General features: G+C 42.5%; 3 protein-coding genes, 1 long non-coding RNA gene and 1 other non-coding gene across 6 annotated transcripts in view; 3 read left to right on the top strand and 2 right to left on the bottom strand.

The window, feature by feature from the left end:
* The window catches only part of nek3 (NIMA related kinase 3), a 5,057-nt gene extending 314 nt beyond the window's left edge, over positions 1-4,743 (bottom strand). Inside the window, exons 1-11 of one of the 2 annotated variants that reach the window (XM_061827162.1) lie at positions 4,490-4,743; positions 4,288-4,381; positions 3,790-3,887; positions 3,604-3,687; positions 2,839-2,906; positions 2,639-2,725; positions 2,041-2,095; positions 997-1,197; positions 809-914; positions 410-643; positions 1-85 (exon numbers count right to left, since the gene is read on the bottom strand). The exon at positions 1-85 is cut by the window's left edge and continues 33 nt beyond it. In XM_061827162.1, the coding sequence (XP_061683146.1) occupies positions 1-85; positions 410-643; positions 809-914; positions 997-1,197; positions 2,041-2,095; positions 2,639-2,725; positions 2,839-2,906; positions 3,604-3,687; positions 3,790-3,887; positions 4,288-4,381; positions 4,490-4,606 (1,229 nt within the window). In that variant the 5' untranslated portion in view covers positions 4,607-4,743. Of the gene's footprint in view, positions 86-409; positions 644-808; positions 915-996; positions 1,198-2,040; positions 2,096-2,638; positions 2,726-2,838; positions 2,907-3,603; positions 3,688-3,789; positions 3,918-4,287; positions 4,382-4,489 lie in introns of both variants that reach the window. The other variant, XM_061827163.1, reaches the window with a different exon arrangement.
* A 559-nt stretch (positions 4,744-5,302) lies between these two features.
* On the top strand, positions 5,303-5,375 carry trnak-uuu (transfer RNA lysine (anticodon UUU)). The gene has a single exon. It is a non-coding gene; the product is annotated as a tRNA-Lys (tRNA).
* Positions 5,376-8,255: 2,880 nt separating this feature from the next.
* LOC133505241 (uncharacterized) lies at positions 8,256-75,690 on the top strand. The gene is made up of 4 exons (XR_009796182.1): positions 8,256-8,512; positions 19,164-19,293; positions 75,196-75,415; positions 75,497-75,690. It is a non-coding gene; the product is annotated as an uncharacterized LOC133505241 (long non-coding RNA).
* Positions 14,882-77,684, bottom strand: LOC133505240 (LHFPL tetraspan subfamily member 6 protein). The gene is made up of 4 exons (XM_061828303.1): positions 77,378-77,684; positions 75,697-76,185; positions 19,172-19,270; positions 14,882-17,072 (listed from the first exon to the last, which is right to left on the bottom strand). The coding sequence occupies exons 2-4, from the start codon at positions 76,079-76,081 to the stop codon at positions 16,954-16,956; spliced, it is 603 nt and encodes a 200-aa protein (XP_061684287.1). The 5' UTR covers positions 76,082-76,185; positions 77,378-77,684; the 3' UTR covers positions 14,882-16,953.
* Positions 77,685-79,339: 1,655 nt separating this feature from the next.
* On the top strand, positions 79,340-112,591 carry cog6 (component of oligomeric golgi complex 6). The gene is made up of 19 exons (XM_061828320.1): positions 79,340-79,585; positions 81,015-81,158; positions 81,551-81,622; positions 81,712-81,770; positions 92,019-92,130; positions 93,278-93,360; positions 93,439-93,509; positions 94,788-94,881; positions 97,635-97,763; positions 99,526-99,617; positions 100,388-100,452; positions 100,539-100,630; positions 100,708-100,825; positions 103,398-103,529; positions 103,611-103,778; positions 104,492-104,599; positions 107,534-107,587; positions 109,719-109,798; positions 111,963-112,591. Exons 1-19 carry the CDS (start codon positions 79,448-79,450, stop codon positions 112,108-112,110), a joined length of 1,959 nt encoding a protein of 652 aa, XP_061684304.1. The 5' UTR covers positions 79,340-79,447; the 3' UTR covers positions 112,111-112,591.
* The last annotated feature ends 17,104 nt before the right edge of the window (positions 112,592-129,695 follow it).

The raw sequence follows: 129,695 nt of genomic DNA, 5'->3' as shown, positions 1-129,695 counted from the left end.
TCGTCGTCTACGGCAACTTCCTGTTCGGGGCCGTCTGTGTTGTCGCCTCGAGTCTGGGAAAGCGGACCAACTAGGGGACTTTCGCCTAAAAAAATAAAATAAAAATAATAATGAAAAATGATGAGGGTTCTTGTTGAAGTTACATCTGAAATCATATTTTGGAACCATAATCCATGCTTAAGACTTTATTTTTAATCCAAACCTAATCTTGAAACGCTAATTTCGATTTTAGAACCCTAATCCGGAACCCTAACGCCCGAGTTTGAAACTCTTCTTTGAAAGCCTAAACCCTGTCCTGATCCAGATCAGATCTGTAGAGAGAAAAATAAAAGTGCAATCCTGCCACCTACAGGTCTGGAGTGGCACATCACGAACTGCATTTGAGTGACCCCCAGGCACCACCCCTCACCGTCTCTGCGGATGATGAAGGTGCCGAAGGTTGGACTGAGCTCGGCTTTCCCTAACAGACTCAGCAGCCTCTCCGGCGGTTCCCGCCGCCACCTCCTCCGCCCCCGGCCCTCCTCCGGGACGTCATCGGTCGACAGGAGGCTGCCGTTGGCCAACATCTGCAGCGCCGTCTCAGAGGGCTCGGCCCAACGCCTCCGAAGGGCCGGCGCTCGGTCTTCGGCGTGAACCTCCGCACCTGCGGTAATGCAAATTCTTCAATGTCATGTACTCTTTTATTCCTCCAAAAAAAAAATACCTCTCCCCAAATAAATGACAACTTGCAAACGAGCACCCTCATCTGAATTTAGTTCTCTTAAAACTCCACTTTCACAAAAGCCCCGCCCCATCTTCTGGATGCTACCTTCCAAGGTCGTGGTTTGGATCAAGCTCTTCCCCTGGAGACCTTGAGGCACCTTCTTCCGTTTGTCCGAATTCCACCGCCTCCCCCGTTCCGTCGCCTGTATCGCCTTCAACGTTCAAAATTCAAGTTCAGATGCGCGGCCATCGGAACTACGTACGTCAGGGGTCACGGCGCCGCGGGGCCGCTACCTCGGAGGGCAGATGCGCTCGTAGCAGTCTGGATGCGCGGTGGGAGGTCAGGATGGTGCGCAGGGACGGCCGGTCCCGGGGGTCCGTCTTGAACATCTGCCTGAGCAGAAGCTGCAGCTCGATGGGCAGGTGCCCGGGCAGCGGGGGGTACGCCCCCCGGCACACTTTTAGGATCAGACTCTTCCAGCTGGGCGCTTGGAACTGAACACCAGGAGAGTTAAGAGATAATTTGCTGTGTCATGGCGAGTCATCAAACTTTGATTCACGCTTTATTTACACACAATGATGAAAACACGATTGTTTCACAATTTAACGTCTGGTATAGTGTTTCCAACACTTGATTGAGCTGAGTTGCAGTTTTTACATTTGAAAAATCTCATGGGACGCCATCAAACTAAAAAAGTCACATGAATATCCAGTGGTGCCTTGATAAACCAGTTTAATTTGTTCCTTGAAATGATTAAAAGTGGAATTATACTCGAAAAAAGTCGTAGTAAGCGGTAATTACATAAATATTTTTTTCTTTTTCAATTTAGTGCATATTGTGCGGTTTCTTTTAGTGTGTGGGCCTTGGTTTCTTTGGTGTGGAAGGCGACATTCAAGCAAATGCCTGAAAATGTTGATATTGTCAGTCTATCTGTTTTGTTCCACCGTTTGTGTTCATATAGCCATCCCCGAAAAGATTCTAGCAGCATTACACCGATGCTATTGGTTATCCCGTCTATGGTGTTTTGTGTGGTTTGTTAGTATTAAAACAGATGTTATTAAGGCGTAGCTATGTGGTTGTTTTAAAATATGTAATTATCTTTGTTTTATGTTCAGTAAATTTCAACTTGGAGTGGCATTAAATTGTTCACTATTGGCCAACCGATCGTTTTGTATGTAGGAAAAACTCATAAGTCGAGTCACCTATATCTCAATTCACCAATATTCAACAAATCCCCGGTCATCATGGTTCAGTATTTGCAAAATCCTCCTCCAATATTGACTGCAATACATATTTGCTGCAAATAGTTTGATGAGGTTGAAGAGCAGTGGAGTTACCGGGTGTCGTAGTGTGCACAGCTCGTAGAGGACACAACCCAGAGACCAAACGTCACTGAAAAATAGACAAAACCTCGTGATATTAGCGTCCATCCAACCTGTCATTCTAAGTACACCGCTGGTATTTGAGCTCCCTCAAGTGGTAAACAAAGAATTACTCAATTAATTATGTTGAACTGATTGCACATTATGTTTTAAACATTTATTTGAAAATGCAGCACAGTACAGTTTAGTTCAGTTGTATTTACCTTTAAAGTACAATACAGTTGTGTTTGATCGTGTAGAAGGCTTTCTTTTCAAACAACTATTTAGCTGCAAATTTGATTTGAAATACGTTTTATTTTTATTGTTTAAGTTGTTTTTTTCACCCCTGCTATTTCTAAGTGTGGTGTTACTTTTCAAAATGGGCATAATGTTGGAGTGGCTAACAATACTATTAAAGATACTTTCTAGGAATAAAACCGCCTTGCACTATTTTTACACTGTATTGTTATTGTATTATTATTTTTATTATATGTATTTGGGATTTTTTTTTTAATTACAACTGAATGGTTAGTAGAATGTACATACATAAATGATTTAAAAGTACCTACTGCACCTTTTATTGTTGTACGGTTTGTTGTCCCAGATCTCCGGAGCGACGTAATACGGCGTCCCAACATACGTACGGGCGTACGCCTTGGAACTGCAGTGTGAAAAATGAAATGAAACATGAACGCGACCTGGTTTTGGGACCAGGATTGACAGTTTCAAGTTTTACGGCAGATGATATGAATTGCAATTCATATGGAAAGTCACCTGTTCAGAACACACGCCGAGCCGAAGTCACCGAGCTTGACTGTCCCGTTATCGGTTAGAAAAATGTTCTGCAAAGAGACACACGATGGAATTCTTTGATTATGCAAGTGTTCTTAATATTGTGAGCGGTGTACTGTGTCATGTATACAATTGTGCTCCCCAACTTCTATTGAGCTAAGACACATATTTGAAAAAAAAAGGGAAAAATCCCATTACACAGCAAACAAAAATACCACAAAGAGTATATCTACTAAAATAATGGTCATCTTTTTTAATTACACGCAAATAAAGTTACTCACTGAGAAAAACGGACCCGTTTAGTTAAACACAAATCGATTATTGCGTTCTAGGAATGGAAGCTGAAGGGTGCACAGAGTAATTGTACCTAGTTGGGATAGGCTCCAGCACACCTCGCGAGGCTTGTGAGGATTAGCGGCTAAGAAAATGGATGGATGGGTCACTATATGTAGCTGGCATAGACAGATGAACAAAGATGCATGACTTGGAGGAGACAGAAAGGATCATTTTGGGGCCACTGAAGTTGAAATTGAATCATTTCCACAACAAGCCAAATAAAAATCAAAACACACTTGTAGAGTTTGTCCGACATAAAAATTGGACTGAAAAATTAACCCCTTCATCGGTTTTATTTTTGGTTTTATGTTCATCGGCGCTAGTATTTTTCTTTTGGCCTCACATAAGAACAAAGTTAAATCCTGTACATTTTTGGGGACATTTTTGACTTTGGAGCTTTTGCCGACTTACCTTGGACTTGAGATCTCGGTGCAAAACGCGCTTGTCGTGGATGTGCGTGCCAGCGGCACACATTTGAGCAAACCATTTCAAGATCTAAGAGTGGGGTAAAGAAAAAAGAACTTTTTTTTGTTATTCGCATCTGGGCTTGATCCCAAATTGTGACGTTTCACTGCATTTGAACTTAATGAGGCCTACGTCATCAACATGGAAGTGCTTGTTCTTCTGCTGCCGGATCTTGTGGAGCAAGTCTCCTCCGCTGCAGTACTCCATCACAATACACAAGAGGTTTTCCGCTGCATAAAGAAATACGCATCACATCGTGGCTGGGCACACACAAACGCAAACACACACAAAGATTCCATGACAGTGGTGGGACGTAATAAAATGCAAATACTGTGTTAGTCTACTTTTTGTCCCCTGATATCTGTGTCTTATCAGTACAAGCAATGTGCAAATGGATAAAATTTTGTGTTTGTTTCTATTTTGTGTGTGGATGTTATTTTTTGTTCAAGTGTATGTTAACAAGGGTATTTAATACATATACTGCAATTGACAGTAGAAAATAAATGTTGCTTTTATAATCAAGTACATTTCACTCTGTACTGTTATATTAAGTCAAGGAACTGAGTCAATCCTACTTTTACCTTTTTTTTTTAAACATAAGTACGTTTGCATGAGTATTTTGCCACTTACCTTCAAAAGCGTCATGGAAAGCTACAATATTTTCATGCTTCATAGTAGACAACAAGACAGCTTCCTTTCTTGACTTCTCTTGCTTGGATTCACTCTATACACATGTCATAATAGAAAATTGATATCAATTAGATGGGAATATTTGTATTTTATTAAAACTTTGACTATTTTTGTACACATAAAGCGTGTTTGTATATTTTACCTTTGGAAGCTGTATTTCCTTGACTACATACATCTCCTGAGTTTTGTTGCATTGAACTAACAAAGCCCGACCGAAAGACCCCTCACCGATGACTTTGTGCACAGAATACGACTCCATAAATGTCAAGAAAAATGGATGAAACACAGCATTTAAGTTGGGTTCACTGCTAGCAATAAACGCTTTTGGTTTGCAGGCGATAATTGCTTTAAAGCATTGTTATGGAAGTCGCTGTTACTTCCGGTTTGTAGAATGACGTATGGTGACGTAACATACTTTTTATGCCTGGCCGTGAGATGGCGCCAGAACATTACAATTGATATTTCTAATTTTATATAGAATAATAATAATTAAAAAAAAACAATTCGTGGAGACGGAAAACAACTACGGAAGTGTATTGCTTCTATAAAACAACACCGCAATAATATTACAAAATAATAACGATGTTAAAAATAATAATAATAAGGCGGCATGGTGGAGCAACTGCTTAGAGCGTGACAGTTCCAAGGTCTTAGGGTCAAATCCCGGCTGTCGGTGCCTGCGTGGGTTTTCTCGGGGCACTCCAGTTTCCTCTCACATCCCTAAAACATGCATTTATAGGAGGCTCCAAATTGCCCCTAGGTGTGATTGTGTCGCTATGTGTCCTGCGACTGGCTGGCAACCAGTTCAGGGTGCACCCCGCCTCCTGCCCGATGACGTTTGAGATAGCCTCCAGCACTCCCGCAACCCTCGTGAGGATTTGCACCAAAAAAGAAAAATAAAGATCCACGTGTGTCGTCGGTTACCAATAGGTGTCATGACACGTTCAGTGACAGAGCCCGGATAGCTCAGTCGGTAGAGCATCAGACTTTTAATCTGAGGGTCCAGGGTTCAAGTCCCTGTTCGGGCGAAGTTTTTTTTTCCTTGTCACTCAATAATTAATTAAATACATACAATATTAAACTAATGACAGATAGAAGTTATGACATCATGTAAACACGTGGTGTGAGGCCATGGCGACCAAATGAATGCTACAATGAGAAGTACCTTTGGATGTAACTACTGAAAAATGAAGCCTTCCTCTACATACTGTACTATCAAAACAATTTGTTTTCAGTTTTGGTCATGTTAAGAGCTGACTAACAAACTGAAAAAAAAATAAAAACTAGCATATGATATATATGTGTCATCGATAAACAGGTCAGGAAAATAGAAATATAATGACCATGTTGCATACCGCTAATCCTGTCTGTTTGCACTCAGCCACCTTGTTAGCAGAAGCTAGTCGGCTAGCGACAACGGACAAACATTTAATATCTTGGCTTTTAATGACATGGTGGTTATGTTGAATTTAGGAGTTTAAGGGGTCTCTTCTGTGAAGTCCCTGGTTTGAGAACTGGTTTTCGGCTTGAGCTGACGTGAACCAGGCATTAGCTAGAAATGAGAGAAATTAGAGTGGAAGAACAGGGTCAGTAAAAGACAAACAAGAGGTTTGTGTTTAGGGCTCACAAGTAATTAGAGGTCTTCTTAATGGTTGGCCATCTTCCCTGTCTAGTCAGCGATTCAGAAAGAATAGATGGGCGGAGTGAAACAAGGCCAAACTCATTATCCCGACACATCAAGTGAAGTCGTGAATGACACTTGGATCCGAACTTCCTCTCTGGACTTCCAAGATTCATTTGAGCATTTTTATGTTTTGTTTTCCTCTTTCTATGACACATGAGCATGTTCATCCGCTCAGTAATGATTTGATTTATACTTTTTGCTGTTGCTGTTCTTTTGCAGTTCTTCCTTCACAGCTTGACCACAGGTTGCTTTAGTTCTTTTTCTTGAAAAGAAACATGAATGTTTTCATTTTTATTTTTACAATAAAACAGTTCCCAGGAGTCTCAATGTCTGGTAATATGGAATCTGACTTTTTTTTTTTTTTTTTTTTAAATCTCGACAGGTAGGGGTAGAACATATTTACAATTAGCAATAATATTAATACACTGGTGCCTTGATTTATGAGTTCAATTAATTCTATGATCCTGCGATGGGCTGCCAACCAGTTCAGGGTGTACCCCGCCGACTGCCCGTTGACAGCTGGGATAGCCTCCAGCACTTGTGAGGATAAGCGCCTAAGAAAACGGATGGATGGATTCATTCTTTGATCATGCTCGTAATTCAAAACATCTCTCTCCAGTGAAATAAATGGAAATGCCCTGAATTCGTTCCAGCCACCTATAAAACATCAACCAAAATTATTTGAACTTATTTCACAAAATCAACTCTCATCAGTAATGTACACACATTAATAACATAAGGAAAGCAAAGCAAAGGAAATCTATTCGTACGCAACATAACTCAATGCGCTTTACATAATGAAAAGAATTCACATTCAAACATGAAAACATTTGAAAACAAAATCATTAAATAAGGATGAAAAGCAATAAACTTGATCAATCATCAATTGTGTGTTTTATTAAGTACATCAGTCAGTCAGTAAATCAGCAGAATACTACCTTCTAATTTTTTTTTTTTTTGGTCTTGTATAATGTCAGTCTACGTGTGCTGCCCCTGGATTTTTGTTCAGATATTCATCCCTTCACGGTTACTATCACAGAGCGATATTGATTGGTTCAACAAAAGAAAAACGTGAATGAGTGAATTCATTAATGGTGACCTGCACATTGACAAGAGTTCACCTGAAAAGCATTTTAACTCAAAGAGGCAGCAACTCCACTGCGGGTGTTTGAACTCAAATAACTCCCCCCACCCCAGCCCACCTCACGTCTGCCTAGAAAAAAAATATCCCGCTGTGGAGAAAAGTTAGTACCGTTCTTCAAGTAGGTCACAACGTTTCTTGGCACCGAGAATGATTGATCACCAAAAAAAGTGGATAACCTTAAAAGCGACCTGCTGTCTGATCGTAGAATCGATGAATCCAGCTTTTATGAGCTGAACATTTTGACAGCAGCTGCCAGTAGCTTGAGCTGAACATGAGCAGCGGCCGACTCAAGAAGACTGGCAGTCTCTCTCGAAAAACAGCATTTCTTCGATATAATTATTGCCGGACTCACGCAAGCTAGGGAAAACAATTTTAACGCGACAAAGGATTTAAGGGATCGAGGCGGGATTTTAAATTGGAACCTGGCATCTGTTCTTGACAATTACAATCATTTGAGAGGGAACTGTTTGCAGCCTGTGAAAGAGCAACATTAAAAGTATTCTTCTAATAATACATTCTGGTCACAACTTTTGTGACTGATTTAAACTTTGTGAGAAGTTCTAGACCCAGTACTGGTAATTTCATAAACCATGGACGCACCATAAGTGGATTTCAATTTATAAAAATCTGTCTTGTTGGTCGGCACGGTGGGTCAGCTGGTGAAGCATTGGCCTCACAGTTCTGAGGTCTCGAGTTCAATCCCGGACCCTCTTGTGTGGGGTTTACATGTTCTCCCCATGCGTGGGTCTACTCCGGGCACTTTGGTTTCCTCCCACATCGCAAAAACATGCAACATTAATTGGACACTCTAAATTGCGCCTAGGTGTGATTGTGAGTGCGGCTGTTTGTCTCCATGTGCCCTGTGATTGGCTGGCAACCAGTTCAGGGTGTACTCTGCCTCCTGCCCGTTGACATTTGGGAGAGGCTCCAGCACTCCCCGTGACCCTTGTGAGGATAAGCGACTAAGAAAATGGATGGATAGATGGATGGATAACCTGACCAGGTAACTGACGAGATAATGAGGCACACCTGGACAAGACCCGAAGGGCTGGAAGCAGCTGATTGGGCGAGAGATGGAAGAGGGCTAACGCAAACCGGTGAAAATGAAAACCGAACGAGGGAGACGACTTGTTCCACAGGAACAGGAAAGTGAGGAAAAATATGAAACAAAACTTAAATATAATCTCAACAAACGCACAAATCATGACATTAAATGTTTTTGGAGATGGTAACAGGGGAAAATAATTCATTTGGATACATTTGAGTTGGCCTGCTTTGTTAAAAAAAATCCTTAGTTGTGACGTTCCCTCGCAGAAGGAATCCCGTCGGGCACGAAGGTAAGTTTGCTTGCAGATTAATATCAATGATCGCATAATAAATTGATTTTGTTTTGATTGAATTAGATTAGTGATTCAATCTGCTTAGGTGGTGGTGTTTCGTGTTGCTAAATATTGTGAAATGTAGTGAATTCGGAGATGCGAGGACTGTGGCTGACTGCGATGATATGTGCAAGTCTCAAATCTTGACCGACAAGTTTCAAGCAGGTTCCGAGTTGTTGTTGCCACTTGCGTGAATTGGTCGGGACTCGGTTCAACACCAAGTCTGAAAAAGCAACAATTTGCAATCGAGTCATGGGACTGGAGTTCTTCACCACTGAAGCAATCAAAGCGTCGAATCTTGGACGCGTCTGACTTTGCCTGGAAATTTGATTCGATGGTGTTCTAGATCTCATTAATCGTGACTGTCGGGTATCATTTCGGCCCTTGACCGAGACTGTCAGAATTGTAATCATATTAAAATGATGGATGATCCACGACCATCGGAATCTTTGAATGCTTTGGAAAAAGTCATTGGCAACAATTTCATTGTCCAATTACTGATCCTAATTTAATTCATTCTAATATGGGAGCTATCTAAACTTCTGCCTTAAATAGCTTTCAAATAGTTTTACATTGGGCGGCATGGTGGAGCAGCTCGTGAAGTATTGGCCTCACAGTTCTGAGGACCTGGGTTCAATCCCGGCCCCGCCTGTGTGGAGTTTGCATGTTCTCCCTGTGCCTGCGTGGGTTTTCTCCGGGCACTCCAGTTTCCTCCCACATTCCAAAAACACGCAACATTAAATGGGCAATCTAAATTGCCCGTAAGTGTGGTTGTGAGTGCGACTGTTGTCTGTCTCCATGTGCCCTGCGATTGGCTGGCAACCAGTGCAGTGTGTACCCTGCCTTCTGCCCATTGACAGCTGGGTTAGGCTCCAGCACTCCCCGCGACCCTTGTGAGGATAAGCGGTGAAGAAAGTGGATGGATGGATGTATTTCAGTGTAACTTTTCAATGTTAACAATTCAACTGGCTACAATTCGCTGTCTAAAATTCACAGTCTGTGCCACCAAGCAGGGTTACTTCAGGTCAGAAACAAACAGCCAGCCAATCCAGTTACGCTTTCTTAGTATGTGATCTCACGTGACTCCCTCCCACATCCCAAAAACATGCAACATTGGATACTCTAAATTGCCCTGAGGTGTGATTGTGAGTGCGGTCTGTTTGTCTCCATGTGCCCTGCAATTGGCTGGCAACCAGTTCAGGGTGTACCCCGCCTCCTGCCCTGTGACAGCTGGGATGGGCTCCAGCACCCACCGTGACCCTTGTGAGGATAAGCGGCAAATGAAAATGGATGGATGAATGGATAGTTTTACATTTTGAGCCACACTCACTGATACACATTATTCATTTATTGAGTGGAACAAGCGCACAAACTCAAAATGAAAAGACCTGGACTCTTTATTCATTAGAAAGGTAACCCCCTTCCCGAAAAAAGTATTTCGGGGGGGGGGGGTTAATGACTAAATGACATTTTGCTTCATGGTAAAAATATGTCACTGCGATTGGCTGGCAACCAGTTCAGGGTGTAGCCCGCCTCCTGCCCTTTAATAGCTGGGATAGGCCTCCAGCTCTCCCCTTGTGAGGATAAGCGGCTAAGACAATGGATGGATGGAAATTGATTTGACAAACAAGAAAGTCTGATTGCAGATTTGGTCACGGAAACAAATGAAATTGTGTCAGCATGTCTATCATGGGCGGCACGGTGGATCAGCTGGAAAGCGTTGGCCTCACAGTTCTGCGGTCCGGGTTCAATCCTGGACTTGCCTGTGTGGGGTTTGCATGTTCTTCCCTGGATTGGATGGATGTCTATCATGAGTAGACCCACTAAAAGTTCTCCAGAAGTCGTGACCAAAATGAGACAAAAATATGTATACATATACCAGACAGATGGCAGACACAAAAATGACAAAACTTTTTAGATCTGATCTCGGCGAGTGGCATGAAGTCAACTATATCAGCGCCACAAAGTCCAAGATGGAACAAATGTGTGATGGGGCTCCAAGAGATTCACGGGCGCCCCTAAATGTCAGGAATGTACACTTGCAATAAGGCAAGATATAAATCCGCCGTCTGCGGGGAGCGCGAGGGCCGCTTCATTTCTGCTCGCAGTTTTCATTCGAGCGCCGGCACCAGATCCCGTTGGAATTGTCATGTTTATTATTCTTTTGAACTACCGCTGCGGAGTCACAAGCATCCAATCCCGGTGAAAATGTTTTTTTTTAAGGGGACCACCCAGACTCACTCCACTGGAAAGTTGGGGGAAAAAAAGAATCAGCCGCCTTTCAACGATCAATACTCAATTCAGCGGACATGTCTATCATTACGAGACACACACCCCAAAAAAAGTCGCAAGGACGTGTGACGCAAAATTGAACAGTTAAGGGGGTCGTTTTGGTTTGAAGTGTTCATTGCAGGCAAGCATGGTGTCAACGTTTGATCATTTTGATGAGGTTGCCGTTCATCACCGCTTGCGGCTTTAATCGTATTTTTCACCCCCCCCCCCGTTTCTCTCGACTGGTTCAGACTTCTAAAATAGTCACAAAAAATTTACAGAACCCCCATATTTTTGCATTTCAAATTTTCAAAGTAAGGAATGTATATTTCCAGTCCCATTCTCATTTCTCAATAGATTCCAACTTATTCAGGAAATGTAAGGGGCTATTTATGAAATTCTCAAAATTCACACATCCTAAATCAAATTCCTACATGGTTAGATGTATTTGACATTTTTAGTTTCTCTCTCCATATTTCTCACACAATACAAATCATTCCAACACAAAAGTGTTCATCTCCGATCTTGACAGGTAGCATTTGATGCATTTTCACAAACAATTTCCCAATTTGAGACAGGCGTTACATATTTCTCTCCTTTCACGCTCTTCAAGCAATTCAAACCATCTTAAGTCCATCCATCCATCCATCCATCCATGTTCTTAGCCACTTATCCTCACAAGGGCCGTGGGAGTGCTGGAGCGTATCCCAGCTGTCAACGGGCAGGACCCGGGGTACAGCCTTAACTGGTTATCAGAGGGCACATGGAGACAAACGGCTGCACTCACAATCACACCTCGGGGCAATTTAGAGTGTCCAATCAATGTTGCATGTTTTTGGGACGTGGGAGGAAACCGGAGTGCCCGGAGAAAACCCACGCAGAAACGGGGAGAACATGCAAACTAGTCCCAAAAAAACTCAGCTCAGTTGCATGTAGAACGCAAGCCGACCTCGAACTGAACCAGGGGAGAAACCGACCAAGGTAACTATCGACCCGTTCTGACCAGATAGTGTGAACGACTGTGACGCGCCCCGATGATGCCCCACAAAAGAACCGACGACGTCAGAAATCTCAGGAGTCTTTCACGATTGCTTTAATGGCTCCTCATCACGCCCGAAACAGCGGTATTAAAAAAAGAAAAAAAAAAGTGCAATATGTTCGCACAGCCTGGTGTCAAAGGAGCACAAAGACTAGCCTGGGAGAATAATTACCTCGCTATAGTTCTGTTGGGTGGGGGGGGGGAACATAATTACAAAGAATTAACTGATGGATCTAACGGATTGCCGAGCTCTCGGATGGAAGAGCCGCACTGCCAATTCCATAGACTATAAATGTCCAGCATTATCACCATATCATTATTGGAAGCTTGCTCGTAATTATTTTATTTTTATTTTTTTAACCTGCTCAAAACACAGAGAAAAACAAATGAAAATATCGATCAAGTGATGCGGTGTAACTGGAAAAAATAATCAGTTGAGACATCCGTAAGTCAAGGTCACGCTGTATATTCCAGACTCATCTTATATATTAACCTCGCTTTTCCATGCTGCAACAATGAGGCACTCTAAAGCAGCCATCAGATCGAAGCCACAATCTACGAGAATCAAAAATCTGGAAAACTGAAACGATGGGAGTTTAACACCATCTACAAAAAAATTGACACTGATGAACTCACAACAATACCTTATCATAAGAGAGAAAAAATACATACAGCTGTAGGAATGTAACTTCCCCCCACACATTGTGTTCCTCATGGAATGTTTTTTTTCCCCATGGAAAATAAAATAAAAAAAAAGACAATAAAATGGGCCCTTTTACAGGTGGTGTAAAACGGGTAATTGACAAGCGTTCAGTGCAAGGATGGAGCCTGCCTTTCGTTCTGGTCTTGGATGACCGTTTTGACTGCTCCATTCACGGTATTGAAGTGAAGCAAATGTGGTTTCTCACGTCACATGCTTTTTCTTTTCGATTAAAAAAAAAAAAAAAAAAGTTTTTACCAAGTGCAGCCCAGTTGAGTTAAGCACATTTCAAGTGGGGTCCAAAGATTACACGCCGCTCTGGACGCCCCACTTTCCCTTCGCCAGTTAGCATCCTCCAAAAACAGCAGTCCTAGCCTGTTACCACGTTTCCAGCCGCCGCGTGAGGATTTTAAAGGGGCATATTATGGAAAGGTGACTTTAATTGCCAACAGTTGGGGTCCCTGGAGTGCCCGCCCACCATCAAGTGTGAAATTGCACAATCAAGTAATCTTTTGTCATCTGCTTGTTTCTGAGCAGTGAGGAGTTGTGAATTTTGCAAATTACAGCTGCACATTTATTCACAGAATAGCCGCACTCAAAGATTTTTATTTTTTTTCCCCTGTCACATGGCAGCCAGGCTGAGTGAAGATCCTGAGCCACTTTTTGTCATGAGCAAGGCTTGGCCACTGTCAAGAGGGGCGTTTCACAGTGGGACTGTAATTAGACGAGCATTCAAGTTGGAGTTTTTGGTCACTGGCATTTGCCAGTTCGTTGCCTTGCGTTAGTGAGTTCTATTCGCTGCCTGTGGTACTCTATGCGGAAGTTGGAGCAACCCTAGTCAGAGGCATTCTGTGCCCTTTTGTTTGATCCTGTCCTGTTGAGTTGTTAGTTTGCCCCATAGTCATCGGACCTTGATGCATGTCTTTTGGATCCCACCTAGCCTAGCGTTTGTGTACCTCTGCCTTGTCGGACTGCTACACCATGTATGACCCGGTTTCCGGAATAAACTACATTGAACATTATGCCTCTGCCTCGAAGTCCTGCATTTGGGTCCGCTCCCGTACCGGAGGTTCGTGACACTTTTAAGTGCCTACTACAGTGCGTTGCAAAACTAACATGTCCAAGCCAAAAGCTGTAGAGATGTCAATTTTACAATGACATTACCACATCGCATTTTTCCACCTTTTTGATTTTAGATGCTGGGTTGTGAAACTCATTTTTGTCTCAGGCCGCATTGTATAATGATTTCTGTCAGAGGGCCATTCGAAGGGTGAAACCATATAAATGTTTATTCACCAAATGATACGATAATATTACCATTACACAACAAATTGAGGGAGAAGTTTTGAAATCAGAAGACAAGGATAAGAGTTTATATTTACTGTGGAAGAAGGGTTGGCTCACAGTGAAATGCACTATCTCAACGTTATTGTTTATTATAATGGCCATTTGGAATTTGGGTAAAGATTTAAGAAATAAAAACTTTTTTCCTCAACTCTGTTCCAGGAATTTCCATAAATGTGAAGCACTTGTCAAATGCTCATCCCAAACGAACTTGATTGGGTTGAAGTCTGTTGGCTGCCTTTCTGTTTTTACTTTCAATTTAAAAATTAATAAGGATGAAAACAGACCCAAAAAGTTTCACACTTTTGCTCTTCCACGTTTTGAGAACTGAGGTAGATGCTCACTTTGACACAGTGACCCTCAAAGCAGTCCAAGTGAAGCACGAAATTGGGTGTTCTATTGTAGTCTATTTTGTTTTCATTCGATATTTTGAGAAAATCACGTCACCGTCGTGTCACCTGACGAAAATGAAAGATTTCTCTTCATTCACCCTGGAATTGTGCTGACGAGGCGTCCGCCGTGCCCGTGGGTCACTGAGCGGAGAATAAAGATGAAGCACTACGCTAACAAGCGGAAAGAGAGGGGCGGGATTGCCGCTCATTGTGAGGAAACGTGCATGCTAAGCAGATGGAAATGAGCTGACTTAGCACTAAGGTCTCCGCTGTATGGACACGTGTCTAAAAATAGCCAGTGAACGTAGCGCAATCCCAACGGCGGTCGGTTGTCTGTAGCCTGCTGATCAGAAGGCAAATAACTCGGGGCGGAGGTCGCGGGATGGAGCACATCGATAAAAGTTATTCCCAGCGCCCCGCCTGTCCTTATCCTCCGTATCGATTGGGAAGGGGAGGGGTTGGTTCTCCCGTGGGCACTGAAGAGGATCAAGGAGGTCATGGGAATTTAAAAAAAAAAAAAAAAAAAAAACTAACTTTGTAGGAATGCGAGCTCCCAGCGACCACGCAACACAACGTTTTCCATAAACATTTATTTACAAAACAGAATAATTTGAGGTGTGAATACAAAACAAAACGTGCTGTTTTGATAAAACTACATCATCATCATAGACAACAGATACGATACACATCCTTCTTTTGGGATTATTGCATTTCGGGGTGGTGGCGTTTAAGGCGAGGAAGACACAGGAACACTTCACGTTACAATGAAGTCAGAAATATTATTATTAATTTGACTTACGTCTTCATTACAGGACACATAAACATCAAAAGGGAAAGTCAAAGAGACAGGGAAAGGAAGAGAAATTATTAAAGCGTTACAAACAGGTTGGTCCACACATAAAGAGAATGTTTCAAAGCTGTGAGCGGAAATACGCTCCTCTGAAAATGTGTTGGCTTCCTGGGGAAAGTTCAGGATGAAGCTCCAAATGAACTACGACCTCTACTGGCCGATTGAACTTGACCCACTTTCAACACGTGCAACCGTTCAATTTGTCAAAAGTTTTTGTTCAACTTCCTCTGCAGGGGACCTTTGAGGAACGGCAAAATTCACATAAGATTTTTGAGACAGAAATTGACCTAATCACACTCGCAAAGTTTGTCTTGTGTTAATATTTTACCAATATAGTAACAGTTGTATGTGTAATGTGTTTCTATGTTACGCACCTTTTTGATGTACTTCCCAACAACGGGTTACCTTCATTTTCTCCCCCAAGTGCAGAGACGTTCGAACAACAAATGCATCATACTTTGACATTTATACCGTCTCACTCTTATTAACTAAATCTTCAAAAATGGCTAATATTTGAGCAGACCCGACAGAAAAGCCAATTGTTTCCATTTCACATACCATTTATTATTACAGTATTATTTTTTTTGGGGGGGGGGGCGGCACGGTGAATCAGCTGGTAAAGCGTTGGCCTCACAGTTCTGAGGTCCCAGGTTCAATACCGGACCCGCCTGAGTGGAGTTTGCATGTTCTCCCCGTGCCTGCGTCGAATTCCTCCGGGCACTCCGTTTTCCTCCCACGTCCCCAAAACATGCAACATTAATTAGAGACTCTAAATTGCCCCTAGCTGTGGTTGTGAGTTGGTGTCAGTCTCCCTGTGCCCTGGGATTAGCTGGCAACCAGTCCAGGGTGTACCTTGCCTCCTGACAGCTAGGATAGGCTCCAGCACTCCCCGTGACCCTCGTGAGGATAAGCGGCAAAGAAAATGGATGGATGGATACGTCATACTTCCTTGGCAATGATAGTGTCTCACTTTATTTGCAAAATCCTCTAAAATGGATATTTGAGCAGACCCGACACAAAAGCGAACCGTTTCTATTTGACATACCCATCCATTTTATTTGCTGCTTATCCTCGCAAGGGTCGCGGGGAGTGTCAATTGACAGGAGGCAGGGTACACCCTGGATGGGTTGCCAGCAAATCGCAGGGCACATAGAGACAAACAGCCACACTCACAATCACACCTACAGGCAATTTGAAGTTATTTCATATACCATTTATTATTATTATTGCTGTTTTTGGAGGGGGCGAGGATGCTGGCCGCTGAGGCCACACATATCTCACATAACAGAAACCGGCACACTCTTCAGGTTCCAACGGAACTTCAGGGAGACTGGAAGAGTCACAGAAAAGCATAGAAGAGGACGTCCTTGGAAATTTTCATAGATCAAACACCTGTTGTGAATTTTGCCGTTCATCTCCTTGTTACAAAAAAGCCACTTGTGCAAAAAGCTTCTGAAAAATTAACAGTTGGACAACTGCAAGTTTAGGGAACCTCAAAGTACTTTCATCTGTTAAGGTTTTTGTTGTATCGTAGTGCATTTTAGATTCATCCTGAAATTTCACCTCACAAACAAATATAGTGAAGCCCATCTACTTGCAGGGATCAGCAAATTGGCGAAATCGCTAATTCCTAACCACGACTATGCGGGAGTTCGATGCATCCCTAACTTCTGAGAGTAGTGTATGCACATATGTTTGTGTGTGTGTGTGTGTATGTGCTGCATTATGGAAGAGTCCCTGCAGTTTGTCCCTCGCTGTGCACCGTAGTCACGCCATGCCATCAGACCCGCTCGCCGTGGCCGGCTAGTACGGGTACTGCTTCTGCTTCTTGCCGGCAAAACACGACAACCAGGTGCACAGCAGCATGGCGCCTGCCGCCCCGGCTCCCGTGCAGTAATAAGCCCACCCGATCTGGCAGGACCCTGCGGAGAGAACGTGGACTGTTAGCCGTCAAATGTGAAATGAAAACGTGGCGTAGGCTAGGCAAGTCAGACTCATTTTTGTCAGGGGCCTTAGAGGGCCATTATGACTAAAACACCGTAAACATGTTCAATTGCATTACATATGTGATACAGATTTGACAAATATTTGATTTTCGCAGGCCGTATAAAAACTTGTGTGGGGCAGATCTCGGCCCCCGGGCCTTGAGTTTGACACCTGTGGGCCGTATGCGCTAACAAGCAGATGAACTGCGCGAAAAATCACGCAAAATGTTAGCATAACGATCGCCTCTTTAAAAAAAATTGCTCTATTGTTGCCCATGATCGTGAAGTTTGAACTACTAGCGGCTAGTACATCAACTGACCCCTCAGCATGCTTTTTTCCCCTGACCCTTATTCCCCAATTAGGAGCAGTTGATAGAAATATAGATTTTTCACAAAACCAACTTTAAAACGAAAAGCTTCTTTTGCGACACGTCTGCGTTCCACGAGTGATGTGAATGCCGAGCCTCTGCAATCTAATCTACTAAATGACTCCGACTCCTGCAAAGCGTCGTATTCCCGCGGGAAAACAACGGTGCTAACGAGCAAGAGACAGTGTAAAAAAAAAAAAAAAGAAGGAATGAAAGTGCTGCTGAAGTTATTTCCGACCTTGGTGATATAATAAACACCTGCAGCTTTTGGCGCCAGAAAAGTAGAACTTGTCATGAGCGCACAATAACAAGCTTGTCAAATATTTGAAACTGTCGACCCTGATAACACAATCGCATGTCAGGTTCGGTGTCGTTTGTCACATATGCACATTTTTTTTTTCCCTCACACTTTCTCAAACGCGAGTTTTGTGACTGTGTGTCTCTCCGAATTTGACAACTGTTTTGTTAGTTTGCTGTCTTTTCCATTGAAATAAATTACTCAGTAATATGGAAGTCTTATATATGACAGAGTAGCGATTCATTTGCAAAATGAGCGCATACACCGTAATTTCCGGCCTATAAGGTGCGACTTCTTTGCACACGCTTTCAACCCTGCAGTTTATGCAGTGATGCATCAAATTTGTGCATTTTTTTGTAACGGCCGCAAGGGGGCACTCGAGCGGAAAAGGTAAGAGTGAGACCGGTGGAATATATGTGCCGAGGAAGTGACTTTTACCGGTCTGGCCCTGTTAGCGCTGTGCTAGTGTGTTACGGCCACGTCTCAGTGATTTTTACCGTTATGTTTTTTTTTTTTTTTATTTTTTAAAACCAGCCCTGTTACGTTAGCACTAGCATTAGCACGGCGGCGCTAGCGTTAAACTCTGTGTACCGTCTTTCGTTGTAAATATCTTGTTTCAATGTGTGCCCTTGCGGCTTTTCCACATCTCCGGCATATGTATGTACCAAATGGTATTTCCTTTACAAATGTACTGGGTGAGGCTCCTAATCAGGTGCGCTCTGTAGGCCGGAAATTACGGTAAATGAAAGTGTTGTGTTCGGATGTCATTCGAATGGGCGTGGCCGAAATGTCGGCAGCCTCTGTAAATTCTCCCTAGCAACAAGTGACCATCTGTGTTAACTGAGGTTGTCTGTGGGGTCGATTCAAATGTAATTTTCCTTTTGAAGTTTCATACCTTTTTAATAAGGAATCATTTATGTTTATTTTGTGATTGATAAAATTAAAAAGAGTGATTTAATTTAGAAAAGGTTACAGGATAGCAAAACACAAATTACTATAGTTTTTCTAGTTATTTCTATCATTTTATATCAGACACTGCAAAGCTCAACTGGTGAGCGCACTTGTAATATCATAATATTGCAAAAGGTTCAACCCCCCCAATAAAGTTTTCTTAAGACACATATTAGACTAACATTTAATTGTGCTCTCATCCCGCTCTTTAATCAGCGTTTTCCCATTTCGCCTGCCATGAACGCACACCACATGAACCCAATGTGACAAATAAAAGCTTTGTTGTTTGCACAAAGCAAATCCGACTTGCTTTTACTTTAATTAGGAGGGGAATTGGAGCAAAAAATAAATAACAAATGTGTTCTCTTTGTTTTTGTTCTGATAATTATTTTATTTTGTTGCTGATTCCAGCATCTCACCGAGCTGAAACTGGTCCGAGCTGTTGCTGCACGTCTGCTGCACTTCCTCGCTGTCCCATCCGAGTGGATAAAGTGCGCAGCCCGATCCGATGAGCAGGCCTAGAAAACGAGTTGGGGGACAGGTTAGTGACTCGCGCGAGGGGATCAGTCGTCCGAATCGAAAACTAAAAGTATGCTCGTGGGATTGGGGCCCAAGGGTTGAAAAAGTCATTGTCAATCCGCAATTTTTTTCCTATAATTGCCTATATTTAAACCGTAAATACACCAGAACCCATTATGCCAAAACAGTGGAATATAATTTCATCCTCTCCATCCATTCATTCATTCCTCTAAAAAAATAAATGGCTTCCATCTGATTTGATGTAAAAAGGAAAATTTCACATTTATGGTTGTTTCATGATTGTGTAATTCTTTTCAAATGGCTTTTTACAGTAGTACAGGGAAATTAAAATTCAGAGTTGTACACCTTCAATGTAGTACCACGTGGTGCCACAATATGCTGAGCAGCACTGAGCCCTATTGGAAGAGTTGCTGTGTAATTAAGAACAAGCCAGAGTCGACCCCCTAATAAGATCTATTAATATTTCTTGTTCCCATTGAATAATGAGAATATAATTTTGCACAAAAATTAGGCAATTTACAAAAATATTCATCCATCTACAGTATTTTTATCCTCACAAATGTCGCGGAAGTGCTTCAGCCTATGCCAGCTGTCAACGGGCAGGAGGCGGGGTACACCCTAAACTGGTCGCCAGCCAATCACAGGGCAGATGGAGACAGACAACAGTCAGACTCCACAATCACACCTTGGGTCAATTTAGAGTGTCCAATTAATGTTGTATATTTCTGGGATGTGGGAGGAAACCGGAGTGCTTGGAGAAAACCCACACAGGGACAGAAAGAACATGCAAACTCCACAGTGACGGGGCTGGGATTTGAACCCCGGTCTTCAGAACCTAACCTAAATGAAAAGTTTTCTCCAAATGAGCATGAAGCAAAGTGATCCAAGCCACTTGGGGGACGGAGTCAAGTGCAAATTCTTTGTGTCACCTTTTATGTTTCCGTTCAAATCCTCAATGTACACAATGTTATCAAAACGCCTCCAGAAGCAACTGGCAGCAGCGAGATTCATACGGCACGTCTTCCACTTTCTTGTGTTCTGTGTGGGAGTGCACAGACACTTGAAGCAAAGCTGCATTGACTATATTTAGCTTTTTTTTTTTTTTTTTTTTTTTTTTTTTAGCCCTGCATTTGCTATGTTGCAGAATTTTGTTTTTTTTTTTGAACTATCGATTCAGCTACTTTTTTTTTTTTTTTTTTTTTTTAACATTATACTTATTTACTGCAATGCTCTAACGAGGGAAACCAGAGCCGCAGCCACCTTTGCTGTTTTGTCATATATTGAAGTCACTAACAGGATGAGCACTCTCATGCATAAGCTGCTGTCGGCCACAGCTCACCCCCAGAAGCTCACAACTAGTCTGGTTGACGTTAATAGCCACTCCAGCAGGCTCTGCCTCTTGCAGGCACGTATCTAAATCACATCCATCCAACCACTATGTGAGCCGTTTATCCTCACAAGGATCTCAAGAGCACTGGAACCAGTCCCAGCTATCTTCAAGCAGGAAGTGGGGTAGACCTTGAACTGGTTTCTACCCAATTGGAGAGCACAGATAGAAAAACAACAACCATCGACATCCATCCATTTTCTTTTGCCGCGTATCCTCACAAGAGTCGTGGGAGTGCTGGAGCCTATCCCAGCTGTCATTAGGTGGGGTACACCCTGAACTGGTCACCAGCCAATCGCAGGGCACATGGAGACAGACAACAGTCGCACGCATAAGCACACCTAGGGGCAATTTACAGTGTCCAATTAATGTTGCATGTTTTTGGGATGTGGGAGGAAACCGGAGTCCCCGGAGAAAACCCACACACACGGGGAGAACATGCAAACTCCACAGAGGTGGGACCAGGATCGAACCCGGGACCTCAGAACTGTGAGGCCAACGCTTTACCAGTTGGTCCACCATTCCGCCTAAACATCCACACATTATGGCAATTTAGACTCTTCAATTAATGCAGGCACGGGGATAACAGGCAAACTCCACACAGGCAGGATTTGAACCCCGGTTAGTAGAACTGTGAGGCAGATGTTTTAACCAGTTTTCCACCACGTCACTCTAACCTACATTGTAAGTTATCTTTTTTTTTTCCTACAAATTTTCTGTTTCCAGTTTTTGCTGGTGTTGTGTACAAATGTTTAGTGTGGTAAACAGGTTAACCTGTGCTAGTTTTTTTTTTTTTTAACACACACACGTGCACACACTCTTATATGTACATATGTAGGTGTGTATATTAAAGCTTATGTAATTCCAGCTCAGGATCAGAGAGGTTCAAAGGATTTTTTTTTTTTTTTGCCCCCCACCATCCGTGACAACTTAACCACTTCAGCTCCCCAAATTTCAACTTTGAGCCAAGCATCACAGAAAAAGTGACACACCGGAGGATTGGATGCAAATCCTTGTGCAAGCAGCCAACAGGGTGCAACACACGCACACACACACACACACACCACACACACACACACACAGACACACACACACACACACACACACACACACACACACACACACACACACACACACGCAGGCACTGAGATGTTCTGGCGTTACATAACATTGTCAAATGGTGTTGTGATTAAAATTTGCCACCGTAAAGAGTGAAAGGCACTGCCAGCCTGCCTGATAATGTATTCACGATTAATATTTAACAATTTCACTGATTCCCTTTCAAGTGCAATGCGGAGAGACACGGCCGCGTGTAATCCAACTGAATTTTCCTACTCCTCATGAGTTGGGGGGGGGGATTGCTATATTGTGAGTTTTTTTTTTCTTTTTTCTTCCTGTCCAACAATGTCAAAACTGGCTTAGATTTCAGTGCACAAAACAATCGAAAGGGTGCGGCGGTGCAACCCTCGTGTGGTTTCAACATCAGGCCACATGAAGACATGTCTGCTTGTTTGCTGCGCTTTCAACACCGCTACAGTGAGACCGCTGTCAAGAATCCTACAGTGACATATATAAACTAGAATGGCACAGACCTCTTCCAAGGCCAGAGCAAAAAACAAAAATGCAAAGCGACTTTGGTATCTAGCAGACAACTTCCTGCTTTGTTAGTGGGTTGTTTTGTTCTTCATATCGAGACCCAACAATCGAACCCAGTGAAAATTCCTCGATTTGCCTTAAAGCTCAATTTGTGCTCTATTCATGTGTAATCCTGTTAACGTTTTTTTTTTTTTTTTTGGTAACGAAACTGAAACTATCATCCTTGCTGTCTCTCTGCCAGCAGCTTGTTGTGTCCGTGGTGCTGGTTCTGAATCCGAAAGAGACATTTCGCTTTGGCGGCGCGATCCGCCGCAACCCCAAGGCAAACGTGAGGCCCTCCGCTTTCGGAAAAGGTCAAGCGCTGCAAGCGCCGGACGGTTTCTCTGTTTACCGCTTCTCCTTTCCGGGCCGCCGCTCTTTGTCAAACCTTCCGGCCTTCTGTTTTGGAGTCCTGCTGTTACCTCGGCGACCGGCCTGGGACTCCCGGTCGGCCGAGAAGCCGGACAAGTTCTTGCGAGATTGAGTTTCAATTGATCGCCATTACGGGAGTGACTATCTCCGGCCTTAATGGCTTCTCTGAAAGGCCGCTCTCTGAACTGGGATGGACTTCCATAAATGGACTCAATCCCTTTCAAATGTGCCAAACGCAATGATCTTTCTTCGTTTGCCTCGCCTTTCATCATCATCAAGTGCACTTTTCACGTCACATTTCAACCCACGGGGGAAGTTCATTGTTAAATCCTGGCTTCTCTTTTCATCCTCGCTTTATTTGGTTCCCTTTTCATATCCTTGTACCTTTTTTGGGGGGTCGCGAGCTCTCTGTCAAGAAGCAAGACTCTTCTTTGCACCCAGAAGAGAACATTCAAGGTCAAGGTTTGCTCAATGTATCAATCGAGTCATTTGGTTGCAGTCGGTCTAACGCGCGGGTGTCAAACTCGAGGCCTCGGGGCCATATCCGGCCCACCGCATGATTTTATGTAGCACGCGAAGCCAAATCTTACAGTGTCAATTTCCATGATTCTTATAAAAATCGGGACCAAAATTTCAAATTGTCCTGAATCATAAATGGTAAAGTTGAGATATTACAAGCATTTTTGTCCTACCAAACATGAATAGTTGGGGGGGAAAAAACATTACCCCTGATTTCCGATTCCAAAACTAGTTCTTAAATTTATGATGTAAATGTAACAAGACGATTCAATATTATTGTTTCACAGTCGTAACGGTCCTCTGATGGAAACCAGAACTACAATGTGGCCCGCAAGAAAAATTTGTTTGACACCCCTGGTTTAACGTATTAACTATGGGGCTAACAAAATAATTATTGATTAATCAAGCAGAATTATTAACTGACTGACCACCTATCACATGAGGGAATGGACTAATTGCCTAATTCCCAAATGAACAAACTAAATAATGTACTGACAAATGGAGTAACTCGCCTCTTCTATAGTGCTAACGAAATAGCCGTCAAGCTAACAAAGTATCAATATAACATAACTAGCAATCAATCTAAATATAAATGAAAAAAATAAGGAAGTGACCGAAGGAACTATAACAAATGAGTTAACCGACAAAGGGACAAACAAACTTACTCGCGTAGCGATTGAGCTCAAGAAATATTTATTGCTCTAATAAACTGAACTAACAAAATAATTAGTAATAAATTAAGAAGTAGCTAACCTAGCTATGGAGCTAATGAAATAACTCAACCCTCTGTGTAACTAGCTAGCTGACGAGCGTGTCAGAGGAAAGTCAAGGTCTCGGTCAGCACGCTAGGCACGTCTTTGCATCCAGACAATCCCTTTTCAAGGTCAGGATTTGCCGCTAAGCCTGCAGAGAATTTGGAGACGTGCCCGACTGGATCGAAGTCATTTAGGGGGACCGTGTTCCGTGTTTTGGTCACAAATGGAAGGCTCCTGCGTCACGGGTGTCAAACCCAAGGACCAGGGGCCGGATCTAGCCCGCCACATAATTTTAATGCGACCCCCCTCATATTTCATCATTCTTGTGAAACTCTGTATCAAGATTTCAAGTTGTCCTCTGCACTGAAGGACATTCAGATTTTGCAAGCATTTCTTTCTGTGATTAAACAGAAGCAGCAATAGTCAAATAGCTATTAATACAATAACGAGGAGATAAAATATATTCATGGTTTCACAGATGCGCACATAAATGGCCGTCACAGGCCTGTGGAAAAAAAACGTGCTTGTACTAGATAAACAACTCCTGGGAAATGAGGGCGTTGTCTGAAATAACCACCTACGGTTAAATTTACCTCAGCTATAGCCTCAACAGAAGAGATACACTACGAAGACAAAAGTATTGGGTCATTCCACCTACAGGAAGTGAAACATGGAAGAAAATTGAGAATTTTTTGTCATTTAAAAGATACTTCTTCCCATCTTTAACTTGAACATTTGTGTGTCAATGAATTCTTTTGCCTTTTAGTTCACCTCAAACGATGCTTGATGGGCGACTTCCAGACCAAACTGAAATGAACATCGGCATTATGAAATGGCCTTTGTGCGGCTGGAGAGCCGAAAAGGCCCTCCGCCAAACTTCCCACAAAGTTGAAAGCGCACAACTCGCTCCTGTTTGAGAGTCTTTGCAAGGCCTCAAGTCGAGACGTGTTTTCCCCGCCTTTTCAAACGTCGCTTTAATTCCCGGGGGGGGGGGGGGGGGGCAGCTCGCTCGCGCTCAGATCAGCCCACGCGTCGGTGAAGGCTTACGACGCCCGTGCCGAGCCGACGCTCTTTTCGGGGATCTGGAGACAAACTCCGTGCATCAGATTGGGAAAAGTGAGCGGGGATGTGGAAAAAAGCAGGATTTACAAGTAAATCTCAGGTGTGAGGTGCACATTGATGCATCGCAACAATCCCGAGGTAGTTGTGTCAAGCACGACTGAAGTTTTCTCGCAAGCAATGGAACAAATGATCAGAAAAATCTTGCAAAGAGTTTTGATGGAAGATGTTCAGCTCAAAGTTTGCCGGTAGTCTTGTGGAAACCTGAAAATCTGATTGGAAAATCTCAACAGTCAGTTTTTAACACAAACAGTCCTGGACCATTTCCCGGAATTTTGATAGATATTAACCCTTTAAGGGTATTGACAACTGGTATTGTTGAAACGGGTTTGCTGTTTTGTAAAAGCTTCCTTTGATTCCAGAATAGCCTGATGAGAAAATATGGTTTTCCCTTGGAACCTGAACACAACAAGTTCCAGGAAACTGCTTCAACCTTAATTTATTTGGATATTGAAATAATTCCTCCTTGGGAAAAAAATAGTAGAAATAGAATGAATCTGTCTGTGGGGTTGACATCTGCCTCCATAAAATGTTATGACAACAAGTTCATATTTTTTTTTTCCTATAAGACCAACTATTCTCGTGTTATGAGACTGAAGTTGTATTTTACAAGAAGAGAAGACAAATGACAAACTGTCATGTTTTAACAAGGGGACCTTCACAAGACTATATTCTGAGGGAAAAAATACTTTTTATTTGTTAAAAAGAGACTTTACTCTTGTAATAATATTCATTTTGTCACAAAGAGCAACTTGATTTGATCCATGCAGGGATACCAGATTCATGTGATATGTCACAATCATTTTAGAGTTTTCGGTTCATCTTAAACTACTGGAGGGAAGAGGTATTAGTTTATAAAACAATATGGTAATGTTTGAGAACCACCCATCTAGCCATCCATTTTCTGAGCCGCCAATCCTCACAAGGGTTGCAGGAGTCCCGGAGCCAATCCCAGTTGTCAGGAGGTGGGGTACACCCTGTACTGGTTGCCAGCCAATCGCAGGGCACACGGAGACAGACAACAGTCGCACTCACAATCACATTTACTGTCCCGTAAATGCATGTTCATGGGATGTGGGAGGAAATTGGAGTCCCTGGAGAAAACCCACACAGACACGGGAGAACGTGCAAACTTCACACAGGCGTGGCCGGGATTCAAACCCCGGTCCTCCGAACTGTGGGAACAACACTGCAACCAGTTGTTCCACGGTTTGAGAGCCACTGCTTAAAGTTGTTTAGAAGAGAGAATGTAAGTGCCAATCCTTGATTGGTCTCGTTGGACCGAGATGGGCCCCAGCTCAGCTGCCACCCGAGTGAGGCCGATCACAACAGAAAATGGAGGGTTGGATGGAAACGTCCAAGTGAAAAAGCCAAAGCAACACTTGTTTGTTGGCTCATCTTGCTGCCATTCTCCAGCAGCTCATTTTATTGCACGTCAACATATCAGTTGCCCGACACGCGGCGGTGAGGTCAGCGGGTCACATCGATCTGTTTCAGTCTCGCTGCTTCCAGCGTTTTTTTTTTTTTTTTTTTTCCAACAGCTGCTCATATGTAATCGCAGCGCTCGTTTGTCAACGCAGTTCCGCGCTATAGCCGCTAATTAACGCGTGCGACCAGACTTGCAGTAGGGAAAAAAAAAAAAAGTTTCAACTTCATCAGGCGCCGATTAAGCAGAAACGACAGTTGTCCGAGTGCCACTGGGGCTGAAATTGTGGAGGTGATGAATACGTTTGGAAACGTGTGTGTGTGTGTGTGTGTGGTGGAAGGACCCTCTAACACAAATTCACCTACATTTGTAACGCAAATTAATTTTTCACATTGAAACAAATGGGAATGTCAATCATTCATTCTTGCCCCCTGCCCTAAAAAAAAAAAATGTACAAAACTTCAGCTTTTAAACAATGATCGACTTTTTTTGTGTGTGCATATTTTAGTGACATTTTATGGACCAAACCAGTAACTGAATCATCATCACTTTGTTTTTTCTGCAGTTTTTTTTTCAATACAATTGAATTAATCCCCCAAATAATTCACGTATTAATCGATTAATAAAACAACTGTACTACTGTCAATGTAGGGAAGAGATTTGGTGAAAAATGATTGTAAAACTGGCTAAAGTCAAGAAAAATTGCAATTTTGGTATGTACAGACATTTCTGCCAAAATGAAAAGAAGTGCAGTATTCCTTTGCTATATCAGTATCAGTGCATTCCAGATTTTTTTTTCATCTTCAAATTGCACATAGCTCATCATATCTTTTTTTTTTATTAAAAAAAACACCTTGCCTAAAATATGAAAACTGTAAAGAAAAGCAAAACCAAATAAACATTTCATTAAAACTCACAATATGTTCTAAAATAATGGGAATACAATTTACATAGTATCTGGTATTACTATTACTCTGTTTAGTGTTTAAAAGGTTTCAAGAATATGGGAAGCATATGGTAGTGTGTGGGGAAGATTAATAAAAGGCCAAGAGGGTTCATACATATTTAAAACATGTATAAATAATTGCTGCATAAATGTAGTTGTTACTTATAAGCGCAGGTTTCCTCTTTCAGGCATGGTCCAGAACCCAACCCCTACGATAAACGAGGGATTACTGTGATCTATTTCGCAAGAAACAGGAATTATACACATTCTTTGCATGGGTGGGCCACATAAAATGGGCCTTGAGTTTGATACTGATGCAGGAAACAATTTTATTTTTTTCCACTTTTTCCAGTCACTCGGCGCGACCTTGGGTGTGTCTCCGCAGATTTCAAGATCGCAAAGTGGACGCTGTCCACATTCCGTTCCCAAAGACGAACCGAACTGTTAAGTAAGCCGAACTAAATGAGGATTGAAGAGAAATTCCTCGGTGGCCCGTCGGCGAAAGCGACGTCTGCTTACCCTTTGCTCGTAAATGTTCTCACTCTTGCGTTAAACCGGAGTTGGAATCTGAAACGTGGAAAAACGCCGGAGGAGAAGGAAAGCAAAGGGGCTCGAAACAGCCGCGAGGCAGCGTTACCAGGCATCATCATCAATGAATACGACGACTCATACTTGTATGTTCTCACTCTGCCGCCATTGGCAATGGGATTTTTTTTGGGGGGGTGGGAGGGTAAAGTGAAAGCCATAATCTGCTAATTTGATCTATTTTGGACTAATTTCTACACGGTTACTGGTACGTGGGCTCCCTCTAAGTACAGTTTAGCTGTATTTAAATATAGAGTTCAGTGCATATCAGGCTAAAATCTCCTTTTGTCCAAATTTGGCCAATTTCATACAACTTTACAAACTGTTACTATTCATTGGTCAGTGAACACGTGGGTATTTTTCTTCTTCTTTTCCTTTCGACTTGTCCCATTAGGGGTCGCCACAGCGTGTCATCTTGTTCCATCTAAGCCTTTCTTGTGCATCTTCCTCACTAACACCCACAGTCTTCATGGCCTCCCTCACAACATCCATCAACCTTTTCTTTGGTCTTCCTCTCCCTCTTTTGCCTGGCAGCTCCATCCTCAGCACCCTTCTACCAATATACTCACTCTCTCGCCTCTGGACATGTCCAAACCATCGAAGTCTGCTCTCGCAAACCTTGTCTCCAAAATATCCAACTTTGGCTGTCCCACTAATGAGCTCATTTCTAATCCTATCCAACCTGCTCACTCCGAGCGAGAACCTCAACATCTTCATTTCTGCCACCTCCAGTTCAGCTTCCTGTTGTTTCTTCAGTGCCACCGTCTCTAATCCGTACATCATGGCCGGCCTCACCACTGTTTTAGAAACTTTGCCCTTCATCCTAGCAGACACTCTTCTGTCACATAATACACCAGACACCTTTCGCCAGCTGTTCCACCCCGCTTGGACCCGTTTCTTCACTTCCTTACCACACTCACCATTGCTCTGGATTGTTGACCCTAAATATTGGCTCAATAAACATGCCATTTTTTTGTGGAGGGTGGGGCGTTTTGATCCTGAAAAGTAATAACTTTGGAGATACAAGGTTTTCACCGAGCACCAGTGTTATGTTTTTAACCATTAAGAAATCTTATTTTTAATTTAACTTGTATGTGCACTACATTTTAATTAAAATAATTTTTCTGCAGATTTAAATCTTCTCATATTTAAGTGACGCTTTAATGTTCAAATGGCATAATGTTAGTGGCTTACAAAAATAGCAAATATTTTTTTAATAATATATTTTTTGTAATGTTAGTGTTGGCGGCAGTACTTGGACTACAATGTTTGAGAACTACTTTCACCTTGTAAAAGTAGCTGAAAGGTGCAAAAAAAAAAAAAAAAAACAACCAACCAACCAAAAAAAAACAAAAACGTGATAAGGCAAATAAAGTCAAGAGCGATTATGTGGAAAACCTTCTCAGTGTAAGTTTCACATCATAGGGCCATTAAAATATATCCCAAATGATGGAGAACGAACAATATGTAAGTGTTAAATGGGTGCCAAGGAGTCTCAGTGAGGTCGTCTGCCTCCTGGGGGAGAGGAATCAAAGCCAATCACACATTTTATCTTAATAGCGCCCCAAATAAGATGTGAACATTTCACTGTCCTCTTCGGAGACATCAAAACGCATTGGTGACAGCACTGTTGCGCACCACTGGAGCACATCAAGCGCGCAAACTACTTCTTCAAAAGACAATGCGGCAGCGCTTTAGGGATCCTCCTACGAGCAAGTGTACAAAGTAGCGTACGTTTGTTTTATAGCAGCTCATGTTTCAAGTGCCACATTTGCTTCACAGGGGCACTGGCTAGCATTTTTTTTTTTTTTTTTTTTTTTTTTTTACCCTGGGGGGGTGAGTACGGCTTTGAACAACCTTATGCAACCCTAGCTAGTCCAATACTCCCTGAACACACAAGCGCCACACAAAATAGCTGACGTGTGTTGACAAGTTAGCGGCAGCCATTAAAATGCTATCAAAAGAAGCTCAGTTGTCTTGAATTGAGTGCTTTTATGTACTAGATGAGGTGGGTGTTATTCATATACTGTAAGCGCAAGCCACAAATATGTCTTAGGTTTTAACCTCTGAACAGTCCCATGTTAGCATAAATAAATCAAGCAGCTCAAGGTGAGTCGCCGTCAAATTTCAAGAAAATCATCAGTCAAGTCATAGTCTTGCATATTAGATAACCACAACCTCACCAGCCCCCATTGCTAACCTCCTGCATTAGCTGTCTTTTCACTAGCTGTGTTAAAATAGGAAACACCAAGATGCTTATAGCTTATTTTAGATGCTAAACGTGTAGGTAAACCTTTTATTATTTCTCTACAATAGCCTGCTGTTAGTCATCATCTCAATATCAGTGTTAAAAATGGATTTAGACAGAAATACTAAGCTGGCTGTTAGCGTAGTGTAACGACGAAACGTATACAAACTTTCAGTTTTGGGGTTAGCCATTTTCTCACTGCTGTATTTAAAAAGTAGATATTAAAATGCATGTTGGGTTGGCTTAAGTGCTAAACACAGGCTTAAGCATTTGTCTGTCCTGCTGTGCTAGCGTTCTACATTATTCTGACATTAGAGTACCCTTGGAGTGCAGCCACGCCCCTAAAAAAAAAAAAACAAACAAAAAAAAAACCCCACATTATATAACATGTCAGGTAATCCATGAGTAACACAATAGGGGAGCACAAACCGAGAACCTGAGCGGGACGGAACATGTGCGTGAGTGCTTGACATTTCGCGTTGTATCAAATGGATACTGCATAATCGTATGATATCAGGTTGATCCTGTGTACCCGGGGATGAAAACCTCTTTATGCTCCGATACGTTGGAAGATTGAAAGCAAACAGGGCTAAAGAAAGAGCGGCTTATTGAAATTAACATTTCGTCTTTTGTTGTTGACGCTGTGTCGGTAAGATGGCCTCGGAAACGAATGCCAATGTCCCTGTTTTTTTTGTTGTTGTTTTTTTGTTTGTTTTTTTTAGCAGTGTCTTTTAACTACCTTGGATTTGAATCAGTAGGCCTATAGTTGAGTTTTTTTTGGGGACTCTATCCTCTGTTATTCGCTGGAAAACATTTGTGCCAAGTAAAAATATTCCTTGGAACCATCTGGTGGCGACTTGGCACCATGGAACCAGGTTGAATTGAGAGGAGGAGCTTTATTTAGCATGTGTCATAGAAAAAAAGTGCTTTGCCGCCATTTTGAGGCAACCCTTTTTCTAATTATCTTTTTTTTGCGTCACGTCATCTGCGGAGGTTGAAGAATGTACCGAGCCTATGTTGGCAAAGTGAGGAGAATTAAGTCCAGTAATGTGGTTTCAAATCTAGGGAGGAGAAAGGAAAAAGCCAACGTAAAATAATTACACGAGCAAATTATAGGAGTACTGGAAAACCTGTTTTAAGTACAGCAACAAAGTATTTTTGTACTTCATTACTTCCCACCACTGGAGTATATCCAGAGGACAGTTAAACCATGTTTGTTTTGTTCCACATCTGCTGGGATGATGAATTAGTGTATGGAAGTCCTGAAAGTGCCTTTTTTTTTACCCCCCCCCCCCCCCCAGCCTCAGGATATATGTTCCACGTGGTCCGATTACAGGCTGCGTGATACGATAAGTTGTTTTGATAGACACGTTCATTAAAGCGCTAAAAGACTGGAGGCAAAATGACCAAAACAACAGCAAATCTTGGAAAAAAAAAAAAAAAAAAAAGGAAAAAAAAAACAGCTGCAGAAGAGCGATGAATGTAAAAGTAGTTAAACAGGCAACACCCCGCCCGGATTGTTTGAGATGAATCTCCGCTCCTTCCATTACGGCCTCCCCCACTCCCGCCCCAGAACCCTTGGGAAAAGTCCAAAAGCTACGGGAATACTAGCGCAGCTGTGCGGCGGTGCACAATGCTCTTCTAATAAGAAAAGAATTTTTCATAAAAGAACCGTTTTGGGCCAATAACACTTCAGAGAGTACAGATGGAAGACAAGCGCATCCCACGCCCGTATGGTTTCCATTAAAGGCTTGAATGAATTTGACTTTCAGAAAAAAAAGGTTGTTTTTTGTAGCTTATGATCCACAAAACTACAAAAATAAATTGTTGCATAATTTCAATTTTACAGTGTGCCCCCGCTTGGTCGGATTCTGCAAATGAGCCCATTCTTGTCCTTTTTTTTTTTTTTTTTTTTTTTTATGAAGCTTACTGTTTTGTTTTGTTTTTCTGAAAAACTTGCCCATTCTTTTGTGTTCAGGTCAATGTCTAATATAAAAATATAGGTTTGTCGCCATCTGTTGTCAACTTTGTGCCAAAACAACTGTTCAAATGAGTTGACGTGCTTCTTTTTGTCAGGCCATAGCCCGATCTAATAAAAAATGCTTTGCAGCCATTTTGAATAATAATAGGCTATTCAAACTTTTTTGTGGGGGGTGTCAGACCATAGTCACAGTTCGGCATTCACAAATTCAACTCGTATATTTTTTCCCCGAGAACTTATTGTGGAAAAACTTGCCTATGTACTGTTTGTGTCATTTGAGAGAATTTGGTTGCCAGACAACTATGTTGAAGTGAGGGGAAGAACTTCATTTAGCCATGTCAGTCAATTACAAGCTTTTCCACCATCTTCTGGAGTCCACTGACAAAGACAAACATTTTAGATGAGGGATTAGAATCCTGAAGTGCAGCATCTTCATGATTCGGTATTTGCAAATATACCTCCACTTTTTTTGCCCAACAATTTGATTTATGCCATCTGGTATCATATTTTGGTATCAAGGATGTATGTTGAAGTGAGTTGAGCTACAGTGTATGGATAAGCATTACTTTGCCGTTATCTTGTGGCATCTTATAAGCAATTACAAATGTTTTGAGGTCAGTGTCAATTGGTCGCACATAATTCGCTATATAAATTTGTTGCATTTCGGTTACCACGGCACTGCTGTATTGCAGATGTTTTGTGAAATGTCCCTAAATATCTATTGCTGAAATTTGTCCGGGTTTGGTGGGTTTTCATAATTTCTCATTTTAATCTAAATAATGTACAGTATTTTAAAAATGGTCAAACATAGCATGTCAATATGTTTATAATTATGTAATAATTACATACACACTCAAAGTTAAAGTAAAAGCCTTGCAATTTTCATTTGTGGTGGTTTTTTTTTTTTCCTCTTGAGCAAAACGTGTTTCCACTGAATTGTAAAAAAAAAAAAAAATCAATAATGTTCAAAATTATTATACTTCCAAACCATCAGGCGGCAGTATTATGACCAAAGGTTGCTGCCAAGTGAGAAAGTAATTGTACTGTTGTTGTTGTTTTCCTTTCGGCTTGTCCCTTTCGGGGTCGCCACAGCATATCATCTCAGATGAACGCATATATATGTTTGGCACAATTGTACAAACTTCAATTTCGCAATTTACAGTAAATCTGACCAATGACTGAAGAAATGCACATTTTTTAAAGTACAAAATATATAGGATATTTCGTAGCCACCTAATCTCTTTCTACTGTTGCTGACTCGGACATAAATTCAGCATGCCGGATGTAATTTTTGAAGATTGGCAAGCCTCCATAAAGCCTCTTCTTTATTATGCCGCATCCGAAAAAGCAGCGGACGAAACTGTACGTTGCAAATAAAGTCAATTTTCACAGGATTACGACATATTACCCGTCTGACTCAACCGGCGCGCGGCAGGTAATTTGCGGCGGAATTCCACTTAAAATTTGCAGACAGTGCAAACTCGCGTCAGGATTAGAAGAATCAACAATCTAACTCAATTACGCAACACCCCCCCCCCCACTCGCTGCCCGCCCCTTTTCCTTTGCCAACCTCAGGTTTTATGAGTCCTTTGCAAAATGTAGCTTCATAACTATTCATCAGTATTCATGAACGTGAAGGAGTCTGTGGCTTAAAATGAGAGATAAAACTCGGTTACGGTGCTGTGACAATGAATTAGGACCCGCCGCCGCGTTGCTGTGAAAAATGGAGGAAAAAAAAAAAAAAAAAAAAAGAACTGAGCCATTGACGTACTAGAGAGCAATACTTGGCTAACAAAGGCTGGATTTACTCTGCAGGTCAAAGTGCCCGATTGCCATTTAATACCGCCATGCCGTTTTTATTCGTCCCTTGACATATCACTATTACAGTCTCACTGCGTCACCGATTTCGAAATCGTACATATCTCGTTTTATACTGCATATTTTCCCTATAACGCAGGATTTTTGCAGTGTTTTTCCCACGAAATGTTGTCAATGCAGACTTGTGTAACAATAATCATGTGCTAGGAAGAAAGAGAACGTAAAAAGATAGAAGGCCCAAAGTTTGTGACATTTGTACTATGGTTCGCAGAGCAGCACCAATTAATCGACAGGTTTGAACAAACCGTAATCCCTCCACAGGTGGTCAAAAATAGACTCGGCTGCTGGCGCACTTTGTTGCTTTACTGAATATAAAATGAACAATGAATACAAAATAAACACATAGGCACATTTATACACGAGCTGCTACACTGACTGGAGTTTTATTCGCTTATTGTTATCGGTCAACAGGCCACACCCCGACATTTTAAGCCATCTGCATTCAAAGTCACAGATACTACAGTGTAGAACAATTGCTCCCAAAGTGGGATCCACGGAGCGGGGGGTGAAAAACGTCTTTCCAGGGGGGTCCGTGATGTGAAGACGAAAAAACCAAATCGTCTGGAAGCTAATCATGATGTGAGACTTGCCCTTTCCAGTGTTGAACCACGTTTTGATTTATTGTGCAAAAATAAAAAGCAAGAGCACGTGAGACACTAAAATTGAGTATTTCTTTGTACCAGAATGGCATAGCTGTGTCCGGCACTACATTATTGGCGAAAGTTGAGGTTTGGGGTCCGGGAGCTTTTTGAACGACTCACTGGGGTTCCGGGCCCAGGTTGACTTTGGGAACCACTGGTGTAGAATAATGTAAGGATGGGGGGTCCCAAGTGGATAAAGTGCACATCACGTGGACAATTTGTATCGGTATTAGGCATCCATCCATCCATTTTCTTTTGCCGCTTATCCTCACGAGGGTCGCGGGGAGTGCTGTAGCCTATCCCAGCTGTCAACGGGCAGGAGGCGGGGTAGACCCTGAACTGGTTGCCAGCCAATCGCAAGGCACAACGAGGAAAAACAGTCGCACTCACAATCACACCTTTTAGAGTGTCCAATTAATGTTGCATGTTTTTGGGATGTGGGAGGACACCGGAGTGCCCTGAGAAAACCCACACAGGCAAGGGGAGAACATGCAAACTCCACACAGGCGGGTCCGGGATTGAACCCGGGTACTCAGAACTGTGAGGCCAACACTTTCCAGCTGAGCCACCGTGCCGCCCGAGCTTTAAAATATATACGCATTACAAAATAAATACATGGTTGCTGCTTCGAGGATTACATCTATCTTCTGGGGGTGTTACGTATCCAGAACATAACCCCTCTGATAAACGAATGTAATCCCCTGCAAATTAGCAAATTCACATTTTGAGGTCTCCTCGCCCCCCAAAAAATGCCAAAGCCATCTGAAACCCAAAGTTATTCTGATCTGACATCTGAACATTAAGTACAGTAATTAACTATGATGAAGTCATACATAATAACTAAGAGACCCCCCCTTCCCCAAGAAAAAAAACCTAATCAATCTTTGAGACATTTATTCTTAAGGCTAATGTTGGAAGATGAGTGAAAATTATATTTAATCATCGGGATCATAGTTCGAGGATTATTAATGGTTTAAATCATAAGGTAATTACAAAACAATTTTTTGGGGCATCAATTTCTCATGGCAGAGCTCGGTCCCGCGCGCTCGTGGATCGCTATCCGATTTGTATCCCCATTTGGAACACGGTAGACTGGCAGTTAGCGGGTCTACCTCACAGTTCTGAGGCTGCAGGCTTCGAATTGATCCAGTAGTACAACAACACTTTATAAAACCCACCTGCAGCTCCTTAATGCTCAAAGTTCTGGCAGAATTTTTTTAGATCACATGTCAACACATATGAAATGCATTCTAATATGTTCCTCTCTGTAATATATATTTCTAAATGTTAATTAAAAGGTCGACGTTAATCCTCCACCCGCCGGTGCGACGGCCAAGTCGAAGGTTGCCGCCGGGTGTTTTGCCCCCTCTGCTCGATTGAGCCGTAAAGAACGTGTCCGTGGACCCGACAGGACCGGCCGCAAAGATGAAGAGTCTGTTGAGCTAAGATGAATGTCACGGCTTACAACCTCAGACCGGCGCCGGTGAAAGATTTACGGCGTGTTCTCAGGATAAACAGCACCTTAGCGTGAGAGATATACGCACTCCGACTGGGGCGGCCATTTAATGACAGTGGCGAGTCGACGCAATCACATTTCCCTGACAGTAATGGCGTCACAATTAAAGCTCACGAAACAGAAATGCGACGGGAAACGACAGGGAGACGCTAATAATTGATCCATTCGTCATTCACAGTACAAAGACTAACCTGTGAGAGGCCGGACGGTGCCACAGGGCAACCAGACTGACAGAAAACACAAACCGCAATTCCGATGCTGTTGGGGGCGATGTGGAAAATGCAAATAAAAACAAAACACAATGATTTACAAACGCTTTTCCACATACCGGTACAGAATAATAATGGGAAAATATTTCATCTTCAAACTAATATTGTTTTTTTGCACGTTCTCTCATTTTGAAGTTCATGCCTGCAACATGTTCTAAAAAATGTTGGGACAGGGGCAACAAATGACTGGGAATGTTGACGAATGGGGTAAACCCCTCCCCCCCGAAAAACACCCGTTTGGAACATTCCACAGGTGAAAAGGTTCATTGGAAACAAATGAGTGTCATGGAATGGAATAAAAGACACCATTATTGTGGAAAAAGGTGGGTTCAGGAACACTTGAGAATACTATGTTCAGTGAACAGCGTTTATCTCCACAGGTACAAATGCAAATTAGTCTTACCCTATCAACACTCGGGAACACTGCCGGCTTCTCTGAGCCTGAGTGTGCTGTGGTCTGACAAGTCCATTGTAAGCACACTGCTAAGGTAAGTGTACCGCACAATGCAAGTTAAATATGTACCGCGTGATTACAGTTATGTACAATTATGTTGATTATACCAATGAAAGAAGTGTAGATCGACCGGGATGATTCCCAAGTGGACCCTGCACCTTTTTCTCCACTTCCACGGCTACATTTTTAACTGAACTCACGAAACACCTAGCGGCGCGGTATCTCGTTTTTTGCAAACTCATTATAATGAAACAGAAAATACAGATTTTGAAGACATCCATTGCATTCACACGCGAGTATTGTGCTTGGCCGCTAGATCGGCTCTGCTAATACGAAGCAGCCGCAGTTGCCGTTTTGTTGCTAACCGCTCCGTTTTCTCGCACTGGTTCTTGGTCACAGCTGGCAGTCGAAAGAAAGACGCTTTACGACGCCCACTTTCGTTTCAGCAACCGATAACATAGCAGTGCGCCCCCATTCATACGCTTTTCTGAAATGATTCCTGGTTAGTTACGATTTGTTTACACGAATTCACCAAACCAAGATGGTGCCCGCGTTCTAAATCAGGTTGTGTGTGACGTCAGTTGAAAACAGTCTATAGGTTAAGGGACTTGTATTCTGTTTTTATTTACGCTTTATATACTCTCCCAACTTCAGTGGAATAGGGATTTGTACAAAGAAAAAAAGTTGTTGTAAAAGTACTAGAAGAAGCTTGGCTAGTATAAGCTTATCTGGTAAATGCACTGATGTCGTAAATTCTTCTTTATCGTTTTCATTGTGGTGAATGACTTGTGAGCCACGTTGAATTGAGGGACAATTAATCTGTGTTGCCACCTGTTGCCCTTCATAATAACGGAATAATAGCTTTGGGTAAACGGGCCAAGATTTCCCACTCTGTAAATCTGGGATGAAATTGAGATGAAGTCATCGTTTTTGTCTGTATATAGCGAATCCTGTTTATGGTGTGAGAGACTTTCCGGATCTACCCGCAAACGATGGTTCAAGCTGTTGGTCACTGCCAGTTGGTTTACTGTAAAACTGTCACGTAAAAGAGTACTAAACCAAACCATATACGAGAGTACGCTAGATGAAAAATAACGTATAATGTGAACGGCCATAGAATGTCGCAGTGAGGTAAATTAGCAGGAATGTATCGGTAATTATAAACCTTTACACAACTGGTACTTTAAACTCACACAACAGCTGTGGCACACACTAAATAAGCATCCATATACAGTCCAGTATACTGTATGTGCTCGGTGGGAACGACGATTATTGCTCCTTCTCTGCCTTTTCTTCATGACATTTTTGTGTGGTGTCGAGCCTTCCTTGGCTTAGTTAAGGGTGGGAACCGATGCCTTGAGATATATTTAGAATTACGTTCCTAGTTTTATTACCTCCATCCAGAATGCGAGCCAAAAAGAATTCATTAAATTGGGATTTTCCACACACTTTTGTTTGCACTCTGAAGACATTTTCCTTCATTTCTGTAACGTGTCATGGAAATTCTGTAGTTTTCATTCCTCGCCCGTGTCATGCCCCCATGCCCGGACTGAGGCTCCCTCATTAGTATTCCATGAATTCATTAAGGAACAATGGCGGCTGTCTGGGAACATGGGAGCTCTTGATGGAGGAGAGGTTCGGCCTCACTGGGTCAAGCCCAGCCCCTCCCTCGTCCACCCCACTACCAACCTAAAGCTGAAGGTCACCACGCCTTAGCCGGGGGGAGGGGGGTCAGTGATGCGCCGATGTCAAGCTCACTATTGTCGGACAGGCGCCTTTGTGTGAAGCTACGCCAGAGCTTGACTTTCAGCCACAATTCACTGGGCAAGCAGGAGGTTTTCCCTCCTCCTGGTGAGCTATAAAAAGATATAAATGGGATCAGACTTTGCCTGAAGACCATCCACCGTAAAAAGGAGATGAATGAACAGGGAGAGGGGAGGCCGGGGTACGGCTGGAAAACCGCTAAACGGTCCATACGCGAAGGAGGTGAGATTCGGAGCGTCCTGGCCGAGCCGGGCCACGCATCGCAACCCTTCAGCCTGATTAATAGAAATCCATCTTGAAAGATTTGCGGTAGTTAATCACAGGAAAGGAGAAAATATTGCATTACGGTGCCCCGGCATACAAATCTGATTGACTATGAATTTCTCCTGGTATTACGCTGTCCATCAGCCTTGGCGGTTCCTGCGGCGCTGCTGCTGAAAACTAATGAAGCGACGATTATTAAACACATTTGACGTTTATCTATGAACTAGAGAATGCAATTTCTGGAGAAATTGAGTGTGAATGCTGACGAGCTGACTGAATTTGACTGGGAAATGGATGAATGTTGGCTGTTCAATGTGAGACTGAAAAACAAGCTCAAAGGAAGTGATAGAGGTACATTTTCAAAAGGTATCCATTTTGGAAGGATGTTGTGCAAAATATGGCAACTATACAGTATTTAAACGGTACTTCCCGACATGTGCTGGAATGGGCTTAACATTTAGATGTTGGAATGAAGATGATGATCATGGAATTAATTATACTCAAGGCCCCCACTATAAAGTACGTTTTTGTTTTTTGTTTTTTTTTTTTTGGGGGGGGTCGACCTAGTATTTGCAGTTAATTGAAAAACTCACCTATTCAGGTATTTTTGTGCTCTTTCTATGAGCACTGTAAAATGACACAAGATAGCACCAAAGCCCAGGCCATTAGGAAAGTAGTACCGCAATTTCTGAAAATAATGTGCATATTTTTCCAAAAATATTTTCAAAAAGTTAATAGAGCGCATTATATTTAGGTATGGATGAAAACAAAAAAAAAATACAACACATTGTATAGTTGTATACATGGACATAGAGTGGTAATTAAAAAAAGGTATACATAGACATTTCGATATGCTATTCGGTGTCTTATGTTACAAATTTATATTTATTACGGTAATGTGCGCCCCCAACCTGAACTCTATGACCTCCTCGGGGAGCTCGCGTTTTACGATCGTTAGCGTAGCATGTTTGTTGCTACTGCACCAAAGATCAGAAACGACTCTCCGTGAGTTTGTCTTAACTTAAACCAAGACAAAATATGTCAACTACAAAGTCTAGTTGTGCAGCTGCTTTTAAAAGGAATGTGTCATCACTCGTGCCGATGACGTCGCCAACCCGGAAGTAGCGCCGCCGTCCGAAACGATAGCCACCTGGAAGCCAGTGAGTCGCGCTATCAAAACAACGTGAGCTCAAATTATGTAATACGAGCATCATGGGCACATTAAAAAAACGGGAGAGCGCACACAATTGAAATGTTGTTGTTTTTTTTTTTTTCTTTAAATGTGCCCATTGTCCTCATTTCTACATAGTTTGAGCTCACGTTGTTTTGATAGGCAATCGAGAGGCTGCTCTTTAGAACCAAAACTCTGGGGATTCAAAAAATGTTTCCCCACAAACGCCATGGATGACACAGAGGATGACATGCTGTGGGAGCAAAATAGGATCACTCTTCATGAATTCAGGAGGCACCAGAACTGGTTATATAATAAATAATAATAAATTGTTCCATCACTGAGCATTTATTTTAGTTGGTTGAGGGGTTCTGTTCTGACAATTACAGGGACCAGGACAAGCGTGTCCTGTGGCCTGTCCCGAGATTATATTACGCCTACATCAGCACGTGCGCAGTGCATAATTATTAATGATTGTTGTACACACAGTTGTTTTTTGAAAAACAATACAAGTACAAACCTAACAAAATATAAATACAGATAATTCCCAATATTTTGAGCATATGGGTAGGAGCAAATTAGTGGTGCGCATTGTACATTGGTTGAAGACTTTTACTGTTTTTTTTTTTTTTTAGGTCAACTTTGGGGGTGCGCATTTTACTTCAGGATGCATTATACTTGAGAAATTATGGTAATTGGTGTTAAAAATATGTTGATGTGATATTTCCGGACTGAGAGATGATCTCTTATGTTAGGAAGGAGGAAGCTTCATTAAAACAAACAATACAACCGCGACTACAACCTACTTGGGTGAGCAGAAATATCACTTTTATAAAACCTCACCCTCGTGGCCAATTGCATAGTACTGTATATGTATTCCATTTTTTCAATATCCAAGTCTAACGCCCACATCTAATCGGAGCGACTACTGCCGACAGAGACGTCACAAGCGCATTCCCCATTTTACGCCTCCCAATTCCATCCGAGGATCGTCTTCACGGCTGAGGGGAGATCTAGCCTGCGACGCTTGTGCAATAAAACTAATTACCAATAAAGAAATATGAAAATAAAGGAACGGCTGCGCTACAGGAAAGCCGCAGCCCGGAGAGGAACGTGCGCCACGTCCTCAATGTCAATTCTATCATCCCGCGTAGTCGGCTCAAAGGAGCATTTTCCAAAGCGGGAGATGATCTCGAGGAAAGGCCACCTTGTGAACTCAACAGGCCGCTCGCGGACACACTGAAGACGGCATAATCCGCGAATGACATTTTCTCGCAAATAGCAGTAGGAGGAAATGGAGCTACGATCAATGTTGACATTTGAGTCCACGGTGTTCACTTGGCTTCCTGGTTTAATTTAGTGTGTAACTCGCAATGCTCGTATCACAAATCATCTTTCCCCAATGGAATGAATAGAAATGCGATTAATCTGTTATAGTCTCGCGCTCCCCACCGGAAAAAAAATCATTTGATAAAATGCATTCTGTTATATTGTACTTTTTGAAAACAAATTCATTGCATAATTGGTAAAAAATAAACATATCCTTCATTTGGCATTGTGCAGATCTTGGCCACCTGGGGGCAGTTTAATTGGTCTTAAGATTATGAAGGGTTGCTTGGAAAAATTTCTCTCTTTTCAGGCGTCCCTTGACCCAAAATGTTTGAGAAGAGTGTAAAAGGATTATGTATTTTCAATGCGAATGCAAGTCAATGAGCACAAATAAAAGGCATAGTGTTTTAGAAAGGACAAAGTACTCCCTAATTCATCCACCCGAAGAATTCTCTGGGCGAATCAGCAATTTTTTCCGACTGCGGGAAAGCGATACCTCGGCGACAATGGGCTGTATTCATGCGCGGGTCAAAAGGACGTCGTTCCCCAGTGACGCGTATCTGTTTCATATCCGCGTCCTCACACCAGCGACGGGCCCGGCTCGGTCTCGGCTCAAACTATTTATCGAGCCGGAACACATTTGTTGACGTTGGAAACGCGCAGGTAGATGTGTCATACGCTAGAGAGTGTGTGAGCGAGATAAGGTGGAAAGGTTTATGGCGACGACGGTGGGATTAGACGATACCTGCGGGGCCGCAGATGGCACACAAATCCTTAGTGTCGTTGAGGAAAGGTCACAAAACACAGCAAAGAGACACTACTTAACACCCCCTCCAGAAACCCCCCAATCATTGCTCCCCTCCCGATCCCCTTGTAGGCTGTCATCAATCCTCAGAGCACAATCATTCTTCTCAGGGCTGTGACAGAGAACAGAGTAGAAATGTCAAACTGGAGCCGACTTTTGAAGTCGCTAAAAGACTGACGCAACTCTAGAGGAGGCTGGCAGAGGGACATCCACTTCTTTATACCTCTGGTACCAGGTTTAGGGCATGTACAGGTCGAATGACTACACAGGGAAACTTCATTTATTGCGGGGGACACTTCCAGGCCCCGTAGGTGAAACTCTGCAATACAGAGAGACCATTAAAAAGAACTTTTTTTTTGTAACCTCTTCACACGCTTCAAAAACATTCTTGGCACTTGTTCTCACTCTCTCACTATCTTGCTATAACATCACTTTGAGGAAATGACTCTCTCGCTCACACAGTTCTCAAATGTCGGGCAAACCATACTCTCTTTTTATTTGTTGCTCCCAAAAGCGATTTAAACATTGTATATTTAAACACCAAAACGTTAACCCAGACCACATAATTCAATCTGATGTACGTTAGCTAGCTTAATGCTAACATAAAAAGTGAAATCCACGAGATGGGTGAACTGATATTAGCTTAGATGGAACAGCAATTCAGAATTTTCAAATAATTATTTTAACACACACAGGAAATAAACGTGCATTTATTGTCTTTGGTCTAAGAAAACGATGACTACTGAGTTGTCGACTTTGTTCTTAATTACGCTGCATCGACATCGAGGTGACGTCAGTGTGGCCCAGTGTGTTTTGGCACTGCGCTAAAGGCATCCGACTCTAAATTCTCTTCATGCGTGAGGACACCTGCTCAATAAACAAAGTGCCTTGAGAAAAATTTTGTTGTGATTTGGCATTAAATAAAGATAAAACTGAATATATTGAAATTCAGACTTGAATGTAAAACCCATAAAAAAAATCTTAAAAATCTGTGCTATCTCTCTCTTTCTCTCCCTCTTAAAAGATAAACCACAAAATAGCAGTTTTCTGTACCTATTAAATATGGAGGTTATTTTTGAGATTTTCTCTCCTGGAATGAGATAAAATAAAATAAAATTACTGTGCAGTATACGATGGTGACTGACGATTCATTTGGTTCCTGGGCTTTCAGTGGAGCTTTAACCAATGTCGTAATACCACCACTCTCTAGAATAGTTCAGATTCAGTATTGATCTAACATATATAAATAAACGATTAAATAAAGAAACACGACACCCACCAGAGATTGTATTTCTTCATGTTTTATACATGGTTTGCGATTTAAACTTGGCTCCAACAAGTTTTACTCTGACCAAGTAAACAGGGGGCAGAAAAAAAATCTTAAATCACAGATGAATTTGAAATTTGAATGGTTAAACAAAAAAAAAAATGTAATATTCACATACATATCCTGGGAATACGTAGTGCCATTTGAATTACACAGCAACAATGCCCCCCCCCCCAAAAAAAAAAAAAAAAAGTTACATTCTGGTTACCTTGGATTGTTCTGGACCGTGTTCTACTAATTATTGTAGCTCTCTTCATAAAGGGCCTTTTTTTCCCTTTCCTTTTTCAAACATTATGTAATTATGTCATGTTATGGCTGACTTGTCTGCGCGACTGTTCATTTTCTCCACTGTCTTATTTCCGTGCCGGAGCCGTGTCTGTGCATTTCCTGGCACCATACGGTAGCCTTGCGCCCCCCCCCCCCCCCCCCCTCGGCGTTTGCTCCTATTCCAACACCATATGGCAAGACCGACTAGCTAGGGCTCACACAGCACTGCCGTGTTCTCCCATGAAACACTTTATGAATGTAAAATGAATGTGTAGAAAGCCAGCAGAGGCTCAGAGGAGCAGGAAAAACAATAGGAAGATTATTTGGACAGTGAAATCCCGCCAATTCACGGTATGCTATTCACAAAGTCGTCTATTTCAGATTGATTGAATGAAACGTTCCCCTATTGTAGTCTTTCTGTCACGCCCTAAGATGCAACAAGATTCCGCTAAAGCCCTGGCTAATAGGAAAGTAGTAACTGTTGGGGTGAATAACTGTCCCGAGTTACCACTTTACTCACATTAATGAAGTTTGACGAAGTGATACATCTTGACTGTTGAAGATCTTTGCATGTCGGGAAAGAGGAAAGGAGGAATTTTAACGGAGATGTAAACTTCCACGGGAAACTCAGCTGAGCAATTTTAGAAACTTGCTTTTCACTTATTTCATTAGCCAAGCTATCACTGTAGAGTTAGTTATATGGAAGTAAATATGTGCCACCAGGATTTGAATTTGAAATGTAAAGTGATCACATTTTCAAGAGTTGTATTTCAGTGTTACTTTTCAATGTTAACAATTCAACTGGCTACAATTCGCTGTCTAAAATTCACCGTTTGTGCCACCAGGCAGGGTTACTTCAGGTCAGACCCGAACACGCAGCCAATCGCAGTTACGCTTTCTTAGTCTGTGACGTCACGTGACTAAAAAAGCGTAACTGGATTGGCTGGCTGTTTGGTTCTGACCTGAAGTAACCCTGCTTGGAGGCACAGACGATGAATTTTAGACAGCGAATTGTAGCCGGTTGTAGCTTAACATTTCAATTCCAAAATCTTTTTTTTTTGTGGAATTTCGAATTCAAATCCTGGTGGCAGATATTTACTTCCGCATAGTTCTAAATTTTTTTTTGGTGCGGACCAACAATTTGTTGCTTTCACTCAGCTCCCATGCCTTCCTATTCCTCGCTATAGTAGCGCAGCTTCACTTTAGTCGTATTGTGTGCAAGCATAATGACGAATTTCAGATTGTTCAGGAAGTTGGGAAGAAAGAGAAAAACGTCCGCAGGGAACGAGGCCGACAGCTGGAAAAGCAATCCCAGAGCAACCCAGGAGTCGTTTCGTTGACGACACGACTTTGAAAAAAGAAAGGAGGTGGGGATGGGGGGGTGGGGCGCCCGCCACCGCCGCCGCCACTTGCCTCATTTCCCGCCAGGTTCGCTGGATAATTCAGGAGACAGTTGGCTGTCGTCACGGCCAACTGTTGTTCACATGAAAGACAACAAGGCGAGACGGGGGAGTCAGGTGCACAACGGTTTTACGACGAGGCCTGAGTGATGGCGGCAAGTTGTTGGCGAACTGCAAAAGTGTATGACGCGCTGCAGTATCGATGCTCTTCACCTCGGCAACGAAAACACATTCAGCCCGACGACCCACCTCGGGGGCCACTGGTTGGGTGGAACGCACACGCACACACGCACACACACGCACACACACACACACACACACACACACACACACACACACACACACACACACACACACACACCGAGCACCTTGGTTAATGTTTTTCCCTCTACAAACAGCTTTTTTCCCCTCAGAATGAAACCTGGAGCCTTGCAAGTACAGCTAACTCATGCTATTCGGAACTCTGCGAGTCATCAACATCCCCTCACTAAAAGTGGCGATATTTGACCGTATAAACAGTTTTGACCATGGTACCTTGACCAACCGAGTTTAATTTGTTTGACAACCATGTTTGTAACTAAATTGCTTGTATCGTAAATCCATTTTCCCCACTGTAGTGAATGAAAAGGCCATTAATCGGTTCTAGTTACACTTTTGCAAGGTTTTTAATAAGAACAATAGCACTGTACTGTAATAACATAAATAAACTGTGAATAAGGTAAAGAAACTGTCAGTTTTTACTTAATTGTGGCATTGATTTCATTAAACGTTTTACAGGTAATTCTGAACATTTTTAGGGGGGTGTCGATGGCTCGGGTTTTTTTTTCCGTGTGTTCTCGGTCCCAATTACTGGAGCCATAACCCGCTGTGGAGGGTCAAAGGCTTTTTTCAAACGGGAGGTGTCCTAACCAGTCTGCTCGAAGCTTTAGAGGTACTAATTTATCACAGCAATAAAGGCAGGCAGTAGTTTGCAGTTACAAGTTACGGCGTGTGCTGGAGACAAGCGGACCCTCATGCAGGGAGGCAGCTAAAGGAAGTCGAGAACAAACGCAGGATTGAGAGGGAAAGACAGGACAGGAATAACAAGGAGTGCACATGACTGAACTTGGAATAAGACTAATCAGATTTCTACACGACTCACAAAAAGGGGTATTGGATTTCCGGTAAAAAATTCAGGATAAATCAGATCATCTAATCTCATGGCCACTCAACTCTGAAGAATGTCATCATAAGCAGGTTGTAACAGAGATGGAAAGACTGGAAGAGTCACAGAAAGGCATTGAAGTGGATCTTTTATTTTAGTGTTCATTCCTGGGATGAAAATAACTATCTCTGGGACAAAATCGCAAATAATTTTTTTTTTTAGGCATTTTCTTCAAAAGATGTGTTATTGACAACCCTGCCAAATGTAAAAAAAAAATGAAAAAAATAAACAAGGTTTTAAGGCATAGTATAGTGGGGGCGGACAGACTGATGCCACCCACGTGCATTCGAAGGCCACAAAATATCTGAAGTGTACTACATATTCTAGTACCATTGTCACCCTTCTGTTGGGGCTCGCGGTCGCGATCTGACAATCCGGTTCACTTGTAGCGTTTGGAGCTAATTAACCCTAGAGAACCGAAGACATCCAAATCCTCTTTTAAAATTTAATGTACTAACTAAATTAATCGGCATGGTGGTTCACCTGGTAAAGCATTGGCCTCACAGTTCTGAGGTCCCAGATTCAATCCCGGACCCGAATGGGTGGAGTTTGCATGTTCTCCACGTGCCTGCGTGGGTTTTCTCCGGGCACTCCGGTTTCCTCCCACATTCCAAAACATTAATTGGACACTCTAAATTGCCCTTAAGAGTGATTGCGAATGTTTGTTCGTTTCTGTCTGCCCTGTGATTGGCTGGCAACCAGTTCAGGTTGTACCCCGCCTCCTGCCCGTTGTCAGCTGGGATAGGCTCCAGCACTCCGCGTGACCCTCGTGAGGATAAGCGGCAAAAAGAAAGTGGATGGGTGAATAAATTAATCAATAAGCATTAAAGGAACACAAAAACATCACATTTGGAAAAATGCACTAATTTACTTCCGGTCAAGATAATGGGTCACATATGACCCAGTGGGCCTTAACGGCCAAAAAAATACATGTGAGACGTTGGGCATTAAGGGTAAAAAGAGTAAGTGTGGTGCGTTGTGTTTATACACTGGATCATATGTGACCCCATGGGTTCTCTTGGGTTAAGCTGCAGTTCATTAAAAAGTAGACAGTGGATAACGTAAACTAGTCGTGGATCTCCCTCACTTGGTTACCTCAAGGAAATGTAACTCCTGAATTTTCCTGCGCAGTATCTTGACAGAAAGTCAGTTGAGATGACAACCTCCCGCCAGAGCTGATTTGACGGTTAGGACACACCACAGAGACTTGGCCGACAGCCCGGCAAATACTGACACCTGCCACTCAAACCAAACGCCATCCCTCAGTACTCCGACAAGCGGCATTCGTCTAACCTCAGCGCGTGACATTCTCCAACTCACTTGGCAGCAACACGCGTGGACTGGACGCGGTACGCGACGTGATTGATACCAGAAGCCTCGTCCGGCCGTGTGGGACTGATTACAAGTTGTAATGTGTCGCTGATAAAACACCAGACGGTGATGAATTTAACAACGGCCCCCACGGGAGCCTTGAAACTTCTATTACATGTCTTATTAGCGTCTGGCTCGTTCTGATCACGTCGCTGATCCTCTGAGGAACGAGGAACAGAGGATAACTTCCAGAGAAAAAAAAAATATTGGGCAAAATTTGTGGATAGCAAAGTGTGAGCGAGACGTTCCAGACCCACATTGTAAAACCGCCATTTCTCAAGGCCATATGATTTTTCTATTTTTTCTATGAAAAGATGGAGAAACTCCAAAGAGTACCAAAATAATTAGGCGAAAAAGGCAAAAAAACAGTGAAGATGAAGTTCAGTGAAAATGGAAGGAAAAAAAATCAGTTTGATGATGTCATTGTGACATAATACTGACCATTCTTGAAAACTTAGTCTCCTGCTTCTGTGAGCATCATTGTCAATTTCGGAGTGGAAACGCAAACGTTGACCACGTTCGCACGTGCGCAGCCGTGTGTCCTCCGCTTTTTGTATTTATAGCAAGAGCGGCCGGATTTAGAGCTGCCCTGGGAATTGCCGCCACATCTTCTGCTGCCTTTTTTTCTGTTTTTGTGTGGAATCTCTGCCTGGCTGGCCTTTATTTAAAGTAGATGGCCAGTTCGATAGCTGAGCGTCTCTATCGCTGCAGGTTTACGAGGCCGGGCTGGGAACGCTTTCTCTGCTGGTATGCGCAGATTCCATAGAGATCCCCCCCCCACCCCTCCTCCTTCACCCTTTTCCTGTTGCTACCCTCCCCCAACAGCCCCCCCCCCCATCATCCTTTCAGCAGGGAGCTGGTGGCAGCAGAGCTTCCAAATCTGCAACTGGGAGGAAGCTGAAAAAACATCTTTAACTTTCCCCAGACTAGAAAGAATGTACTCAATTTGGGGATCGTTCTCACGGCAATCTGATAATAATGTCTACTAACATGAATGCATGCTGATAGTAGAACACATTTTTATGATTAGTTAAAAACCTGATGGTAGTCAATTCAAACTTTGGCAAATTATGTTGGGAGATAGCAGCAGGTAGATAGATGAGTGGCTCGGTAGGTAGCTGGGTCGGTTTTGGGAAGTAGAGGGGTAGCTATAAGTACACAAGGTGTTGTAGGTATTGGTGTTTGTATGTGGTAGGTGTAGCTAGACAGGTAGGTGGGTATACTCTATGTAGAGGGGTACAGTATGTATATTTGACAATTAGGTTGACAGATGTATAGTATAGCTAGGTCGGTAGATACTTGAGTGTTGATAGGTTGGTACATAGACAGAGATGGATGGAGTACAAAGTGTCTATTAGGGTAAAGGCGTTCATTTTCTATGCTTTGCTATGGAATGCTACAAATATGGCAGCACTTCCTCTAGAAACGCATTGCAAAGATCAGCTTTACAGATGCCACGCTAAGTACAGGCCCCCTAGGGGCATATCCTGTGTTGTTTTTTTTTGTTTTTTTTTTCACTATTCTGGTAAATTATGCCAGAAAAATGGTGGAAAAGTGTGATAGTCCCCATTTTTAAGAACAAAGGCGATGTTCAGAGCTGTGGAAACTATAGAGGAATAAAGATGATGAGCCACATATAGTACAGGAAATGTATGAGGGCAGCAGAACAGCTGTGAGGTGTGCTGTTGGTGTATCAGAAGAATTTAAGGTGGAGGTGGGACTGCATCAGGGATCCGCGCTGAGCCCCTTCCTTTTTGCGGTAGTAATGGATAGGCTGACAGATGAGGTTAGACTGGAATCCCTCTTGGACTATGATGTTCGCAGATGATATTTTGATCTGCAGTGAAAGCAGGGAGCAGGCGGAGGAACAATTAGAAAGATGGAGGTACGCACTATAAAAGGAGAGGAATGAAAATCAAGTAAAACAGATTATATCTGCGTGAATGAGAGGGGCGGCGGAAGAGGAAGAGTGAAGTTCCAGGGAGAAGAGAGAGCACGGGTGGATGACTTCAAATACTTGGGGTCAACAATACAGAGTAGTAGTAGGTGAGTGTGGAAAAGGAAGTGAAGAAACGTGTCCAAGTGGGGTGGAACAGTTGGCGGAAGGTGTCTGGTGTTCTATGTGAAAGAAGAGTCTCCGCTAGGATGAAGGGCAAAGTTTATAAAACGGTGGTGAGGCTGGCCATAATGTACAGATTAGAGACGGTGGCACTGAAGAAACAACAGGAAGCAGAACTGGAGGTAGCAGAAATGAAGATGCTGAGGTTCTCCCCTGGTGTGAACAGGTTGGATAGATTAGAAACGAGCTCATTAGAGGGACAGCCAAAGTTGGATGTTTTGGAGACAACGTTAGAGAGAGCAGATATGGATGGTTTGGACATGTCCAGAGGCGAGAGAGTGAGTACGATGGTGGTAGAAGGGCGGTGAGGATGGAGCTGCCAGGCAAAAGAGCGAGAGGAAGACCAAAGAAAAGGTTGATGGATGTTGTGAGGGAGGACATGAGGACCGTGGGTGTTAGAGAAGATGCACGAGATGGACTTAAATGGGAAAAAGATGACACGCTGTGGCGACCTCAAACGAGACAACCTGAAAGGAAAGGAAGATGACAACTATTCTGGTAAACATAGAGCCCTTCCTCTTTATACACCCAAACATTGCAACGTAGGATTCCAGTTGAAGAACATTCCCGAGACGATAAAAGCTGATAATGGGAGGCAAGGTCGTCTTCCATCTCTCTCGTCCACCACCGACATGAAATGTAATCCCATTCAGTAAATGCCCTCCTGTTATTAGCCCACTATTACATTCTTCTATCATTGAGCTGATGGTGCAGAGAGCGACTTCGGGTAGATGAGCTTTTCTCCTTCCTGCGATGAACGTCGAACGGCGTCCGGTAATCCGAAGGGCGCCGGCCCAGCTTCCGCTTCTTTGCCGTAGTTTGCTCAAGCTGTGTTTGACTTCCCCGCTCGAGGGAGGAACAAACAAAAGGTTGCATCTTGGTCGCAGGCGACACGTCCTTCACTTTGCCGCGAGCGTAAGACTTTTGACGTATATTCGACAAAATAAACACCACAGCGTTCTTGTCTGTTTAAGAACAGGCAATCGCAATTATTTCTCAAGTACAATCAGAGTGGTAGTTTTATTTAAGAGATGAATTTACAAGACAACACTTTGTGGATTTATCTTTTATTTTGCTTTATTTTGTGAGGCAAAATGGAGCAATTACACTGCCACCATGCCTTCACTATGTGGGCAAGAAGAGCGACGGTCGCCCGCGCACTTTCAAACGTTTACGGAACACCGGGAGGGCAGTCAAACGCACAAATACCAAAGGAGAACACTCGTGAGGAGCGACTCCAGGACCTGATGACACAAACAAGGCCACGGCCCTTAAAGCCAAGCATTCAAAAGTCTAATTACCCTTGCACAGCATTCTACTGCCATGCAGTATCTTTGATTCATGTCTACTTGTCACTCTATGACTGATTTCTTTGACATTTGTTTTTTTATATGCAGCATAGTACATATAAAGCTCCTGGCTATTCCTACTGCTGCTCATACTGTATATAGTACACTGTTCTGCTTATATATCGTGAATTAATGTATACTTGTCACTCCACTGCTGGTAGAGATTATTACAGGCTATTTTTTCCCTTTTACTCCTTTTCCTATATCCTGCTGACTATTCTTGCTATTGGCTCACATTTACATCTAGTTACAGTCCACACCAGTACATCACCGTGTTCGTACATTAGAGGTGTGACAATTCATTGATCAACAACTAATCAATTATGAATTTAATGGACAGTGATTTTGATACTGTATTATTCGCTTAGAGCCACTGGTGAAATTAGAATTGTCCAAATTGTCCCTCTGTGGACTCAAAATAAGACATTTGGAAACATCACTTTTCTGCAAAGTCGCTTTGAAAAAAACACTCTGCATTTTTTGGGTCTGATTCACTGATGATTAAAAAAAATAGATAAATCAATGATCAAAATAATTAGATGCAGACGTATTACATCTAATGTATTGATGTAAGATTCTCTCCCCTGCTGAATTTTTTTTTACTCTTTTTCATAAATGTACTGTATTCTTCATACAATGCTGCTGTCCACATTCACATTATACAATACCAAATTATTTATAAATTGTAACTTATTCATGTAGAGTTGTCACTCCACACCATTTATTGATACGTATATACTTTTTTTCTTTCATTTTTTTCCCCTTTGAATTCTTTGTTCTATTTAAGTAGAATCCAACATGGCAGACCCTTTTTCTGCATCTGCCCTGTCCCCTCTATTTTTTTGTCCTTTGCCATTAAAAAAAAAATAATAATAATAATTGTCCCAACAGGGGGTCAGCAATTAGGGAAACCTGCCACAAGGTATCATCCCCGAGCATCATCCTTAAATATGGCGTGCGGCACTCAGATATAATTATCACACTGTTATTAGACCTTGAGCTGCGGAGGCGACACCTACTCAAGGGCGACCTCGGCGTGACCCGCAGAGGGCGTGATTCATTGATAGTGGGGAATTGGGTCACTTTTAGGTCGCTTTCAACAACCTTGAACGCAACACGTGAAAGGATATATGGTAGCTGTGCGGTGGCGTCCGTTTAACACGATATCCAACATAATAAGAGCAAATTATATAGGGTGGGTCATGGAGGTAGCGATACGTTTCTTATGGTGGTTCGAGTACTTCACTGCATCACACTAAGAGGTTTCACTTATCTTAAAATGTTCATTTTGGCTGAAAACATATGAAATCTTTTTTTTTAAAGATTCTAAATAGATTTGAAAAAGGTTATGATTAATTTACTTAGCTTCGTGACAGGGTCAATCATTAATAAAAATAAATATACTTATATTATAACCTATTGTAATTTAAAAATGACTGAATAAATTTAAGCTTAATATATTTTGAATTAGAATTCGTTTTTCTAGTATTTTTTTCCCCTTATTTTTTATTATTTTATCAAGCCACATTATTTATGTGGCTTAGTAAGTTTCACTTTCAAAAACATCCAGCAGTTACAAAGTGCTTTACTAGACATTAAAAAATAATTATTAAAACAAAAATATGACTGGCATTATTAAAGTTAAACTAAAAATACATAATCCTAAAATGTGTCATATTTTTGTTACGTAATTTAGCTCATGAATTCCAAATAGAAAAATAAAAAAAATCCATTAGAATGTGAATCTAATATTTTGGTTGCTGTATTTAGTTATATGACAGAACATCAAAATATTTTTTAAAAACTGGTGCTAAAATTAGTTAATGGAAAATAATATATACAAGAGCAGGTTAAAAAGGATAAACCTAATAAAAATACGTTTTTACCCATTTAATGAGAATGTTTTATTTTCACCTTCATTAGGTACACTATAGGACAGTGGAAAATATTTTTTTTAAAAAGGTGGTGAAATTAGATATAAAAAGATGCAAAATTAAAAGTATTATGACAAAACTTTGAATAAAAAAAATGCAAATACATCCTGAACTTTTATGAAAATGTTCGTAATACTCCATCCGAATCTGTAGATACAGTATCTCCTTTGATGACGTGAAATGCTAACCTACAAAAAGATGTTCATTAATACATAACCAATTAATGAATAATAATATAATTAATATTTAACTTTTACGGATGGTTACTGATTTAACTGTATATCTACATATTTCAATGCTCAGTGTCAGTGCAAAAATAAGCCCTGGCATTATTATTTTGGAAATGCAGTTGTCGTATTGGAGCTCATTCAAATGGCTGCTGCGCGTTCACCAGTGCAAATAAAAGCCATCTTGAAATTCCTTTTCTCGGGTCACATGTTTGCCCCTCAGAGTTGAGAAGTAATGAAAAAAAACTCCTCCTCCTCCTCCGCGGCACTTCATTGTTTTCTGGCAGGTCAACTGTGAGCCACATCTAATCCAGCAGGCCAATCGCGAGGTCCGCATGGGGTCCCCAGGCCCGACTCGACGACCTCATCCGTCTTGAGGACAGGTCCGCGGGCGGGGCGGTGGTGGTGGGGAAGTTTACTCATAGGTCCGTATGCAGGGAGCTGGGCCATATGGTCGCCAGGTGGGCACCACTTGAGCGAATGCTTGGAATGTACTTGTTGGAATGCGGCGCCTTGACTTACGAGTTGTGTGATTTTCAAATTTACGAGCCGTTGCTTGTTGTTGCCAGCAAAAGAATTGAGTTTTGACTGACTTTTAACCTACTCTAATGGACAATTGAACACAAAAATACAAAAAGGAGCACACTCTCAGTGAGCTGCTGTAGGCCACATCTTACGTCCAAACACTCCCATGTGGATTAACTCCAGCTCCAGATTGATTTCACTTACTAGTCCGTGCCCCTTAAAGCCATACGCCCAACACACAAATAACGTAATTCCCGGCCTACAGAGTGCATCTGGTTATAAGCCTCAGTACACAGAAAGAGTTTAATGCTAGCGTTAGCGTGGGGCTAGCGTTAAACTCTTTCTGTGTACTGAGGCTTATAACGAGGTGTGTTAACGCTAGCGCCGCGCTAACGCTAGCGTCGCATCACCGCATAAACTGCAGGGTTGAAAGCGTGTGAAAAAAGTCGCGGCTTGTAGGCTGAAAATTATGGTACCATGTACAATTGCAATTTATAAAGACATTTTTGAGAAACCAAAATGAATTCTGTAAATTCTTGCTGTAAAAAAATCGTGTACTATAAAAAGCGTATTTCTGTGTCACATATTTTACTTCCTGGGCGCCACGGTGGATCAGCAGGAAAAGAGTTGGCCTCACAGTTCTGAGGACCCGGGTTCAATCCCGGACCCACCTGTGTGGCGTTTGCATGTTCTCCCTGTGCCTGCCTGGGTTTTCTCCGGGTGGGCACTCCGGTTTCCTCCCACATCACAAAAAACATGCAACATTAATTGGACACTAAATTGCCCCGAGGTGTGATTGTCAGAGCGACTGTTATCTGTCTCCATGTGCCCTCCGATTGACTGGCAACCAGAGCTGCTGGGGTTTGGTCTCTGTGAAGATTTATGACCGGACAAAAGAGATGTTTGCACGTAATCAGCGCTCGTTTGCTTTGGTCCTCGGCTTTTACTGCCAGTTGGGAAAGAAAAGTGTGATGTCAATCCAAATGACAGCTGGCGATACAGACAAACATCCTGTGCTCGATTACTGCAGAAGAAACAGGAAGGGAGAACTTTTGGCAAACACAAACTGAAAGTCAGAATACAACAAAATAATGTTTGCGGGAAGCAGCCAATAGTCCGTAATATGACCAAAAGTTTTGGAATGCATTCAAAAATTCTGGACTACAACTCAGAATATCGGAATACAACCGAGCTCCAATTTTGGAACACAATTCCAAAATTGTGTTTTGAAATACAACAAAAATATCAGCAGAGAACCAAAAACGTTCCGAATACAAACAAGAATTAGGGACTGTAAACAAATACCCGCAATCTGTCAAACAATCGACTGTTTCAAAATGCAGCCAAAGATTTGTTTTTATTCCGACAAAAAATTTTCAAACCCAATCAAATATTTCTTCTTACTACTCATAATTTTGGAATACAACCAAACGTTTTAGAATACAACCAATTTTTATGGAATGCTGTGGAGCCAAAAATTTTACAAAACAACAAAACATTTTGAAATATAGCCAAACATTCTGGATAATAACTAGCGATTTTTGGAACACATCCACGAATTATGGAATACAACCCCAAATTGTGGAGTACATTTAGAGATTTTGGAATTCCACCAACAAAAATAAATATCAGACGGCCAAATGTTTTGGAACATGAACAAACATTTTGGAATATGAACAAACAGAAGACAGACAACCATACATGTTTCAATCACAATTAAAGATTCCAGAATGCAATTAATAATCCATCCATCCATTTTCTTCAGCGCTTATCCTCACAAGGGTTACAGGGCGTGCTGGAGCCTATCCAAGCTATCTTCGGGCAGGGGGCGGGGTACACCCAGGACTGGTTGCCAGCTAATCGCAGGGCACATAGAGACAAAGAGCTGAACTCACCACCACACCTAGGTGCAATTTTGAGTGTCCAATTAATGTTGCATGTTTTTGGGACATGGGAGGAAACCGGAGTGCCGGGAGAAAAGCCACACAGGCACAGGGAGAACATGCAAACTCCACACAGGCGGGGCCGGGATTGAACTCGGATCCTCAGAACTGTGAGGCCAACGCTTTCCAGCTGATCCAACGTGTCACAGCAACTAATAATGTTGGAATAAAAATGAAAATCTTACAAGTAGCTTTCAGGGTTGCCCCCACCCCAAAAACGGGAAAAAAGAAAAAAAAACAACTTAAAATGGGAAAAAAAAAAAAGAAAAAAATGACTAGATGAATCTATAACTGCCAACTCATGAGTATGCGGTGGTCCACAGTACTTCCATTTATTTTAATAGCAAAGTTGGGACACTCGACCACCTCCCGAAGGCCAATATTCCGTATATAAGTTGGGGCACTGGCGGGTCAAGGTACAACTCTGCAAACAAATGAATAAATGAATAAAATGAAAATAAAACCCCTTCATCCCAGCTGAAAAGGTCCACGAGCTTTCTCAGCTGTTCCTGCTGCCCCCTCCTCCAGGAAGCGAACAAAAAATGAACTCCAGACGCGGCGGAGGAGGCCGCTGGCTAGGATGTCCGCACGAGAATGGGCGCACCCCCCGTCCACCGGCGGGGGTGGCCAGCAGCTGTCGCTGCTCGTACCCGACACTCGTCTGCGGCCGACAAGAACCTTCGCGTCGCCAAATCCATTTTGAGGTTGTAATGGTATGAAGACCGAGTTCAATTCTCAATGGGACTTCAATAAGATTTTTTCCTTTCATGGAAAATTTGAGGAAAATGTCGAACTTTTGAGATGTGAATAAAATAATTCCCACGATGTCCTGAACAAGATGAACATTTTTGACATTGGAATAATTTTCACAAATGTAGTCTTCAGCAAAAAAAAAAAAAAAAAATGGGGAGGATAATTACAACTATAAATAATTATGGTCTAGATTAAAATGTGTAAATGTCCTTCAGCACTCGGAAAGAATTTATGTTTGATGTTTCCATTTGCCACTTACACGCAGCGTAGTGCACCAAGTGCCATCTCGTCGAGTGAAAATGCTTTGAGTAACTTCCTGGGTTCTCTTCGCCCCTCTTCAGCTGCAAGTAGAAGCCGCTAGTCTCAGTGAAGAGCCTTTGCCCCAGGTTGTCATGGCAACGAAAGTCAGAAATCCAAAAAGTTTAGTTCCAACATTGAAAACCATTAAACCAGACCCTGCGACCACCAGCTGAAAGCCAAAGAGTCAACATTTCCAAAAGGGCAAACAAGGAGAAAATAGTCCCCCCCCCCACGCTATCTTTAAATCTTTATTCCAAGACTAAGTTAGAATGCGATAATGCTCTTCATCCTTCTAAAACATTTAATATTTTGCCTAAAGAAACAAAACTAGCCTCTCTGAAAAAGCGGCGTAGCCCGAGGCTCGAAGACAAACATTTAATTGTGGGAGTCAACTGCAGGACAAATAAAGTTTGTGATATACAAGAAAAGTTGAGGGAGTGGAAAAATGACAACTTTGTTTACGTGCCAGTTTGAGAGCAGCCGCACAATTCTTGTCGATCCACGGCAGAAGCATGTGACTAAACACGGCGTTGGAATGGGGAAATTTATTATTTAATATACAGCGGCCCCTGGGGGGCATCCAAATGGGTCATGCCCCCTCAACGCTCACGTCAACAAATGGAGTTCACTCGAAAACCTTTCCTCATAAACTAGCAGGTGATTGTTTTGCCTTCATAAGTGCGTGATTGTTATGCCCGACGCAGCCTTGACACGCCGTACGTAGCTGACAACCGGAGCCTTGTTGTTGTAACGCTATAATTTCTTGCCTGTGAAACAAAACCTCTCATTTGGTACTGAGCCTCGTGGGATCCAGCAGGAGTTGCTTTGTTTTTTTTTTTGTTCCCCAATAAAGACAACGATGAAAGACAAATGGGGAACGGAGATTCAAATCCAAAACCTTCCAACTGTGGGGCAGATGTGCAAACCACTACTGAACTGTGCTAACGGTTTCGCCACATATAGGAGAAAGAAGAAGTATTGCAGTCAGTCACATTTGGAAAAATGTACGGGTGTGGTCAGTCATGCCCGCAGATATAAAGTTGCGGGTGTGTGTTCTGTTTGTAATTATGGGTGTACCCCTTTAAGAGTGGAGGGGGTTGGTGTCAGGTAAACTAGGAAGTAGAAGTAGGCATAGGAGCAGCTCGTGTGCTTCCGTGTTAAACAAAAAAAAAGATGTCAACCTGTGGTTCATTGCGCTGGATCGGTTTTCATGTGCGCCGAGTGTGTGATAAGTGCGCAATTGCGCAGTGCCACAGCTTAGAGGGAACGTTGGTCAAGACTACACAAAATAAGTGGCGTCTTTCAATATCTATGTATTTCTACTCGTAGCAAATTTTACGCACGTGATTTTTCGTGCTAGACTGTGCGGATTTGCGAGTGCGATGGTGCGCAGGCGCATACGCGCCCGTCAAATCACAGTGACTGGTATTGTGTGTTTTTTGCATGCAAATGAATAATGGAAAATTTGTCAAAGTGTTCCATAAACTTTACATGTTCCAAGTTATCAAATTGATTCCTATATTGTGATAACGATACCGTAAATAGTCATGACGATTTTTGCCTACATTAAGGACTACTTGAAAAAAAGAAGAGGATAAGGACTATAAGCCCGTGAGTAATGTATTGTCTGTCTACATGTAGTGTTAAGTTTCGCTTGCGGTGATTGTGCTCAAACAAAGCGTTGTAAGCTAATCGTTAGCCCGTGCCTAAGCAGTTTTGCCTTAAGTTAAGCTAGCAGAACCTACATGGTTGTTTTAAATACACGTAATTCACTCTTTGTTTTATGTTTATTTTGACATTAAACTTCAGCTGGAAGTGGAAATAAAGACTATCTTGACAAACTTCAGGTGGGAGTGGCAATAAACACTCGTAAGACAACAAACTCGTAAGTCGGCTGTATTCTTCTGTTTATCATGAGCATTTGTGGTGGAAATATTTTGGGCTTGTGGGGTTTATTTGTTTTTAGAATTGCTTCTTTAGAAGACTCTCGCGGGGCGTTAGGTAATCAATACGTTGCAGATGCGATTAAAGAGCTGAGGTAGTGAAAAAAGGGAAGGGGGGGGGAAGCTCTTATTCTTTCCAATGAATGGATTTCATTTAGGGTCGAAAAACACGAAGCAGACAGACGGACGCTGCGGAAGGTTAGCAGTTTCACCTCTTAAGATTTGTGTTTCCGTTAGCACGTTTCGTCCACAAAAGATGGAGAACAACTCGCATTTAATCAGTTCCATTCACTCCTCCCCCGACACCCCGCAAGGCATCTCCGGTTCCCGCTATACCTGGAACGTGTGATTACACAGGCCGCCGGCTCAATCGCACTAAATCAGGCACTGCTAACTATAACTAAGGTTTTTTTTGTTTGTTTGTTTGTTGTGGTACTCAAAAAATAATGCAGACAAGACAGACGGCAAGCTGGAAATGAGAAGGGAAGCGTGTTGAAGTGACAAAAACAGATTTCCAGATACGAGCCGTCATTTGGATGATTTATGAACACACACGTGTGAACACAAACGATGGAGCAACACATAAAGACAGATATCACAATACTCAAAGGTATATATTCTATATCTTTTGCGAAATACGAGCAATTTCCCTTCAGCATAGGGAGTAGTTGTGAAACTATTCATCTATATTTGTCTGCGTGACTGTATTATACTGCCTCTGGTGACCAAGACAAGTACACCAAAAGAAGCAGCATAATGAATTGTGCTGAAAAATTTAAAAATGATGCACAAACTGTTTCTTTTCTTCACTTTATTCATGTTATTACTCCGTTTTTACAACATGCTACATTGTAGAGTGGTATTTTACCTCTTAAAAACATATTACATTTTTTTCTTGGGTTTTTTTGGGGTGGAGGGATGGGGGGCTGGATGGATTGATAATTTATCCATTCATTTCAATGACGAAAGATGATTTGCGAGTGTTTTGAGTTACGAGTGTGGTCACTGAGCAAATTATACTCATATCGCTGTTCCCTACTCTTGGTTTGCGTTTCACAAATTCACCTAATGTTGGAATTTTGTTTTTTTTAGTTTGTGTACAGTTTTCTTTTGATGATTTGCACTTTTTGTACATCTTCAAGATGCCATCATATGGTGCCAAAGCACTGGCAAAGAATACAGTAGTTGTAATTGGTGTCGAGGAAGTACAGTAATCCCCGCCTTATTTGTGGGTCACTATTCATGAATTCTTCATCTTTTCGTGTTATGTTTTTGTGGAATGTATCTCCAGCTATTTGTCGGGAAACAATTTGCAGGTTTTTTTCTGCCAAGATGCTTCCAAAACCCTGTCTAAAACGGGAATTGGTGACAAGGAAATATGTTACATTGACACATATCATATTTAACTAAGTCAAGCTGGGTGCAAGTACTTGTGTTCTTTCTGTGCATTTTTTTAAATCGTAAATATTTTGATAGTAATGTTAAAAACTGAGTTTGAAATCATATTAATGCCTTTTGAGAAAATAATTTGTGGTATAGTTATGATTTAAACACGGCTTATTGCTCAACTAACCCCCATCTGTGTTATTTCGTGTGCTTTCTCCTTGCATCAACTGTTTAGGTTGCATTGATGGCATCCCAAAACCTTCCGTTGATGCAAAACACGCCCAAATATGGGCATTATCATGGCCAGTGCATACAAATATGGCTGCAGGACGTTTATAGTCACGCTTGGTGCTTTCCAACCACAGACCCCTTTTCTATATCCAGAGTCGGATCTTGCTTTGGGGCTGATGCTACTGATGCTATGAACCAGGCATTGGCCCACATGTGGCCCGAGGGCCCCTCTGTGGTTCATCTGTTATTTTTGTATTCTATTTTTTTTTTTTTTTTGTTAGAGGCAGGAACACTTTCAGGCAAGTCCCTCGAGACGCGGATTGTTTGATAGCCGGTTAGCCGCCACTAGTGGGGAATGACAGACGACAACATGATTTATGCTTGGACTCGGAGTCCAATTCCGGAGAATTATGCTGGGAAATCTTTGTCGGGCACCCGTCTGTTGAGTCGTGAGTCGGCCACCCGTGTTGTAAACACTCGACTTCGCACTCGACTTCTCTCTGCTTTTTTCCCCCCTTCCCTTCCTCTTTTTTGTTTACATCTTACTGTCGCAGCTGAATTGCCTCTAACTCCTCTTTGGGGTTCAGTAGAGGGCCAGTCAACAAGGTGCCGCACACTCCACTGAAAGCACTCACGCGCCATACTTGGCTAGCAGAGATGCTTGTGAAAAAGTATTTCAGTGCTGAAGTACAAGTGGAAAAGTACAGGTTCTGAAATGTACAAATGGATTTTTACCGTCAATTGCATTTTATACCAGTTTTGATGACTTGCACTAGTGTTGCCTTTGATGCAGACGACGGAGGTTTGATTCCAAGCCAATACCCAGCAATGGATCAAAAATCAGGAAGCACGAGTGGTGTGAAAATTAGTTTCTTTTTAATTAACTTACATGTTGCGTGCTATCAGTTAAGCTAGCTAGTATTACCTCTACTTACTGTATATGCTAACATGTTCCCATGATTTTGCCAGCTTTGTATGTAGTGCCAAATGTTGACAGAAAACAAATATTATCAAACGTTTATTTTGAGCGTCATCTTACATGTACCCCCCTGCGCTGACCCTGACTCAGAAGCCAACCCAGGCAGGGGTGCTTCATTCTCCTCTGTCCGGTCAAATGTCATGTTACAGAGCTGCCCGACGTCCATGTTCCAGTCGCTGAAAAGCTATACGGGACTCGACAAACCTGAGGGACTCCATAGGGAAGTGACTGGTCGGGAGGGAGAGTACTGGCATCTGCGATAAACGGGGGCTTAAGCGTAGTGCGCCTCTGAACCTCTGGGACTCAGCAGCTCCATCTCCCAACAGACCGTTACGGATACTGTCCCCGACCGTGAGAAATCTTAGAAAGACTTGAATGCAGAGGGAATGAATGGCTAAAATCTCCTGCCGCAATTTGGGGCAAATTGGGCTACCGTGACCTCTGTGAACATAAGAGAGTAAACGTAGCCCAAATGTCCCCATTTTCCCAAAAAGTAAGGAGTAAAAAGTCGAGATGTATGTAATTTATTGCTGTCAAGCACTGGTGTGCTTGCGGGGAGTAACAAAAAGAAATTTGAAGTGATGTTTTTTTCAACACACCGCTGACGATGGCAGGACCCTGGGAAACAGCTTAAATTGTTTACCCGCCCTCCGCCTGGTCCGTGGGACGCAGGAAAGCAGATCCTGCAATGGCAAAAGCCCACCCAGCTGTAAGGTGGGGCCTGGAAGGAAAAAGCAAAGCTGGGATCCCACTCCGAGGAGCTCCTTCCCACCAAAATACACTGTCCCTCAGCTCGTCATTCTTTTTCCTTGCTTGAGACGTAAGCGCCGTGTGGCACAATTACAAGGATTGTCACTTTGCGTTAATGACAGGATTCACCTTCCGCTTATTACGGCTCCGAAGTGTCTTTGGTGGAGCTTCAAAAACACAAAAAGTCAGAGTTGCTCATGTCACTCCTCGGAATGAACTCTGGTTGGTAAGGATCTCTAAACAAGCTTTTTTTTAGCTAAATATAGACGCCAGGATGTTGCTCAAGACAACAAAAGGCAAGCAAGCATTGCCGAGAGACGTAGTCCATGAAATATAAATCTATGCAGGAGCGCTCATTAAAATCCCCGTGTGGAGGAAAAGTGTGGGGGCAGGGGCCTCCATTGAATGGTTCTACCCCAAATTCCCAGCATTCCTCAGGACAGACTGCGAGGCAGGCGTTGGCCTTTCAGCATGCAGCGCATGGACGCTGGTGGACTCGAAATTCCTCTCAGGCACGCCTCTACATGGATCATGTGAAATTCGAATCAATACTCCAAACAAACGATGCGATCATGAGCTAACCGGTCCCCAGCCTGCAGATTAAACCGTGCGGGCGAACATATGCTAACGGTGGGTGTCAAACATTGCATCACTCACATAGATGGGATTCTCTGTGTTGAATTGAAATTGTGGATGAACGAATCACCAATATAATGCAAAATTATGAATAAGAAGGAATAGTTATTTCATTTCAATCTTGGACTTGTGGAAATGTTGATGGAATTAGCAATCAGATGATGCAAGACACAAGATGTGCCTGCCTTATGACATGGCTGTCATGATTTTCCCACTTAAAACCACCAACAGGGGAGCTCGGCCCGTTCATTTAACCGTAATAGACAGTCACAAAAGTAGCCTGTCGCAAATTAATACAAGCGTGTTTGGGGCTAAACATCACGTCCGCCTCCCCCGCTTAACCCGTCGTCCATTTCCTCATTCGTGCTATTTGACCACAGCGCAAAAGCGGCAGCGACCCTCGCATTCCACCCCTGGCCGGGAATAACAGGAGTATAATTAACTGTAGCGTTAAAAGAACAGTGCCTCGGAGACTGTAAAACGGGGGTGTGAATGCCAAATATCCGTCCCGCGAGGGCTCCGGACTAATCCGGCCGATCCGTGCTTATTCATGTTTTGGCCTCGACTAGTGGCCTTCCTGATTGAACGCTCAAATGCAAACTTTCAATCTTCGTCGGGCCTAATGAGAGAGAACATATGGCCAAATTCCAGAAAGGAGTCATGCATGCAATTTGCTGCGATGCTAAGTGTTGATGATGCTACCTTACTTTGGCTTGGGATTGAACCCGGGACCTCAGAACTATGAGGCCAACGCTTTACCAGCTGACCCACCGTGCCGCCTCTGTATATAATGGTTAGAAAAAATCTGCACACCCCTATTCAAATGCCAGTTTTTGGTGGGATGAAAAAAAGTTTTTTAGGTTTGACATACTAACAAACACTATTTCCTCCTTAGAGGTAATAAACAGAACTCTGAGGGACTCAATATGAGGACACCACACATGACTTGTCCAATCAAATATTTATGCCTAAATATGACAGGACTATGGACATAAAATATCGAGAGCTTCTCAAGTGTCTTGTGTGATATTAGCCATTGTGCATAATGAGGGAAGGACACCTGTCACAACTCGATGGCCGGCTGTTTGTCAAAGCCCTGATCTAGCCCGTGAAATTTACATGAAGGCATCGAGTCATAACAGTTGCCGTATTGCAAATGGTCCGCCATCATTATTTTTGTCGAATGATTTGCATCATAGTCTGATCGCTACAGCCGATAACGTGATGTGTAAGTGCAATCTGGGCAGCATTGACCAAAGTTTGATCGTCAGTTCAAGAATCTACCATAAAAATGGTAGTGCGACTGAATGTTTATCACTGCTTCCATCTTTAATTATTGTCGCTCTTTTCAGTATGGAGTTGCAGTTCATTTTGAATCATCGCTTTGGACCGCCACCAAAATGCCCACATTTCAAATTAGCCATCATAGCTCGCTTACAGGTTAAGCAAACTGTTTCATTTGTCATCATTGGACCGAGCGGAAGGCTACAAACTCGTTGATGTATTGTCCCAGGCCCCTAAGCTCCTAATTGATGTGTGTATTCTTTTCAGTTTGCAGAAAATAACAAATTATTTTGATTTTTTTTGTTTGTTTGTTTTGACTCCCGTTTTAGACCCCAAGATTTATGGGCTCAAATTTGCACTTTAAAGCCATTGTCAATGTCATTGGCGAGCCTGTCAGTCTTGTTTTCACAGTTTGCATCAGTCAGTACAGACAGACTTAGGAGAGGACCCGCTTGAAACAACTCTTCTTTCAGCTCTCCAGTTCCCTCAGACTTCCTGTTTGACACGAGTAAATCCCCGTTGATGGCCAGCTTTCCGCCCTGTTTCCCCCTCGCGCGCTCTCGCTCTGTCCGCATCCGAGTTCTCTCTGGGTGACTGGACAACAGCTCAATATAAAGACAAAGCGAGGGAAAGGTGAGAGCGGAATGAAATAGGGAATAACGATGCCGATGCTTTGAAAAGGACAGGATGATGTGAAAGGGTGAAAGGTGTCGATGATGAGGAAATTGAAGGGCTGCCTCGTGGTGTGCCTGCAAGGCGGGTCGAAATAGAACCTGGTGCTACATTTCAGCGACCTTCTCTAACTTTGTCGATCCGGAGATAAATTACAGGCGATCAGGATCCACTCATAATCCTAATGGCATTAAACAGAACTACCATGGGTACCCATCTATGCCATAAAATTGAAATTTCTCCTGTTTTTGTGTGATGAAAAGGGTGATGATTATTTTTACTTTTTTCATCTTTTCAAGAAAAAAAAGTTGAAACCTGTACAAGAATAAAGATGTTTTGTCACGTGAGAATGGTCAGCCATTCAAACCTTTTTTTCTGGAAATGTTGCATTTATCCTTTCATAAATATGATTCTCAACCCCTATCTACTAGAGTTCATCCATCCATCCATCCATCCATCCATTTTCTTTGCCGCTTATCCTCAAGAAGGGTCGCGGGGAGTGCGGGAGCCTATCCCAGCTGTCAACTGGCAGGAGGCAGAGTACACCCTGAACTGGTTGCCAGCCAATCGGAGGGCACGTAGAGACAGACAACAGCCACGCTCACAATCACACCTAGGGGCAATTTAGAGCGTCCAATTCATGTTGCATGTTTTTGGGATGTGCGAGGAAACCAGAGTGCCCAAAGAAAACCCACACAGGCATGGGGGAGAAGATGCAAACTCCACACAGGCGGGGCCGGAATCGAACCTGGGTCCTCAGAATTGTGAGGCCAACGTTTTACCAGCTGACCCACCATGCCGCCTAGTCTAGTACATTAATACATTAATGCATCGTTATTAATGAAATAAAATACTTTTATGGATTCAACACAGTGGAAACACAAACAACGGGCAAAAAGATTAGGGGTGAACTCTAAAAAAAAAAGGCATTTTATTCTCAAAAAAAATAGGACTTTGTTCTTGTGAGAACGGGCTTCTTTTCCTAAAAAAAAAAAAAATAATAATAACCCTTGCTTTAATGTATGCAAGGATGTCAGATTTTTCTGGTAATCACACTCATATCAAAGCTTATAACTGGTCCAAAGCTTTAATCAGGAAGAGTGATTTTTTTTAAATTCCGTTTTATTGGGACAGCATATGCTGCTATGCACTTTTTTCAAATGATAAAGCATAATGATTTATTGGAAATGATTTCAAGCTACGGATCACAGACCCCGGTTTGAGAACTGGTGCTTTACGGGATAGGTCAGAACTCAGCAGTGCACTTTGGGGCCATCCATCTTTAAAAGCGGAAGCGCCGTCCACTTTATAACCCTGAGTGAGGGAACGTTCCAAAAAAGCACGACTTTGAAGTCCGTAGGACGAGCTCCAGATCGCATCGACTCTCTCTCCACACGGCTGCTGTTTCATCACTTTTGACTTCTTACACGTGCGTGGACGATGAGGCCGAGCGCTCTGTCGTCATCGTCACTATGTCAGCGGCAATCGGCAATACTAATGATACGGTGTTTGTCCAGTAACACAGCTTGTCAGGGAGTGCAGAGCGGCCAATCACAGCACGGAGCACAAGAGGGGGCCTAACCTTGATCCCTGTGGCGCACCACTGAATTTGCGTTATTGAAAACAGTCAATTAGGGTGAAACAAGTGGTAAACATGATTTTGTCAGGTCGAAGTTTATGCGGTTGTCTACATAGTATTTTGAATCCTGCTAAAAATTTCAAGACAATTTTGTCATTTCCAAAGTATTACTGGTAAAATATTGCTGCTATTAGCTTAAAATGTAAACATTTTGCTATTAATGTTTAAAAACCTTCAATTGCAATATCCATCCATCCATTTTCTTTGCTGCTTATCCTCACGAGGGTCGCAGGGAGTGCTGGAGCCTATCCCAAATGTCAACGGGAAGGAGGCGGGGTATACCCTGAACTGGTTGCCAGCCAATCGCAGGGCACATACAGACGAACAAAGGGGCAATTTAGCGTGTCCAATTAATGTTGCATGTTTTTGCAATGTGGGAGGAAACCGGAGTGCCCGGAGAAAACACACGCAGGCACGGGGAGAACATGCAAACTCCACACAGGCGGAGTCGGGATCGAACCAGGGTCCTCAGAACTGTGAGGCCAGTTGATCCACCGTGCCGCCCTCAACTGCAATATGAATAGAAAAATTCACAATAGACCTTTAATTAATCAAAGCATTTTCAAGCTTGTCGACTTCTGAAGCCATTCTGTTCCTCTTCCAGTCTCTGTTGTAAGGTTGTGGTGCATTTTTGCTTCATCCTGAAGTTAAATCCTAAACCTAAACCGACATACACACACACACACACACACACACACACACAAACAAAGTGTTCCTGTTTCTCCTGAAAGCTTGCCTTTCTTGGCAACCGGAACCCAGAAGAAAGTGGCAGGTCTTTGCGAAAGGTCAGCAGCGTGAGAACGACGAGCTTTTTATCGGAAAGGACCGGAATATACATACAGGACATACGGATGAGTCGAGCGCTGGTGGCGAGATCCAGCCGGCACAGCTCGCGCAAGGACAAAAGAGGTCGGCTCTGCTGGTATGCCTTGAAAAACAGGACAACAGGCTGGTGTGCCAAGAAGCCCTTGGCAACAAGAGGATGGAAGCCACAATGTAGGCGGTCCATCTGTAACGTGCTGACATGTCTTTTAAGTGTGTGGATCAGAGCCCAACACGTGACCCGCTTGTACGATTTTGGCCCACGCAACCGAGAATCAATCCAACGAGGCAATTTGAGTCAATCCCCAGTTCATTTGATAGAGTTGCTATCAGATGAAGAGCAAGTAGTGAATCCGAAAGTGGAATTTGCAATTTGGAATTTAAAAACTGCACCTTACAAAGGTGCGCAAATGCTTGTAATCCAAACGTTTAACTCTTCTAAAATGCCACAAAACATTCAAAACGTACTCTTACCTTGCCAAACCTTCATCCTAAAACTTTAATCTCATAACCTTTACCCTGAACGCAGACTCCACGGTCCTAACCCAAACCTCCGAACCCTGAACCTTAGTTTAAACCAAAGTTTTAAAAGTTGCAAATTCAGATGAATCGTTGCCATGTTCAACTGATTTGGCTGCATCATGTTACTCTCTATTGCAGGATACATACATACAGCATATATATATATATATATATAATAAAATGCGGAAGGTTATACTTCATCTCAATGTCGGGATTTATTTGAGGTGCACACGGGAGGAATTGTGGCTCTCGAGAGGCTGCAAGTCCACCACATAATATTACCATCCACTCTGTTGAATACGGAATTGACAAGATTTCCCATGCATGCGCGACGGCACGTTTGCTGCTCGTATTTCATGTAGGAACTGTCAAGACCCAGAGGTCACATGTAATTTAATACACATTAAACGTCTTTAATCTTGAGAAAATCCCCTTGGCCTGTCCAGCAGGACATCTCCGTTTACCCGGGGAAAAAATGAAATTCGAGTTACAACCCAAAATTTACAGCACATATATCAATACACGGCTACAAAGTCTTTTTTTTTTTTTTTAACATGGCAGCGGCAGCTGTATGTCACACAGTTTCCTGCTTGCATCGTATCATAGCCTGTCATTTGCGCTTCAAGGTTACGTGGTGGTTGTGTAAAATACAACCCTGCTGCGCGCCGTCTTCACACAGCGTAACCCTTTTTTTTTTTTCTTAATGGCGGTCTAGAAACCAATGGTGGGACCTAAGGAAGTACATATACTTTGTGAATGTAAATGTTGTTGTTGTTTTTTAATTGAGCTGTACTTTTCTTGTGTATTATGACTTATTATCCCTAAATCTGAAAATGCCAGAAAATATCTGTACTTTGGTTAGGGTTAGGGCTAAGGCTAACCCTTTCCTTACTTTGTTAAAATAGCGCGCTATTTTTCGCCATCTCTGTGGATGACCATTTCAGTTTCCTCTGATCAAAGTTCAGCTATTCCAGTCATTTTTAAAACAATTAACTTGGTGGGCGGCACGGTGGGTCAACTGGTAAAGCGGTGACCTCACAGTTCTGAGGTCCCGGGTTCGATCACGGCCCCGCCTGTGTGGAGTTTGCATGTTCTCCCCGTGCCTCCGTGGGTTTTCCCCGGGCACTCCGGTTTCCTCGCACATCCCAAAAACATGCAACATGAATTGGACGATCTAAATTGCCCCTAAGTGTGATTGTGAGTGTAGCTGTTTGTCTTAGTGTGCCCTGCAATTGGCTGGCAACCAATTCAGGGTGACGCTGACAGCTGGGATAGGCTCCAGCACTCCCCGCAACCCTCGTAAGGATAAGCGGCAAAGAAAATGGATGGATGGATAACTTGGTGTCATTTTTTAAAATAAAGAAAGTCCTGGCACTTGAACAGGGCCGTGTAGACTTTACTCTCTATTTGTACTTTCCACTTGCTTTGTTAAAGGTCCTCATATTAACACTGACGAAAGTTCACCTGTTCTAGTAGTTTTGAAATTAATTATCTTGGTATCCTTTTTTTGGTCCAATGAGGAAACATGTGCAATTCTACCTAAATATCGCGTGTGTGTCCTTTAGCCACCTCTGCTAAAAATAGACTGAGATGTGCACCACGATGATAATGGCGCCCTTCCGTCAGTTTTCATCCTCGATGTTATTTCTGTTTTAAGTGTGAGGTAATTGGCACAAGACAAATAACCGCTTAAAAGCCAGCCCACTGCACACTCTGTTGTTTCATGTCGTTTATCATTGCTAGAAAGCGGCGCCAAAATGATGTTTGAAAACCAAACCAAGAAAAAAAAACCTCCTTAAGCACCATCTGTTTACTCAAGTCTGCATTAAAGCAATCCCTTCAGATTGAACGCTTAGCTTCCACCCCCCCCCCCTTATTTGTTTCATGCGTCCATCCACTACTTATATAAAGAATCCTTGCGGTTTACAAAATAAAAACACGGCGGATGCTGTAAATAAAAAAAAAAAAAAATCAGTTTTCATTGGCCACTCAATTTGTCCATCATTCCATGCAGCACCAGTGATTGGTTGGTTATGTATTCATTGGGCAGTTTACATGTCAATCATTCCGCACATCACCACTGCACTGCAAAAACTCAGAATCTTACTGAGAATATTTGTCGTCTTTCTAGTTAAAACTAATCCATAACAGCGTGGGGAAAAAATATGCCTATGTGTTTTTAAAGGGAAATTAAAGGGAAAGCTCGCTCCCCGGTCGAGCCGTGAGCTCATCAGACTCCGCATCATTCCACCCGAAGAACCATCCAAATATTCAACATTATTTACAGCCACAGGTTCAAATCTGTATGGTAGTATTCCTCCGTCTTCCCGATCAACGGATACTGCTATTTCTTCATCAGATGAGGATAAATCCGAGAAATCAGCGCCAGGCATAATGGTGTCCCATGTAATCGAGCGTTTGGAACGGCACGTAACACGCCACATCTGCGCACGTAGGTCATGTGACTCGTGAAAATGGTGGCGTACCTGAAAATTTGTAATTGTCGATAAAAGTCTTCTCAAAACACTATTAAATGAGAGAGGATATAACATCACATTATCAATTTAGAGTACATATAGTATTACATGTCCAATTGGATACATTGTTACTCTAAACCACCGGAATTTCCCTTTAATGACTTTTTAAAGGCTGCCGAACATGGCATAGATCTCTAAAGATACCGTATAACCAAATCGTTCCTGATTTTTGGACTTTTTAAAATGACGACCAGATGTCCGGCAGAGCGGTAAATGCAAATTGCTCCAATGTGTTTTTGGGTCCAAATGAAAGTTAGATGAGAATTCAAAGAAGCTTTGAAAAGTGCCGGGAAGCTGTTGCTCATTACAGTATTGCTGCGCTTTCAGTATGCATGAGCAGGCAGGGATGGAACATATTGTGCTTATGAAAAGGTAATATTGAATAATGACAACAAAGAGGTGCAAATGGTTTGTGCCTGCCAGACTGGGAAATAGTTCTTAAAAAACTCTTTTGTTATTATCAGTCATTTGTTCAGATATATTGGATATGTTGCAGCCCAGAAAATGCTACAATAGTCCATGAACAAATTATAGAGAATTTTCAAAAACAAGTTACTTTTTAGGTGATGAGTAATGATTCTTCAGCTCTCACTGGAACGATTCGCAGCAGAGTGTGAAGCGGCTGGGATGAGAATCGGCACCTCCAAATCCGAGACTATGGTCCTCAGTCGGAAAAGGTCGGGCATGAGATCCTTCCCCAAGTGGAGGAGTTCAAGTATCTTGGGGTCTTGTTTGTGAATGAGGGAAGAATGGAGCGGGGGATCGATAGACGGATTGGTGCAGACTTTGTATCGGTCTGTTGTGGTAAAGAGGGAACTAAGTCGAAAGGTGACGCTCTCAATTTACCAGTCGACCTATGTTCCTACCCTCACCTATGGGCATGAGCTGTGGGTCGTGACCGAAAGAACAAGATCCCCGATATAAGCGGCCGAAATGAATTTCGTCCAAAGGGTGTCCGGGCTCTCCCTTAGCGATAGGGCGAGAAGCTCGGTCATCCGGGAGGTCCTCAGTGTCGAGTCGCTACTCCTCCGCATTGAGAGGAGCCAGGTGAGGTGGCTGGGGCATCTGAGCCGGACGCCTCCCTGGTGAGGTGTTCCGGGCATGTCCCACCGGGAAGAGACCCCGGGGACAACCCAGGACACGCTGCAGAGACTGTCTCCTGGCTGGCCTGGGAACGCCTCGGGATCCCTCCGGAAGAGCTGGTAGAAGTGGCTGAGGAAAGGGACGTCTGGGTGTCCCTGCTGAAGCTAGTTCCCCCGTGACCCGACCCAGAAAAGCGGTAGATAATGGATGGATGGATGGCTGGATGGATAGATGGATGGAGTGATGTTTTCTCATTTGAGTGTACCGTGATTAGTTTTGATTGGACGGCTATTCTTGGTGAGCTTCTCATTTTATACAGTGTCATCCGGATACTTCTTTGGTTTTCTTTTTTCATTGATCGATCTACATCTCAATCATTACTTTATGAATAACTGACTGAGTTGTGCTTGGCAGTATCTTAACATCTCTTACATATGTCATGTTTTTCTTCAATATTCCATACAGGTGAGACAGAATCAATGGTGCCTCTGTTGGTCACACCTGAGTAGCGCAATCCATTTTTTGCCACCTTTCTTCCTAATACGTCCTGACAGTCCACTCAGGTTCAGTCATTAGAAGCAAATAAGAGAGTAGAAACATAAAAAAAGGGACACAATTAAAGAAGCCACAGGGGTTGTAAAAAGCTACGAGGCGAGGCTCTGCAGGGAGAACCATGAAGGGGTGGGCGGCTGGAGGGGACTAAATCCCTAACAACCTAATCCAAGTCAGGAATCTTTTTTATATCAATCATTGGAGTTTTGATTGGCGAGCCGGATCACTCTGTAGAGGACATTTTGGCCTTTGCGACATTCCTAAAAGTAGCCACAGCTAAACACCAACATCGGTAACAATAGTCGACATTGTGTTAATGATGCTGGATGGGAAACAAATCTTTTATTTAACGCCACCCACCCAAACTGTGCCACCGCCGAACGCAACCCACGGAAGCGTTCCAGTCGTCGGGTTTCCCGGCATCCCCCGCGTCTCCGCGTTGGGCGAAGCACAATGCGAAGCTTCCCGATTGTGTCACTTCCAATTAGCCCTTGTGAGACATCTGCTTTTAAAAGATCTGAGAGGGGTTGCCCCCCCCCCTGTCCCCCCCCCATCTTACTTTTATACTGTAACCACTACGCTGCTGAGCGTGACCTGGATTAGGAAATGTGTGTAAGATTTTCTGGGAAAAAAATACAGGCATATTCGTTCGTTTAAGCTGCTAACTAAAAATAGCAAATTGTGAGGCTGAAATGAAAATGTGAGGCTCAGACACGCAGATTTCAGATTATGCTCCACATTTACATCGGTAGTAACAAATAGACATGATGTCAATTTTTCTTTGGGTCAATAATATGGTATTTTCCATTGTTGAGTCTTGATCAGTCTGTACTCCAATCAGTAGCGACAACAGCAGTTACTGCACTGGTTACTTCACTTGAGCCTGGTACACAAATCCCCAGCCCCAAAACATTTTTGGTCATATCAACAAAAAGATTCTGTTCTGTGGCTGATTTCAAAATCTCGCACAATCGTGACCCAAAAAAAAAGAAACACTTCCGGATATGCGGGGGCGGTGTTCCTGAAGGTTGCTAGAGCCGCGGGTCTCGTAAAACGGCCGATTTCCCCAACAAAACGACTTGCTTTGGGAAGTGCTTGTTGCAGTTTGGGGAAACCACTTTTACACACACGCGCGCACACAAACACATCCATCCATCCATTATCCAAGCCACTTATCCTCACAAGGGTCACAGGAGAGCAGGGGTGACGGTCTGAGCGCTCCCAGTGCTGAAAGGTCTTCTTCAGATTATTGCACATGCGCGTAGCATTTTAGGAATTTTTCTACTTTTTCTACATCCGTGCCAGTCTGAAACTTCCCCATCCATGTCGAAAAATTCCTAAAATTCCAAAAATTCTACACACATGCGCATGAATCCTAAGGGGACTTTTCAGCACAGCGCTTCGGGCGAAAGGCAGACTACACCCTGAACTGGTCGGCAGTCAATATCAACACCATCACTGTCGGGAATCGATCCCACGCTGCCTGCCACAAAAACATCATTGGCTAATACATTATTTGTGGTAGCGTCCTTGTTCCTGAGTGAGGGGCACTTCTTGATTGGCTTACTTGTGCTCACCGTCATGACTCAAGGAGACTTTTCGTCGTGCATATCGTAAACGTTCATTATTGAAGTTTATCGGCTCCGACCTGATAAATCGGGAAAAATCCACTCTTAACACACCTCAAACCAAAAGATAATCCGATGCGATCTAAAACTGTTTGCTGGTGATGTCCTTGATCAGACCGTAGCACGAGTCAGTCTACATGTCAGTCATATTTCCATATGATACCTGCATGATATTGGTTAACGTTAGGAAATGATGCATTTATTCATCATCCAAGTTAAGAACCTGTTTCAGTACCCTGATGAGTGTCGTGCGACGGAAGTCTTCTGGAAATGGGACACGGTGGTCCTTATCCTTATCCTCATCCGCACGCTCCGTCAAATCCGTCCGCAACCTGCCTCGCTGTCACTTTTCCAACTTGCGCGCCGTGACTGGGATTGCAAATAGCAGCCCGGCGAGCCACAGAATGCGAGCCCAGTTAATGAGAGGGCTGCGGCGTCTTAAAGTAGGCCACAAAGCCCTCGCCGAAGACCGGCCCTCAGGAGCCACCAGCCCACAAGCGCGTCGAGCCGCAGAACAGACGTAAACAAAAGGGTACACACACGCACACACACAAACGTGGGCGTTGCTCAAACTGCCAAAAAAGATGTTTTCGCAACTGGAGAGCTCAAGTCCGGCCTCTGAAGGCACAGCGTGGGCTTCCTTTCCCGCAGACGCCAGTCACATGACGCTCGCGGACACCACTTGAACTAAAAACAACATTTTTGAACGCACGGCAGCGCGTCTGCAGCGCACGCACATACCGGACGGAAAAACACGGCAAGTGACAAGCCAGCTGCTTCGTATCGAAAACGATGGGAGGAAAAACGTCGGTGTGCCAGACGCGGCGTTCCGCCGGATGGCAGTCATCGGGCCTTCTGCGTGTCAGTCGATATTTGCGTCACTGGTCATTAGTTGCCTTACATCACTTGACTTTTCATTGCTCACTTTTAGATAAAGTCATTGACTCTTCAGTACAGAGTTACGTCAATAATTACACATGCAAATCGACCCCAAAAAAAAAAAACATTCCACAAACTGCTCCTACAAAGTTGAAAGTATCGAATTATTTAAATGTCTTGCTAATATAACACTCTGCAATATAGGATACAATTCAAATAATAACTCGAGCAAAATGTATTCTATAGACATTTAATGCAAAATTGTACCAAATCAAATGTTGGATAATAAACAGTCCCAAAAGGTGTGACGCAAACGTATCGTACTTGTAAGTTAAATAAAACTGAACAGTCAATGAGCATTTCATGATTTTTTTTTTTTTAGTTAGGGAATCATCAGATAATTCGATCCATTAATCTTTGTGTCTCACTATGTCAAAAACGACATTCCTTCCCAAACCATTGGTTAAAAAAAACTTCTGAATGTGTGAGATCTATTGAAACGGCGAGAGAGTGCGCTGTCTTGTTTTGCCGAACACATTTTGCAGCAAATATATATATATATATTTTTTTTTTTCAGTTTTAAAATGGCTTACTTTGACCAGGATCCCTCACACGCCACAACCACAGGTAAAATCCGGGGTCTGTTTGGTGCCCCTTGGTGTCAAAATTCGTCCCTGACTGAACCAAATTGCTTTTCCAGTTCACCCACCGCTGCTTACCCTGTGCTGTGTTCGATCAACGTTTTGCCGTTAAATCTACATTTGACTTCTTCAGCAATGGCTCCTTCTGCTTTCATGGTGACATTTCCGTTATCCGTGCCACTCATTGGAAAGCTCGGCTAAATGCGAGCCTCTTATTCTTATTTTTTTCTTTTCCAGACAAACCTTTAGAGAGCTCTGTGAAACTCAAGTCAAAATAGAGATCCCCGTGATTCTTTGACTCGTTTTGATTCGAATCCAGAGAATCTGAGTAGGGATCTGTTTTATCTGGATTCGTGAGTCAATCCGAATCACCACTGATTCATTGGTAGCACTACTTTACACTCCCAATCCGAATGTACCACAACGCCAACACTTACCTCCGACAAACTGGATGCCTCCGGCCACGCGACCGATCGTACGTGAGATGAGCTCGGAGATGCAGCACCCCATGAGAGCGGTGAGCGCCACCAAGAGGAGGAGGCCGCAGCCCACGCCCGTCACCACCGTGCAGATGCGCCACTCCAGGCTCGGGATGCCGTGGAAGGAGGCGTAGCGGCCGCACTGCTCCAGCATGACGGTGGCCTGCCGCTCCTCGTCGCGCACCGGGTACGAACATCGGCGGAAGGTCCCGAAGGACACCGGCTTGTCCATCTGTGTGCCCAGCAGCCAGTAAGGCATGAAGAAGCCCACGCAGGACGCTGCGGCGCACAGCAGGGACAGAAGCGCCCACACCACGCCGGCGCACGTCAGACTGGACGCCATGTGGGATCGCACGCGGGGGAACTGGCGCTGGCGGTGAGTTGCGCGAAGGAGGCGTCGAGGGAAGGAAGCGTGCCGGTCTTCACCTCCTCAGTGGCTGCGAGGCCCTGACCCCAAGAAGGAGAAACAGCACTTTTATAAACGTTTATGCTGTTTTTACATTTTCTCTTTATCTATAAAGGCTTTCAATCATTTAAAGCAATTGACTTACCTTGTGTAAAATGCGCGAGGTATATACTGTACATACATTTAACTTTGGGTTTTAAAGTTGATGTATGGATTTTATGGTTACTACAGAGCACTGATGCAGTCCAGAAAATAATGTACATTGGTCAGTCCACATGTCAGTCGCTACACACAGCCGGTTAATTGGTTACGTCTCTTGTCATTGGCTGGTCGATCGTGTGACTTTTCATTGGTCTGTCTCCTTCACGGGTATCAAACTGGTGGCCCGGGGGCCAGATCCGGCTTGCCACATCATTTTTATGTGGCCCGCGACAGCAATTCACGTATGTTGACTTTGCATTTATTGTGGAAATATAAAGTATGCTGATGGTCTTGAGAAATTGGAAGCATTTTTTGTTTGATTCCAGTGCTGCTTTTAAAATATTTTCGTCAGAATACCATTGTTTTTTTATAGGCTTTTGATTTCCAAACTCTCTATGCATCAATTTGTTATGTATATGTAATTATAAGGGTTGATCATTCATTTACTTGGGCTCACACTTCGAGGGAAGTGGTAGCTACGACGTGGCCTGTGACGAAAATCAGTTTCACACTTGTTTTTGTGTCACTTTTCAGTCATTAGATGCAGCGTAGGTGTTTGATTTATCGTCACTCTTAATTGCTCAGCGGCAAAGGTTTGTGGTCGGTTTCTCACTCGGTCCATTTATGAACAGTTATGATGCTTTTTAGCATTTGTGCATTATTGTACATAACAAATTCCATGACGTTCCTTCACTTTCATTATGATAAATCATTTTTATCGTGCACGCATGTATACTTCATGAGTGCAAAGAAGCTCGAGGAAGTTCATCGGTCGGGTGTAGTGACGTTCCCTGAATTATTCTCGGGCAAAACGTTCACTACAATGTGCTCCTTCATACACAGCAAAACAATTAAAACATGTTTGGTGACCTATCAGCGGTTGAATGTGAATGTTTGCTGAGGGGTGCCGTGCACGCGCTCCACACCATCCGCTGCAAGGAAGTGATTCAGCGCCGTTTTATTATCGCAGTGCTCACACCGTCGGAATGTTAATAATAAAGAATGTCAAACGACTACCAGGCGGGGGCTTACATATTGGGAGAGCTCCGGAATAAAGTGCGCCTCTCGCCGGAGGCTTCTTCCCATCCGCGGACTCCAGATGCGGCCGTTGGAAACTTTTCCACAAAAAAAAAAAAAGAAGAAGAAAAAAAAAGAAAAAGAGAGAAATTCCTTCGGTCGCTACGTGAACGGTTTTCACACGTCACTTGGTCCTCATCGATACGTTTTGCCGTTGAGTGGGTAATCGATAAAAGCGGAGGACCTCACGCGGGCTGGGTGTCCGCGTGGGGGAAAGACACCCGGGCGAGTGACAAATGCGCTCCGCGAGCGTACGCGCCTCTCCGGAGGTGGCCATCAATCACACCAATCCCCACCCAGGGGCCGGACCCCCGATACTCGCGGCCCTGAACGCCACACGAGGCGTTCAGAGACACTAAGTAAAACACGTAGAAACATTTCCTTTTTTTTTTTTTTTTTTAAATGTACATTTAAGGTACATAATGACATTTTAAGTCGTTCCTATGTGGAACAGACATGAACCACAATAGCCCAAGATTAGATTTCTTTAACGAGCAAAACAAAATCTAGCAATATTTATTTGGATCATTAATAATTATAATTTACGATATGGTCTTTTTTTTTTTTTTTTTTTTTTTAGAATGGGGCATCTGATCGGGAGGCGCCCCCGGACGCCTCCCTGGTGAGGTGTTCTGACCAAGTCCCCCTGGAAAGAGACCCCAGGGACGACGCAGGACAAGCTGGAGAGACTATGTCCCTCCCCGAGCGTGGGAACACCCGGGATTCCCCCGGAAGAGCTGGATATAGTGGTAATTACAAATTCATTACAATTGAATAATAATAATAATCCTAAAAGTCAATCATATTCATTTATTAAAATACAACAAATATACAAATGACATATGACCATAAGAAAATACTTACTAATACCTTTATTTTATTTCCAATATAATAAAAGCAATGATGTATACGAATTATGAATTATAATTCATTGTTGCTATGCAATGACAAGTTACACAAAGTTAATAATGTTCGATTCTTCAAAATTTCAATTAATTCTAATGTTTCAGCACGTCATTTTACTAAATGACAAAGTTCTCAGATTGTTTTCGTGCACTTCCAAACCACACACAAAAAAACCTGTATTGTTCACTTAGTACCACACTGAAATGAAACTGCCCTATGGAATAAACAACAACATGATTTTATTATTTATTCATGTGAAGTATAGGAAGTTACCTCTGTTATATAACAATATTAAACAATATTAGTTAGACCCACATCTATTTATTTAGTTTCAGTGGTAACAATAATTACCCTTAAATTCTATCTTGAAATGCCATTTGGTTCATAACCCAAATATTAAAAACAGCTCTTCAATTGCAGCTATACACCACTGAAGACCAAAAACAATAAAAGTATTGTTGATCAACAAATCAAAACAAACAAAACTGACTGTTGCAGATATTGCAATGCATCCCTAATACTGCAATCTTCTTTGTAAAATGCACAGTGGATTACCTCTTAGTTATGTCACGATATTATATAATATTAGTATTCGTTCCAGCTATTCATTTGGATTGAAGCGCTTATTACAAAAGAGGAATCAAAATTGGTTTATTCAGGAATGTTAATGTGTTTTCAGATTAACCAGATTCATTGAATGTAATGCCGCTATCTTAAAAATGTCCCAATATGTTTTTAAAATACTGTTTGTCAGTGAAATTGTCATATTGAGGAAACTGCTTGACAGTGAATTAGGTTATCATAATCATTTTGTACTTAACAGTCTTAAAACAATGTAAATTACTGTGTTTTTAGAAAAAAAAACCACGTGTGATAATAAATGAATTACAATTAATTTAAAAAAAACTATCGTTCCCTAGTCGCCTTCCCCAGTATTTATTATATTTAGAAGGGGGAGAAAAAAAAAAAAGAATTAATAGTTGGTGGGAACCATTTGACAATATCTTTGTTCCCCGTCAAACTGACCGGACCTCAATCTAGAACGGACCAAAACAAAACAAGTTGACGTGGAGAAGGGAAAGGCGTTTTTTCCCCCACCTTTTCGAATTATTATTTGCAATGGCTGGCGTTAAAGTAGAAATAGCAGCCGGTAGCGCTTCTTCTGCTGAATCGATACAAAGTGCAAACGCAACGCCGAATAACCCGCTTTCGAGGAAGCTGAATAAAATATTGGAGACGCAGCTTGACAATGACAAGGTAATACTTGTAGCTTCTTTTTTTCTCAATTCGGTTGCCATGAAAGTCATCCGGCGTAAAAACTGTCAAACAAATATGCTTGCATCTAAGATGAAGCTCTGTGGCGACCCCTGATCTGACAAGCCGAAAGGAAAAGAAGAAGCTAAGCGAGCTAGTGTCGGCTAATTCGACTCTAATAATAATCGTTTTATGGATTTTTTTTTTGCTATATAAGTATAAGGCGGTGATGCCTTTACATTTCTATAACAGATTTGAGAATATTTTATTCATTTTTCTTCTGCTCGTGTAAACCTGACAAAGCTGTGAATTTCGGTATGGCGGATGTGTCTGTTGTCTGGTCCAGTTGATCAGAAAATATTGTGGTTTAGTGACCTACCACAACATGGTTACCCAGTCTAAAATGAAATTAATTTGTAGTTTATGTACGGTAAATCTTATAGGTCACACAAAAACTTTACTAAAACATAATAGATATTCATATCAAAGACTTGTAAACGAAAGGTGTGTGTAGTTGCACAACAGTGCATCACAATGGTTTAAGTATTTTTTGTTACAAGATATCAATATTCTATTCAATTTATTTAGGCTATGAAAATGAACTGTGTAGGGCTGCTCCGTGTTCTAGTTGTTCAAAATGTTTATTTTTACTTTTTAAGATGAGAAAATTCATGATGCCGGCAGCATGGTGTTTTAGGGGTTGAAAATTTGTAAATCTTTTTTTTAAAGCTAAGAAAATGAACATAGTTGGACAGTTTTACTGGTTCAAACATCTGCCTCAGACTTCGATTCATAGACGATAAAAGTATTTACGTTCGTTACTATTGAAGTATCAACAGAAGCTTTTAGTATAAAAGTAACGGAATCAGAACGACTTCAACGACAAAAGATTCAATCCATGTCACAGGAGCCTGTTGTGGACTTGTGGACTAGATTAATTCTCTTACACCCCTCCACCCAAAGGAAGAAAAATCTTAAAGTTACCCTTATGAGGATAAGCGGCTTGGAAAATGGATGAATGGACTGTTGTACTGTATGTACTCTATGCAAATGTGAATGTTTCTCCCGCATTTACAGTTGAAGCCAGAAATTGTCTCACTCTCTGAAGTTAAATCAGACTAAACCTCTCCTATTTCAGTCAGGATCACCACAATTATGTAATTTTGTTAAAGGGCAAAATAATGAGAGAGAATTTGAGTGAATGTTATATTTTTTTCATCGAGGTTAAAAGTTTACATACACAAAAAGTATTATCTTTAAAGAACATGGGGGAAGCCCAGATGATAAGGTCATGGCTTTGGGAGCTCCTGATAAGTCTGAAGAATGGTGGAGGGCCACATGTCTGGCTCATCGTTGGGCGCAATTTCCAGATGCTTGAAGGTGCCACATTCATCGGTTCAAACAATTAGCTGTTTTTGTGGCGTGATTGCAGGAGATGCTGGAGGCTCTGACGGCCCTGTCGGCGTTCTTCACCGAGAACAACCTGCGCACACGGAGGAACCTGCGCGGTGACATCGAGCGGAGGAGCCTTGCCATCAACGAGGACTTTGCGCGGATATTTAAAGAAGTCAAAGACGTAATAGACACAGTATTCAGCCAATCCTTGCAGTTGTGTTTACAGTATGTTATGAATCACCTAGCATAGCATGGGCCTGCTAAATACCATTTTTTTTTGTGGAGCATAACGAGGAAATATGTGATTTTCGATGGGTTTTTACAGTACACACTGGTACGTTGACTTAGTAGTGCTTATGAGTTTCTTGGGTTACAAGCCGTCCCTTGGTCAAATTTTTAAATGTAATTTTGTTCTCATGTTGTGAGTCAAATTTTGACTTAAGAGTAAGCTAAAGACACATTTAAAAGGGGAAAAACTTATGTAATAACAATACTTAATACTGAATGGTCTGTAGTTCCCAAATGCTCCTATTACAGGTTCACTGTACTGTATTCCCCTCGTTCTCGCCACAGGAGCTGGAGAGCGTTCACGAGGACGTGCAAGCCATGAGCACCTGCTGTGCGGAGATGACCAGCAGGTTAAAGGTGCGGTCAAATGTGTCGCCTTGTCATTTTGTTTAATTATTGCTCAATTATAGGCAACACGCGTTTGTGACTATTTTTCCATTTGGCAGGCTGCCAAGGAGCAAACCCAAGACTTGATTGTGAAAACCAACAAGCTTCAAGGAGAAAAGTGAGCATACTGTCATTGTCATCTCTGCATCCATCCACGCTCCGTTGCGCTTAATCGGATTATGTCGCCAGTTCATCGGGTCAAATCTCATGAATACCAAAGTCAAAGTCAAGTCTTTTGGTATAGACCCAATCATCGCAACAGCTTTCAAATAATTTTAGACTCGACTATTCCATCCATGGCGGCAGGGTGGGGCAGCTGGAAAAGTTCTGGGGTCCAGGGTTCAATCCCGGCCCCGCCTGTGTGGAGTTTGACATTAATTGGACACTAAATTGCCCCTAGGTGTGATTGTGAGTGCAACTGTTGTCTGTCTCCATCTGCCCTGCGATTGACTGGCAACCAGTTCAGGGTGTACCCCGCCTCCTGCCCGTTGACAACTGGGATAGGCTCCAGCACTCCCGCAACCCTTGTGAGGATAAGCGGCAAAGAAAATGGATGGATATTCCATCCATTAATTAAATAATCAGCTACAAATGTATTTTGCATTTAACTTTACTTCTGAATCATACTTTTAGTCATTACAGTTTATGAACAAATTGTTGTTTATTTGTTTAATGATTGATTAATGTGAAGACGTACTAGTTTGAGGCTGCTTCAGGTTCAACTTCATGTCAGTTGCGCGTCATTCATACTTAAAATGCAAATGATTATTTTGTAATCGACAAAACTATTTTTCCCCCATAAATTGATTACGATTCAGTTACTGGTTTGGTCTGTGATATGAGAGAAAACAGGGACAAATCTCGATCTTTGTTTTCCAAAATAAAAGCAGATGCTCAAATATCTTGCTTTGATTAAACACATAGTTGCTTTCAAGAACGACAACAGAAATCCAGAATATTTACTCAAGATTCGCTGAAGTCAGAGGTTTTGGATCATTTTGGGTCAGAAAAATGGCTCTTAACATTTAATTGATGATCAAAATAGTTGTTGAATAATTTGATAATCAATTAGTTTTAGATTAATTGTTGAATCTCTCATCCCATTCCTGCCCTGCAATTAAAAATGTTCCAAAAAGTAAAAACTCTCAACAAAGACAAAAAAAAAAAAGCTTTATTTTTGATGAGCGCAAGTCTTAAATGATTCATGAGCTTCCCTGCATTTTTCTTCCACTATTTGCATAAGGAGGGCAGCGGCGGCGGTCATTACCGCGGTTTCATTTTGTCATTTGCGTCCCTGTCAAGCTCGCCAGACGCATATCAAAGCGGCCTCCTGTCTTCGCTCCTTAATCTCGTTGAAAATACGTTGTTGTTGTGGTGGTGGTGACTCCAGAAGCCAATCTGCCAGACTTGCTGACAAAACGCAAAATAGAGCTCATCCGGCTGCCGAGAGCACTCGGCCGGGCCTCGATTTGATAGTCTTTCGGCTCGTACGTTCGTTACTTTTGTTCGGATGTTTTTTTGCTTGTGCGTTTTTAGGCATTTCGCACGTCGCTAAGTAAAGTCCATTACCGTAATTCCCGGCCTACAGAACGCACCTTGGTATAAGACTCACCCAGTACATTTGTAAAGGAAATACCTTTTGGTACATACATATGCCGCAGCTGTGTAAAAGCCGCAAGTGCCCACATTGAAACACAAGATCCTGTATTTACAAAGAAAGACGGTACACAGAGAGTTTAACGCTAGCGCCGCCGTGCTAACACTAACGCCGCACTAACGCCAATGCTAGCGGTGCGCTCACGCTAATGCCGCGCTAACAGGGCCGGTTTAAAAAAAAAACACACACTAATAAAAATAACAGAGACACGGCAATAACACGCTAGTGCAGCGCTAACAGGGCCAGACCGGTAAAAGTCACTTCCTCGGCACATATATTCCACCGGTCTCACTCTTACCTTTTCCGCTCGAGTGTCCAACTTGCGGCCGTTGGAAAAAATGCGCCAAATTAGCCGCATCACCGCATAAACTGCAGGGTTGAAAGTCTGTGAAAAAAGTTGCAGTTTATAGGCCGGAAATTACGGTCGTTAGTTTGATAATTAGTTTCTTCATTCCTGTGTTCCCTTTTTTTCCATCACAAAGACAATTCAGACAATATTTCGTTACCTAAGTAGTTACTTGGTTGGTTTATTTATTAGTTTGTCCATTCACAAGTTTGTTACCTGCACTCCAAAAAATTAAACTTTTACCAAGAATATCGGCCTTATTTGTGGTCATAATTCTCAAAAGTAATGTGACTACACTTAAAATAAAATTCAGTACCTAAAAAAGTAAGAATTTATGACAGAATCTGATGGGACCAATGACAAGAGAAGTCCCAGCTGTCCCAGCAGTAAAATTAGTAGTCCATTCATACATTTGTTACTTGGTTATTACTAATTATTCCCTGTCTTTGACTCTTGAAGATGTTTGTCTTGGTCAGTTTGCAAATGACTATATCTTTTTTCATGTTTTTTTTTTCAATCATTTGGTTAGTTAATATGTTAGTGTTCAGAGACAATATGTTTTTTTTTCTCTCCAAATCTTTGAGATGCAATTTTAAACTTTTGTCTTCAAATCTCCATCATCAAAGACACAAAAGGCCGAAGCAACACGCTTTTATGCGCCTTTTCAGAAAAAAACGGTGCCATGTAAGATTCTCCAATAACCTTGCTGGCTTGTTGGCTGCAAGCCGGGGGTAGGCCTCATTTGCATGCATGGCTGTGACCTCCGTGCTCAGTGACCTTGACGGGAACACGGCCATGTATTTGGCAACAAAAGGCGGCGGTGACAGCAGCTTTGATGTACCACCACCACCGCCGCCGCCACCGCTGATGCAGCAGCAGCAATTCCCTGACTGCGTGACTTAAACGAAAACGACAGACATGACAGTCAAAGAGACAGCGGAGGGATGAAGGTTCAGTTTAGCGCAAGATACACACTCCAGCTTTATGCCGCCTTGAAATAGTGAGTGGCAGATGTGGAAAATGCTACTCGCATTCCCTACTATAGTAGAAGTACAGATACTCTAGAGAAAGCTGTAGAGGAATAAGACTCTTACCAACTGTCCTATAAAAATGCATAAATTTATGCAACGTACAGCTTCCAGATTCCTACCACTACCATCATTTTCTCTGATTCGACAGAGACTTATAAATCTAAAACGTATTATAGTAAACACGGGTTGAATTTGGTTCGTTTGATTAGATTTTGGGTTACTTGAGGAAAAGTCAGGAACTTTCTGTGTGAAATTATGACTTTTAGCGTATTTGTTATTGCTGTCGAAAACATGGCGACTGCTCACTGGAGTGCGCTCCAGTACTCCCCACCACCCCCGGTGCTCACCGTATTGTTTTGCTTGAAGAAAAGCAAATTATCATTAACACATTTCAAAATATATGTCATGTATTTTTAGATTGGCAAGCTTAATTGTACATTGTTCATGAAATAAAATTCTCTTGTTCATTGTGAGACACTTGCAATCAGGTGTGTGACTGGTTAAAAGCTCGACAGACTCAGAAGGCCGTCTTCAGTGCCATAGGTTAGCACCATTCCGGCGGCACTGACCTCTCAGCCAGATAGGAGAGCACGGTGGGCTTCGACCTTGTCACAAGTGACTTTGGGTGTTGTTTGTGCAGCCGCCGCTGTCTTTTCTCATTTTCCTCTGCATAATAGCCAGATTTGCTGCATAATCTCTCAATCTGAGCTGCCCCGGGGAGAGCGCAGGCCGCCGCGCAGATGCCGGTGATGTATGTTTACCCAGCAAGCCCGTCGTCCCCCCACCGACAAACCCAACCCCTCGCCCCCGACCGGCTCGCTATCAGCCGGCGGCGCCATGTCATTTGTCAGCTCTAATGAAACGGAAAGGAGGGGCAGATTGCATGTGGAAAGGTGGTAGGCGGCCAACCGACAGTGGGGCGGGCGTCCCGTGTTTGCCCGCCGACGTTCTTTTGTCGTCCTTACACGCTGTGGTGAGCGCCGTGCCGAAAGACAACGTCACCGCCAGTAAAATGAGCCACCTGGCCCGGACCGCTGCACTTTTACATTATGCGTCGTCATGCAGAACGTGCCCTGACATCTCCAAACATGACCAAAGAGCCGAGCCGGAGGCGTTTTATCTGAAACAATGAAAGGAGGAGTCATATTTTCTCCCTTGTGTGTCAGATTGCCAAGTCACAGTGGGTTAGGTTGAAAGTTTCACAAAAAGTGTTTGGAATTGCCCGTGTCTATTTGTAGTTGGAAGCCTAAATATACTACAAACTATCCATCCATCCATTTTCTTAGCTGCTTATCCTCACGAGGGTCGCGGGAGTGCTGGAGCCTATCTGGGCTGTCAACGGGCCGCAGGCGGGGTACAGCCTGAATGTGTTGCCACCCAATCGCAGGGCAGATTGAGATGGACAGCCACACCCACAATCACACCTGGGGGCAATTTAGAGTGTCCAATTAGTGTTGCATGTTTTTGGGATGTGGGAGGAAACTGGAGTGCCCGGAGGAAACCCACGGAGGCACGGGGAGAACATGCAAACTCCACACAGGCGGGGCCGGGATCGAACCCGGGTCCTCAGAACTGTGAGGCCAATACTTTCCACCTGATCCACCGTGCCACCATCACATAATATTGTATCAATTTTCTTTTCAGTGAATAATCGATCATTTGAAAGATAGGCAAATTGGTGAATGCACCAACTGTGATTTGCGACTGGAGACGGGCAATTAAAAAGTCATTTTTGAGTAACATGTCCCCTCTTAAACTGCTCGTGGGGCTGGTCTTCCCCATTTTTAAGTCAAAGTCGGTGTTGCCACTTGCCAGTGTGACCTCCGTCGGGAAAAGAAGAGGCCGGACGACAGCGTAAACAAAACCCATCACGCTGGAGATGACTGTTAATCAGAGCCACCGCCTCTGTGCTCTCTGAGGAAACTGCGAGTCTTGTGATCGCTGGCGCGTGCTTAACAAACTGCTGCGGCGCTGTAGCTTTTTGAAGTGGGTCCCCGATGCGGACCAAAGTATCAGTACAAAAGGCATCAAAATCTACTGGCAAATGGGGGAGAGTGGGGAGAAAAATCGCAACCAATTTATATTCTTCTGGGTGGTGGAGTTGTTTTTTATTTTCTTTGTCAAAAATACTCTAATATTTTTTTGTGTGCGAGGAAAAAAAAAAGTGGATTCTCAGAACTTTCTCTACCAGTCAAGAAAATCTGAATTTTACTGAAGTTTCAAGGGAGATTTGATTTAAAAGCTGAATAAGAATCCAATTTTTGTTGTTGTTGTTGTTGGTATTTTTCCATTTCTTTTCTCTCATTCCAAGAATTTAGCAGTTTAGCAGTCGAACAAATCAAAAAGTGACGTACAATTTTAAGGAAAATACAGTCCTAAAGACAAATAAGAAACCAAATAAAAACTGTCATTTTTTTCTCCCCAAAATTGCATTTATCTGTCTATTTTGCACTTGAGGAAAAAAACAAGAAAAAGATTGTGTACGCCCATCCCTTGCAGTCGAATGAGATGCAATTTGACGAAATGGAATCCAAATCTCAGAAAAGTTCTTTGAAGTTCAAGTTTCAGCAATAATTTGCATTAGCCTTAAAAAAGTGGGTTGACCCTCAAAACTTGACGTTCAGCACTCAAAAAGATTAGAATTTGAGCTGTAAAAAAATTCAATTAAATCCAGCAGAATGAAAACTGGTCATTAATATTCACACCAGTCCCAGGTGTATCCCGCTTTTCTCACTCAATGTCAGCTGGGTCTAGGTTGCCTCTCACCCTGATGAGAACAAGCAGCATAAAAAATAGATGACTTTTTTTTAAACTATAAAGGCTGTCAAGTAGGTCCTACTTTTAGAGTGTAGCACGCGAAATATGTCCCGATCCTTATGTCCACATATTGTCCATTTGATTGGCTAACAAACTGTTACACATGTCGTGTCTGTTCAAAAAATGGATTCCTCGTGTTCTCCATTACACTATGAGCTAATATCTTAGCTAAATTTAGACATCGCGTGTGACGTTTGCGTTTCGGTGTGACGGAGCCATTAACAGGATTGTATTGTACGTGTTCAAATCAATTGTCGCGCCCCGAGAGATAAAATCAGTCGGTCGCTATGGCGGGGAAAACTTGACTGTCGTCGGTTGTTTGGTGAATCGCGTCGTGTAATGATATCACCTTGGCTTTACGTGACCTAGCGTGTGCTTGTTAAATAGTCTGGAAACCGCAGTGAGCTCATCCTGTGTTTTACTTGTCACTATGCTGGCATTTGGTTGCCTCGCTCTGGTATTTCTTAATCACTCTCAGAAAGAAACGCATACGGAACTCTTTAGGAAATCACTTTCATCAATGAATTTGTCGCTCAGGGGTTGGGCAAGGTCCCTCGCTTCTCAGTGGATCTTAATTCCTCATGATAGCAAGACATTTTTAGCCCACTTGTCTTCCGTGGGTGACCGCTGACCTCACGACAGGGCACAAATTCCCACAGACACGCTCCAAAATCTTGTTGAAAAGAAGTGGAAAAAAGTTTAGAGAGTTTTGGGACACCCTGTATGTGTATCGGATGTCATGAATGGGACTTTTCCAGAGCAGCATTCTGTGTCCATACGAAAGTAAAAATCAGAAGCAATTTAGAGTGGCTTTGCTTCAGAACATGCTTTAGGTCCACTATTATTCTAAAGAACTTAAACCCTCCTCATCATTGTAGTGGATGGCATTGTGCCCCTATACTTTTGGTCCAGATACACGTACATATGATAAAATTACCGTAATTTCTCAAAAATAATGTGCAAATTTTTCTCAAAATATTTTCAAAAAGTTAATAGAGCGCATTATATTTAAGTATGGATGAAAAATAAAAAATACAGTCACCTTGTATAGTCGTATACACGTATATAGAGTGATTAAAAATGTATACATTTCGATATGATATTCGATGTCTTATGTTACACATTTATATATATTACGGTAACGTGGGCCCCCAACCTGAGCTCTCTGAGCACCTCAGGAGCTTGCATTTTACGACTGTTAGCGTAGCATGCTGGTTGCTACTGCACCAAAGATCAGAAATGACTGCCCATGAGTTTGTTTAAACTTAAACTAAGACAAAAGACAAAAAATGTTGACTACAGTGGTTAGTTGTGCAGATGCTTTTAAAAGAAATGTGTCATCACTTGTGCCGATGATGCCGGCAACCCGGAAGTTGCGCCACAGTCTGAAACAACGATAGCTCGCCTCAATGGCTTCAGGTGGGTACCAAAACAACGTGAGCTCAAACTACGTAATACGAGCGTCATGGGAGTGCACACAATTGAAATACGCCCATTACGCTCGTTTCTGCATAGTTTTAGCTCACGTTGTTTTGATAGCCACCTGACGCCACAGTGAAAGATGCAACAGATTGGAACCAAACGGAGGGGGAGAGGTTGCGCTGTGCAACCCAAGTTCTTGGGATCAAAAAAAAAATGTTTCCAGTCATCAATGATGAGTTCAACAGCGATGCACCGAAGGTAGCTGCTATGGATCTTTTTCAGATTGGAGATGAGTCAGATGCTTCTTTTGAAGGCCAAGGATATGTAACGTAGTGGATAAACTGCTCTATGCACAAATATTTAATGGAGTGTTTAATAAACAGTGTCAAACAGTTTATATTTTCAAGACTGTAATTTGTGTTATGAACAGTTTTAAAACGTTGTGCCATCATTGAGCAATCATTTTAGTTGGTGGAGGGATTCTGTTCTGACAATTACAGGGACCAGGACAAGCATGTCTCGTGGCCTGTCCCAAGATTATATTACCGCTACATCACCCCATGCACAATTATTATTATTAATGATTGTTGTATGGACAGTTTTTTTTTTTAAACAATACAAGTACAATCCTAACAAAATATAAATACAAAAACCTTCCTAATATTTTATGGGTAGTGGGCTAATTGGTGGTGTGCATTGTATATTGGTAGATGGGCTTTTCTGATTTTTTTTTTTTTTTTTTAAGTCAACTTTGGGGGTGCGCATCATACTTAAGGACGCATTATACTTGAGAAATTACGGTACATGACAACAATCCGACATTCAGACACAATTTAGGGTGGAGTTCCTCAGTGGAATGGAAGGTGCTCTCACTTTCATTGAGACCTAACTCCACTTTTCATTCACAAGGGTCTCGCACCAGACCCCATAAATGGTATTCAAGAGTTAATGTCGAGCATCTCAGTTAGCCGTTATGAAGATGAGGACTAACCAGGCAAAAGCAGTTTAATTAATAGCTTCTGTCCTTCACACATTAGACAGGCTTGTAGACGTTGTGTCTTTGTTACAGTTTCAGTGTTGCAGCAAATTTTTCATCACAGAATGCATGATCCAATTACCACTGTGCATACATTTGCATTTTATGGATTTAAAAATATAAAAGAAGGCGCTCGTGTCGTGAGGATGGGAACGCTAACCCGGAGGCGAATTTGGAAAACATGCGCATGGGTAGGTTTGATTGATGAGCACGTTGGCCTAGTATATTGGATTAATACTTCATGGAAAATGTAGCGGATGTTGGAAATTGGGTTCTCTTCCCCCCAGTTTGTTGGAGGTTTTTTTGTAATAAGCCTCTGCACCTGTATACAGTTGCGATGATTGAGTGTGGTAGTTGAACTAAAACGGGTAATTGACTCAAAATTGAAAGTTGAACCTTTTGAGTGACTTAATTGTGCAAGTCTCAGCTTTAGGTCATCCCTTGACGTACGCGGTATATGTTGTATTGTAATGAGAACATTTGAGAAATAGTGATTTGACTCTTTAAGGAAAGTGAACAGAAAACATATACAGTACATTTGGAATGGTGTTTTCCCCTTGAACGTTAACAATTGTATTCTCAGAACTAGGAATGGTTCAACATATAGGAAAATAAGATTTAAAACTCACAGCAGTACATTCAAACTTGTAGTGTATACCCTAAATTTGTATTTACTTTAAAATATTTGTGGACTGCCAGAACTTGTAGAATTTGACCTAATTTTTCAACAAAAATGTTATTCTAAAGTTCAATTCTCAACAAACGAAAACCGTGCATTATTTGTTGTTTTTGCTTTGTTTTTTTTTTGTTTTTGTTTTTTTTGAACAAACTTTTATGCATTAAAGAAAAAAGTGGGTGCTCATTTTTATTTATCAGTCAAACAAATATGAATTTGACAAAAAATGTCAATGAAAAGTCCCTTAGGAATTTTTTTGTGGAAATTTGCCTGTACCTTTTTTTTTTTCCCATCACACTGAAAAAAAAAATCCTCTCACGATAGTTGGTAGTCTGAGTAATTGCAATTTGTCTAAAATTGGCCTCTCACAACCTCTGGCGGCCAGCCAAATTGTTATTTGTCTTAAAATTTTGTAAGAGAAATTAAATTTTCAAAAGAACCCAAGTTAAAATTTTGGTTTCATCATTTTCCACGTTTTTTAATTTGCTTGAAAATTCAAGAAAAATGCAATCCCCAAACAGTGTCATTTTTGTTGTGTGTGCACTGTGTAAAAAAAAAAGTGCTTTTTTTTTGCATCTATTATACCCATTTTATTGGCCCCAAAGTAGCATTCTGTGCAATCTTTTTGTCCATATTGCGGCCACAGTTAAAAAAAAAAATCCTTTATAATTTCTGCGTTTCCTTCATATTTAAAGGTTATGAAGTGTGACTCCATGTACCCTTTAATTCCATTTCTATTATTCCTGATTTGGACATTTTTGGGAGGCGGTGGGGGGCAAGATATCAAATGAAAGGTCAAACAGCCTCTGAGAATTAATTTTGAGTCACTTGGCCTCTGCTCAGCCCTTAGAAAAAGAGCGAGTGATTTACTGATCCAGCCTGGTTGCTTGTGGACACGGGGAACGTTATCCTGACCCAAGTTCCCAGTGTGGTTCAGGCTGTTGCCATGGCAACTATCACCCCACAGAGACACAATCATAGCAATGCCTCTCCTGTCCAATAACCATCTATTTATTTCTTTTGTGTGTGTGTGTCCCGTTCAGTTATTTATGAGCCACATAATGCTCACTTTTCAAACATTTTTTTTTTTTTGGTGGGGGCGTGAGACTGCCACCTGCCGGTTGCACGTGACTATTACATAGTCCTAAAGATGGATGTTGTCTGATGAAAAGCTTTTGATTTTGCGCCAATTTAACTGGCTGACAGGCAAGAAAACGCACGTTGAATTATAAAACAAGGGGATTAATCCCAATGTTCAGAGAGGGAGGGAGTGAGGGAGGGAAATGCATTTAGATTAAAGATGTATAATTAGACTGTGTACTATTAAAAAATATACATAACTGACATGAGTGTATTTTAAATGATCTGACTTCTCCCTTAGCCATCGTCTGGAGATGAGGGCCCAGGTGGCTCGGGCCTTCCTCGCCAAGTTCCAGCTGACCAGTGAGGAGATGACCACACTGCGAGGGGCCAGGGATGGACCAATCACAGAGGTGGATTCACTTTTAGGCAATTGTCAACTAAGAGTGGGAGACACGCACACACTGGGAACAGGGGCATATCTGAGCATTTACTGCACCTCACTTGTGATCAAAATCAGTGATGATTTGAATATCGCAAGATCCCTGAAAGATTCCCCTGGGTGATTATCATGTTGTATTGGGTGTGTCTCGAGCAGGGGTCTCAAACTCAATTTACCTTGGTACCGCTGGACGCGGAGTCCGGGTGAGGCTGGGCGGCAGCTTCAGCACACATGGACTTATGTGGAATTAAAAACAATCCGATCTTCTCAAACATCTTATTTTTTAAACGCAAATTAAGATGAAGGACGTTGGTGTTTACAACTTGTGTGTAAAACTTTTGTAAAAAAAAAAAAAAAAAACCTCTCCTTGGCAACGCTGCTGTGACGTTTTCATTGAAAATTGTTTCTCTGGTTACATCAAGCTCATGATGATGATGATGTCACATGCCCGACAGGCATCCACCACACTATGATTGGTCTGCTCTGCACACAACACTGTAAAAGTGACATCCATATAAAACTCAAGGGCCACACTACCGTTATACTTTCGCGGGCCGCAAATGGCCCACGGGCCACATATTTGAGAACACTGGTCTAGAATTTTATTTTATTTTTTCAAGATGATCCTTACAATCATCATGTGGTGTTGATTATGCTAAAAGTGAATTACGATCATCTTTTGATGTTGGTAGTGTCAACAGACGTTTTAGAAGGGATGATTTTGAGCAATTATCCTTTCTTTTGGGTTGTGCTAAGAGTCTTCTTTTTTGACTAGCTGATCCTGGTCAGTCATCCCGGATGTGGGGTTGTTGAGTGTGAGGGTGATTATGTGGTGGTGTGCGCTGTGTTGAGTGTTTTTTTTTTTATTATTATTTAAAAATAGATGACCATGTGGCATTTTCCTCTGGTGTCGGGGGTGTTTAATATTTACCATCGTGAATCCATGTTCCAAGGTCTGGCTCTGATAGCCAATCAGGGAGCGACCTTAATTTGCGTTGTTACTGTCCAGATATCGGGTGGCAGTGTTGAGTGTTTCACATTTGACAAATTGGTTAAGATGTTACAAGTCTATGTATGTAATGTATATCCCACTGAAGTTTTTCCTCCGGTTTCAACAGAACTTCTTCAAAGCCCTCAATCGAGTGAAGCAGATCCACGAGGATGTTAAAATACTGCTGCGGACCAACCAGCAGACTGCGGGGTAATAGCTATATAGTTTTTTTTATGTATATTTGTCACGCTGCAGCCTATGTGCGAAAGTAACGTGCATATCATGTAGGCTGGAGATTATGGAGCAGATGGCCGTGTTGCAGGAGGAGGCGTACGAGCAACTGTGCCGCTGGGCACAGAGTAAGTCCACCACTCCACGACCTCACAGTGCAAATGAATAGTTAATGCCGTATTTCCTCAAATAGTGGCCGGCCGTGTAATTGACACCCTGCCACAATAAGACAATGCGTGCATGCGTCATCCTCGTGAATAGATTCTTCCATTTTGCTGTCAGGAAAAAATAATGGTTTGCAACTGTAACCGTACTGTCATCTTAGTTTATAGACACAATTAGAGAAACATGCTTACACAAAAGACGGCATGCAGTTTCTTTGCACAATTCAAAACAGTTTCCACGGCCTCAAAATCAGTACACAAAGGATGAAGAATTCTGGTAGGAATCGCTCGGTTATGAGCATGGGTCTGTCTCGTTTGAAGCTCAGAGTGCCGCTTTTAGTCCCATGACGAAAGGGGTCAGCGCTAGCTTGCAATGAAGCCAGCGATTCGTCAGTCTTACCAATTTAGCAAATGTTTTAACCCATTCCGGAGACCATTTAAAAAAAAAAAACGATGAGGAATAAAACAAGGAGCTTTTAGTTGCATTATTGGAGACTAATGGACGGCGGCACGGTGGAGCAGAATGTAAAAGCGTTTGCCTCACAGCTCTGAGGCCCCGTGGTCGATCCCAGTCACGCCTGTGTGGAGTTTGCATGTTCTCCCCGTGCCTGCCTGGGTTTTCTCCAGGTACTCTGGTTTCCTCCCACACCCCATAAAAATGTAACATTAATTGGACACCCTAAATTGTCCCTAGGTGTGATTGTGAGTGGGGCTGTTTGTCTCCATGTGCCCTGCGATTGGGTGGCAACCAGTTCAGGGTGTACCCCGCCTCCTGCCCGTTGACAGCTGGGATAGGCTCTCGCACTCCCCGCAACCCTCGTGAGGATAAGGGGCCAAGAAAATGGATGGATGGATGGATGGATGGATGGATGGATGGACGGACGGACACTGAGACTCTTTCAACCGTCTGTGTCCAGACTTTTTAAAACCAACACTGGCTCATTTAATCATAAGCAAGCATTCATATCACCTGCTGGCATGCTCATCGTAATTTGATTGCATTTTCATTCATAGAGGCAACACTTTATCACAGTGCCATCAGGTTGCACTTTTTCAATTAATATAGTGAATCCATTTGTGTGTTATGTAAATGTGTCCCACCCTCACAGACATATTTTCATAAATTGGCTCATGACAAAAATATGTATTTGTTTACTTCGTTTTACAGTCGATGGGTGAGGTCTAACGCTTTGTAGACTGTGTAAGTAATTACCAGGTCAACGTTCCATACTGTGTCGCCAGATGAGTGCAGAGGTCTCACCCAGGAGACGTGTGATATCAGCCCCATATTGACTCAAGCCATGGAGGCCCTGCAGGACCGGCATGTCCTTTACAAGTAAGTCGCACGCAATTTATCTTTCCAGTTGCTGGATTTAAGACCAACACTAGGGGGAAGTGCAGCACAATCTGTCAACTAGGTAAAGAAATACAAAATTGAAAACATCCAGCGTTGGTCCTGACTTCTGGGAATACCTTTGAATGCAACCACCGGAACATTTAAAATAAATTGTTCCAGTTGTAAATGAGTGTAAAAAATTAATGTATTTTTAAATACCCATTTAACAACACATGAAACGACTGTAACCAGTCACATTTATTTTTTACATTCATATATAGTACTGGCATGCCATCGTTATTCAATGCTGTTACAACATTGTAAGTACAACTTTATTTACCGCAAATCATGTGAGTAAATACGTAGGATGAGTTTATATACAATTCATACACGCTCACAATAAATTCACCTGTATTTTATATTCGTCTCATTTGTTAATAGAATATTATGGATTTTACCAGCATGAAGGAAATTAAGCGATGTGATTATGTGAATTTTGATATGAACTGACCGAGTTGGTCAAGCATAGTAAAATTTAAGTTTGTCTATGAATATTCATTTTTTTGGAGGTGGCTAAGTGCCAAAGCTTCGTCAAAAGCATTTTGCTCTATGTGTTAGCAGTAATATGGCAACTTTGTAAAACAAAGTATGTGTTGTTTGATGATTCGTGATGCAATGCGTACAATTCTTTGATGTATGTTTAGTGTAACAGAAACTTCAACTCAGGTGTGAATAAACAGCTTAAACTAAGCCGTTGGACTCCTTAGGGATCCGTTCCCCATCAGCCAAATTGTAATAATAATAATTGTAGTTGTAGTAATAACAGTAGTAATTCTTATTAAAGTGGTATGGTATTTTCTTTTGTCTTAAATGATGATTTTGAGGAGTCATCCTGAAAAAATTGTGCCCTCAACACTAGTTTCTGCGATACAACCCAAAATTTTGTGCAGGTTTTGACAAACTCTTTACAAGGGAATTTGATGGAGGGTTGATGTTAAATTGCAAAGCTCTTTTGCCGACATAGCGTGACTTATAAAGGTGAAGTTTGAAGATCGTTTTGAAACATTCTCCGTTAAAAGGCAGGGTTTGAAGGCCATCGCTTAATAGGCGGCTTTTTGCTACGCATTTCTATCAAGTGCCTGTCAGTACTTGAAATTCCAGGGAAAAGAAGTCTTTGGAAAGGTTATAAATGGTCTCCTCGTGTCCATTAGTGTAGCTTGTTCTCCAAACGTCTACTCATTGTACTCAAGATGATTCATGACTTGAACAACATATCACTGGGCACATACTTGACAATTGGAAAATCTCCCGACACACCGACAAGCAAAAATGTCACAAAAATTAGATATATTAATTGCTGTGAGTACTTACTGTCATCTAATCGAAGACCATTAATCTGTTCTGTCTGTTCTGTTTGTACTGTCATTACCGGAATTTGTTCACTGGCATTAATAGATGAAGAAAGATGCAAATTAAAGGGGAATTCCAGTGGTTTGCATAAACAATGTATCCAATAGGTCATGTATTATGTACTCTATCTTGACAATATGATGTTAAAGCCTCTCTCATCTCAAGGTTTTTATCGACAATTAGGAATTTTCAGGGGGGCTGCCATATTCGCGAGTCACATGACCTACATGGGTGTATGTGACATGTTATGTGCCATTCCAAATGCTCAATTACATGGGACACCATTTATGTCCAGCGCTGTTTTCTCGGATTTATCCTCATCTGATGAAGAAATAGTAGTATCGGTTGATCGAGAAGACGGAGGAATACTTCCATACAGAGCGGCGGAGCCGTGAGCTTGCTCCCCACCGAGCCGTGAGCTTGCTCGGGGGGATCGAGCTCACGGCTTCGCCGCTCAGCGCCATTATTTACAGACAGGTTGAAATCTGTATGGAAGTATTCCTCCGTCTTCCCGATCAACCGATAATGCTATTTCTTCATCAGATGAGGATAAATCCGAGAAATCAGCGCCTGGCATAATGGTGTCCCATGTAATCGAGCGTTTGGAACGGCATGTAACACGTCACACATGCCCACGTAGGTCATGTGACTCGCGTAAATGGCAGCGCCCCTGAAAATTCGTAATTGTCGATAAAAATCTTCTCAAAACACGATTAAATGAGAGAAGATTTAAAATCACAGTGTCAAAATAGAGTACATATTACATGACCTATTGGATACATTGTTAATGCAAACCACTGGAATTCCCCTTTAAGTACACAAGTATTTACAGTAAATGAACAGGTCATTTATATACTCATAGCTCCATCTTGTGAGTGGATCTTTTTTTTTTAAACCCGCTTATCGGTGATCCAAAACTCCTCATCGTGTAACGCCTAGTATAAAGTCTAGATTTCACACGATCGGATCGATGATCAATTATCGTTTTCTTTTGACCTGGTGATTGGCCCCCAAAATCCTGATCGTGTAAAGCCTAGTCTATAGTCTACATTTCACATGCTCCTCTGGTGTGATGTTTTTGTGCCAACATTCCATCTTTCTGTGTGGAAATACACTTGCACCCCCTCTCCTTCCTCTAGCATGCGTGTGCAAGGTCATGCACGCAGACGGGCCTTTCCTGGATTCTGGAATCAGCACTATCTGGTGTTTAGTCTCACAAAGTGCTCGCTCGCCTTCCTAATGGAAACTCAGCCAGGGCTACTGATTTGTTTCACAAGTGACCTCCAGTGTAGTAAAACAACGGCACTTCCCACGCAGCCTCCGACACCCATTGTTGCCCGCAGGTACACCCTGGATGAGTTTGGGACGTCGCGCAGGAATGCAGTGGTGCGCGGCTTCATCGATGCCCTGACGCGCGGGGGGCCGGGCGGGATCCCCCGTCCCATTGAGATGCACTCGCACGACCCAATGAGGTAAAATCACTCTTAGGACATGAACATCAATTTGTTCCTGTGAAAGTGGCACCACTGACTCATTGCAGTCTCACCTCGAGAGATTGTAGATTGTAGCTTGTTGTTGTTTTTATTTTATTTTTAGTTTTGTGTTGCAAACAAACATGTAAGTTACTAGCGAGCATTCAGACAGTCCACCAGCAGATGGCCATCGTGAATTGCACAACATCCGGCCACCTTCAGTTTGTGTGCGTACCTTGAAGTGAAAAGGAGTGTTTTGTGCTCTGTTTTCCATTTTTGAAGTACCTATTTTACCCATTTTTTTGTTTTGCTCCCCTGCCAGAGGCCCACTGGCTGCGTTTTTTGCTCATGTCGTCAACCTCCTGTTTCTGCCAAGAACCAACAATCCACTTTTAGGCTATTTTCCACCAAATATTTGGTGTATCACTATTTTTTTACACAGCAGAGCATAGTGCAGTACTGCACAGTGCTGTTTTTCTTCTTTAAAGTCATCCATCCATCCATCCATCTATCCATTTTCTTAGTTGCTTATCCTCACAAGGGTCGTGTGGAGTGCTGGAGCCTATCCCAGCTGTCAATAGGCAGGAGGCAGGGTACACCCTGAACTGGTTGCCAGCCAATCACAGGGCACATAGACACAAACATTCGCACTCGCAATCACACCCAGGGGCAATGTAGAGTGTCCAATTAATGTTGCATGTTTTTGGGTTGTTGGAGGAAACTGGAGTGCCCGGACAAAACCCACGCAGGCACGGGGAGAACATGAAAACTCCACAAAGGCGGGGCCGGGATCGAACCCGGGTCCTCAGAACTGTGAGGTCAACGCTTTTACATGCTGATACGCCGTGCCGCCGCCTTTAAAATCACATTAGAAATCTTTTTTTTTTTTTTAAAATGTGAAACAGTTTAATGGCATTTTCATTTGTGTCAATTAGGATTACTGATTTGAGAAAACAAATTGAACTCTTAAGTCAATGAACCACTTTGTGAACGTAGCCATCATAAGAAAAACACACAATCCTTTTGCTGTCGTTGTGGTCAATCTAGCCACGGAATGGTCAAGTTGACATTAAAGATTGTGCTTTTATAAACTCGGGCCTCTCTGTTCGCATCCCTCTTGTTAGTGTAACCAGTGCACATCAGCTGGGGACTATGTACAAATACTGAAATCAATTCAGTAGAATTTTCTATCAAGGGACGAACATGTTTATTACACATTATTACACATGTATGTCTTTGGAAAAATGACTCCCCTGAAGTACCTGCAAAGTTCATTTTAGGACTATTTGAAATCCGGTTGCCATTGACTTTTGACGTATGTTTTGGACATTTTGACGTTCACCCTTTTAAGCACATCTCTTGAACCTTTTGATCGCGTATGGCTCTCACGGGGCGGCTATTTGACGCACGTGTCCTGATCATGCCGCATCGCCGTCCTCCCGGGAGATTTTCTCAGAATGGCCACAGATTGGCCTTCAGTTAGTTGGAGGAATTAGCAATTCTGAGAACATTGAGTTGTTTCTTAGCGTGTGCGCCACTCAAACACACACACACACTTGCACACGCACAAACAATCATTCTACTTTAACCTTGTTGTCTTTGCAAGCATTATATAACAGCCAATACGGCGCGGTTGTCTTTAGAGGGGAAATGAAACATGATGGGCCATGATTGCGGTACTTGTGTTCCCGATGTGTTAAAAATAGCCCCCCTGCCGTTAGAGGGAAAGGAGGGTGTTAACTCACCTTGTCTGTTCTCGTAGGTACGTGGGAGACATGCTAGCCTGGCTGCACCAAGCCACCGCCTCTGAGAAGGAGCACCTGGAAGCGCTGCTCAAGCAAGTCACTCTCCAGGGTACGCCGATGCATCAAGTATCCCCATGGGAACATTTTCAGCTTCCCAAAATTTGCTGTAAAAATATTTACCGTAACACTTTTTTTTTTCCATGCACTTTATGAGGTCTTCTAAAGCTACTTCAGCCTACACAAATCTTCTTTTTACGGGGAAAAAGTGAAATAATTTTTCGAGAATATATTCCAAGGTGGTTTTACAGTTTTGCAGCCTCTCACTCTCGAGGAGTGACATGTTCTTGTCTCCTCGTAAAATAATTTATTCATTTCACTTTGTTAGACTATTAAAATGACTCAAGCCTGAAATATACTTAACAAATGTTTTTTTTAACCCTTTAAAGTCGAGAATGTTTGCAGAAATTACCGTTTTATTTAAATAACAAACACTTATGTAAATCATATTTGTAGAGCTGGACTGTTTTTCTTTATTTTTAAAATTTAGTTTTAGTGTAGTCTCAATTTTCGCACACTTGAGGGGTGAATAACAACAAGCCAGTATCTCTACAATGTTTCCCCCTCCTCACGCCCGCAACCCTATAGAGGATAAGCAGTATGGAAATTGTATTTTCATGTTTTATTGTATTTGTTTTTACGTAGAGTCCGAAATATTATTTTCAACCTTTATTATTAAATTTGTTTGCAGATTGTGCACATGTGATTGCAGCAGAAAGGCAACCTTGTAGAAAATAGTAAAATATTCTAACTTTCACAGAAAGGATGGCGCTACAGTACATTGCAAATTTAATGGCTTTGAATTGAACTTCTTTTATCCAGGCATGGATGACAGCATGCAGGAGGTGGTTGGACACATCACAGAAGGAGTGTGTCGGCCTCTGAAAGTGAGCAACTAAGATAGTCCCAAAACTCTTGTCTTGGACAATCGGTTGTTGTGTTCTGACCCTGTCCTACATGCGTGTCCGGATAGGTTCGGATAGAGCAGGTGATTGTGGCCGAGCCGGGCGCAGTGCTGCTTTACAAGCTGTCCAATCTGCTCAAGTTCTATCACCACACCATCAGGTCTGTTCTCCCAATGCGCGTTGCGTCCGTTGTCTCTCTTGTCACGGATTCACACTCTGTTAAATACGTTTGTGCAGCTCTATCCTGGGAACCAGTGTCGCCTCTTTGCTAATGACGATGGAGGAGATGCACGTGCTCAGCAAAAAGATGTTTTTCAACAGCCTTAGCCTTCATGCGAGCAGACTTATGGACAAGGTAGAAGAAAAACAGCCTCAGTTTGTCCTGAAAATGACAAACTGAGTGGTCATTGTATCGATATGGTGGACAATACTCATCTGTATCACTGGTCCCCGTAAAAAAGAATGGAAATTTAAGAGCTGTTATCTTCACTGTTCAGTATTTTGACATTCTTAGCTGTCATACCTGTGTAAAATAAGTTAAATGTAAAATATTGAGAAAAGTGTGATGTCAAGGTCATTCTGACACTTCATTGTGCCTCTTGAATCTTTACAAAACACATATGTTCGGCCAATAAAAAACTAAATTATCAGCGTTAAAAAAACCTAAACGTTATCTTGGCAATATTAACAAGCTAAGTATGTTAATGTCATTAAAGACTGAATCATCTATAATGTTTACATAAAAAAAAGGCTCAAAGTTGTCGCCGTTTCCGTGTTGACAGAAGTTGCTCCAAATCGTTGCCGATGCTCGTGAAAGCTCATATATTAGCTTCAGTTAAGAATCCTCATGAAAAAGTGATGGGGTAAAATCCTTGTTGGTGAGATTTCAAAGTGTACTGTCATCCAGAGGTTCAGAATCTACCCCTCCACAACCAACACGTCTATTTCCAGACTTCTTGACATTTATCCTCGCTGCGTCCAAGTGGCCCATGCTGAGCCCCCAAAAGCACTGCGGACTCCTTAGCATTTTGGTTAAATTGCCGTCCAAATGTACCACGGCACGCGCTTTCCACGTAGCGAGGTCCGGCTGGCACAGGATCGATAGCAGGTAGGCCAACGATCCCTGTAGCCCCGCTGCTAATCCGATTGAAGGCCCCTCTGGGTTTCAGTGTCGATTGCAGCTCATGCCGGGAACGCGCTCGTCTCGTAATGACCGCCATTAGGTGCACAAAAGATGGCCTGGCTCCCTTTTTTCTTGTCCACAGGAAGATTTAATCACAGCCCTTTTCATTAGAAGCACGACTGACTCACAGATTAGCTGCGTAAAATAATACTGACATGATGACAAGTATTGAGGACATCTGCACTAAGAACAAGAAAGAAAATGTGGAGTTGGACATCTCTTTGTAGTCATGACAGCCTCTGTTGTTCTGAGAATCATTTGCGCAGTATGTTGCAGCTCTTTTTAAAATAGCAGCTATTCTTCAGAGAAGCTTTTGTAGGGTAGTATGTTCATTAATAATATCTTGACACATTTGGGCAAAATTCCAAAGACTTTCAGAAAGAAGCAGTTCATTACCATTTTTGTTGAAAATATTGACCTATTTGCTCTGTTGTTGGGTATGCTGACACTCTAGAGCAGCAGTGCCCAGACTTTTTTACCCCAAGATCTACTTTTCAAGCATCTAGCCTCTCGCGAGCTACCGACGATGGGGTGGGGGTGATGATGATGCTCCCAAACCGTTTTAAGATTGTTATGTTGCCTCCTATATTTAAAATACAGAATTAGCGTTTTGTGCACTGTATTGTCTGTGCTTTCATCCTTGATCAGGCTGTGCCAAGTTGGAATTTTAAAATTACACACCATCTCATCATGCACTTTCTACTTTGGCTTCATACCAGACCTTTCCTACTCGGAAAAGAGAAAATCTCGTCCAGGTTAACCACTTTTTCTTTGATTATTCACATACTCCGACAGTCATTGCCTCTTAAAACAACAGCATTTCTTTTTTAACTTTCTACATTAATATCGAAAGTAAACATAAGCACCATGTGTAGCTCGTCTTTGCTCTACGTTGCCCAGACTGTGTTGCGAACTAAAGCAGCAGTGGTGGATAAGAAGATAAACTTGGAAAAAGAGAGTGTGGAGGAGCAGCAGTCGTTATTAAGAGAACGTTCCGTGTGCTGCCTAAAAGAAACCAGTGGCTTCTTCTTTTTTCGCACTACATATGTGAATTGCGCCATTGGATGTAACAACCAGTCATCCCTCACTCATTGAATCACATTGCAGAATGCCACAAACTGAATAGCTGTATGTTATACTTTCAATTTGCATTGGATTTTTTTTTTTGGCGCGCAACGCAGAATATCTGCGAAGAGACTGCATCAGCGGTGCACAATTGCGCACGCACGCAGTTTAGAGTGAACATTGGCTGATGTCTTTTTTTTGTTTTTGTTTTTTTTTTGGCACGCCGTCCCGCGATCGACCAAGATGATCGCGATCGACGCATTGAGCACCCCTGCTCTAGAGAACTACGAGCATTGGAAGATATACAACTAATAAAGGTGTTACGAGTGACACCAATTCACCATACTCTGTTTATTCCATACACGCTGTTAGAGTGTGAGGTGGCTAAACTTATTCGACTTCCAATGTGCTGCTGAAATTTCCCAACCTCATACTCGACTTACCAAGACGAGAGTCACCTCCTAATCTTTATCTTCAACTAAGAAACTGTACTGATCTCAAATCCAAAGGAATGCGACACAGCATCTGCTTCTACAGATTATTGTGCGTTTCAGGTTGACTCTAAAACTTTACCTGAAAGACATAATTGCTAACACTCTCTGAGTAGTGTATGTCCCGCTTTATGGAGTTTGTCCGACCTCATTTCTAAGGATCCTCTGTGATGTCATATTTTTAATAGGTGGAGCTCCCACCTCCTGACCTGGGCCCCACCACTTCCCTCACTCAGACGTTGTCCCTCCTCAGGGAAGTTCTGGCCTCTCACGACTCCTCCGTGGTTCCCGTGGGTGCTCGTCAGGCCGACTTTGCCCAGGTAAACACTGTTTTTCACCCATCCCGTTCTGTTTTGTGAACAACTTCCAAGTTCATGTGCGTCACCTTCGGCCACTCCCAGGTGCTCTCCTGCATTCTGGACCCCCTCCTGCAGCTGTGCACGGTGTCAGCCAGTAACCTGGGCACGGCCGACATGGCCACCTACATGGTCAACTCGCTTTACGTCATGAAAACCACGCTGGCGCTCTTTGAGTTCACCGACAAGAGGCTGGAAATGCTCGAGTTCCAGGTGTGGATTTGCTCAACCACAATCATGACACCAACTAAACTTAACTACTATATTCAAAAGTTGCCTCCTTACAAGAAAAAAAAGGTTATGACGACAAATTTGTAGTTTTCATGGAAAAAAGGAACATGAATATTGATCATGAATAATGAATGAATATTTTGAAAGCATCAAAAACCTTGATGTTCACAAGATATGCATTAATTTTCCAAGAAAAAAAAATTGTAAAAATAGTTTTTGTAAAGTATAATCTTTACACAAAACAAAACCGCATTTTTTTTTCTACATAGTCATAATGTTATGGGAATTAATTTCGAATTTTTTTTCAAGATAGTCGTAATACTAGAACGATGAACTCAACAAGTGTAGAAATTTGTATTTAAAAAGTGAATAAGAAAAACTTGAGAAAGATGTCTTTATTCTTAAAATGAATCAGTCATTATTATTATTTTTTGAAGCCCAAACCCCCAGTTTGAGAATCAGTGCATTAATATTTTTGACCAAATAATGGCCTCTTGTTCCCTTTATGACAAGCTCGAGAGGTGCGTGTCGTTTCATCAGCGTGTCCATCGATTTTTAACACATCCTTTGTGTCATGCAACTCAGCTCCGGCAACGCTCCATTAGACACAAGTACCATTTGCTCACAATGGCAACTCAGTCTTTCTTTCTTTCTTTTTTTTCCCTCCTTTTCAATCCATCGTTCTGTTTCCGCAGATCGAGGCTCACCTTGACACGCTGATCAACGAGCAGGCTTCGTACGTGCTGACCAGAGCGGGCCTCAGCCACATCTACAACTCCGTCCAGCAGCATGGCGCTGAGCAGGTCTCAAAATGCTCTTTTCACAGCGCAGGGGATATTTTCCAATGCCCACTGTTAGGTTGGGACAGTGTTTTTCCCAACCTTTATCGAGCCAAGATAAATATTTTACAGTAGAAAAATCTAGACTGCACATGAATTGCGCTTGGACGAATCCGCCGTCGGCTTAATTAACCACCACCTTGTTGAGCGGCCTTTACGATTCACTTGTATTTTCTCCCGTGGAGGCAGCACTTCACGGCCAAGCTGCCGAACTGGACTTATTCAATTAGCGTAGCAGATGACAGCAATATCATACACACATGCAGCAACACAAATACTTACAGCATTCTGTACTCCATCAAAATATCCAAACATTTGAAAATCTATCCACGTTATACGACGTTAACACTGATAACACCGGCATCTGATTCAAATATATGCTGATTTAAACACTGCAGCTCTGCTTACCATTTGGCTTTTACATGAGTGGCTCTGGATCTTTGCTCAGTCCAGCTGCCAAGTCATGGGACAAGAACCTTGTTGTTGGGGACCAAAATAAAATAAATAAGATGACTCTTGACGTTGCAATCCGGCAAAAAAGCTTACAGAAGATTTTTTTTTATTTTTGACTACATGGTTAGACAATTTAGTCAACATTCCTGGGCTGGACCTCAAATAGCAAAAATTGGCAAATAATTGATACCATTTAAAATTTCATCTGAGAATTGAGTTTTTTTTTTTTGTTGTTTTGTTTTTTAAACCCACCCGCCCCCAAAAAAATCTGGAATAAGTCAGGATACACCTCCAACTACCATTTTCAGTTTTGGTTCCTTCCAATAAAAGAGGGAGGGAGGGAGGGAGGAAGGAAGGAAGGAAGGAATATGAATCACAATCTCTGAAAAGATGAATTTGTGGGTGCCGAACTGCAAGTATGCAGGGGGTCCACTGTAAACAAGAACATCTATTGTTCTTCGTTCTCTAGTTTGTATGTTCTTCTCAGTCCTCAACATGAATGTCGTACCAGGGCGGCATCAACTGCCGGAGACAAATTCCTTCTGTGTTGTTGCATACTTGGCCAAAGTTGATTCTGATTCTGATTCTAACGCTAATTGTAACCCTAATTAGTCGCTATGGATGTGACCTAGAGATGAAAGAGAAATTCCAGTAGCAGGTTAGGGTGATTAAAGATTGTTTTTTACGTTTCCTTGCTAGAGGATTAAAAAATATTTAAATGAAGTAATAAGGCTTATAAGTCATATTAATGTTAGAAGTTAGGTTTTCATGACAAAATATTCGAAAAGGGTGTGGAGATTGTTTAAATCACAAGACTTCAAATATATTGATAATGTGAAACGTTTTGAAAGCATTTCAAATAGTACCTCTTTGCAGTGTTGTTGTTTACACTGCCATCGCCACGGTTACCATAAGGCCCGGGTCTTTCTTGTGTGCTTTTATTTCCCGTGTTATGAACACAAGCGAAGCATCCAAAAGTCTCCTACAACTGTTGAGCAACCGCCAGGGCGGTAGCCATAGTTGCGGTGCGTGTCCTGATGGGGCGGGTCACTGCGGGACAGAAATGTCTCGCCCCAGCATGAAGCTCGGTCGTGAACCGTCGTCATCTTCTCAGGGGGTGGCCTCACCCGAAATAGCCGAGCGTACGTTTGAGGACATCAAGCCTGTGTGTGTGTGTGTGTGCGTGTGCATGTCTGCACGGCACGCCATCTATTCTTGGCCTTTGGTGACTTTCACTATCTGCGAAACATTTCAGCCCTGTCATTTTCTCTCAAACGGGACTAGGAGAAGGCGGCCGTGTTTATGTTGTTCCTACAAAGACTCTCCTCGGCAGAAAGTTTGCTGTCATGCTTTCAAAATGCTTTATTGTTGTTATTCTATTTGAACTGCATCTGCTTTTACAGTATTTGAATATCTTTAGTATCTATTTTCAACTTTTTCCTAAATTATCGGAAAGATACTTGATTTTTTTTATTCATTTCAAAAATATTTTCATTATTCAACTGTACTAGTTTTTTGTGATTTTTTTTTTAAATTGTTTTCATACAATTGTGTTACTATTTTCAACCTCCATAAATTATTTTAAATGATCCAAAACATATCTTTTTTTATTAATTACTATTTAACTTTTTTTTTTTAAATCTTTCTACTGATACAGGGTTAGGGTTAACCCTATACAGATGTACCTTTTTCCTTTATTATTCATTCAATTTAAATGGTAAAGATTGTCTGTTTTTACAAATGGTTACCAATTTTTAATTTTTAAAAAATATATATTGTTAACATTATTTTAAAGATGTTGTGGTTATTTTATATTTTCCTGGTTGACAGTACCATATTTAAGTTTTTTTTTTTTAAATCAAATAACTTTAAATGTTTGCAGGTCTGCAGTACATATTATTTATTATATATATTATATAATGTTGTATATATTATTGTTATATATAATATCATATTATATATTATATTATATTATATATATATATATATATTATATATTTATATTATTATTTTATACCATTATTTGCAAACAAACAAACTATGCAGGTAGACTTTTTTAACTGTTAACCATAAAAGCTGTGATACATTTTCATTTACAAAAAAAAGAAAAGAAAGAAATGTAATATTCATATTGTTTTTTCCATTGTATTTCTTCAATAGAAAGTTTTGCGTGTGCGGGTTTGGAAGCTGTAATGTCAAACCAACCTTGATCAGTTATCGTTTTTTTTTTTTCAACTCGATGATTGGCCCCAAAGATCCTGATCGTGTAAAGCCTACCAAAACACTTGATTAAATGATCCTATAATGTTGCACACAGCATATTGACACACCAATTTCCATACCAAACATGGTATGCTATGATTTTGCAAGTGACATTTTTCACCATAACAAAATATTTCATAAAGCAGAGAAAATAACGTGTTTGTGCATTGTTGTTACTGTTAGGGTCCTCTGTCTCTCCTGCCCAGCATGGACGTGTCTTCGGTGAAAGCGGCCATGGTGAGTACATTTCATAAGTGGCCTTCGTCGTTCACAAAATTTCAGGAGCTGAGTCATTTGAATTTCTATGGCGAGTCCCGTCTTTTGTAAGACGAATTGAAATTGAAAAAAAAAAAAGAAAAATGCTACTTCAACCCAGAATAACAGACTTTCTGTCCCTTTCCCGGTATTGCTTCTTGAGATATTTTTGTGGGTCTACACATAATAGACATGCCGACCAAATTTCATATTTCTAAGCGGAAATGGCGTTACGCGCTAAATTTCTATTAAGAAAAATGTTTTTTTTTTTTAAATCCTTTTCGGTGTAACTGAGATAATGTTTGGCAAACTTTTTATGCATTTTCAGTCTTGGAATTTTTTTTTTTTTTTTTTTTTTTTTTTTTTTAGAATTTTCGGGAGCTCTTCTTGTGACTTGTTGCTATATTAAACTGGTATCAGGGCTGAAGTTTAATATCACCCATTGCTTTCCGACACTGGTGGTAGCAATCTGCCAAAATCTGTTTATACCAAGTTTATTTTGGGCTAAAATGATACAGAAATGTCTCCTTCAAATCAAAATGGCAGACTTTTTTTGTAGGTCTTGTCATGCTAGACCAGCCCACCAAACCAGCCCACCAAATTCCATATTGCTCATGGATCTATATACAGTGGTACCTTGGTTCTCGAAAACAATCCGTTTCAGAAGGCTGGTTGAAAACCAAAACGTTCGAAAACCAAACCCGTTTTCCCATTACAATGAATGGATAATGAAATAATGCGTTCCAAGCCTAAAAAATAGTTTTTTCCAAGCAATTGTTTTAGCTTTTCCTGATAATAAACTGCATAGTAGAGATACATGTAAAGTTTAAATACTTTATATAATTACATCATTTAAGAAATATATTTATTTTTTGGTTAAAATGGATGCTTTAGCCTAGTAGAGTATGCTTGGCTGGGAGTGCATTGCCATATCTGGAGCAACTTGGCCCCCAGCCTTGTAAACCTTTATTTGTTCACAAAAGTGCAGAATAACTTTAAAGAACCAATAATGAGGGGGGAAAAACTAATTGTTTTTTATTTGCACAGAAAGTACGTAACATGTAAAAAAAAACAAAAACTTGGAACTAGAGGTAGGGTTAATGGAACAAAAGCAAAAAGCAATGCAGAACAACAGTTTCAAATGTCTTTGGTGGGGGTGACTCGCCCCTTTTTCACAAAGAACGAATCAAATGTTTGTTTCTGCCATCTTTTAAGCACTTTTCTGAAGTGATTCAAAACAACATTATTAAAGTTTTGCAGTCCTCTGCAACATTCAGCTTTATTCGGGTGATGAATTTCTACAAAATTATGGATCTCGTTCCATTTAGCGCAGATAGCTTTAATATTGGCACTTGAGACATCCTTCCTACCGTCAGCCTCATCAGACGACAACTCCTCCTTTCCTCGCCAACATTATCCACAGCTAACTGCTGTTGGTTCACGAAAATATGAAGCAACTTTTCGACTTCCTCCAAGATCTGTGGCCTCTGCTCGGTTACCACGGTTGCTCCTTTAGCAACATCACTTGCTTTGAGGGCATCCTTGTGTTTCAGAATGGTGCTGATTGTCGTTTTTGCCATGCCACACTTCTTCGATAGCTCAGAAACACGCACAGCAGGTTCGTGCTCGGCTATCAAATCATTCTTGAAGTGGACAGTTTTACGCACCACTTTCCTTTTTTCAGCAGCAGCAGTTCCACTTGCCTTTTTTTGGAGCCACGATCGGGGGTTAATGTTGCTCAATTGGAAGGGAAAGAAAGTCACTACAGGACTGGGAAACGTCCACGAGCAGAGGAGCGTTTGAGTCAACTGGTTGTGCACCATCGCGTGCGTTACGTCTTTTCCATTTTTTTCGGCGGTGCGTTCGAAAGCACAATAAAAAATCGTCGTGGGTCAGCTGGTCGGGGTGTTGTAATAGCGATTTTCGTTCGAAAACTCAAGCAAAAATATCTCTTAAATTTTTGTTTGAAAACTAATTTGTACGAAAACCAAGACGTTCAAAAACCGAGCTCCCACTGTATATAACTATATAACTTTAATAAAGGACGTAAGTATGTTTGCATATCATCTCTTAGTGTTATTGTTGCGTTTCTGTGTCATCTTTCAAATTACAGGTCCAGTTTGACCGCTACCTGTCATCTCCCGACAGCTTGGTGATGCCTCAGCTCAACTTCCTGCTCAGCGCCGCCATCAAGTGAGTGTGATTGGGCCCTCACATGGCGCCGTCCCTGCAAAACACTCCACGCGAGTTTCCCTTTTGTGTGTGGAAGCGGCGAGCGGGTCGGCTGTTTGGTGTTTGCCTCGCCGACGCGGAGCGCGCACGTATGCTTTTAGCTCCATCCAGCCGCCGCGTGCTGTGAGTCACGTTTGATGGGAAGTGCGGCCGGCTTGAGGAGCACTCTGTACCTCAGGTTAATGTTCTCTATTAATGGACGCCGCAGGCCTAATGGGCAGGACGCCATTAATTAGCTTCTGGTCCATTTCTCACTCGCGTCGGCGGTTCCCTGAAATTGTCTCAATGGCGCATGCGTCCAAGCTGAGTGAACACACTAAAGCATAAATAACGGGAATGGTCTAGGAATGGACTTTTTTTTTGGTCCTTTTGTTCTCTTAATGTCGTTCCCTTGAGCGAGATAGCGTACATACTAAGGTGTACTAAGGGGTGGAAAGTTTCTAGGAAGTTTTCATGGGAATTTAAAATAGGATATTTTGGAAATACAGGAAGTCGTCGGTCTACGACTGAGATCCGTTCCGACAGTAGTAACTTAACTGGAATTTTGACTTAAGTCGGATTCCACCATTAAAGTCAGAATTGACATCAAAATGCTTTGTATAAAAAAACAAATACATTGAAATAAATAAGATGATGTACTTAGCATTGCTTCTGAGACGTGGATGGAGAAAAAGAAGGGGAGGCTTCGCTTAGCTATTGCCAAGGAACTTGGTCCTCAATCCTGGTCCTCTCCATCTCGACAAGCATCAAAGAACCTTGTTTTGTGATCATTTTATCCGACATAGGAACGCGCGCTAAAATACGGGCTTTGTCTTTGATAATTGTCACCACGGTCGCCCGACGGAATCTTTGGTGGGGTTGATGTCTATCCTTTCTCCGATCTTTTTATGATCTTGAGCGTCGTTTACACGGTCATGGATTTTCTTTTGGCTGCAGAAGCATTGTTAAAAGACACAGCTTCCTTCTTTGCGGCCATAATGTTTAAAAAGGAGGGCAAAAAATGCGAAGATACTCCCGGCCCACAAACACGGACAACCATTAGCCAGACAAAATGGTGGACAGGCGTTGTAAAGTCGAAACGTCTTGGATCGAGACGGTCTTAACCCGAGGACTCCCTGTATTACAAATTGGAATTTGACAGGAATTAACTTAAATGTACATTTTTATAGAACATTTTACACTTGAGACTGGGAGTCCTGGGATGCACATGTTATGGAAACAATGAGTCCCAGCCCTGAAGCAATGAGTCCGAGCCACTTATCTTCACAGAACATTGCGATTTTCGCTTCACAGTTCCCGCTTTATTGCAGATTTTTATTCCAGTGGTTATTGTTTAATCTTATGTACTTTGTACAACATTTTAGTGTTAACCATTGCTTTTGGTCTCTCTCAATATATTACATGCTATAGCCTGCCAAAATAGCACATTTTATTTAGAACAGGGGTCTCAAAATAAATTTACCTTGGGGCTGGTGGACAACTTCAGAGCACATGCAATTCAAATTACAAACGTAAAAAAATCTTTTTTATTTATTTATTTTTTTAATACAAGATAAGATAAACAGGGAGGCTGCTGTAAACATGTTGTGTAAAAAAAAACTACTGATAAAACTCTCCCTGGGAATGCTTCCGTAACTTTCACTCGTGTAAAAATGTTTCCTCGCTTTGGTCAAGCTCGGTCGATGTCACGCCCCGAGCGCCATATACCCAACCGTGATTGATAGGTTCATCAACTACGCACACGACGGTGTAAAAGTGCCATTCATATAAAACTTGAGGGCCTCACTAACATTAAGCTTTCATATTAAGTTGGGGGCCACAAAATATTATATTCGGGGCCGAAAATGGCCCATGGGCTGCCAGTTTGAGACCCCTGATTTAGAGCAACGTATTCTCCCAAAACCTTTGAAGATAAACAATAGTGTATAATGATATTAGAGCCAAATCAAGACTTGAACACATGTTACAAATTCTGCCATGGTTATGAAATATATGAGCACAAGTCCGTCATCTTCTGTCATTTATACAATAAATGTAGGACTAAATTTCACAATAAGAGCAGGTAAATCTAAAGAGGGTTTGATATGTGGATTGGAAGTGTTGTTGAAGTAATCTCTCATTGCAGGGACCAGATCTTCACCCAGTCCACCGAACTGGTGTGCCGGGCGTACGGCGAGGTGCACTCGGCGCTCGGCAGCCCGGCCAACGGCTACAACGAGCCCGAGCAGCTCCTCCCCAGGTCCCCCCAGCAGGTCCGGGCCCTGCTGTCGTGAAAGATGCGCGGACGGGTCCCGCTGCAGGTTATTTCCAGACCGTTGTCATGTGTCATCATAACACAGACGCGTACACGTGTGGCCCGCTTTAGGTGGGGTTCTGCGGCCTGTGACTCACCTCCGACGTCTTGTCTGTGGAGGCTCAGGAATATTGTTATTGCGTTAATATACCACAAAGAGCTTTTTTTATATGACTGGATATGATATAAAACAGATGTTGATGCCGAGTGAAAAAGGTTTGGGTTATTTTTATTTTTCATTTTTCAACACGGCCCAGCACAATCATTAAGCCTGAAAAACATACACTGTTGATGATGTGTAAAAGACGCACCGAATTATACCCGAAAAAATTCCAATAATATAGACCTCTGTGTTTGTGTAGAGAAACTTAATTACAATGAATGTTTACATTTTTTCATTAACTAATTTTCACACTTATTTTATATTTTTTGTTTATGTGAGTGAGCATTGTTATCCAAGTGAAAACTTGATCCCTAAATTAAATTAAATGATCCCTAAAAAAAAAAAAATCTAATTCTCATGTGTCAAACTCAAGGCCCGAGGGCCAGATCCGACCTGCCGCATGATTTTATGTGGCCCAGGAAGGCAAATTACGAGTATGAACTTCCCTGGTTTTTGTTAAAATCTGTACCAAAATATCAAATTGTCATATCTTGAATGAGATATTGCAAGCATTATTGGGTACCCAAGCACCAGAAATATTTAAAAAAAAAAAACATTCACCTTGATCTCTAATTCTAAAACTAGCTCATAAATTTCACGTGTAAATATGATGAGGCGAAAGATTTTCAAAGTTTCATAGTCATAACGTCCCTCTGAGGGAAACCATAACTAAATGTGGCCTGCGACAAAAATGAGTTTGACACCCTTGATCTAAGTCATTTTCTATACATTTTTTTCCAAACTGAACTCAAAGTGAGCGCCTTTGTTTAATTTGACATGGTATAGCATGCTTAACCGGCATAGCATATGGTCCAAATATCACATTTGTGTGGAATTTTGCAGCTCAGAAAGAAGTTTGCAGCATCGGGCGCTGACATGATTGCGTCTGATAGCATATCCGTCTCACACACACGCACACACACACACCCGCACACACAGACAGTGTGTGAGTGCGGAGTGAATATGCATTCAGCGTGCGGTCATGACATCATTCCTGGTGGCAGCGAGCCCTGCCGGGGTCACTCCAGTTCACCGGATGCTGCTCCTATATCGCTGGCCTTCTGGTACAAGCACTCCTGGGACTACACGGAATGCCTCGGCATCTGCCCAACGCCCCGTCACAGGTCGGAATCCAGTTATTACATCGTTTCGGTTAATATATTTGCTTATAGGTGAAAATCTACAATATAGAGAGACTTTTTAAAACTACTTTTATGTAGTTTTTATCCTTTCAAACATTTACGGTGACACCCCACATATTCATTGTTCGGCATTCACCTATTCACAGATTTTTGGGGGGTATCTTTTGATATTCAATGACCTGCTCACTACAACTGTAGAAAGAATATATGCAATTGAGTATTATTCTCGTGGTGCTAACGCTAGCACTAATGGCAGCGCTAGTGCTAATGCTAGCACTAATGCTAACGCTAGCACCGCGCCAAAGCTTGCGCTAATGCTGGCGCTGCGCTAATGCTAACAGGGCCGGTTAAAATAAAACTTACCAGTAAATATCACTGAGACACGCCAGTAACACCGCAGAAACACGGTAGCACAGTGCTAACGTGAGCGCAGCGCTAACAGGGCCGGTAAAATTCACTTCCTTGGCACATGTATTCCACCGGTCTCATTCTTATGTTTTCAGCTCGAGTGTCCTCTTGCGGCCGTTAGGAAAAAAATCCACAAATTAGCCGCATCACCACATAAACTGCAGGATTGAAAGCATGTGAAAAAAAGCCGCAGCTTGTGGGCCGGAAATTACGGTAGTCGTTCAAAGGTTTTAGAACCGCCTTAACTTCTCTGGTAATTGCCGTTAGCTCATCCTATAGTATTGTGCATTAAATGTTAGCATTAAGCTTGAGGACTTAAGTGAGTAAACATTCAACCATGGGGGGGATCCTAACCAGATACCCGAGCCACCATATCAATTTCCTCTCAATGTGGAGGAGCAGCGGCTCTACTCTGAGATTCTCCCGGATGACCGAGCGTCTCACCCTATCTCTAAGGGAGGGCCCGAAGACCCCGGGGACGACACTCATTTTGGCCGCTTCTATCCAAGATCTTGTTCTTCCGGTCATGACCCACAGCTTGTGACCGTAGGTTAGGGTAGGAACGTAGATCAACCGGTAAATAGACAGCCTCACCTTTCGGCTTAGCTCCTTCTTCGCCACGACAGACCCATACAAAGTCTGCATCACTGCAAATGCATCGCCGATTTGCCTGTGGATCTCTCGTGACATTTTTCCCTCACTTGTGAACAATACCCAAAGATCCGGATCTTGGGGCAGGATCTCATCCCCGACCCGGAGAGGGCAAGGCAAACTTTTCCGACTGAGGACCATGGCCTCAGATTTGGAAGTGCCGATTCTCACCCAAGCTGCGTCACGCTCTGTTGTGAACCGCTCCAGTGAGAGTTGGAGATCCCGGCTTGACGAAGTCAACAGAACCGCATCATCTGCAAAAAGCAGAGATGCAACACTGAGGACACCAAACCGGACCCCCTCTACATCTCGGCTGCACCTAGAGATTCCATCCATAAAATTTAGGAACAGAATCGGTGACAAAAGGGCACCCTTGGCGGAGTCCAACCCTCCCCCAAGAAGGAAGCAAGCACGCATTGCACCGTATGAGTAAGTAAGTCTTCTTGTTTTTGTTTCCTCAAAGTGATGTTATATGAGTCTCATTTTTTGCCTATGAGAGAGTGACAACAAACCCGAAGGAATACATAAAAGGATGACTTTTATCTTCCAATGTGTTTTCACAACTTTCAATCCATGTGGGAGGGCTAAAGTTGAACTTTTCTCTTTATATGCCCGATTTTCGCCGCGTGTGTGTGTTCATACGTGCGTGCGTCCTCCCGATGAAACCCACAACATGCGACAGGTGACGTAGACACCACTTAGAGGCAACTGATGGCGTAAACGCGCACCCCGTCATGCGTGCCGCATCGCTCAACGTTTGTCAGCTCGCGTGTGACAGGATGTCGAGTCCTCAGCTCAGCGAGCAGTGAAGTTCGGAAGTGCAAAGGTGTGTTTACGGCATGAAAGAATGTTTGGATTTGATTCCAGGGGCAACTTATCAAAGTTAAAAGAAGCATGTATGTACTGTACAGGGGTGTACATATCCATCCATATTCTGAGCCACTTATCCTCACAAGGGATGCAGGAGTCTGTTATAGCTATTTTCAGACAGGAGGTGGGGTAGATCCTCAACTAGTTGCTAGATAATCGCAGGGCACAAAGAAACATTTTTTTTTTAATCATGATACATTTATTTACAAATTGTATCCATTTTTTGTTCTAGTTCATCTTCATCCCTTTTCCTGCCACACGTTCTCACTCGGGTCGCGCCAATTCCAGCTGAGAGCAATTCCGTTTTTGTTTTCTCATATTAATATTTCACCACACACTGTAAATATAGACTGAGTGTGTTCTGCTTTTGTGTCGTTGAGAAACGAAGCTTAGATGGGCTTTTTGGCACCTGTGTTCTCATGCGATTGATTTTTACATCACCATCTTATTATGAACGCCGCCTCCCTCCTGGTTCCCTTTTTGCGTTTGCACAGTAATTATCTGTGCAAGTTGCTTTTGTTAGTGGCCGAAGGTTACCCCGTGTCAACGCCCCCCCCCCCAAACCCCCACCCCCATTCTCAGCAGAAGCCGTTATGTAACGGGCTCCGTTTAGCAATAGGGACACTTGGAAGTAGTGACCTGAAACGCCGACATCACAATTACTCCTCTATTTTTTTTGTTTTTTGTAAGATTAGAAATGCGCTGCGACTTGGACGCTTGCGGCGACCGCCGATTCATGTGCGTCCATCTGCACCCCCACCCGGACCAGATGCGCGTCCAGGTGGTCCCATAAACAAAGCCTCGGCGACCACTTCGCTGTTTGCTTAACGCTGATTGGCTGGGTGGCCTGTCAAAGATTAGCCAATGATGGAGCACCTTGCCGCCCTTCCCCCGCCCGCACCTTTTTATTTGTTGATAGCAATTTTACACCTTTGTTAGATTTAGCAAATAATCAACATCTTACATTCAAGCTCAGATAGTACAAGTTTGAATTTCTTCTGAACTCTTATCGTCAAACTCCCAAGACTGATTTTTTTTAATGAGAAAATTTAAAATATAAAACAAATTTAAACATTAAATTTGCAGAGATGCAGAAATGCAAAAAAAAAAAAATTGAATTTCTAACTTGTTTCATCAAAATAAAAAAAAATATCCATTAAATCTTTTAAATGTAATGAATTCCCACAAAAAATAATAAATCAAATGGCATATTAATTAATTATATTTGTAGTTTTTGGTTGGGATTTTTAAACCAAATTAAATTTGTTCCATAAATGTATTTCATAGATTCAATTTCATACTCAGACGCCACAGGTATACATTATATTGTGGCATTTTGGTACCGTGAGTTTGGATTTAACAACATTTTCATAATAAAAAAAAAACATTTTTGTAATTTAAATGACGACAGCACAGATAAACCATGTGAGTTTGAAGTTGAATATTTGACACAGAATTTTTGACACTAAATTCAGAGATGTGAAATGCAGGTAATTAATAAATTTATTGATTTATTTACAGCCAGTTCCTAGCAATTTGATTCCAAGAATCGTTTGTTTTTTGTTAACGCAAGTGCCCACGTTCGATTCCCTTCCCCATTTGGAATCGTTAAGGAATCAATAAGGAGTCTGCTCAATGAGCAGTATCGATAATGCATTATGAATCTCTAAATTCTAATCAGTACCCATCAATTAATGATTGTCTTGATGGAAAATTTAAAAAAAATCCGTTATAAATGTGATGTCGGGAAGAAAATCTTGGAAATTCAGATTCCACCTCAAACGGCACTGTACTTATTTCCTTAAGCACGACATGAAATTAAAAAAAAAGGGAGTTGGCAAGCGTGCCCATCATGTGTGCATCATTGTGTTGGTTTCTCCTCCCAGAAGAAAAAACTTGTTGTTGTGAACACTTTGTACAAGCCTCCCCGCCGCAAGCCGACCCCACAACGCTAATTGTTGTTGCTTAGCGAGCCGTGCGGCTCGCTTTGGACAAATGGTCATATTTTCGTGGAGTTTGGACCCGAGTCAGGAACAAGAACATAACTGGTAACACGGCTGTGAGTCATGCCGCGCGCTGTCAATCATTACTCATTACACACCGCCGCTGACGTGTCTTCGTGGCACGCATCGGGAAAAAAGACCGCCGTCCGCTCGGACGAATTGGACGCCTCCCTCGGATAAACCGATCGGAGGAAACGAAAACTCATTGCCGGGTCGATGTTTGTGAATCAAAACAGCAGCACTTAAAGAGGCCTGGGACAGGCTTTCAGTGTCATTATCTGACTTTTCAGCGGGCGACGTCAACAAATGAAAAATTTGAGGACCAAATGATTGCTTCATAAGTGCAGCTGCACTGCAGTGTGTGTGTGCATTTTGTATGGTTATGTTGGGAAGAGGAGCGTCCCAGTTACTGAGTAACTCGGAGCAACAGTCGGCGTTCTCACCTTTGCCCTAATACCCCTTCACCTCACAAAACACGTGAAGCACGCCTGCACGCTGACTCCACACACACATTTTATCCCAACGTCAAGTTTTAATGACGGAATTTACCTGGATAGCCACACGCGAAGGGCGTAACGGCGGTTTTAATTGTTCTATCTTGCAGCTTCCGTGACTCAGTCACCGCATCACGATTTTTTGCCATTAACGCGTTTGTCTCATGCGCCGCGAGACACTTTGCCACACTGTTTTCACTCCGAGGATGAAGCTATCACTGCGTCTTCATTTTGAATGCGAGTAAATGTCAAATCAAAAGTGCTGAGTCACGGTCACCCCCTTTGCACGGCACTCGCGGAAAGAACTCGGAAATTCAAACATTTGTCACGCGTTTTTTGGCTCGCGTCGTCGAATGGTGAACCACGTGTAGAGGGTGAAGTGGAGAGAAAGTAGGCCAAACAACCAACGGCCGGCAGCGACACTTGTGATTGTAATGACATGGTAGTAATAATATAGTGAGTTACTGGTAGTTTCAAACTACTCCACACAATTTTTTGTCATGCTTGCCTGTCACTTTAATAGGTACACTTGACTGGTTCCGCTCTAAGAGCTGTAAAAATAGAACATAAACTATAATATTTTAAACAAGTGTACATTACATAACAATACCATCAGCAGACAACGTTTCTCACTTTTTTCTTATTTCATTGCTTTTGTTATGATTCCCATAACTTCACAACTTAGAGGTCAACTTGCTCACCAGGCAACCTACTAATTAATTAAACTAACTGATTTATTGGCTGACTACATCCAGTACTAACTAACTTATCGTAACAACTAGTAAACAAACCAACAGACGAGTGAAACAAAAGTTAGCCAAAGAGTAGCTGATCAGTCATTTTGTTAGTTACAGCTGCCCTGTCACGAACCTCCGATGCGGGGCAGGACCCAAATGCAGGATTCCAAGATGAGGACACGAGGTTAAGCGTAGTTCTATTCAAGCTAAGGTGGCACAGAAACACTGTGACGAGGATAGCTCAACACTATACGATTTTTAACAACTCACAAACTCAGGGACCCAACGCACAACGAACTGGGCAATGCCAGTGACCAAAACTCCAACTTAAATACGCCATCTAATTACAGTCCCAATTGTGAAACAGCTGTAAGCAGTGGCAGGTGTCACCGGCCAGGGCAGTGGCCACACCCCTCATGACAGTGACTGACTAACTTATCCATCGGGGGACTAACTCACTAAAGAAATGACTCATTGACAGACTGCTAGATGACTAACTTGGTCACCAACTGAAAGGATAACTACAACTAAATCACTTTTGGCTGAAAACTGCTAACTTATTGACCAACAAACTGACTGACTGATCGACTGACTATGTCACTAACTGGCTGACTAACTAACTGCTTGACCAAGTAACAACTAACAAACCAACCGAAAGGCTGACTAAGCAGAGACTAGCTAGTTGACATCGAATTGACTTGCTCACTTAAAAACATTAACCAGCTGAGCGATCAAATAAGCAACAAACTCACTTATGAGACTTGACAGAGTGACCAAAAAACCAGCCGACTCGCTAAATAACCAGTTAGAAAACAAACAACGATCAAAGCGACTAGTGAACTAACCACCCATGAGCTAAGCAACTAACAGATCAATGAGCCATTTTTATTTAAAATTATTTTTTATTTAAATAAAAAAACATAAAAATAGGTATTGTAATTATCACGATACGTTAAACAACTAATTAATTCATAAAAAATACAATTCTAGAAAGTAATTTATAAGTAAACAATTTCATTCATTTTTAGATAAGAATAAAACATAAGTACACAGAAATATATACTTAATTGTATTTAGTATACATCCATCCATTTTCTTTGCCGCTTATCCTCACGAGGGTTGTGGGGAGCCTATCCCAGCTGTCAACAGGCATCGGGGGGGGGGGGGTACACCCTGAACTGGTTGCTAGACAATCGCAGGGCACATAGGGACAAACAGTCACACCGACCATCACACCCAGGGGCAATTTATTATTATGGGAGGGAACCGGAGTGCCTGGAGAAAACCCACACACACAGGGAGAACATCCAAATTCCACACAGGCGGAGCTGGGATTGAACCCAGGTCCTCAGAACTGTGAGGCCAACGCTTTACCAGCTGATCCACTGTGCTGCCCTATTTATATATTATATATTAACCTTGATTCATTTTTGGAAGAAAGTATGTACTAAGTGTACAGTAAGTCAATGGAGATTGGTGTTACATATTTGACATAAATGCCACCAATGCAACAATAACGTTTATCATGTGTTTACATGTTATAAGCGTAGTGTTAAATGAATAACTGTCTGCCATTATCAATCAAAAGTCATCGTCGCTGTCATCGTGATGAATGAGATTTTTGGGCGTTCCTAAAGTCACTCGAGGCCCCTCAAGACCGTTTCCAAATGGGCTTAATGCGCTTTATGGTGAGCTGAACCATTTGCGTAGTGCTGACCCAGCCCAAAACCACTTCCGCGCCCGTCGCGTTGTCGTCCTTGACGTACTGTAAATGGAAAGTGTGACTCACCTACTGGCGTGTAGCCTTCTCGTTAGCATCATGGCTGTGTGACAAGTTTTTTTTGTGGGTTTTTTTTCGTGCGAGGGTGGCAACCACGTGGCCAAATCGGCGTGGGTCATCATCAGACCCTTCAAGACGGAACCAAAGCCGCCAGATGGGAAAGTTCTGCCCGACCGTGGGTGTAACCCGCACGGCGCCGGGCCCTGTCATTGACATGCTTTTCAACATGTAAAAAGAATAATAATTGACGTCCAATAATAATTATATTTAACAAGTTATTTAGAATAGTAATGCGGTAATTATCACTAACACCGCCCTCAAAAATCTTGATTTAGAGACCAAAACATTAGGTAAACCGGCACAATCTAATGCAATCCAATAGAACTTTATTATTATGTACCATTTTCATTCATGTTGAAATTTGTGCTTCCAAGTACTATCGACGTATGTATGTCATCATGATTTCCTTTTTAGTCATTTTTGTAAAGTTTGAGCGGGACTGTTAAAAGTAGGTCACTGGTGCTGTGATTCATGCCAAAGTCCTTCACTTTTCTTCTCAGTTGCGCAACATTGCCGTCATGCGGCGACGCCCACGGGAGATTCTTATTTATTTATTATTATTTCGAGGCTCCACGCACGTGTGTCTCCGTGTCATGTGGTCAGACGTTTGTTCCTTAAAACGTCTTTTATTTCGTGATTCAGTCAAGAATGTCACTCGGTAGAGCGCAGACTCAACTGACAGACCGACCCACCGATTGACTAAATAAACAACCAAAGATGTAATAACGCCTAACTAATCTAAGCGAGTGGAATTACATTATAGTGACTCACCCAGTTTGAAGACAACAGATCAATAGAAGACCAGTCACACACCCCTTTTTTTTTTTTCTTGATGGACATCCAAACATCCGTCCGTCAAAAGCGCAGTATTCGGATTCAATTGCTTTTATTGGATTTATTTCATACGGAAACAAAAAACGTGCTCTTACGCAAAATTGGGTGGAGCGGTGGTATGAAGAGAGATTTGTCTAAAAAACATTATCACGTAGATATTCGAGATTCACGCATTTTTTTAGACCCACACATATTTCTGTGATTTCTACATTTTTTTTATGGATTTATCATGACTTAATTATCATTTGTAAAATTTCAGTTCTACTTGTGAATTGTTGAAGGTTATCTTTGTGAATTAGCCGGGACGCACACTTATTTTGAAGACAAACGTAATGCAGTTGTGAAGATAGTCGCACGCACACAAGTTTTCACACCTGTGGTAGGTCCCGTCCCCCCGTCCACTAGGCGGCAGTGTTGCGGTCTGTGTTGGTGAATGGACGGGAAATCATTTTTATAGGAGTCTGACACTTAAGTGTGATTCCAAAAAATAATCATTTTCATTTGGAAATGCCACCTCAAGTTTTTATGAACGTGGTCTAGCTGGAGTCCTGGGGTGGTCTAGTGTCCCCAAGAACTTGTTAGATCCTGGGATGAATGAAGGATTTATTTATTTTTTAATTGTCTTTTAAAATAAGGGTCTTGGGCAGAAACATATAGTTGTTTGAAATTAGCTTCATTATATCATGTAACTTGTGAGCCTTCCTGGATGCAATTCTTGCAGTGTTTTTTTCTCTCTGTGCTGGACTGGTCGCCATATAACAGGGAAAATATCATATTTCATTAATTGAAATCAAAATCATTGATGTCTACATCTATTTGGCAGGCCTTTATTTGTATATATACTCGTGTGTGTGTGTGTGTGTGTGTGTGTGTGTGTGCAGCACGTTACCGTAATACCTAATAGAAACAAACTTTGCGGCGGCTGGCTTGACTTTATCTTTCCAACTAGGCGGTGGCCTGAATGCAGCGGTTTGTTGGGGATTTCAGCAGGTTCGGCCCCTAAACTGTTTGATTCCTTGCCGTCAAGTCATCAAGGGAGACGCCAACGCTACCGCCAAGCAGCTGGAGGGATGGCCTTCCCACATATGTGAATATGTGGTTGAATATCTTAAAAACTCAAAAATAGTTTGATGTGGACATGTCAATGCTGCGCAGGTATCAGCGGGGCACTTACCTTCCTTATTCTTTGACGTTTCGAGTGTGGCATAGTTTCCCAATGGATTTCTATGGAGGCGGCACAGTGGATCAGCTGGTAAAGCATTGGCTTCACAGTTTTGAGGATCCGGGTTCGATCTCGGACGCGCCTGTGTGGAGTTTGCATGTTCTCCCCATGCCTTTGTGGGTTTCCTCCAGGCACTCCGGTTTCCTCCCATAACCCAAAAACATGCAACAATAATTGTTCATTCTTAATTGCCCCAAGGTGTGATTGTGAGTGCTGCTGTTTTTCTCGATGTGCCCTGCGATTGGCTGGCAGCCAGTTCAGGGTGTGCCCCGCCTACTGCCCGTTGACAGCTGGGATGGCCTCCAGCACTCGCCGCGACCCTCGTGAGGATAAGCTGCAAAGAAAATGGATGGATGGATTTCTATGGCATTCACATGTCTCGGGAAAACTCAGTTCTCCGGGATTTACAGCCAGCCTCACTCACCACTTCAGTGATTCACGCCTCTTTGGTCGTTGCACCCACGTGACCAAACAAAAAGTTGCTCACAACCAACTAGCACCTCACTAAAAATTTAACTAAAATCCTAAAACCTTGTTATTATGGTGCACTATTACACACCTAACAAGTAAATCACAAAGTAACTAAAAAGTTACTGACCGACCATCTGTCTGACTGACAATAACTAAGTTGCCTTTCAGTAAATATTATACAAAAGAGCACAAAGAAAACGGGCCGATAAAAGAGTTTCACTTCATAATATATGGTCACTCTTTGTGTGTGCGTGCCTGCTCGTGGGCGTGTGGCAATCATCGAAATGTCCAAATGGGCCCGTGAGTCACGCCTGACTGCATTGTGGCCGCCGTGCAATTTGTGCTGTTGACTGAGAAAAAAATTCATCAGGGAGCCTGCGGAGAGGCTGCAGATCATCCGAGCAGCTGTCCCAACAAGCTGGACGCCCGCGGTGGGCCTTCGGACAAAGAGGGAGGGAAGGAGGGAAGGAGTTGGGGGTCCTCGGAGGGTTGCGTACGTCTACTACGTTCCAATATCAAATATCGTAATCAACCGGAGGACCCCGGCTTTTATCTTGCGCTGTTGTTTGGCGCAGCGGCTGGCACGGCGGCCCGACCGCGCAGGCGTTTCCTGCCATTCATGCGAGCCAAAGGTCGCCACTTTCTCTCGAGCGTTGGAAGTGCGTTGTTGATTAAGAAGCAGGAAACCCGCTTTGACCCCGACTAGGAAGTCCGATAAAAAACCTGAAAGGCTTTCATAAAAAACTGGATTTGTTTTTAAAGCAGTGTGATTGATGACTGTGTGTGCGTGTGTGTGGCGTGCCAACTAACAAAATAACCAATTACAGGAAATTACAGTTAAGTTACCAAAATACTCGCTGACAACCAACATAGCCGAAAATGCTAACATACCAACTCCCGATTAACTGACCCGCGACCCGACGCAGAAAAGCAGTAGATAACGAATGGATGGATAGAATCTTATCAGGCCAATACCAAACGTTTTGTACTATCATTTTATGACATTTTTCTCAGTTTGATGACGCAGCCACCATCGTCCCCCATTTGAAAGTATTAGTATCTGTTTGATGCAGTATTTAGGTGGCTACTTGGTATCGCCGCATCGCGCACGGCTGCTGTACCACCAAGGCGGCCGGCCAAACGTTTGAGTTAATTGTTGTTTGGAGCGTCCAAGTGATGGTTGCCGTGGAAACAAGAGTCGGAGTTTTCATTTGTGGGCGACGACCAAACGTGAGTCAGCAAAACAGACCCCTCAAGACTGCATCTGCCGTCACCATTTTTTTTTTCCTCTGCTTGATCGCCTGGTGCGCGTCCGTATGCTCTTATCTCCCTTTAATCCGACGCTGCTGTTCACCAATGATGCATGGGGAGAGGGTGGGGTGGGGTGGGGGCAATTTTTAGAGTATTTTTGTTGGTTAGTGTTTTCATACCAAAAAGAAAAAAAAACGGCAAAAGTAATTCCTTTGCTGACTACTGACTGACTTTAAGTTCAACAAATGGCTTCCTTTTGTCCCTTTAGGGCCACTGTTGTTATGTCACTCACTAGTCATAATGAAATATTATCTGAGAAGTGCCAAGAAATGATAAAATAACATTCAGTGACCTCTATAGTTCTGTCTGCATCTGTGAATCTAGTTTATGTTTTCCTTGTTTTGGAAAGGATTCCTCCCCCAAGACTTTTTACCCGAGGTAATTTTAAGGTCCATGTACAAAAACAATACGACGGCAATGAAAACATAAAATGTAGATTTGAATATGAATCAGTGTCAGTAACATTAAAAAAAAGAATAACTGGGGGGGGAAAATGGGGAGAGTAGTTGATATAAAAGAATGTTAGGAAATGGGTGGGAAAAAAAATCTGAAACAAATTTGGATGGAGGAATGTGGAAGCAAATCAGGCTGAATGGCAGGAAATGGGGGTAAAATCAGTTGGAAACGAGTAAACGGGGGCGGGCGGGGGGGGAGACAAATGGACTCAATGATAGGAAATGAGGGGCAGGGGGGGCTCTGACTGTATGGCAAGGAAATCTTAAATGTTGGATGGAATGGGCAGAAAAGGGGAATGCATGAGACTTTGGTGAGGAAATAGGAACAATTATAATGAAAGGTAGGAAATGGGAAAATATTTGACTGAATTGTAAGGACATTGGGCGGCACGGTGGATCAGCTGGTGACGCGTTGGCCTCACAGTTCTGAGGTCCCGGGTTCAATCCCGTACCCGCATGTGTGGCGTTTGCATGTTCTTCCCGTGCCTGAGTGGGTTTCCTCCGGACACTCCGGTTTCCTCCCGCATCCCAAAAACATGCAACAATAATTGTACATTCTAAATTGCCCATAGGTGTGATTGAGACTGCGGCTGTTTGTCTCCATGTGCCCTGCGACTGGCTGCCGACCAGTTCAGGGTGCACCCCGCCTCCTGCCCTTTGACAGCTGGGATAGGCTCCAGCACTCCCCGCGACCCTCGTGAGGATAAGCGGCAAAGAAAATAGATGGATGTAAGGATATTGTGAACTAATCAGACAGAACAGCAAGTAAATGAAGCACACAAAAAAGGATTGTATGGGCAAAGTTTTAACAAAATTTTAAAAAATGGGGAAAATCGGTGAATGGACTAAATTTGAGGCAATGGGAAAATTTGGGGACTAAATATCCCTCTTTTCTTATATTACCATATTTACTGTATTTACTGTCATTCTTACCAGTAATGTTAATGACATAAATATATTAGGACTGTGACTGGAATTTTCTACTTATGACCGATGAAATTCCCAATTGTCGAAAACATAATTATGTAGTTAAGCTGCGCCTTTAAATAAAGAATATTTATACAGCGCCCGATGTAGAATATGGATTTCCTCACTCAGCCGTCTCCTGATGAGCTGTGGGAGTCGCTGCGATGTTCTCAGCCTTCCACCTGCTCCCATGCCCGAGCACCCGCGGGAGCTCCTGTTGCACGGCCCCCGTGAGGCCGTTGGGGCAACAGAACGAGGGGCCTTGTCCGGGCTTGTCGAACCGCGCGCCCGCCGTTACAGGTCTGGCCTGTTTTCTTGCGCCTACAGCCTCGCGTGGGACGACACAAATATAAACTGTAACAGCCGAGACGCCACCACCACCACCACCACCTCGGTGTGTGTGTTTGGTCCCTGAAGCCAGTTTGACTTGGCAACATGAAGTTGAAATAAAATAGTCTCATAAGTATTTTCAAGTCCTTAGTATTTGGTATCTATTAGAGTGTTCAACCCTACACTAGGTTGCTAACCTCTAACCCTTAAGCATACCCCAAAACAACCCAACCCATTGTCCTAACCCGACCACATTCAGTTTCTATCCCGCTTATCCTCATTAAATTCCCGTGTGAACTGGAGCCTATCCCAGTTGACTTTGGGTACACTCTGGATGGGTGCCACCCAATCGCAGGTTATGACTTTCGCCTAAATTCTAAAGCCTAATACAACCCGACCCAAGTCTTGAATTGCCCCACAGGAATAAATGAAATACAGTCGAATCTCGGTTTAACAAACCCTAATTGAACGGACTCCAGATTTAATGGACAGAAAATAGCGTCCGGTTGCAACTCAAAAATCACACCTTTCATGTATCACTGCGGTAAGTTTGGATAACATTTCAAAGCGTTTGTAAAAATATACAGGGAGTCCTCGAGTTGAGACGTTTCGACTGTACAACGCCCGTCCCCCGTCCGCCATCTTTGATACTTGTCAAGATGGAGAAGATTTGAGGACCAGGTTCCTTTGCAATAGCTAAGCGAAGCCTCCCCTTCTTCTTCTCCGTCCACCTCTCAGCAGTAATGCTAAGTACATCATCTTGTTTATTTCAGTGTATTTGTTTTTTCTGCAAAGTATTTTGATGTCAATTCTAACTTTAATGGTGGAATCCGACTTGAGTCGATATTCGAGTTAAGTCGCTACTGTAGGAACGGATCTCAGTCGTAGACCGAGGACTTCCTGTATCTCTCCAATCATTTTGTGCGGTGCTGGGTGTTTTTAGTAAAGGTACAAAGTACACTATTCCATTAAATCGAGGTATCCCGAATTTGGAAAAAAAAAAACATTTTAAAAACATTAAACTAAATTAAAGATAGATTAAGTATATATAATTATGTAAGTGCATTCAACCAAGAAATATAACTTCTGAAAATAATATAGTGTATAATGTCATATTTAAAAAAAACAAAATCTCATATTTGAGTCTAGCCCACACTGGCACATGACCAGAGTTTGTGTAACTATTTTCTTCTGTCCAGCCATCCATTATTTGAGCTGCTTATCCTCACCAGGGTCGCAGGAGTGCTGGAGCCCATAGCAGCTATCTTCAAGCAGGAGGCGGGGGACACCCTGAACTGGTTGCCAGCCAATCACAGGACACACATAAACAAACAACCAATCACACCTTGGGACGATTAAGCGCAGGGGTGGCAAACCCGTTTTCGTTGCGGGCCACATGGCAGTTTCGGTTTCCTTCTGATGGCCATTATGACCGAAAATCTAAAAATCTTTTTCCGCCTCGTCATATTTACTCATGAAATTTATGAACTCGTTTTGAAGCCAGAAATCAAGGGTAATGGTGTTTTCAACTATTAGTGATGTTTGGTAAGATGGAAAAAAAAACGCTTTCTCAATGTTATCATTTATGATATGAAAGTTTGAAATTTGTGTACAGATTTGAACAAGAATCATGGAAGTTGACACACATGATTTACCTCCGCAGGCTGCCTAAAATCATGTCGCACGCCGGATCTGGCCCCCGGACCTTGAGTTTGGCACCAGTGTCTCCAATTAATGGATGTTTTGGGATGTGGGAGGAAACCCAAGTGCCCGGGGAAAAACCCTTACGGGCACGGGGAGAACAAGCAAACTCCACACAGATGGAGGCTGGGGATTGAACCCGGGTCCTCGGAACTGTGAGGCAGACGCTCCAACGTGCCTCCAACAATTTTCCGATCGCAACTAAGATCTCCAAAATCAAACTTAAATTTAATGGCATTTTCTCCTATTAATGTAATGGATTACAATTGCATTTTGTAATATAATGACATAATCTCGTTACACAAAAGGTCGTTATGGCACAAGAACTGGTGATGTTAATTAGTATGGCTCGTTATTGACTTCAATGGAGATGATGCTAGCTATTTTCAACGACCGAGTCTGCTAGTAGTCATGGATCTATTTTGGTCTAAGTGGTGCTTGAATGCGTTTGCTCGCAAACTCGACAACATTTGAAGTAAGGATGTCGAAGCGTCTTCATAAAAGTCCCCCAAAAACATCAAGGTAACGTTCCAACGGAGTCCTGGGCACCAGCTGGGAAAACAAGCCCACGTCAGTCCCGTGCCGGGGAACGGCGCCAACCGCCGACTGTCGCGCCGCACGAGGAAAGGCGGCCGCCAGAGCCGAGCCGCCCGTGTGGGAGTCGGGACCCGAGGCCCGAGGCCCGAGTCTGGAGGCTTTGACGCGGATCTGGTGTCACGAGCAGGTGGAAATCAAAACATCTCGCCACCTTTAAGCCGCTCCGTTCCTCTCGGCGGGTCGCAGGTTTCCGCGGACCTCCCGCCGCGCCGGGCCAGAGCAGGTTGCCCAGCAGGCTGTGTTGTGTCAGGCTGATGATTGACGGCCTGAGAGCGGTTGGCGGGGGCGGCCAGGTGGTCGCCGCTGACTCCGCGGCAGACATCTTTGATCAAGCGCCCAGGCCACATTTGACAACACTTGTGCACACTGAGGCTCATGAGATTCTCGCATTAGTGCTGAATCGGCCCGCCCACGGGAAATGTCCAGCGGGATTTATTCTTGTACTCTTTTCAGAACATTCGAGGATTACTTAATAATCTAACTTAATAAGTTAAGTTAGTGTTAAGAATTCGCCAGTTTTGCCCACATTTCCTTTCAATTCGCTGAATATTGTGTTGCTGTTTACCGCTTGGCTACTTGTGAGCAGTAAAATACAGACATGAAAATACATGGCGATGGTCCCTCCCCAAGACCCTAACCCCAACCCGCAGTGATATGAGTTGTTTTTCCCACAAGAAAAATTATGCTTCTGACAGCCATGTTGCGCGTCTCTACGTGTGTTGCTCTTTGATGTTAGTCCACTTTTTGTGTTCAACTTTCCATATTTTTAGGTTAAAGCTAATGGACGTATTAACACAGAAAACTGATCCAAACCTAACCTGAATGCAAACCCAAGCCCAAACCCCTTAAACCTTAAACCTGACTGACACCTGCCCTTCCTAACCAGCCCTTATCTTTGACCCCAGCTGACCCCCCAATCACCTTCCCTTACTAACCTATCGACCTCTGACCTTCATCATCCATTTCCCCCTCATTCCTAATTGGAATGTCTTGTCCCGCAGTCAAATGAGTTACGAAGGGATAATTATCCTGAATTTCGGGACTTCTCTGTATTCTTTTCTGAAGCCATGCCCGGTAGCGACTTGATTGCATAAGATATTTTGGGTTCTGGGATCTGCTACTCTTATTGTAACTCGTCTTCAAAACACCGGAGTCCTTGTCGACACAATGGAAAAGAGAAACCAGCGTTTTAAATGCTTGACATTTGTAACGCTTCTCTTCCTGTTTCCCCTTAAACTGTCTTCAAGCCCAATAGAACCCCCCACCCCCACCCCATATTATTTCCCTTTTCAACCAACCCTCTTTAAAAGAAAATAATCAATTACTGGGGGAGACTTACGCTCATTTCTGGCCTATAAAACGGGACTTTT

Source organism: Syngnathoides biaculeatus, chromosome 8 (genome assembly GCF_019802595.1).
Source record: "Syngnathoides biaculeatus isolate LvHL_M chromosome 8, ASM1980259v1, whole genome shotgun sequence".
Classification (NCBI taxonomy): Eukaryota; Metazoa; Chordata; class Actinopteri; order Syngnathiformes; family Syngnathidae; genus Syngnathoides; species Syngnathoides biaculeatus.
The sequence above is the reverse complement of the archived record's forward strand: the minus strand, read 5'-3'. Positions and strand labels throughout refer to the sequence as shown.

What these genes read in the sequence shown, in the direction of transcription:
- LOC133505240 (XM_061828303.1), bottom strand. Translation starts at nt 76,081, where the DNA reads ATGGCGTCCAGTCTGACGTGCGCCGGCGTGGTGTGGGCGCTTCTGTCC. An exon ending in AGGCATCCAGTTTGTCGGAG is followed by an intron (nt 19,271 to 75,696) that starts GTAAGTGTTGGC and finishes CTCGTTTTCTAG; the next exon opens with GCCTGCTCATCGGATCGGGC. An exon ending in CTCGGACCAGTTTCAGCTCG is followed by an intron (nt 17,073 to 19,171) that starts GTGAGATGCTGG and finishes TTCTCTCCGCAG; the next exon opens with GGTCCTGCCAGATCGGGTGG.
- cog6 (XM_061828320.1), top strand. Translation starts at nt 79,448, where the DNA reads ATGGCTGGCGTTAAAGTAGAAATAGCAGCCGGTAGCGCTTCTTCTGCT. An exon ending in ACTGTGCCGCTGGGCACAGA is followed by an intron (nt 93,510 to 94,787) that starts GTAAGTCCACCA and finishes CTGTGTCGCCAG; the next exon opens with ATGAGTGCAGAGGTCTCACC. An exon ending in CAAGCAAGTCACTCTCCAGG is followed by an intron (nt 99,618 to 100,387) that starts GTACGCCGATGC and finishes TCTTTTATCCAG; the next exon opens with GCATGGATGACAGCATGCAG.